Raw genomic sequence first — 119950 nt, forward strand, 5'->3', positions numbered from 1 at the left:
ACCCAGGGCTTCATGTATACAAGGCAAGCACTTTACCACTAGGCCATATTCCCAGCCCACCTTCCAGCTTTTGATGGAGTTTCACGAACTTTTCTGGTTGGGTTGGCTTTGAATCTTGATCCTTAGATCTCAGCTTCCTGAGTAGGTGGGATGACAGGTATGAACAACAGGAAACCTAGCTTCAGTGTGTTCTTTCAAGTCAGGTTTCTGGAAACACAAACTGTAGCTTATAGATCCTGAGTTATAGAATGTAAGGATCTTTATCTTTTTTACTGGAGGGGGAGATTGAATCAGGGCCTTGCTCATGCTAGGCACGTGCTATACTACTGAGCTACATTCTCAACCTTACAATATAAGAACTTTGAATCAGCAAAGAGCAGGTCACTCATTCAGAAAATGGGCAAATATTTGCTGAGTATCTAACTCGTTTAGGATAAGGGGAAAGCAGCACATGAAACAGATGCAGTCCTTATATTTGTGAAACGGGCATTCTAGGTAGAGACACAGCCATTAAATAATCGATTGACCAAATATTTAGCTACAGTAAACATTAAGAAGAAAAAGTGGCTGATGGGTCACACCTGTAATCCTAGAGTCAAGTGGTTAAGATCGGAGGATATCGGTTCAAAGTCAGCCTAGCAGACAAATCCTTGAGATTGTTCTCTCCATTTGACTAGCAAAAGCACTGGAAGTGGAGGTGTTGCTCAGAGGCAAAGTATGAGCTTTGAAAGAAAAAGCTAAGCAGGAACATAAGGCCTGAGTTCAAGCCCCAGCACGGAGGAGGAGGGGGGAGGAGGGGGAGGAGGAGGAGGAGGAGGAGGGGGAGGAGGGGGAGGGGGGGAGGAGGAGGGGGGAGGAGGGGGAGGAGGGGGAGGGGGGGAGGAGGAGGGGGGAGGAGGGGGGGGAGGAGGGGGAGGAGGGGGAGGAGGAGGAGGAGGAAGAGGAGGAGGAGGAGGGAGGAGGAGGAGGAGGAAGAACTTTGAGAATGTGCACTTGGGTCCCAAGCTGATTTTAGTGTCAAGGAAGCTTTACCCTGAGAAAGGGACATTGGTCATTAGTTAAGAGAGTGAAGAAACATTCTAAGCAAAGAGAATAGCACCTTACCAAGCTCCAGAGAAGATACTGTAGAACAGAAAAACCTCTTGATTGTTAGGACACAAAGTAATGGAGGAAATGTGGCCTAATCCAGATAGAGTTGTGGCAGGAAGTGGCTTTACAGGCCAATCTTTGAACTCAGGGCGTGGGTACTATCTCTGAGCTTTTTTGCTCTAGGGTAGTCATCTACCACTTGAGTCACAGCTCCACTGCTGAATGTTTGGTAGTTAATTGGAGATAAGAGTACTATGGACTTTCCTGCCAAGGCAGGCTTTGAACCGAGATCTTCAGATCTCAGCCTTCTGAGTAGCTAGGATTAAAGGCATAAGCCACTGGTGCCCAGCTTAATCCTTCCTTTTTGAAAACTTTTACAACTGTGGTAAAATAGAATAATTTCTGTTTTATTTTCCCAGGCCTGAGGATCAAACCCAGGGCTTTGTGTATGGTAGTCAACAGCTCTACCACTGAGCTACACCTCCAAACCCCTTTCCTGTACTTTAAACTAAATGACTTAGACTACCTAATAAAATGTAAATGCTATGTAAACAGGTGTTTAAGTCTATAATGCTCAATACATATGCAATGACCCTAGGTTGACCTGTACAATACATGTCAGCATCAACTGGACTTTCTTTTTCTGTTTTTTTTTGTGTGTGTGTGTGTGTGTGTGCTGGTATTGGGGCTTGAACTCGGGGCCTGGGCACTGAGTTCAACTTTTTTTTAACTCGAGACTAGTGCTCTACCACTTGAGCCACAGCTCTACTTCTGGCATTCTTTCCTGGTTAATTGGAGAGAAGAGTCTCACAAACTTTCTTGCCTGGGCTGGCTTCATATCACAATCATCAGATCTTAGCCTCCTGAGTGGCTAGGGTTACAGGCATGAGCCACCAGAGCCCATCTTTTCTTTTCTTTTTTTGTTTGTTCATTTGGCTGACTCAGGGTATGGCTATGTAGTGTAGGCTGGTTTTGAGCTCTAGAACCTCCTGTGTAGCCTCATGAGTGGTGGTATGACAGGTGTACACCACCACACCTGACTGAATTGTATTTTTGACTTTTTTTTTCTGGTAAAAAGGTTTGAACTCAGAGCATCATGCTTTCTTGTGTGGTGCTATACTACTTGAGTCATATGTCCAGCTGGGCTTTTGTTTTCTGTTGTTGTTGGTGGTTGTGGGGCTTGAACTCAGGGCCTAGGAAGCTGTCCTTGGGCCTCTTTGTGCTCAAGGCTAGCCCCCTATCACTTGAGCCACAGCACCGCTTCCATCCAGCTGAGCTTTCTGTTCCTTATTTTGGAGATAGAGCTTTCTCAGGGACTAGTCTATCTTGGATGGCTTATGAACCTTGAGTCTCTAGATCTCGGCCTCCTGCATAGGTAGTATTATAGGTGTGAGTCATAGGTGCCCAGAATTTTTTGGCAAATTTTTTTTGTGTGTTGTTACTGGGGTTTTGAGCTCCGGGTATCTTGCACTGACTTAGCTTTTCCACTCAAGGCTGGTGCTCTTACTGAAGTGCCAGACTTTGAAGTCAGGCCCCATTTTACCACGTGAACCCCATTTTACCACGTGAACCCCACTTTACCACGTGAACCTGAGATAAGCAGGCCCTGTGAGCAGATCCAGGATAAGCCCATTAGGGCCCAGCTGGTCGGTCTAGAACTCTAACTGCTGGGAATGCTTAACTCTGACCACCCCTAAGGTGCCTCGAACCCTGAGCCAATCAGATTTGTACCTGTATCCTAATCTTGCTTGCTTGAACACCTGATTGTTGTAACTTTGTTCTTTGCCTTTATAAGCCCTGTGTAATCACAGCTCGAGGCTTCCTCCTAACCTCCGCTGTGTCGGTGGGTAGGACGAGGCCCGAGTTGCAGCTTGCCTGAATAAAGCCTTGCCTTGCTTTTGCATTTCGGAATGTCTGAGTCTCGGTGGTCTTCTTGGTGGTGGTTTCGCGACTTGGCACAACATTACCACTCAAGCCACACTTGGCTTTTCTGGTTAATTGGAAATAAGAATCTCCCAGGAAGGGCAGGGAATGTGACTTAGTGGTAGAATGCTTTCCTACCATGCATGAAGCCGTGGGTTCGATTCCTCAGCACTACATAAACAGAAAAAGCTGAAGTGGTGCTGTGGCTCAAGTGGTAGAATGTTAGCCTTGAGCACAAAGAAGCTCAGGGACAGTGCCCAGGCCCTGAGTTCAAGCCCCAACACTGGTCAAAAACAGTCTCCCAGGCTTTTCTCTCTGGGCTACCTTTGAACCAGGATCCTCATATCTGAGTCTCCTTAGTAGGTAGTGAACTTAAAAGTATGAGCTATCAATGCCCGTCTGGCAAATATTTTTGATCTATGTTTGTTGGTTGAAGCACAGATGTGGAGCTCCAAGATATGGGGATCCAACTGTAAAAAAAAACAAAACTAGAAAATGGAAGAGAAATATAGAAGGCGTTTTCTGGAGCTCTTCTCCTAGCAGAAGCTGCTGAAGGGTCACGATTTTGTAAGGAGATGAAAGGAGTAAGGAGGAGTAAGGAGGCCTTAGAGGAGGCCAAGGGATTCCGGGGGGGCGGGGGGAAGGAAGTATTGAACAGAGCAGAGAGAAGAGTGAAAAGGAACAGAAGCCCATAGAACAATACTGAGCAAGATTGGTGACAGCTCAAGGCTTCCCCTAGTGGAAAAAATGGTGATACTGCATTACTTGATAAGGGCCAAGTCTCAGTTGAGTCCAAAATAAAGAAGAAATCTCGCCAGGATAAGAAAAATTCCAAGTATCTTCAGTGATATTAGGGAATGTACTGTTTTTCTCCAAAGTATGATGGTTAGGATTCGAAACTTTTTATGAGAGCATTAAAGAATGAGGAGACCAGGGCTGGGGATATGGCCTAGTGGTAAAGTCCTGGCCTTGTATACATGAAGCCCTGGGTTTGATTCCTCAGCACCACATATATAGAAAAAGCCACAAGTGGCGCTGTGGCTCAAGAGGCAGGGTGGTAGCCTTGAGCAAAAAGAAGCCAGGGATAATGCTCAGGCCCTGAGTTCAAGCCCCAGGACTGGAAACAAAAACAAACAAAAAAAGAATGAGGAGAGGAGACCAGCTGATGGCTGATGAGCTGATGGCTCATGCTTCTAATACTAGCTAGTCAGGAGGCTGAGACCTGAAGAGCATGGTTCAAAACCAGCCCAGCCAGGAAATATCCATGAGATTCTTATTTCCAATTAAGCTCCAGAAAAAGCTGGAAGTGAAGCTGTGGCTCAAGTGGTAGATTGCTACCCTTGGGCCAAAAAGCTCAGGATGGTGCCTCAGGCCCTGAGTTCAAGCTCTAGGAGCAAACACACACACACACACACACACACACACACACACACACACACACACACACACACAAATGAGCAGACTAAGCCAGGATCTGGTAGTTCAGGTCTGTATTCCTAGATTCTCAGTATGCTGAGATCTGAAGGTCCAGGTTTGAAATCATATCAAGCAAACAAATCCCTGAGACTCTTATCTCCAACTTACCAGTAAAAAGCTGAAAGTGGGAGCTGGCATTAGGGGCTCATGACTGTAATCCCAGCTACTCAGGAGGCTGAAATTTAAATACTGCAGGCAGGAAAGTACGTGATACTCTTATCTCCAACTATTCACCAAAATGCTAGAAGTGGAGCTGTGGCTCAAGTGGCAGAGTGTCAGCCTTAAGTGGAAAAAAGCTAAGCAAATGCACAAGACCTTGACTTCAAGCTGAAGTACCAGCACACACACACACACACACACACACACACACACACACATGAAAATGAGACCATATCAGCTTTTCATCTTTGGTACATTAATATTTAAGGTGTTATACTTTATCATAAATCCTCCCATAACATTGAAGTTCCACTACATTAATTAATTCATTCATTCAACAAACATTTGTTGAATATCTACCAAATGCCAGGTTCCCAGGAAGGTAGAGATAAGTAAGAAAAGCAGGGCTCCTGACCTCTTGATTGTTTCTGATTGTAAACAGATACATTGGACTGGTTATGTAACTATATATGTAGAGCTAGGCACTGGTGTCTCATGCCTATAATCATAACTCTTAAGGAAGCTGAGATCTGACTATCTTGGGTCGAAGCCAGCCTGGGCAGAAAAGTCTGTGAGACTCTACCTCTAATAAACTACTCAAAAAAGCTGAAAGTGGCACTGTGGCTCAAGTAGCAGAGCTCTAGCCTTGAGCACAAAGAGGCTCAGGGACAGTGCCCAGGCCCTGAGTTCAAGCCTCAAGACCGATGGGGGGAAAATACACATGCACACACACACACATGCACATGGAGACTTAAGAGGAGCTCTACAATCCTGTTTGAACTCAGGGCCTCATATTTGCTAGGCAGGCACTCTACCAATTGAGCCACTCCTAGCTCTCTACAACTCTTGAAGTGTAAGTACACTTTTTAAAATTTGGTGTTAGTACTGGGGCTTTAATTCATGGCCTTCCACTCTCCCTTGGCTTTTTCACTCAAGGTTGGCCCTCTATCACTTGAGTCATACGTCTACTTCATACTTCTTGCTGGTTAATTGGAGATAAGAGTCTTGTAGCCTTTTCTGCCCCAACTGCCCCGACTGGCTTCAAACTGTGATCTTCAGATTTCAACCTTCTAAGTAGCTAGGATTACAGATGTGACCTGCTAACACTTGGCTAGTCACAACTTTTTTTTTTTTTTTTGCCAGTCCTGGGGCTTGAACTCAGGCCCTGAGCAGTGTCCCTGGCTTCTTTTTGCTCAAGGCTAGCACTCTACCACTTGAGCCACAGCGCCACTTCTGGCTTTTTCTGTGTATGTGGTACTGAGGAATCGAACCCAGGGCTTCATGCATGCTGGGCAATCACTCTACCACCAAGCCATATTCCCAGCCCAGTCACATCTTTTTTATTGAGCATTCTTTTCTTTCTTCTTCTTCTTCTTTTTTGTCTATCATGGGGCTTGAACTCTGGGCCTGAGAGCTGTCCCTGAGTTCTTTTAGTTCAAGGCTTGGCTCTCTGAGCAGGCCTTCCAGTTTTCCAGAAGTCAATTGGAGAGAAGTGTCTCCCAGACTGTCCTGCTTGGGCTGGCTTTGAACCCTGATCTTCAGATATCAGTCTCCTTCATAGGTAAGATTACAGGCATGAGCCACTGGCACCGGCTACCATTTTCTTTTGTTCTCTTCCTCTCATTTATCCTGAAATTCATAGAGGCTGCAAAGCATGTTGCCCCGATTTTTTGTCCTCAGCGGAGGTGGGAGTGGGGAGGGGAGCCTCCTCTGCCATACTTGTCATTGCACCCAATGGCCACAACATGTCGCTATTGACCAGCGGTCTAATTCCATCTGACTAACTCAAGCTGCTTGCTGACCTAACCTCCAAATATAACTGTGAGGAAGGTATTTAAAGTTCCCCAGGCTGATTTTTTTTTCTTTTTCCTTTTTGTCACATATATATTTTTATTACATTACAGTAATTAGGAGAAGTACAGTTCAAGACAAAATTATGACAAATCTCAGATCATTTCACAGCACATATTCCTATGAACATTTAAAAGTTCACTAAAAGAGTGGTCATTTTTAAATTTAATGTTTGATTTGACCAATATTCCTACGTCAACACAACCAAATGATAGAAAAGACTGGATCACACTTCATGTGTCCCCCCACAAAAAAAGCACAATGTACAAAAATGTGCATGTATCAGTTTACACTATACAAAAATAGTTAAAATACATCCCAGGTAAACATGTTACATTAAAAAATAGTATTGGGGCTGGGAATATGGCCTAGTGTGAAGAGTGCTTGACTCATATACATGAGGCCCTGGGTTCGATTCCCCAGCACCACATATATAGAAAATGGCCAGAAGTGGTACTGTGGGTCAAGAGGCAGAGTGGTAGCCTTGAGCAAAAGAAGCCAGGGACAGTGCTCAGGCCCTGAGTCCAAGCCCCAGGACTGGCAACAAAAAAGGGCTTTTATAGTAACAAAACTAGCTCTAAGTTGACTCAGGAATAGGAAATTATGTTGAAAATATATAGAACAGAACAGATATTACCTATTTTAATGTCATATATTAATATGAATATCATATTCATCAGAGAATCAGCTGTGTCATCAAAAATAGGTGCTTTTAAAATTTACACAAATTTGGGGGCTGGGGATATGGCCTAGTGGCAAAGAGTGCTTGCCTCGTATACCTGAAGCCCTGGGTTCAATTCCCCAGCACCACATATACAGAAAATGGCCAGAAGTGGCGCTGTGGCTCAAGTGGCAGAGTGCTAGCCTTGAGCAAAAAGAAGCCAGGGACAGTACTCAGGCCCGAGTCCAAGCCCCAGGACTGGCAAAAAAAAAAAAAAAAAATTTACACAAATTTTATCAGAAATACTCATAGTGTAAATTTTTAAAATGTAATAAAAGTTTAAAAATGCAAAAACAAAACAAAACAAATAAACAAATAAAAAACAGTACCCCCTGTCTGACATTCTGTAGGCCCTGATTCTCATGCCAGCAGGTGCCAAGCAGACAGAGCCAGAGACAGAATGAGAAGAGTGAGCGTCTGCCCTCTGGGACAACTTGAACAAACTTCTTCTGGGTCATGTTTTGCCTCATGAACACTGGCTGCAAAAGAAAAGAATAAAATGACTAAGAATGAATTAGCAGGGGTTAGTGATGGGTATTTTTTTCTCCAGTGATGTCAGCTTGAAAAGAACGATTTTGTGTGCTTGAAGCATTCAGGCTTGCATTAAAAGACAGTTTCTGACCTTTGTCTGAAGGATTTTAAATACTGTATGAAATTAAGGCACACTGTGTCCTGAAAAAAAAATAGTACTAGTGGGCTGGGAAGGTGGCTTAGTGGTGGAGTGCTTGCCTAGCATGCATGACGCTCTGAGTTCAATTCCTCTAGAACCACATAAATAGAAAAAGCCAGAAGTGGCACTGTGGCTCAAGTGCTAGAGTGCTAGCCTTGAGCAAAAAGAATCCAGGGACAGTGCTCAGGCCCTGAGTTCAAGCCCCAGGATTGAAAAAAAAACAGTACTAGTAAGAAATCGGCACTCCAAAGTAGAAATGCAAAAGTATTTTCAACATGAAAACACAAGACAGTGGAAATAGAAGGTTACAGACAAAATGTGTAACCCATTGAGCTGTATGGGGAAGGGGGGTGCTTCTGAAATGAACATTTTCTGCAGATTACTTTGCGTTTCTTAAATTCATCTAAGTGTAAAAGGCCAATCTTTGTGTACATACACTCAGCAGTTGTCAGAGCACTGGCTGCCTCAGAGGCGCTGGCTCAGTCAGGTGTTCACCTACCACATTTCACAAGAATTTGCTGCAGAGGTCAGCAGGCATTGTTTTGCAAGCTCCTGAAATTCCATTCCTTTTTGGTTGTTGTTGTTAATCATGTGTCTTGAACTCAGGGCCTGAGCTTTTTTCCCCAAGGTTAGCACTCTACCACTTTGAGTCACACTGGCACTTCTGGCTTTCTGGTGGTTAACTGGAGATAAGAGTCTCACGGACTTTTCTTGCCCCAGCTGGCTTTGAACCACGATCCTTAGATCTCAGCCTCCTAAGTAGCTACGATTACAGGTGTGAGCCACAGGTGCTCAGCCCATTCCTCTTTTTTTGGTCTTTTCTTCCCCCCCTCCCTCCCATCTTCCCTCCCTCCCTCCCTTCCTTCCTTCCTTCCTTCTTGCCAGCCCTGGGGCTTGAATTTGGGGCTTGGGTGCTCTCCCTGAGCTTCTTTTGCTCAAGGGTAGCATTCTACCACCTGAACCGCAGTGCCACTTCTGACTTTTTCTGTTTATGTGGTACTGAGGAATCGAACCCAGAGCTTCATACATGCTAGGCAAGCACTCTACCACTAAGCCACATTCCCAGCCCCGTTCTCTTTCTTTTTTGTGCTAATAGGTACTGGGGCTTGAACTCATAGCTTCCCATTCTCACATGGCTTTTTTTTTTTTGTTCAAGTTTGGCATTTTGACACTTGAGCCAAAGCTCCATTTCTTATTTTTTCTTAGTTAAGTGGAGATGAGAATTAGGAATGGAGTGCAGGTGGCTCATGTCTGTAATCCTAGCTATTCAGAAGGCTGAGATCTAAGAACCTTGGTTTGCACAGAAAGGAAAGTCTGTAAGAGTCTTATCTCCATTAACCACCAAAAAACTAGAAGTGGAGGTGTGGCTCAAGTGGTAGAGCAGTAGACTTGGGCAAAAAAAGCTTATGCACAGGGCCTGGGCCCCTGAGTTCAAGTCCAAGGAATCACACACACACACACACACACACACACACACACACACACACACACACAGAGAGAGAGAGAGAGAGAGAGGAATCTCACACACCTTTCTGCCTGGGCTGGCTTCAAACGGGGATTCTCAGATCTTAAACACCTGAATAGCTTGCATTTGGCTTGAGCCACCAGTGCCCAGTTTGAAATTCCATTTCTTGAGCAAAAATAACTTAGATGCTTCTAAGATCCCAGATCTGAGGAACACATAAGGATTGCTTAACCCTTCTTGAAGAAAAATACTTTCCAACCTCACTATCCCAAAGAAGATCACAGTGAGGTGGACATGATGTGGTCACTCAGCTTTCATTTCCTACTATTTTAGTGACAAACCATATTTTTTTAGATTTCTTTTGGTGGTATTAGTTTGTGAATTCATGTCTTACAATTGCTTGGCAGGAACTTTACCACTTGAGCCATCCATATCTTTTGCTTTTCCTTTGCCTGTTTTTTTTTTTTGTTAGTTATAGGGCTTGAACTCAGGGTCTGAGCACTGTCCCTGAGATTTTCTGGTCAAGGCTAATGCTATACCACGTTGAGCTACAACTCCACTTCTGGTTTTCTGGTGGTTAATTGGAGAGAAGTGTCTCACAGACTTTCCTGCCTGGGCTGGCTTTTAACCATGATCCTTAGATCTCAGCCTCCTGGGTAGCTAGGATTACAGGCGTGAGCCACCAGCACCCGGCTCATTTCTGCAAATTTTGATGAGCATACAAAACATCTTGGAGACCTGTTGCAATGTATTTTATGAGTCAATGTGGCCTGAAGTCCTTCATTCCTACAAAGCTCTTAGGTAACCTCTATGTGCACACACCATCCTTTGAGTGGAAAGAGAGCAGAGTGAGCAAATAACTGGAGTACATTCATCCAGAAACAACATTAAAAGTCCTTTGATTTGGCAGGTTGCCAGTGGCTCATGCCTATAATCCCAGCTACTCAGGAGGCTGAGATATGGAAGATCAATTTGAAGCCAGCCAAGGCAGAAAAGTCTGAAAGATTCTAGCTCCAATTATTCAGCAAATGCTGGACTAGAGGAGTGTTTCAAGTGGCAGAACACCAGCCATGAGAAATCTAAACAAGAGTCCGAGGCCCTGAGTTCAATTGAATTTCCAGTACTGACCAAAACAGATCATTGGGGCCAGTATCTCTGGACCCTGATCTTTAGCTTTTCCTTCTGTTCTGCAAGCAGTGAGCATGTGAGTGTGTGTGTGTGTGTGTCTGTGTGTGTGTGTGTGCGTGTGATTGTGTTGATGTACTAAGAATGGAATACAGGGCTTCACACATGCCCTTTCCCACTGAAAAACACTCTTAACTCCGTATATTCCTATAGTAATTTTTTTAAAAACTTTTGGATATTTATATTGTTCAATGGACATATACAATGCCCCATTCAAAGACCTAAAAGGATTATAATATGCCTTCTTTAGCCTATAAAATAAATATATAAGAACATAAAAAATATTAAATATTTTATTGTTATTATAAAGGTGATGTGCTTAGAGGTTACAGCTACATAAGTAGGTAAAGAGTACATTTCTAGCCAGGCACTGGTGGTTCATGCCTGTAATCCTAGCTCATCAGGAGGCCAATATTTGAGGATTATGATTCAAAGTCAGCCTGAGCTAGAAAGTCAGTGAGACTCTTACCTCCAATTAATCACAGGAAAAAGCCAGAAGTGGTGCTATAGCTCAAGGGGTAGAGCAAAAGGAGTTTAGCGACAGTGGCTAGGCCCACAGTTCAAGGCCCAGGAATGGCAAAAAAAACAACAACATGTCAACCCCTTCCTTTACTTTCCCAGTTTTTCCCTTCCATCCCTGTCCACAAGTGGTGTAGTTCATTTTCAACATGGATTCTAGTGATATATAAGAACTGTTACGGGGTTCAAGGGAGGGGATTCCATGTTCCTCCAAGAGTCCACCACTTAGAGACAGTCTCAAGCAAAAAGATGGATTTATTGGGGAAGCAAAAAGTGAACTGAGCAAAACCATTTGGTGTAAACCAACTGAACTACTTTTGGGGGGGGAGGGGAAGGGGGAGGGGGGAATGAGGGAGGAGGTAACAAATAGTACAAGAAATATAACCATGGCCTTGCGTATGAAACTGTAACCCCTCTGTACATCACTTTGACAATAAATATTATTTTTTAAAAAGTGAACTGACTGGCCAGGGACGCAGCACAGACTCTGGCTATAAGTCATGATCTTGTATTTAAGAGAAAATGGCACCCTCTCTAAGAACTAGATTTTCTAGTATTGTTGATGGATACGTTTTAAGGAGACTGGTACATGTAGTGATGCAACACCTCTGATTCAATTTTTCACCCAGACACAAACTATAGTGTTATTTTTTGTATTCAAGGCAATGAAATTCATTTCTGTTGCCTCAAACCAAATGAAGGAAGGAGGAAGCTTGGTACATCCTAGGGGTCATGCCTAAAATCCTAGCTACTTAGGAGGCAGATCTCTGTGGACTAATGTTCTAAGCCAGTCCAGGAGACTCTTATCAAAGTTAAGCAACAAAGTCAGAAGTGGAGCTGTGGCTCAAGTGGTAGAGGGCTAGACTTGTGCAAAAATCTCAGGTATAGCATTCAGGCCCTGAGTTCAAGCCCCCAGGACCAACTCACACACACAAAAATCCCACCACTGGTTTTAAAAGATGTTATTATCTATGTTATATTAATTTCAGAAAGGAGTTTCATTGTATAATGTACTTTGATCAGATTCACAAAATATACTCATTGCTACTTCAAAACCACAGTAATCATTTAATTTGTTAATAGACCATAGTATTTAATGCATTAATAAAGCAACACGTCTGTTTCATTAGTTTTTATACTACTTTTATTTTTCTTTTGGCCAGTCCTGGGCCTTGGACTCAGAGCCTGAGTACTGTCCCTGGCTTCTTTTTTCTCAAGGCTAGCACTCTGCCACTTGAGCCACAGCGCCACTTCTGGCTGTTTTCTATATATGTGGTGCTGGGGAATCAAACCCAGGGCTTCATGTATACAAGTCAAGCACTCTTGCCACTAGGCCATATTCCCAGCCCCTTTACACTACTTTTCTGTCAGTTGTAAGGCTTGAACTCAGGGCCTAGGCTCTGTCCCTGAGATTTTACTTTCAAGGATAGCATTCTCCCACTTTGAGCCACAGCCCTATTTCTTTTTTTTTCCCCTGGTGGATAATTGGAGATAAGGGTCTCAGGGACTTTTCTGCCTGGGCTGGCTTCAAACCATGATCCTCAGATCTCAGCCTCCTGAGTAGCTAGGTTTACATGTGTGAGCCACCCCAGCACCCAGCCTCAAACTGTTTGAATATAGTTGATTTAAATGATTTCATTTGTAATTACACACACACTTTCACACACACACACACACAAGTGTATAGGTGTGAGTCACTAGCTCCCAGCTTCTTTTCCTTTTTTACTTTTTCAGTTTTCTTTGTTCTTTTTGATTTCTTAAAACAAGGTCTTGTTTTATAGCCCAGGCCGGCCTTGAACTCATAATCTTCCTACCTCCACCTCCTGAGTGCTGGGATTAAAGATATGCCCCATCTCAGTATCTCAATATGGCTCTTTCTAGTTTGGCCCCTCTAGTTTGCTGACTGTATGGAAAGAAGCCTTTGAAGCTCTGGAGGAACTTATGCTTCCTGAGGTTCTCAGACTGTGAATGCTATTGATTACTGCCACACTCCATTTTCTTTCCCTCTTGCTTTTGTGCCCATAGTGGTGCTTGAAGTGAGGGACTCACACTCTCTTGGTGCTTGTTCTTTTTGTCCTCAAGGCTAGCACTCTACCATTTGAGCTCCAGCTCCACTTCTGGGTTTCCGTGGTTAATTGGAGATAAAAGTCTCATGGGCTTTCCTGAGTAGTCTGGCTTTGAACTGTGATCCTCAGATCTCAGCCTCCTAAGTCGCTAGAGTTATGGCTTGAGCCACTGGCAGAGATGGATTCATCATCGAACTAGTAAAGTGTAAACCTCAGGGCCCCAGGTTTACAAAGGCTACTTCCTTGTTTCTGGTTATCAGATGTGGGCAACTTGAAGGAAGTGTAATTAATTATGCCTTGTCATAATACAAGATTTGATAAACTTCTCTGGGATCTATAGTTCACATATAAAAGAAACTGAGTAGATATTTCCCCCAAATGTGATTACAATCTTAAATTTTACATGTCTACTAATGAGTTGTGAAATTGAAACATTTCCAGAAAATTTATAACAAAAATATTGACCAGGGCTGGGGGTATGGCCTAGTGGCAAGAGTGCCTGCCTCATATACATGAGGCCCTGGGTTCGATTCCCCAGCACCACATATACAGAAAATGGCCAGAAGGGGTGCTGTGGCTCAAGTGGCAGAGTGCTAGCCTTGAGCAAAAAGAAGCCAGGGACAGTGCTCAGGCCCTGAGTCCAAGGCCCAGGACTGGCCAAAAAAAAAAATATATATATATATTGACCAACCAAACTGATTTTCAATAAATGTATTTTCTATTCTCTCTAGAAAGTATTCCAAAGTAATTATTCTATATAATATGAATGTGGTTTCAATATCCAAAAAATATAAGAAAAATTGTTTTTAGAGAGGTAATTATTTAATTTTTGCTGAGAAAATAAAAATAGAAAACGAAAGTTGCTTTTCTGCACATATGAAAATAAAGAAACCAGTGGAAGTGAGGAAAAGGGAATAAGGCAGAGGGGTACAGGGGTAAAGTTGATGGGTAGGTTGTATGTATGTATCGAAATGTCCTAATGAACCCCCTCCAACTTGTACAATGAATGCATGTTAATTTTTTTTTTTTTGGCCAGTCCTGGGCCTTGGACTCAGGGCCTGAGCACTGTCCCTGGCTTCTTCCCGCTCAAGGCTAGCACTCTGCCACTTGAGCCACAGTGCCGCTTCTGGCCGTTTTCTGTATATGTGGTGCTGGGGAATCGAACCTAGGGCCTCGTGTATCCGAGGCAGGCACTCTTGCCACTAGGCTATATCCCCAGCCCAATTTTTTTTACAAAATCTTAAAACACAAAGCCATTGTCAGATGCTGGTGGCTCATGCCTCTACTCCTAGATTCTCAGGAGGCTGAGATCTGGAGCATCACAATTCAAAGCTGGTCTGGGACGAAAAGTCCATGAGACTTCATCTCCATTTAATCATCAAAAAGCCAGGTTGGTAAATTCTACTATACAGATTCAATATGTGCACATATAGCAAAATATTGTTTTCATCTTTTTTTCCCCCAGTCCTGGGCCTTGGACTCAGGTCCTGAGCACTGTCCCTAGCTTCTTTTTGCTTAAGGCTAGCACTCTGCCACTTGAGCCACACTGCCACTTCTGGCTTTTTCTGTGTATGTGGTACTGAGGAATCAAACCCAGGGCTTCATGCATGCGAGGCAAACACTACCACTAGGCCACATTCCCAGCCCCTTATTTCGCATCTTTATGAGAAATGTTTCATCCATACTTGAACCTTATAGGGACCCTTCCTTGATTCTGTTTCCTGAGAACTACCCACATTCTTACCAGCTATATATGTATTTATAAATAATAATTGTCATTATGAGGAGGTACTTTAAAACTTTGATTAAACAATAGTACCTATGGTCCTGAGGAAAAGTCAGGCTGGAGGTATGACCCAAGTAGTAGAGCACAAGCCTGTGAGCACACAAGCCAAGGGAGCTCCATGTCCTAAGGTCAAGCCCTTTATCTGCAAAAGAAACAGAAAAAAATGCTCAGGGCATTTGTCATTTTTCAAAAATTTCTGCCTGGAGTGGGGTTGCATGCCGATCAAGCCAGCATTTGGGAGAGAGGTAGAAAAGGTTAGCATTGTTTCTTGACATGGTCTAGTCCAAAGTTTTCGACCTTTGCTGTGTGAAGGAAGTCATGCAGGATACTCTTCTAAAAACAGTTTTATTGAGATATTATTTACATGCCTTCAGTGTACATGCTGAACAGGTAGTTTTCTGTTTTGTTTTGTTCTGAGACAAGGTTTCTCTATTTAGTCTGGGATGGTCTTGAACTCACTGTGGAGCCCAAGCTGTCTTCTAACTTGAGATCCTCCTGACTCAGATTCCAGGCAAATGTCATCACTGCCTTTGGCTCTCCCCCATCCCCATACTGGGGCTTCAAGACCTCACATTCACATGGCTTACTTACTCATGCCTAGTGCTCTACCACTTAAGTCACTTTTCTAACTTCTCTGGGTTTGAAAATAAAACAGTCTTTGCTATGTTTACAGAGCATACTGCATTAGTTTGCTAGGGTTGCCATAGCAAAATACAATAGACTGGGCGACTGAAGCAACAAAAATATATTTTCTCACAGTTCTGGAGGCTAGAGGTTTGAAATCAAGGTAGCATCAGGGTTGGTCTCTTCTGATTTTTCTCCTTTCCTTTTTTCTTTGTGTGCCTATATTGGGGTCAAACTTAGAGCTTGGGCTCTGTTCCTTAGCCTTTTTATTCAAGGCTAGTGCTCTACTACTTGAGCCATAGCTCCACTTCTGGCTTTTTGGTGGTTAACTGGAGATAAGAATCTCACAGACTTTTTTTCACCAAGATGGTGCCAAAAGCGAAGAAGGGAGCTCTGGCCCCTCCTAAAGCCGAAGCCAAGGAAAAGGCTTTGAAGGCCCAGAAGGCAGTGCTGAAAGGTGTCCACAGCCACAAAAAGAAGATACACACTTTACCCACCTTCTGGCGGCCCAAGAAGCTGCAGCTCCGGAGACAGCCCAAATATCCTCAGAAGAGTGCCCCGAGGAGAAACAAGCTTGATCACTATGCTATCATCAAGTTCCCCCTGACCACTGAGTCAGCCATGAAGAAGACAGAAGACAACAACACACTTGTGTTCATTGAGGATGTCAAGGCCAACAAGCATCAGATCAAACAGGCCGTGAAGAAGCTCTATGACATTGATGTAGCTAAGGTCAATACCCTGATCAGACCTGATGGAGAGAAGAAAGCATATGTTCGACTGGATCCTGATTATGATGCCTTAGATGTTGCCAACAAAATTGGAATCATCTGAACTGAGTCCAGCTGGCTAATTATAAATATACATTTTTTCCACCAAAAAAAAAAAAAGAATCTCACAGACTTTCCTGTCAGGGCTGGCTTCCAACCTCTATCCTTAGATCTCAGCCTCCTGAATAGCTAGGATTACAGGGCTGAGCCACTGATACCCAGCTTTCTTCTCATTTCCTTTAGTCTTCTTGCTATGTGTTCATATGGTTGTCCCTCTGTATACTGCCTCACCTATTCTCTCTCTCTCTCTTTCTCTGTCCCCTATTGTATTCTAGTGTGGATTCCAGCCCCACCTACATTCCCCTCAATTCATCCTGTCACCTTAATTATCTGTATATGACCCTATTTCAAAGTACAGTCAGATTGTGAGGTACTTACACACATATGAACCTAGGATGTGAGGAGGGACACAGTTTAGCAGTACTAGAGATTTTTTTTTATAGTTCTAGAGATTGAACTCAGAGCTTTGTGCTTGGTAGGCAAGAGCTGAACCACTTGAAGAGAAACTGATGCCAGGCACTGATGGCACACACCTGTAATCCTAGTTATTCAGGAGACTGAGATTTGAGGCAGGATTCGAAGCCAGCCAAGGCAGACAAATTGGAGAACCTATTTCCCATTAATTAGTAAAAAGCTGGAAGAATTGTGGCTCCAATGGCAGAGTACCAGTGTGAAGCCCTGAGTTCAAGGCCCTGTACCCGGACACACACACACACACACACACACACACACACACACACACACACACACAATGTATATTCTGTGTCAGCCTTGATGGCATGGACCTATAATCTTAGCACTTTGCAGACTGAGACAGAATTGTGAATTTGAGTCCAGCCTGGTCTATATAGAAAAAATGTCTAGCTGTGTGCTGGTGGCTCAAGCCTGTAACCCTCACTACTCAGGAGGCTGAATCTGAGGATCAGAGTTCAAAGCCAGTCCAGGCAGGAGAGTTCCTGAGACTATTATTTCCATCTAATCACCAAAAACCAGAAGTGGAGCTATGGCTCAAGTGGTAGAGCTCTCACCTTGAGCAAAATGTCTTTTGATAAATGAAAAAGAAAAAAGAAAAAGAAAAAAAGCTCAGGGACAGTACTCAGGCACCAGTTCAAGCCTCGGGAACAGCACACACAATTATTCTGCGGTCGTGTAAGGTAGCTGTTAGGACGCGGTTTAAAATGCAGATTGCTTTATGATGTGCTTCCTGGGTTTTATGTGTAGAATGTTTACACCTCTATCTCGCGCAGTAGCCATAGGAATCCAGCAGTCCTGTTCTCCAGTGTCGTCCACATCTCGTTTCCTTTGATTCAATTACTGCGCATAATTGGAGCGGTGTGTGCCCTCCATCCCTAGTTACCTCCCTCCCCGCCTCGCGGGTGGGGCTAGATCTTCTAACAGCTCGCATTTGCTGGTGGACTTTTCTATTGCTCTAGTCTTCCTGCCAGGTCAGCGGAAAAGGAGTGTGGGCTCTCAGGTTTGGCTTTCGGCTTGTCTGGTCTGGCGCGAGTTGGGGCGGGATTGGGTTGCCGAGGTGTCACGTGAGGCAGACGGTATGATGGCGGGCGCTGGGGAAGACGCACGGGCGCTCTATAGAGCTGGCGTCCGAGCCGCGCTGGAGGCTTGGCCCGCTTTGCAGGTGAGAAAAACCTTGGCGAGATGAAATGTTAAGATTCCAGGACACAAGAGCCGGCTTGGAGAGATCCCGGAAGCTTGGGTGGGCGACGTGGGCGACTCCCGGTTCACCACAAGCGGGTCCCTAAGCTGACATGGTGGGCTTCGGACTGTGTTTTCAGATTGCGGTGGACAATGGCTTCGGGGGCGTGCACAGCCAGGAAAAGGCCGAGTGGTTTTGTGGTGCAGTGGAGGATTATTTCTTCCGCAATGGTAAGTGAGTGAGGGACGCTGCTTTCTCTGTCTGCGTGGCAGTGGGGACAGGAGGGAAGGAGCCCTGTCCCTGAGAGCCTGCGCGTCTCCGGAACGGTGGATGCACGACCAGTTTGCTACCTGAGGGCGAGATGAAATGAATGCTAGTTTGAGAGTCAGGATCACCGGTTCAAGTGTCTTACAAGTTGTTCTAGATCATCGTGTTATTTCACCAGACTGGGCATTTTACCTTTATGAGATTGTTTCCTGGGTCTTAAAATGGGTATGAAAGTTTTGACGCCACCTTTGTCTAATACTGTGAGTCAGGTCATTTAAAAAATCTTGAGCCCGGGGTGTAGCTCAACGGTAGAACACTTTCCTAGCGTGCCCAAGGCCTTGAGTTTGATCTCCAGTACAGCGAACCTTTCCAGAGTTAGCAGCCATTATAGTGAAAAGCCGATGGAATGAATGCTATGTTATTCAGCTCACATTCAAAAGGTCTCAACCTGTCATAAATGTAAATTTTTATTTTACATCTAATAAGATGTAGAGCTGGGTGTTGGTGGCTGAGGATCGGGGTTCGAAGCCAGCTGGGGTAGGAAAGCTGTGGAGACATTTATCTCCAGTAAACTACTCAGAAAAAGCCGGAAGTGGCCCTGTGGCTTAAGTGGTAGAGCACTATCCTTAAGAAAAAATCTCGGGGACAGCGCCCAGCTCCAGGGCCAGTGCGCGTGCATGCACACACACATACACACACCATGTGGAAAGGCCAGGCACTGGTGGCTCACCCTTGTACTTAGCAGGCTGAAGCCTAGATCTTGGTTCAAAACCAGTTTAGGGAGAAAAGTCCATGAGATTTCCAATTAACCAGCAAAATGCTGGAACACACACACGGACACACACACACACACACACACACATAGATGCAAAAATATTGTTTTCAAAATCTGATATTGCCTGGTGTTAGCTCATTTCAGTTTGGCCTTGCTGCATTTGTGTGTGTATGTGAAACCCTGGGACTTGAACTCAGAGCCTCTTGCTTGCACTCTACCACTTGAGCCATTGTCACCAAATCCATGGCCCAATATGACATTTCAAATCCTCAGTAACTGAACATGGCTACCAGGATGGCAAAGATGGATACCATAGGCCCTTTTAAGGGTTGTACTGGAACAAAGGGCCAATCAAGGGGTGGGTTAAATGCTCATCAAGTGAGAGGCACAAATAAATGAACGAATTCAAAGCTAGATAAATGTTCTGATAAAAAAGGAACACAAGGTTCTTGTGGCAACATGAGCTGGAGGTGGCACCTCTGAGAAAGTAGTGATTGGACTCCTTCCCTTGGGATGAAAAGGAGTTACCCTTAGTGGCCAACACTGGGAAAGTTACACTCAGGAAGTCTGTGGTGCTAGAGAGATAATGTGTTACTTTTGGAAGATGTCAAAAGGATCATTGTTGCAAGGCCTGTTGTTGTGGGGTAGAGAAATGGGAGAGGTAGGGGAGGGGGTTGGGATTATCCAAAAGGACAATATATGAAAGGACTTCCAAGCCGTGTGTGTATGTGTTGGTGTGTGTTGGTCTTGGGCCTTGAACTCATGGCCTGGGTGCTGTCTCTGAGAGGCTAGGATTGAAAGATTGAAGTTTGCAGCCTGCTTGGACAGAAAAGCCAACGAGAGAGTCTTACCTCCTTAAGCAGCAAATACCCAGAAGTGGGGGTGCGGCTCAAATGGTAGAGGGCCAGCTTCGAGCAAGAAAAAAAAAGAAGAAAGAAAAAAGAAAGAAAAAGCCAAGCAAAAGAGCATTTGAAGGGGGGCTGGGCTGGGGATATGGCCTAGTGGCAAGAGTTGCTTGCCTCTTTATACATAAGGCCTGGGTTCAATTCCCCAGTACCATATGTACAGAAAACGGCCAGAGGTGGTGCTGTGGCTCAAGTGGCAGAGTGCTAGCCTTGAGCAAAAACAAAAAAAGCATTTGAGGCCCCTAGTCCAAGTCCCAATACTTGTTCATGTGCATGCACATGTGTATAGAAAATGAGGCCCAGAACAGTGGCATTTATCATGGAAAATAAGGTGGATTAGGACATGGGAGAATGGTTGGCTCTAAGTAAGGAGGGCAAAGGAGGCAGGTTTTTGCTTTGAATGGTGGGATGGATTAAGTGACTTTCATGGAATAGAGGAACCCTGGAGGATGAGTTGCAGATTTGGAAGTTGGATATGGGGGCCTGAATTCTTTGTCAAATACCTAGGCATACAAGTACTCTGAGTTGGAGATAGATTTGGAGGCTGTAAGATTTGAATGGTAGAGACAACCAAGCAGGTGGGTGAACCCTTCCAGAGAGAGCACATACAGGGAGGAGTCTTTAACTGAATAAAGTAGATGGTGGGCTCAGAGAGCAGGGCTTTGCCAGAATTGCATAGTAGGAGGTTTGTTTCAAGGCTCTGAGGATTTCCTTATTGGAAGTATCACATCCCATTTTTTCTTACCAGTCCCATTGGCCTGTATGAGGTGAGAGTTATGAAGGCTCTCTATACTTTAAAGCTTCAGGCCTTGTGTTGGGTGAGTCATCATAAAAGACCTTTGAGAAGGTCAATATTAGCCCCACTTTCCAGGTAAGAAAACTGAGGCTCAGAGAGAAGTGGCATGTTGAGTGTCCCTTAGAGGGGAAGTGAAAGCATTTTAGTCAATAAATGTAAGTGTTCATTGTTTAGGCCTTTAATCATTAATCAGGTGCAGATCTACCAAAAAGGTATTGGAAAATAGCAGGCAGGGTGATGATGTTGCCAGTCTTTGACCAAATGGCCCTATCCTTTCCTACGCAGCTGACTTGGAGCTGGATGAAGTGGAAGACTTCCTTGGGGAGCTGATGACCAATGAGTTTGATACTGTTGTGGAGGATGGGAGTCTGCCCCAGGTGAGCTAATTGTGGACACAGCTGCCCTCTCCCTGCCTGCAGTCTTCTCCCAATTGCTTTGCTTTGCTTCCAGAATCTTGGCTAAAACCATTCTGTGCTCGGGTCATATTCCAGGCCATTCTAAGATTTCCTTTTGAGGAAAGGAAAAAGTAGAGTCTTCCAGGCCTTTCCAAACCTTCCCTTTCTCCATATATCCTTCCCAGCCAGACCTACTCCTTATCCCCATCTCAAGGGCAGGCTGGGCCAGGTGGACTCCCCCCATTCCAGTTAGCATTACCTGTCCTGAAGAGATTATCTTCTCTTCACCATTTACTGTCTTTCAAAAAGTTCAGGTTGCACTCCTGTAATCCTGGCTACTCAGGACACTGAAGTCTGAGGGTTGAGGTTTGAAGCCAGCCAGAGCAGGAAAGCCTGCAAGCCTCTCATCTCTCATTGACTACCAAAAAAGCTGGAAGTGGAGCTGTGGCCTTGGGCACAAAAGCTCAGGGACAGACAGCGCCTAGACCCTGAATTCAAGCCCCAGGACCAGCACACACAACAAAATCAAGCTATGTCTCTGTGTCTTTTCTGTTAGGATAGCCTCCCTCACTGCTTCACCTGAGCCTTCCAGATGTAGTTGCCACACTAGTGGACTTCTTAGAGGAGGAAAATCCCAACCCCCTCCCTACCTCTGAGCTGGTTGTATAGTAAGATACACTGGAAAATCCCAACTGGCTGAATGTTTTCTTGACAGGTGAGCCAGCAGCTGCAGACCATGTTCCACCACTTCCAGAGAGGTGATGGGGCTGCCCTGCAGGAGATGACCTCTCACATCACCCAAAAGAAGCGTAAAGTCACAGCCACTGCAGTGAAGACTGCCAAACCAGCTGAGGAAGCGGAAGCAGACACTGTGGAAGAAATGGAGGTGAAGAGGTGCCCCCCCTGGGTGGTGAGGGTACAGATGCTTTCCATTCTGTGGGAGAGTGGGGAGAATCACAGGGCAGTGATGATGGTTTATTGGTGGTGATGGTGATGATAGCGATGGTATTCTCCAGAGAGGGAGAGGTCACACAGACAAATCCTGGCAAAGTTTGGTGAGCTTAGGTCTTGAGTGGTTAATGATGCATTTAGCACTATCTCATATTTTTCCTGCAGGTCGCAGCTGTGAATAATGGGGCTACTACTGAGAAGGTGTGTCCTCAGCCTGAGCCCTCTGATTCGGATCTCCAGACAATTAAGGAAGAGGATATAGTGGAAGATGGCTGGACCATCGTGCGGAGAAAGAAATGAGTGGATCTGGAAATGGTTTTTGAGTCTTTTGTTTCTTAGATGTTCGGGGATTTCTGTAGGGGTCGTTTGTTTGAGGTCTGTAGACCTCTGGACTGTTTGTTTATCCTGTCCTCACCCTCTTTCCTGATCCCCTGTCTAGCTTCTTCCAGGGCTAAAAAGCCCTAGAGTCCTTGGTTGAGAGGGGACCTCATTTACCATACCCTTGGAAGCCTTAAGGTAGCAAGTAAATGATTAAGCTGGCCTTCCCAGCACCGTGCCTCTTGGGTGTATAGCCTGTGTGAAGAGGGTGGGGGAGATGAGTGGGTGTGGTTGAAGAAGGGGTTAGACTCTAGTAGACAGTGGGCAGGTGAATTTGTGGAGAGGACTAGCACTCAGCTTTAGGGGGCTGGCTGGTTCAGTAATGGTGAGATGAACATGCAGACCAAAGGGGGCGGGGGAGAGAATTGAGGATGGGAAGGAGCTTGTTGGTGCCTCTTCCCTGCCCCCCTCACTCCCCACAGAACAACTTCTCTCCTGACCCAAACTTGAGACCTCCCCAAAACGTCCCTTACATTCATTCCAGCCATCCCACGGACTTGTCACATACATTCTAAGCCCAGCTACATGGTGAGGTTGGAAGAGTTAGGGTGTTTTCTGTCTTTTCCAAACTCTTCCCACTTTTCTCCCATCCCTTTAAAGTCCAGGGATTAGGCTTCAGAAGTTAAAGAGAATAGCTTCCTTGTTTAATCTGTGGGTTGACCTGTGTGAACCATGGAATCAGGCAGGCTTCTGGGAGTTGAGCTTTAGAGCTCAGCCATGGAGAGGTTTCTGGGCTCACCCTCATAGCCTGGCTACTTCGAACACACAGACAGACGAATGGAGTATAACAGTGCTCTGAAAGTTACTGTAAGCCTGAAATAAACTGTATTTTTCTTTAAAAAAACAAAACAAAGAGTATCCATTGTCCTCCCCCCACCCCTGTTCCCCTGTCCTGCCCGGTGGCCCTGCCATGGGTCTGGACGATAAAATACTGGGTAGCCTTGGGGCTGGGAAGCCATAAGCTGTGGAAGAGGCAGGAGGGTTCTAGTTACCACCCTGTGTGGAGTCAAAACACATGAACACAATGGCTGAAGAGGTGGGGGTGGGTCGGGCCCCAGGGTTTGTGGCAGAGCTGGCACTTGAATTCATGTTGCCTGCCTCCGGTGCTTTTTTTTGAGGGGGGGGGGATTGGATGGAGGCAGGATCTTTGGGGTGTTTGGGATGGAGGGAATAATTGAATTCAGGTGGGTCTAGCAATAGCTCCCAACCTCCTTGGGGACAGGGGTTTCAAAAAATTAATATCACTGTAGGAATATTTTGTTTTTAAAAGCCCACATTTTGTGAAAAGATGAATTAAAAAAAAAACCCAAAACCCAGCATTCGGGATTGAAAGTGCCCGTAATGGGAGTTCAAGTATTGACTGAACTGGGAGGGGAGGGGGCTGACTGGAGTCCCCAGTTGGACATGGGCAGCTAGAGTGTGGGATGGGGGCTCCCAATTCCTCCCCTAAACCCTCTAGGTCTTGTCTCGGGTCTGGGGGGCTTCAGGGGATTCAGAAGTAGCTCCTGATGCTGCCACTGGTGCCTCCATCTCCCTGTCCTCAGACAGTGTGGACCCCGGGCAGAATGTATCCCCGCGGCCTGCCCGGCCCAGCACAGCCATCCAACGCCGCTGAAGCTCCTCTGTCTCGGGACTGAAGTACCAGCTTAGGTGGCTCTGGGTGATCTTGAAAACATGCCTTCTGTCAGGCCGCTCCCCTGCCTCAGGAGGCCCCACCTCAAAGCCAATGAGGGGCAGGCTGCGCTGGGCTTTCACATCCTGAGGAGGAAGGACAGAGCTGGGGTCACCTGGGGGACTACATCTTCCCCTCTACTGGCTTGGCATTGATTCCTGTCCTCCCTTGCTCAAGAACCTTCCTTAGCTTCATTGTAATCAACAGGAAAATGAACTGGGACTTGGTTCAAATACCCATCTCCTCCCACACCCCAAACCAGCTGGGCTAGTTAGTCTCTTTAAGTACAATGGTGTCAGGCCTTGAACTTCCTCACCCCTATCTGCATGCTCATCCTTACTCTGAATTAGACCTAGGAGTGCCTGTTCACTCCAGTTTTCCCCGCCAAGCCAGACTTCCCTCATCCCACCTATTTGCCTTCCGTGCTTTGTCCCACAATCACTCCTTGTCTCTAGCTAGACTTTATGGTCCACCCAAGGGTGGGTGTTCTGGCTTCCCCCTGAGATGGGCTCACCCCATTCCCAAGGCCAAGGAAGATGGTGAAATCAGAGGGAAGCAAGGGTGGCAGTGTGGCTTTGCCAGGTGTCTGAAAAGACTTGAAAGAAGGAGGATGCACACCTGAGGGGCTCCATAGATGTACAGCACCAAGGGTTCATTCTCAGGGACCACAAACCATGCCTTGTGCCATCCTTTCCCGCCCTTCTCCATGTAGTGCAGGAAGCTGCAGATGACACTGTTCTCAGCAGCCACTGAGGCCTGTTTCTGGGATCCAAGAGAAGTGGGTGAAGTCAGTGGTAACAGATGGCCTAGCCTGACTCCCTTCTGGATTAACTAGCTCCCTAGTACATGGCTTGCTATTCCCATGTCTCAGATGGAGACTAAGGTGATAGAAGTTTTGACTATTGCCTCCTAGTGAGTCAGCATTGAGATTCAAACCTAGACTTTTCTGCCTGACTCAGGCCCATGGCTCAGGCTATTGCATGTAAGAGCCAAAGAAGGAACCTGGGTTCCAGTGGGTCATGCCTGTAATCCTAGCTAATCAGGAGGCTGAGATCTGAGAATCATGGTTCAAAATTAGCCTGGGCAGGAAATTGTAAGGCCCACCCCCAGGAGGGCTCCATGCAGATGCCCCCCTCCCACCTGTTTAAGTCTTTGCCCCATACCTGCATTACCTAGATAACTGGCATACCTGAAGGCAGTTACCTCCCCCTTCTCTGAGGTGAATCCACCTGGCTATACCTCCCACCCCTACCCTAGATAAGGCATGGCCCTTCGGTGGTTCAGCCCTTCTTGCTGGCCATGTATCCCGGCCACAGGCCAGCAATTGGGGACTAAATTTTTCTCTCCTGCCTGAATACTGTGACTACACAGTATTCAGTATTCTCCTTTATTGGCTACATACGTTAATAAACCTTACAGAAAGTCCATCAGACTTATCTCCAATTACCCACCAGAAGTGGAGGTGTGACTCAAGTGGTACCAGCCTTGAGTGAAAAAGCTAAGGGACAGCAGCCAAGTCCTGACTTCAAGTCCCAGAACTGGCACGCGCGTGCGCACGCACACACACACACACACACTCACAGAGCCAGAGTAAGGGTACACACATGCCAGCAAGGGCATCTAAAGGCCAGTCAGGTACATTTTCATCAATTTATTCAAGCTGTTCACACATTCAACATCAACTTTTTACATCTTTCATCATACATCCATCACTCAGCAAGGGGCAATCTAGCACTGTGGCTAAGGGGGTGGATGGGTAGGTGGTAGGTAGGTAATGTAGGCTGGCTTGCAACCAGCTCTAGATGAAAATGTATGGGCTTGGAAGGAGAACAGAGAGGGCTGTTGTGAGGATTAAATGAGCTAACATAAGCAAAGTGTTTAGAATAGTTACTGGCACAGAGTAAGCTCTCTTTAAGTGTTAAATGGCTTGATTTGCTTAAAAACCGCAAATATGTTCAGGGGGGTAGAAAGACAGGATAAATGTGAACTTCTGGAAAGAAGAAATATAGTGTTTTATTTTTCTGTTTAACTGATTCTAGTTTGTAATAAGAAAAGGCAATTTGTTAATTGAACAAAAAACTCTTTGAGCTGTGTCTATAAATTCCAGCTACTTAGGAGGCTAGAGGCAGGATAACTAAGGACAGCCTGAGCAACAGAGTAAAACCCCATTTCAAAAAAAAAAAACAAACCCCAAACTAACAAAAAAACTGCCAAGTACTGGTGGTTCATGCCTGTAATCCTAGCTACTCAGGAGACTTGGACCTGAGGATCACAGTTTGGAGCCAGCCGAGGTAGGAAAGTCTATGTAACCCTTGTCTCTAATTAATCACCAAAAAAAAAGAAGTGGAGGTGTGGCTTAAGTGGTAGAGCACCAACCTTAAGCTAAAAAGCTAAGGGACAGGGGCTGGGAATATGGCTTAGTGGTAGAGTGCTTGCCTAGCATGCATGAAGCCCTGGGTTCCATTCCTCAGCACCACATAAACAGAAAAAGCTGGGAGTGGCACTGTGGCTCAAGTGGTAGAGTGCTAGCCTTGAGCAAAAGGAAGCCAGGGACAGTACTCAGGCCCTGAGTCCAAGCTCCAGGACTGGCAAAAATAAAACAGCTAAGGGACAGTGTCCAGGCCTTGAGTTCAAGCTCCAGTAACTGACACAAACAACAATAACCACTTATTGACTGTGCCACTTGGTCAAATAACCTTGCTATGCCTTAGTTTCCACATTTGTAAACTGATAAGAGCATGGATAGATTACTTACTATAAGGGTTAAATGTGCAAAGCATTTTAATAAAATGATTGTCTTGGAAGTACTCTTTTTTTGCCAGTCCTGGAGCTTGAACTTGGCTGGAGTGCTGTCTCTGGGATTTTGTGCTCATAGCTAGAGCTCTACCACTTGAGCACAGCTCCACTTCTGGCATTTTGTGGTTAATTGGAGATCATTCTCATGGACTTTTCTGCCTGGGCTGGCTGTGAACCACAATCCTCAGATCTCAGCCCCTTGAATAGCTAGAATTATAGGCACAAGCCACTGGTGCCTGGCTGGATTCACTCTTGTACTAGTTTTGCTTACTCCATGTGTGGGTTATTTGATCAGACAGTGCACACAGCACCTGACAGTTCACAGAGTTTAGGTGTTTTCAAATGACCTTGGGTAGGGGTCAGAGGCTTGGTTCTTACCTCCAGGATAGACCTCCTGCGCTGGGGTGTATGTTGGTTGCAGGCTGGACTGCTCCCGGGCACCCCATGCAAGGCCACATAGCAATCAGTGCACACACGATTGGAACGGTTGTTGTCATAGATGAGGCGGGCCCGGAACTCAGAGCACTTCCCACAAACCACCTGGAATGGCAAGTGGACAAGAGCAGCCTGATTCTAGCAGGCCTTCCCCTTTAGCATAGCAAGTACCATGCAGCCACCCCCACCCCATCCCCTGCCATTGGAGGGCATCCATTCAGAAGTGGGTTTGGGGGCTTCCCCTGCCTCCCAACACTTACATGCCCACAGGCCTTGCAGTGGTGCCTGCGTTTGGTGATGGAGTTGAAAGGTTCCTGGCAGCGCATGCACATTGTGACTTCCTTTTCCCGGATGGGCGTGGGTGCCCTCTTCCCAAGGTCCACGTTCTAGGGGAAAGGCCAGGATCTAGATCAGTGACAGCTGCTCCTCTGCTCAGTCCAACCAACTCTTGTTCATTTCCCAAGCCTTGGATCATTATGGGGGCTAGGGGAGACGGGGGCAGCAGACACATCGAGAACACCCACCTTTTTCTTTCCTTTGTGCTTGAACTTAGGGCCTAGGCATTGTCCTTAAGCTTATTTTGCTCAAGGCTTGGCACTCTACTACTTGAGCCACAGCTTTCACTTCCAGCTTTTTTTGGGGGGTGGGGGTGGGGGTAGTTAATTGGAGAAAAAGAATCTCACAAGCTTTTCTTGTCTCGGTTGGCTTCAAACTGGGATCCTTGGATCTCAGCCTCCTGAGTAGCAAAGATTACCTGTAGCTTTGTGTCTGGCTTGGCTCCTGCCTCATTGTGCCATCCAAGGTAGGTCAGTTTTACTCTCTGGGCCTGTTCCCCCAATGATTTCTCTGCATTCCTACAAACAAAAGACTGCTCCTCTGAGGCCATGCATTGTCTGTCTAGTCTCTACTTCCTTGGTATGAGAGGATCATGCCAAGGGACGGGAGGAATTTGGAGGCTGGAAAAGGGTTCACAGAGCTGTGGGAGAGAGAGGGATTAGGGGACTCTTACTGGCGAGTTGGGTGGGGTGTCTTCATCTTCCCTGTTTGTTGAGTTCAACAGTTTGAAGGTCTCCAGGGTCTGTTCATGCTTTAAGAGGGTGGAGTTGATGGCCTATCAGGGAGGGGTAAGAAATGAGAGGTCAGATCATTCCACAAGCCACCGATCTCCACCCTCACCGCACCTTTCTATACCTTAGTCTGGAGTAAGGAAAATTTACATTCTAGGCTCAGATCTTCCCATGCCAGACATATAATCTTGAACAAATCCCTCCCCTACTGCAGGTAATTAGAAAAATGAGGGTAGAAAGTGAGGGGAGGGCTAATATTGGAAAAACCTTAGCTGGCCTAGGATTCCTAGCCTCTGCCTGAGCTTCAGGCTTCACAGTTCTTGACTCATTCTAAGGAACCAACAGCCTAATTTGTGAGTTTCTGTTTTGCCACTGGACTTCAGTTTGCTTAGCTATAAAATGGGGATGGCAACGTTTGTTGGAAGGCAGGTATGTTAGCCCCATTGTGGTTAGATAGGAGTTTTGGGGAGAAGAGTCCATGTCCCCTAAGAGACCTGTTAATACTCTTTCAGCCCCCTCCCACCAAGCCTTCTTGGATGTTACCTGGACCCAATCTTTCTTCTCCTCCTCAGTCCTTGTGGGGAAGAAAGAAAAATGCTGAGTTAGGCAGGTTAATAAAAAAAACAACTGGAAGCCAGGCACTAGTGGCTAACACCTGTAATACTACTCAGGAAGCTGAGATTTGAAGATCACAGTTTGAAACCAGCCTAAGCAGAAAAGTCTGGGAGACTATTGTCTATAATTAACCACCAAAATGTCAGAAGTAGAGCCATAGGGGTAGGGCACCAGCCTTGAGCTTAAAAGATAGGGGACAAACTGGGTGCCAGTGGCTCACACCTGTAATCATAGCTACTTAGGAGGCTGAAATCTGAGGATCATGGTTTGAAGCCAGTCCAGGCAGGAAAGTCCATGAGACCCTTATCTCCAATTTAGCACCAAAAAAAAGCTGCAAGTAGAGCTCTGTTTCAAGTGGTAGAACTCTAGCCTTGAGCTAAAAAACTGAAGAGCAGTGCATAGGTCCTGAATCCAAGCCACAGGACTGGCACGCACACACACATGCACACACACAATGGCAATGATGACTATTACTTTCTGGGTCATTCTGAGCATCACTGAGATAACATGCGTAAAGCACCCAGCAGGATGTATTACATTAGATGCTCAATCACTGTGACTCCCTCCACTCTGTGTCTCTTTTTGTGTCAGTACTGGGACTTGACCTCAGTGCCTTGTTCTCTTCTTTTAGCTTTCTCCCTCACAGTCCTTACTCTCTGGCTTTCCTTACTTCCCAAGGCCTGTGCCTCAGTGAGGCTTCCTCAACCACACTCTGCTGTCTCCTATCTTCTAATTTCCTTCCACATTCATATTCCAGACACCAAAAGTATGTTTTTTCTAGCTGAGCATGATGTAATCTCAGCTACTGTGGAGGCAGAGACAAGAGGAGGCAAGCTTGAGCAAAATTATTCAGGCCCTATGTTAAAGGCAAATGAACAAATGGACTATTAAGTGGTATAGCTCTTGCCTAGCAAGCTCAAAGCACAGGGTTCATTGTGTGTGTTCATCATGGGGCTTGAACTCAGGGCCTGGGTGCTATACTTGCGCTTTTGTGCTCAAGGCTGTTGCTCTACCACTTGAGCCACAACTCTACTTCTGGCCTTTGTGGTAGTTAATTGTAGATAAGAGTCTCATGTATTTCCCGGGATGGCTTCAAACTGCAAACCTCAGATATTACTGTCCTGAGTAGTTAAGAAGTACAGGCGTGAGCTGCTGGTGACTGGCAAAAAATATTTTTTTCTAATATGAAATCTAATATCCTTAAAACCACTTCATGAAAAAGTAAAGATGTGGCTCAGTATTTAGCTTTAAGAATGTTTGTTGTTGGGGCTGGGAATATGGCCTAGTGGCAAGAGTGCTTGCCTTGTATACATAAGGCCCTGCGTTCGATTCCTCAGCACCACATATACAGAAAATGGCCAGAAGTGGCGCTGTGGCTCAAGTGGCAGAGTGCTAGCCTTGAGCAAAAAAGAAGCCAGGGACAGTGCTCAGGCCCTGAGTCGACGGCCCAGGAATTGGCAAAAAAAAACCAAAACAAGAAAAAAACAAAAAAAAGAATGTTTGTTGTGGGCTAGTGATGTAGCTCAGTGGTAGAACACTTGCCTAGTGTGTTCAAGACACTAGGTCCAAACCATACATATGTGCACACACATAAACACACACAGAAAAAATATTTACTATAATGCCTTTTTTGGTGATCAGGGCCTCATACTTCTAGGCAGGTGCCTGAACATTGGAGCCTCTTGCCAGACCACTTTTGCATTATTTTTGAGACAGGCTCTCCTTTTGCTTGGGATGGCCTAGACAGTGAGCTTCCTATTTGTTGTACTCCTTGATATTGCTAAGGTGACAGATGTGTGCCACTGCATCCAACCACAGGCTGTGATGGAGTCACAATCATTTTCTGTGGGTTATTTTTTGTTTGTCTGGCAAGGTCAAGACTCAAACTGAGACCTCACTATCTCTACCTCCCAAGTGGTTTGAACCACCAGACCTGGCACAGTGTTTTTTACTATGGTGAAAAATCGGAAGCAGAGCTGAGAGTGAGGTTAAAAAAAACAAAAACAGCATATCATTAATACAAGAGAACCTCAATGATGTAGAATGTTTATTATAAGAAGCAAATAGATGGGCTGGGAATATGGCCTAGTGGTAGAGTTCTTGCCTCGTATACATGAAGCCCTGGGTTCGATTCCTCTGCAACACATTTATAGAAAAAGCCAGAAGTGGCACTGTGGCTCAAGTGGTAGAGTACTAGCCTTGAGCAAAAAGAAGCCAGGGACAGTGCTCAGGCCCTGAGTTCAAGCCCCAGCACTGGCAAAAAAAAAAAGAAGCAAATAGAACATATAAAGGCTGGGCACTAGTAGCTCACACTTATAATCCTAGCTACTCAGAAGGCTGAGATTTGAGGGTCATGGTTCAATGCTTGTCAGGGCAGGATGTCTTTGAGACTCTTATCTCTAATTAAGTACCAAAAAAAGCTGGAAGTGGAGCTGTGGCTCAAGTGGAAGAGCACTAGCCTTGAGCACAAAAGCTCAGGGACAGGGCCTATACCCTGAGTTCAAGCCCAGGACCAGCAGCAAAAAAGAAAATATAAAATATAGCTAATGTTCTAATTTTGTTAAAAAAATGTGACATGACCATTTATATTATGTGAATTTCATCATGAAAAATTTACCCAAATAAAGGCAGTTGCTTAAGCAAATAATGAACTGTAGTTAGTGATTACATGCTAGACTTTTGAGGGTGATATGTAGTGATGCTTGTACTACACATCACTGGATTGGTGGAAGACTAAAAGGATAGAAATATGATAATTGAATACAGAACAGTACTAACACATGAAGTATCTAAATAATGAATCTATGAGTGTTCACTGTGTAATTCTTTCACCTTTTCTGTATTTTGAAAACTTTCACAATAAAATGTGACCAACACATTAGTACAAGTTATTTTGGGGTGGCAGGATTGATTTTATGTTTTAAAAATTATGTCATGCCAGGTGCTGGTGACTCATAAGCTACTACAATCTAGCTGTAATCCAAGCCTGTAATCTTAGTTACTCAGGAGGCTGAGATCTGAGGATCATGATTTGAAGCCAACCTGGACAGAAAAGTATATAAACTCTTATGTCAAATTAATCAGTAAAAAACCAGGAAGTAGAATTGTGGCTAAAATGGTAGAGTACCAGCCTTGACAAAATGCTAAGGAAATGTGAGGTCCTGAGTACATACCCCAGTACTGGCACACACACACGTGCGCGCGCGTGCACACACACACACACACACACACAATTATTCATACCTTTTTTGGGTGATAGTAGGGTCTGAACACAGGGACTTGTGCTTGCCAGGCAAGTCATTTAGCCCCAAAATTTGTTTCATTGGTTTGGAAACCAATTGGCTATGATTTATACTCCTTTTTCTTTGTTTCTTTCTTTGTTTCTTTCTTTGTTTCTTTCCTTCCTTCCTTCCTTCCTTCCTTCCTTCCTTCCTTCCTTCCTTCCTTCCTTCCTTCCTTCCATCAGTACTGGGGGGGTGTGAACTCAGGGGACTACACTTGCTAGGCAGGTACTTTACCACTTTAGCAGCGCCTCTAGCCCATTAACTTTTAGCTGTACTTTATTTTTGCCAGTCCTGGGGCTTGGACTCAGGGCCTGAGCACTGTCCCTGGCTTCTTTTTGCTGAAGGCTAGCACTCTACCACATGGGCCACAGCGCCACTTCCAGCTTTTTCTGTTTATGTGGTACTGAGCAAACGAACCTAGGGCTTCATGTATACAAGGCAAGTACTCTGCCGCTAAGCCACATTCCCAGCCCTTTAGCTGTACTTTCAATTTAAAACTTGAAAAAATTAAGCCAGGCACTTGAGGCTCACACTTGTAATTCTAGCTACTTAGGAGGCTAAGATCTGAGGATCATGGTTTGAAGCTATCCAGGGCAGAAAAGTCCGTGAGACTCTTATTTCCAATAAACTACTCAGGAAAAGCTGGAAGTGGTGCTGTGGCTCAAATGGTAGAGCGCTACCCTTGAGCACAAAGAGGCTCAGGGACAATACCCAGGCCCTGAGTCCAAACCCCAGGAGAAGCAAATTTTTTTAATTAGCATACATTAGTTGTACAAAGGAGATTTCACGGTAATATTTCTACACATTTTTTTTTACAATATATCTCAGTTAACTTTACCCCTTCTACCACTCTCCCTTCTTAAAACAATTTCAACAGGTTTCACTATTCTATTTTCATATAGGCAAATAAAATATTTTGACCATATGCACTGTAATTCACCCGCTTCATTAACCATCTCGCCTCCTGTTAGTGCACATTGTCTCAGCAGATCCTGTTTTACTTGTTATTTATTTTTCCCTACTGTGTATTAATTGCATCAAGGGGTTTCACCATGGTGTTTCAGACACGCATATAATTTGCTCAGAATAATCCTCTCCATTGCTTTCCTTTTCCCACCCTGCAACCCCATAGATCCACAGCTTTTCATTGCAATCTAGGTGGTCTACATTCACAGCTGCAATGTATTTCAAAATTATTCACCCTCCACCTTTCTTTTCTTTCTTTCTTTCTTTCTTTTTTTTTTTTTTGTCAGTCTCATGGGAGCCGGTGGCTGACACCTGTAATCCTAACTACTCAGGAGGCTGAGATCTGAGGATCATGGTTCAAAGCCAGCCCGGCAGGAAAATCCATGAGACTCTTATCTCCAATTAACCACTAGAAAACCGGGAGTGGAACTGTAGGAGAAAGACACTACTGGTTTGTTATAAATCACAGTGAATTACTAGAACACAACAATGTGATTCCTCTACGAGGAGGATTATACGACAGGGTGAATGTTATAAAGGGGAGGATCTTTTCAATAAGTTAGGCCTGCCAACCTTCACTTCCTAGCTATGTGCCTCCAAAAAGATTGCTTGAGAAAGCTGAGCCTTTTCCTCATGTTATTCTCTGACAATTTCTAAGCGACAATTACTAAGACAACTCTTTTTTTTAATAGCATACTATTATAAAAAACTGAAAATGTAAACAATAACAGTTACAGAATCTTGGGCTGGGAGTATGGCCTAGTGGCAAGAGTGCTTGCCTCCTACACATGAAGCTCTCAGTTCGATTCCCCAGCACCACATATATGGAAAACGGCCAGAAGCGGCGCTGTGGCTCAGGTGGCAGAGTGCTAGCCTTGAGCGGGAAGAAGCCAGGGACGGTGCTCAGGCCCTGAGTCCAAGGCCCAGGACTGGCCAGAAAATAAAACAAAAAACAAAAAAAAAACAGTTACAGAATCTTATTTCTAGACACATACTAAGACAATTCTTAAGGGCAGTAAAAATGATTGTGAAGCAAACTCTTTGTTCTTTCCTTCTGCCACTAGGCGGACACCTATACTTCTTGGTGGCCCAGGATCCCTCTGTTGTCCCCTCCTGTGCAGATGTGTCTCCTCTCCTCGCCCGCCGCCCCCAGTCCTGAGGCTTGAACTCTGGACCTGGGCACTGTCCCTGAGCCTCTTTGTGCTCAAGGCTAGTGCTCTATCACTTGGGCCACAGTGCCACTTCTGGTTTTCTGATGGTGAATTAGAGTGATGAGTCTCATTGACTTTCCTGTTTGAGCTGGCTTCAAACCAGAATCCTCAGATCTCAGCCCCCTGAGTAGCTAGGAAAACAAGGGTGAGCCACCAGCACCCAGCTTTATTTCTCATATCTATCAGTCACTTTTTACTTACTTTTTTCAGTGCTGGGGCTTGAAGTTTGGGCTATTGCTTGGCTTTTGCACTCGAGGATGGCTCTCTACTACTTGAGCCACACCTCCACTTCTAGCTTGTTGATGGCTAATTGGAGAGTCTCATGGACTTTCTGGGCCAGGCTGGCTTTAAACTGATCCTCAGATCTCTACTTCCTGAGCCGCTAGGATTACAGATGTGAGCCACTGGTGCCTGGCCAACAAATGTTTTACGGCTGGTTTTCCCACAATAGGCTCCTACCATGGACCAAGCCTTGCATTTGGTTATTTCTCGTTATTTTAGTTATTTCTCTCTCTCTCTTTTTGCCAGTCCTGGGGCTTGGACTCAGGGCATGAGCACTGTCCCTGGCTTCTTATTGCTCAAGGCTAGTACTCTATCACTTGACCCACAGCGCCACTTCTGGCTTTTTTTGTATATGTGGTGCTTAGGAATCGAACCCAGGGCTTCATGCATGCTAGGCAAGCACTCTACCACTAGGCTACATTCCTAGCTCCCAGTTATTTCTCTTAAATCAGTGAATCTACAATATACGGTTTGTGATGTTGTTATTCACCATAGAATTATAATACTACTGTCCTCTAACAAAGCCCAGCAGAAGAAATTTTCATTTCAATCAGGGAGAGCTTATTCAATTTCCAAAAGTCTCCCCTGACAGGAATGCTGTGTCTTCTTCATGCATGAAGTACTCACCCTAAATCCATGTGGTGGCTAGCCCTCAAGGATCACCCCCATTGCTGAAGAACATGCCTGCATCTTGGGGGAAAGGTGTCTGAAATGCCTCAGCATATCTGAAGGAAAGAGGGGTTTGATGGGAAGACATAGGCAAGGACAGGTACCTGGCTTGGAGCTCCAGGGAGCGCTGCTTTCCTGACACCAGGAAGGTCCGAGGAAGGTTGAAGTTGGAGCTTTCCTTTAGCTGAATGGAGGGAGAAAGGGTCATGGCGAGGCTTACTGAGCTCCCCAGGGTCCTGGCACTCTACAGCATGCACTCTTAGACTCAAGGGCAAAGCCAGCCAGGCTTTCCTCCTCCCAACAACAAGGGATCACTCTGGGTTCTCATTTCCCACCTCCCGGTGCTCACCTCCATGCCATCTACATCAATGCGTGCCCGCACGCTAAACTTCTGGCCAAGCAGCCTCAGCCTGGGCACGCAGTAAAGGAGACGGTCATTGAACTAGAAAAGAAAAGATTTGAGATCACACACACACAGACACACACACATACAGACACACACACACAGGCACACGCACGTGCACACACACACACACACAGTGACCTTGGGCAAATCTCTTCTTTCTAAATCTGTTATACCATTTATAAAGAAGAAGAAAGATAGCCAGGTGCTGGTGGCTCATGCCTGTAATCCTACAAAAAGCTGAAGTGAAACTGATTCAGTGGTAGAATGCCAGCCTTGAACAAAAACAAAACAAAACAACAAAAAACAAGCAAAAGCACAAGGCCCTGAGTTCAAGCCCCAGTAAAGGCACAAAAATTAAAAAGAGGGAAAAATCCCATCTTAAGCGTTTTCATGAAAACACAATGATTGACTGCAATAAACAGGAGATGGAAGAATCAGGCATTGGTGGCTCATGTAAGTAATTCTGGTTCTCAGGAGGTTCAGATCTTAGGATCGTGGTTTGAAGCCAGCCTAGGCAGTCAAGTCCATTAGATTCTTATTGCCAATTAATCAGCAAAAGGCAAGAAGTGGAGCTGTGGCTCAAGAGGCACTAGCCTTGGGCAGGGACAGTGTCCAGGCCCTGAGTTCAAGCCTCAGGGCTAGCATAAAAAGAAAGTCAGGCATTGGTGGCTCATGCCTGCAATTCTCGCTACTCAGAAGACTGAGATCTGAGGATCATGGTTTAAAGCCAACCCAGGCAGAAAAGTCCATGAGACGCGTATCTTCAACTAACCAGCCGAAAGCTGAAGTAAAGCTGTAGCTCAAGTGATAAGAGGGCCAGGCTTGAGCAAAAAAGCCAAGGGGCAGCATCCAAGCCCTGAATTCAAGCCTGAGTACTGGCACAAAGAACAGAGCTGGGCTTTGAGGATTTAGCTCAGTGGAAGAGCACTTGCCTGACAAGTGCAAGGCCCCAAGTTCAGTCCTCAGCTTTGAAAAAAGAACAAACAAACAACAGAGCTGGCATTAGGCCCAGCCTTGAGTGAGCACCAGCTCCATCTGTGTAGAGGAGGAAAGGGAATATCCACTCCTACCACCAACCCCACAGCTGTCACTTACTAGTATGAGGTATCGGTCTTGAGTAGTCCCATTCTTTGCCGAGAGCTTCAGGATGTGGCCTTCTTTTATGAGCTCTTTGGTTGGGCTGACAATGTCCTCCTCACCTCCTAGCAGCTCATATACCTTCAGCAGCTTGTGCATTCGTTCCTGGAAGAAGACAGCAGGGCTTGGGGTGTCAACTGCCCCTGGATATCGTCAAGTCATAAACCTATCCCCAATCCCGGGACAGAGATACAAAAGACATGTGGCCAAAGATGGGCAAGTGTTAGAAGGAGCACTCACCATTTTGCGAATGGCAGCATTAGAGTGCTCTGCCGCTGTGGCTATCAGCTCCAGAGACTCTGTGGGAACAAAGAGACAAGATGAGATGGGAGATTAGCAGAGAGGAAGCTCTGGCACTTCTTTCCTCCATGGTAACATCTCCTGGTCTGTGCAGCCTAAAGGTGTCCACAGTAGCTGGGTGTAATTGCTCCAGCCTGTAAGATTAGGAGATTGTGGTTTGAGGCTAGCCCGAGCAAAAAAAAAAAAATCAAGAGATTGCATCTAAACTAATGGCTCAGAGCAGAGGTATACTCCTAGCTACAAGGTAAGCACAATGGCTGGATGCAGTGCTATGCAGGCAGCTGTCCTCTGGCATCAAGGGGACAATAATCCCAATTAGGGGGACTGTAGCCCAAGTCAGTCTAAGGAGTGAGATCCTACCTCAAAAATAACCAACACAAAAAGGGGATGGAAGGGTGGGTCAAGTGGTAGAACATCTGACCAGCAAGTAGGAGGCCCTGAGTTCAATTCCCAGTATCACACACACATACAAATAAGCCCAGACAGGCGCTAGTTGCTCACACTTGTAATCCTACCTCAGGAGGCTGAGATCTGAGGATCTCGGTTCAAAGCCATTCAAAGCCAGCCCAGACAGGAAAGTCCATGAGATTATCTCCAATTAACCACCAGAAAACCAGAAGTGGCACTGTGGCTCAAGTGGTAGAGTGCTAGCCTTGAGCAAAAGAGCTCAGGGAGAGCACCCAGGCCCAGAGTTCAAGCCCCACGACAAAAAAAGAAAAAAAAAATCCACAGCAACATCATTTGAAATCAGAAACTGTCTCAACTAATGCCATAGTAGCAAAACCACAGTATGTAGGGTAGCTGGCAGCTAATATAATGGAACCTTGGTAAATTACTATTACCAATCATAGTAGCAACAATAACATTTGCATATGTAAATGTGAAAAAACATCCATGTGCAGGAAGCTGTCTCTGGATGGTGGGACTATGTGTGGTTTTCATTGTCTTTTTTAGAGTTGTTTTTATTGTACTTATTTATTTTTTGCCAGTCCTGGGCCTTGAACTCAGAGCCTGAGCACTGTCCCTGGCTTCTTTTTGCTCAAGGCTAGTACTCTACCACTTGAGCCACAGTGCCACTTGTGGCTTTTTCTATATATGTGGTGCTGAGGAATCAAACCCAGGGCTTCATGTATACAAAGCACTCTACCACTAGGCCATATTCCCAGCCTCTGTTTGAATTTTTTTACTGTTTGTATTTCTCATTTTTAGAACAGAGTGTAGCTGTAGTGCTCTTGATGGTTTCAGACTCCTGAGCTCAAGGGCTATGTCTCAGGCTCTTGTGTTGCTGGGACTACAGGATCACACTACAACATTGAGGTTTCTTCCACATTTTTTTTCACTCCTGGCTTTTGGAATGCTTTTATTATTAAGCTATGAGCATCCTCTTCGAAGCTCGTTTGACTAGCAGCACATTCACTTTCATCTGTGCGCATTCATCTGCCTTAAGAGAAGTTGTTCATTCCCACATATTTTTTGTGCTAGTCCTTGGGTTTGAACTCAGGGCCTGGGCCCTAGCATTTGAGCCACAATTTCATTTCCAGCTTTTTGGGGCAATTAATCATGGACTTTCCTGCTGGGCTGGCTTTGAACCATAATATTCAGGTCTCGGCCTCTTGAGTAGCTAGGATTACAGTCATGAGTCACCAGCACCTAGTTCTTACACGTTTTCTTTTTAAGTTTTGTGCGGGGGTTTTCTTTTTTTGGTCATGACACTTGAACTCTGGGCCTGGGTGCTGTTCCTGAGCTCTTCAGCTCAAGGCTAGTGGTCTACCACTATGAGCCACAATGCCACTTCCAGTTTCCTGGTGGTTAATTGAAGATAAGAATCTCACAGAACTCAAAAAACTAAGCCCCTCCAAGCCCAATAAACCAATTAGGAAATGGGCAAAGGAGGTAAAGAGAGACTTCACAAGAGAAGAAATAAAAATGTCAAAGAAATATATGAGGAAATGTTCAACATCCCTGGTAGTAAAGGAAATGCAAATAAAAACCCTGAGATACCACCTCACTCCAGTTAGAATGGCCTATACTCTGAACTCAGGCAACAACAAATGCTGGAGGGACTGTGGGGAAAGAGGAACCCTTCTCCATTGTTGGTGGGAGTGCAAATTAGTACAACCACTTTGGAGAACAGTATGGAGGTTTCTCAAAAAGCTCAATATAGACCTACCCTATGACCCAGCCATACCACTCCTAGGCATCTATCCTAAACAGCAGGTCCCAAGATATCAAAAAGACATTTGTACTTCCATGTTTATCGCGGCACAATTCACAATAGCCAAAATATGGAAACAACCCAGATGCCCCTCCACAGATGAATGGATCCAAAAAATATGGTACCTTTACACAATGGAATACTACATAGCGATTAGGAATGGTGAAATATTGTTATTCGCAGGGAAATGGCCAGAACTCAAACAAATAATGTTGAGCGAGACAAGCCTAGAACACAGAAAACAAAGGGGCATGATCTCCCTGATATATGACTGTTAATTTAAAGGGAGACGGAGAGACAGTAGAGACCAGGTCTGTGAAACCAAAAACTGCTTGTCAAATGGTATTTCCCACAGGATTGGGACAGCGACCCAACAGTATGTAACTAAAACCAAACAACTACTCAACATATAAAGGTCAAAAATCAACCTCTCAGTGGAATACAATAGCTCAAAAGCTATGTATGTATGTTCATATAAGACTACTGTTGACATACTGTCTAATATCGACATTACATTTAAAGCCCTTGGCAAATTTTCTTGGGCTTGGCCACTTGGCTACTGTATATGTTCTTGATACATTGTATATTGTATGTATGTCTACCTGACCTAGAGAAGGGAAAGAAAAACAGGGCGTAAGATATCACAAGAAATGTACACACTGCCCTACTATGTAACTGTACCCTTTTTGCACAACACCTTGTCAAAAAAAATTGTGTTCAATTAATAAATAAATTTTAAAAAAAGAATCTCACAGACTTTCCTGCCCAGGCTGGCTTGGAACCTTGATCCTCAGATCTCAGCCTCCCAAGTAGCTAGGATTACAGGCATGAGCCACCAGTGCCCAGCTCTTCCACATGTTTGACAAGGAACATATATTACTTTTTTTCCTCTGTGGTGTATGCATGTGTTTGTGTGTGTGCTCATACTGGGGCTTGAACTCAGGTCCTCAAGCGCTCACTTGGCTCTTTCGCTCTCTTTCTTTTCTTTTTCTTTTTTTTTTTTTTTGCCAGTTCTGGGGCTTGAACTTAGGGGCTGAATGTTGTCCCTGAGCTTCTTTTGCTCAAGGCTAACACTCTATGACTTGAGTCACAGTATCACTTCTGGCTTTTTCTGTTTGTGTGGTATTGAATTGAATCCAGGGCTTCAGGCATGCTAGGCAAGCACTCTACCACTAAGCAAGCACTCTACCACTAAGCCACATTCTCAGTCCTCACTTGGCTTTTTCACTCAAGGCTAGTGTGCTACAACTTGAGCCATACCCCTACTTCCAGTTTTTTCCCCTGTTAATTGGAGATAAAAATCTCAAGAACTTTCCTACTCCAGCTGGCTTCAAATCTGAATCCTCAGATCTCAGCCTCCTGAGTAGCTAGGATTACATGAATGAATCATTGGCACCCAGCTCATTCATATATATTTTTTCTGGAATATATATTCCAGAAAATATCATATAAAGGAAGGTATGGGGATGTAGCTCAGTGGTAGAGCACTCTCCTAACATGCATGAGGCCCTTAGTCCCATCTCTAGTGCCAAAAAATATTGCAAAACAATAGATAAAAACAATTCTGCTGGGGCTGGGAAGGTGGCTTAGTGGTAACGTGTTTACCTAGCACATTGAGTTTAAGCCCAGGAATGGTTAAAAAAAGATTCTGTTTCAATATTTCTGATTACAGGTACATATTCTTTGTAAAAATACCTTTTTACTGCAGGTTTGTTTACAACATAGTCAAATCCCAAACAAAAATATCCAATGGGAGGGATTCAGTGTGATATACTCATGTCAAACAAGCTTTATACATGATACTTCTGTAGGGTTTATAATAAGCTTAGAAATGTCCAGGGTAGGGGTTAAAGGCTTGTCTCAGGTTGTAGTTCCAACCAATAAATAAAAGCATCAGATACTAAGTTCAAGTCCTAGTTTTGGACAGAAAAAATGTTCAGGTTTGTTTAACTTGCCCATACAGAATGATGTCACTTTGGCACATAGATGTCTAGAAATCATCACGAACATATATGCCAGAGAATCCATTATGCTTATTCTCTGAGGTTCAGTTCACAGTTGATTCCTCCATTACTGTTGTCGTCTTTCCTAAAATTTCTAGATTTACTACAGTGGTAGGGTATCATCAGGAAAAAACCTGGAAGGAGCCCACAGAAACCTCTACCCCTCATACAGCTTCAATACCCCACCCCCCACCAATCTAAATGCTGGGTCTCCCTACTTAGAACATGCACCTTGCCTGGTGCCAGTGGCTCATGCCTATAATTTTAGCCACTCAGCAGATTGAGATCTGAGGATCATGGTTTGAAGCCATCTTTGGCAGTAAAGTCCCCATGAGACTCTTGAAAACCACTGGAAAACCGGATGTGGCTGTGGCTTATGTGGCAGAGCTCCAGCATTGAGCACAAAGAGGCTCGGGACCAGTGCTCAGCCTCTGTGTTCAAGCCCCAAAACTGACAAAAGAAAAAAAAAAAAGAAAAAGAACACGTACCTGCACTGAAGGGGCATAGGTGGCATTTCTGAAGAGGGTTCATTGACATAACAAATTGTGTGTGTGTGTGTGTGTGTGTGTGTGTGTGTGTACTGGGCTTGACCTCAGGCTTCATACTAACACTTAACTTTTTCACTCAAGACTGGTGCTCTATTACTTGAGCTATAGCTCCACTTTAGACATTTTGCTAATTCATTGGAGATAAGTATCTCTAAGATGTCTGCTCTGACTGGCTTCAAACCAGGATCCTCAGATCTCAGCCTCCTAAGTAGCCAGGCACGAGCAACTGTTGTCTGGTTCAAAGAAAGTCTTGTTTTCCTATGAATCTGCATCTCCACGATCAAGTTTGGCTCATGAACCAAGCAGATCTGTGGCCACTGACAGAGCTGAGGCTTTCAGATGCCTTTCTGGTGCAGAGCCCCTTTTCCCCACATTCTTCCATCCTGGCCATCAGAAAAGCCTACATAACACACTGCTTCCTGTTACTCCTTTGCTCAAACCTATCAATAGCTCCTCTGTGCCTGCAGGGGAAGGAAGCAGCCCTTTAGCCTGGCATTCAAAGCCTTTGGTGACTGGCTTCTGTGGACCTCTGACTTCTTCCATGTACACCTCTCTAAACATGTCCTGTCCTGCTCCATCAGTCTTACTAAGCTCTTCACCTTCTGTAAGTCTTTCCTGAGTACCCAGGCTGGGTTAGGAGTGTCTGGGTTCCCACATTCCCCTCTGTTCCCTTCCATTTCATTACTCCTACTGGGACTGTCATTATATCTGTATCTCTCAGTAAAGTAGGTGATCCTAGGGATAGGATCCCAAGGTCCTGCTCCCTTCTCCAAGCACCTCAACGGGTGTTCTGCATATATCATCTTCTTCTGTAGTTCTGACTCTGTAAGATAAGTGTGATTGTACGTTATTTATCCAATGGTGAAACCAAAACTCACAGAGAAGGTGGTTGTCTTAGGTGGTTTACCTGGGAGGTGAGGCTTATGTCCAACCTGCTTTTTTCTCCTACATAGTCTGTCCTTCCCACCCCAGGAAAAGGGACAGGATCAGTGATAGAACCCAGGGAGACTGGCAAGCTGTGGGGACACAAGGTCAGGCCTGTGTAGGTTGTTGGGCAGAGGCTTGATGGCTTTGCTTGCTTTAGGTAGCTCTGTGTGGAGATACACCATGTGGGAGGCAGACTGGCATTGCCAGGAGTCCAATGTGTAAGATTCCATCTATGGGTTCAGTGTGGAAATGTAGTCTAGGATTTTTACCTGGGGGTTTAGGTGAGAGAGTTTGGGGAATTTGCTTTAGGGGCTTAGTCTGAATGTTCTGGGTTTGGCAGGTTGAGATAGATTCTGGTTTAGAGTTCAATATTAGGCTTAATGTAGGAAGCGTAGTACAACAGTTCCAGCTCACCTGGTTTGGGGAGCCGAGCCTACAGTCCAGCCTCCAGCGTCCAGCCTGAGAGCTAGAAAGTGGGCGAGTCAGTTTGTGGAATCAGAGCTATGACTCAGTAGGGCTCAGCCTGGGGATTTTAGTTGGAGGGGTAAAAAAATTAGTGAGCTCACCTTAGGATCTTGAGTGGAAGAATTAAGTAGGCATATCATAGCTGGCTATCCTTCAAAGATTTAGTGAGAACCAGATGGGGAAGTTCTTTCGGGGGGGGGGGGGTGTCCAATTTTGGGTTCATGAAGGGAGCTCAGTAGGCCACGCTCAAGTTCTAAGGTTTGTTTTAGGGATTCAAATAGGTATGAAGCTACCTAAATTTCAAGAGCTAGCTGGGTGCCAGTAGCTCATACCTGTAATCCTACCTATTCAGGAGGCTGAGCTCTGAGAACTGTGGCTTGAGGCCAGCCTGGGTAGGAAAATCTGTGAGACTCTTATCTCCAATTAACTACCAAAAAAGCTGGAAGTAGAGCTGCAGCTAAAGTAGTAGAGGCCTAGCCTTTAGCAAAAAGAAGCTCAGGGATGGTGTCCAGGACTTGAGTTCAAGCCTCAGGACCAGCATACAAAACTAAATTAAACAATTGAAAAGCTCAAACTGCAGATTGATTTTAATGGGGAATTCAACCCAGATGACATTAACCAAGGCATTTAAGAATCAAAGCATGTACCTGGGTGCTGGTGGCGCACTCCTGTAATCCTAGCTACTTGGGAGGATTTGAGGATCACATTTTGAATCTAGCGAGGGAGGAAAGTCCATGAGACCCTTATCTCCAATAACTCCAAAAGCCAGGAGTGTAGCTGTGGCTCAAGTGGTAGAGTGTTAGCCTTGAGCAAAAGAAGCTCAGGGACAGAGCCCAAGCTCTGAGTTCAAGCCCCAGGACCGGCCAAAAAAAATAAAATAAAATAAAAACATATGCCAGGCACTGTGCTAAATGTCTTTACCTACATGATTTCATTTAGCCTCAAAACAACCCTGTGAGGTAGGCCTCATTCTGCATTTGAGGAAACAGGCTAAGCAGCTTGCTTATTGATTTAAACAAAAGGGATTCAATCTTAGGAGCAGTCTAGGGAATTTACATGTTCCACTCACTTTGGAGGTCACTTAAGATAGTTTCCATGTGGGGCTGGGTATTAATGGTTCACATATGTATTGCTACTCAGGAGGCTGAAATCTGAGGAAGGAGGTTCAAAGCCAGCCCAGGTGAAAAATTCCAAGAAAACTCTTATCTCCAATTAACTACCAAAAAAACCAAAAGTGGAAAAAATTTTCACAACTGAATCCTGGAAGCTCAATGTGTACAAACATGTGATTCTGTGGGGGGTCAGATGGTTACAAAATGTACAGTTAATAGAATAGTGAAGTGCCCTCCTTGAATCTCTAAACAGGACCTAGTTTTTGGAGTTTGTGGTCTGTAGACTCAGCCTGTGTATCTCAATCTACAAATTCAAGTCCTGGAGGTAGAAAACAGGGAGCTCAGTCTGGGGGAATTAGCCTGGGAAAAGAGCCTAGGAAGCTAAGCCTAGGTACATAGCTTGGATGGCTTAATTTGAGGGACAATCTAGGACATTAGGCTAAAGGCTTAGTGAGAGACTTTCAATTTTATGGACTAAAAATAGGGGTCTTCATTTTGGTGGACTTGTGGCTAGGGAGATTAGAGTGGAATTTCTGCTGTGAAGGACTCCCAATTTGATAGATGGAAAATAGGGGTCTTCATTCTGGGGAACTTGGACTAGGAAGATTAGAGTAGAATCTGTGGAGCTCATTCTTGGCTGCTCAGTTTGTGTTTTTAAAGTTTTGTTTTTTTGTTTGTCGGTAGTGGCATTTGAACTCAGGGCCTGGCCACTGTCACTGAGCTTTTTTCTGAAGACTAGTTCTCTACCACTTTGAGCCACGAAACCACTTGCAGTTTTCTGGTGGTTAGTTGGAGATAGAGTCTCATGGACTTTCCTGCTCAGGCTGGCTTTGAACTGCAACCCTTAGATCTCAGCCTCCTGAGTAGCTAGGATTACAGGCGTGAGCCATCAACCCCTGGCTAGTTTCAGTATTTTGTCAGGGATTCATAACAGAGAACTTAGCAAATCCAGTCTGAGAGCTTGGTAAAATTTCAGTGTGTGGGGTGGAAGAAGAGAGTCAATCTTTTGGGATCAGGCTTCAACTTTCTTTTGTTTTCCTTTTTGTTCATGCCAGTACTGGGTCTTGAACTCAGGGACTTACACTCTCATTTGGCTTTTCCCCTCAAAGTTGATGCTCTATACTTGGGCCACACCTCCACTTCCAGTTTGTCCTTTGCTGGTTAATTGGTGCTAACAGTCTCATGGACTTTCCTGCCCAGGCTGGCTTTGACCTATGATCATCAGATCTCAGCCTCCTGTGTTGCTAGTATGAAAGGCATGACCTACTGGCCCCTGGTGTCAGATGTCTGTTTGGACAGTTCAGCTATGGAAGTTTTTAGAGGTCTAGCTCTCTCTTAAGGCATAAGCCTGGGAGCAAACTGCTCTACCTGGTGTGAAGGACGCTCAGTCTAGGGCATGGATACAGCATAACACAATTTTCTGCATGGTTCCCACAGTTTCTTTGTTTTCTCCCTAACTTAGTGGCTGCTTCTTGTAAATCTCCTTTGCTGGTTCTACTTCCCTGAGCTTTATCCTTGGCCTCTTTCCTTCCTTTCTTACATTCTCTTACATAGTCCTGGCTAGCTCCACAGCTTTGAATACTATCCTTGTTCCAATGACATCCACATCTCTCTTCCTGGAATTCTAGACTCATCTAAGTGGCAGCCCCACTTCACTTTCAATCTGTCCCAAATCAGTGGAGCTGTGACTCAAGTGGTAGAGTGTTACCCTTAAGCAAAAAAAAAAATCAAAGACGGAGCCCAGGCCCAGAGTTCAATTCCAGAACCCACACACCAAAAAATAAGTGGCTCACTCCTGTAATCCTAGCTACTCAGGAGGCAGAGATCTGAAGATCGCGATTTGAAGCCAGTCAGGGCAGGAAAGTCCACGAGACTCTTATCTCTAATAAACTACTTAGAAATACCCAGAAAGGACACTGTGGTTCAAGTGGTAGAGCATTGACCCTGAGGAAAAGAAACTCAGGCATAGTGCCCAGGTGCGGAATTCAAGCCCCAGGACTTGCATAAACAAATAAATAAATAACACTTCCATATAGAATACTTGGGTCTCTCTTTCTCTCTCTGTCTTTCTTGGTACTGGGGCTTGATCTCAGGGCCTGGACTCTCACTTTGCCTTTTCTGCTTAATGCTGGTATTCTACCACTTAAGCCACGGCCCCATTTCGAGCTTCTAGCTGATTAACTGGAGAGAGAGTCTCATTTTTTCCCCGGGATGTCTTTGAATTGTGATCCTCAGATTTTAGCTCTCTGAGTACCTAGAATTACAGGAGTGACCCACTAGTATACAAATCTTGGCTCTTTTTCTTGCTTCCCATGTTAGCCAGACCAAAATTTCCCATGACACCATCTTCTCTTGTCTCAGCCTTCAAAGTCTTGCTCCTCTCTCCAACCCTGTTTCTCCCATTCCACCCTCATTTGTCATGCTCAAATCACACTAGCACTTTTGTTAATTCAGAGATATGCCCACTCCTAACTTCTCCCAGTCTTCCCTTGTCTTGGGGACTTGGCATTTGTTGTTGCCTTTCTCTAGACCAAGTTCCTCCTTTTTTTTCTCTTTTGCCAGTACTGGGTTTGAATTCAGGACCTCTGCTTATTTGGCTTGCTTTCACAACTGGTGCTCTGTCATTTAAACCATGCTTCTAGACTTGCTTTTTACTAGAGGGTTTTTTTGCCAGTCCTGGGGCTTTAACTCCTCTTTGTGCTCAAGGCTGGTGCTCTACCACTTGAGCCACAGCACCACTTTTGGCCTTTTCTGAGTAGTTTATTAGAGATAAGAGTGTCATGGACTTTTTTCCCCCAGGCTGGCTTCAAACCCTGATCTTCAGATTTCAGCTTCCTGAGCAGCTAGGATTACAGGCATGAGTCACTGACATCTGGTCTTTACTAGATATTTTGGAGGTGGTGTTTTGTAGACTTTACTGTCTGGGCTGGCTGTGAGGTGAGATACTTCAGATCTCAGCTTCCTAAGTAGCTAAGGTTATAGGTGTGAGTCACTAGCACTAGCTCTTATTCAGGTTTTGACTCAAAAAGAAATTGCCCAATCTAAAGTAAGACTAGCCAGTCACTGTCACATTATTTTCTCCTAGCTATCTGAATCATACTTAGCTCCTATCTAATATTCTCCCATGTGTTTATTTACTTTTATTTTTTTGTATCTCTCCCTAACTAGAATACATGTTTGCTGACATCAAAGATCTGGTCTACACATTTTTCCCCACACTGGTATTTAAACTCAGGGCTTTGTGCTTGTTTCTACACTTGGATCACACCCTCAGGCCTGGGATCTCGTCTGTTTTGTTCACTTTCATATCCCTAGTGCCTAGAACAAGGAACAGAACATTGATATACTCAATAAGTAGCTGTTGAGTTCATCAGTGAATAAAATGGAGGTAAGAGTCTAGGGAAGGAGATGTGGAGTAGACACTGGAGTGACCTATTTGGGCACTGACTCTATAGATAGGGTAGACACTGGAGGAATCACGTGATGTACTTTACCAGTGGTTTAGTATGTGGGAAGGAAGTATCTCAGCCTTGAGACCCAAATCTGAGAGGGAGAAAATACAGGGACCAGCCTGGGGTGCTCAGTTCTAGAGAGGGAAGTCTCTAGGTTTTCTGATTAGACTGGAAGGTTCTCTGCAGAGGTTCATTCTGGGGAGTGGCCAGTGGGTATGGCCCTGGCCACTGTAACACTAGTGAATGGAAAATGAGAAGTTTGATGACACAGACCTCTTTCTGAGGCGCTTAGTCACAGAGACCCAGTAAAAAAAAAAAAAAAGGTCTTAGCCTGAGGGGGCAGGGTGGCAGGCTGGGCTCTCAAGTCTGGTGGTGGCTCACTCCCTAGGAATTGAGGCTGTTTTACTTTTTTTTTTTTTTTTTTGGCCAGTCCTGGGCCTTGGACTCAGGGCCTGAGCACTGTCCCTGGCTTCTTCCCGCTCAAGGCTAGCACTCTGCCACTTGAGCCACAGCGCCGCTTCTGGCCGTTTTCGGTATATGTGGTGCTGGGGAATCGAACCTAGGGCCTCGTGTATCCGAGGCAGGCACTCTTGCCACTAGGCTATATCCCCAGCCCTGTTTTACTTTATTCTTGTTACATCTTCATGTGGGGATACATCTAGGAACCATCCTCAGAAATGGACAGATCCACCAGTATCAGTGGTTCATGACTGTAATCCTAGCTACTTGGGAGTCTGAGACTTGCAAGGGTGTGGTTTGAGGCAAATCTGAAGCAGAAAAGTTGATGAGAGACCTTCTCAACCAAGAGCTGGACATGGTGGCTCATGTGTTATGTTAGCAACAATGGGAAGCCTAACATAGGTAGATTATTCACAGACATCCATCTGGGTAGGACATAAGACCTTATCTCAAAAATAACCAGCAAGCCAGGCAGGCACTGGTGGCTTTCACCTGTAATTCTGGCTACTTAGGAGGCTGAGATTTGGAAGATCTTGGTTTGAAGCCAGCCCAGGCAGAAAAGTCCACAAGACTCCATGTGTGAAATAACTAGCAAAAATCTACGCTTAGCATGAGGTCCTGAGTTCAATCTCCAGTCCCATTAAAAAGAAAGGATGAAGACGGGAACAAGTAACTCATACCTGTAATCTTAGATATTCAGGAGGCTGAGATCTGAGATGCAGGTTCAAAACCAGCCTGGGCAGGAAAGCCTGTGAGACTCCTATCAATAATTAACCACCAAAATAAGCTGGAAGTGGAGCTGTGGCTCAAGTGATAAAACACTAGCATTGGGCAAAAAAGCTCAGTGACAGTGCCCAGGGCCTGAGTTGAAACCCCAGGACTAACACACGCACACGCATGTGTGCATGTGCCCACACAGACATACAGACATACAGACAGACAGACAGACACACACACACACACAGAGATGAATCCCTTTAGGGAATCATTCTAGGTAAACCCTTCTAATGCTAGGGTCCCAATTAGGAAGATGCTCATGGGGTACTACTCTCAAATCTTCTTCCTGGATACTCAGGCTGGAATCCCAACCTACAGATCCATCTTAGCGTTTCATCTCAGAGCCTTAATACAGGCCTTAGAGTTTAGAGATGGTACTGTGGGATCTTAAGCACACAATGGAAGAATAATCCTATGAATTAAGTTTTGGGATCCCACCTCAGAATCTGGCATACTACTGCCAGTGTGGGTGATCATACTCACTTTGTGCATCCTTGCTGTCTGGAGAGCCATGAGGCAGCTTTAACAGATAGTCCTTGAGAAGCAGCTCATAGCGAGGGATGCGCTGCACAGGCTCCAGCATGTGGTGCTGTAGTGTCAGGTTGCCACAGGCTTCCTCCTTCTGTAACAAGCAGAAGCAGAAAGGCTGAGGTTTGGTGCAGACCCCTGTCACCTGGTCCCTGTGGATCTTTCCTCCCACAGTCTGTCCCTTCCAGCTTTAACACTTACCTGCACCTCATGTATGATGACTTTAAACTGGGTGGAGCGTTCTGTCCAGGTGTTAACCAGCTCCACAGCCCTGTCAAAGTTTTTCACATACTCGCCATACATCTTGAGGAAGGGGGCCAGTTTCTGCAGGATGTCTCCAATGCGTGGGTAGCGGTCCCTTGGGTAGAAGCAGAGGCTGACATGGTCTTGCTGATCGATCACCTAGTCTGGAGGATCTTTTCCCACAGGCTTCCAGCCCCAGGGAGACCATTGGAAGCTCCTCTCTCTCTCTCTCTCTCTCTCCTCCCTTCCTTTCCTCCATCTCTCCCTTTCTCCCTTCCTTCCTTCATTTCTTCCTTCCTTTCTCTCTTTCTTTTACTTTGTGCCAGTTCTGAGGCTGGAAATCAAGGCCTGGACACTGTCCCTTAGCGTGTTTGCTCAAGGCTGGTATTCTACCACTTGCGCCACAGCTTCACTTCTGGCCTTTTGTTGGTTAATTGGACAAAAGAGTCTCATAGACATTATTGACTAGACTGGCTTTGAATTGCAATCCTCAGATCTCAGCCTCCTTAGCAGCTAGGATTAAAGGCTGGAGCCACCAACACATTGTAGCTTCTTTGTTTCAATTCATTCTTTTTATAATAAACGTTTGTATGTGTGCTAGTACTGGGGTTTGAACTCAGGGCCTGGATGCTGTTGCTGACCCTTAGCCTTTTAACTCAAGTACTCTACCATGTGAACCATACCTCTATTTTTGGCATTTTTCTTGTTAATTGGACATAAAGTTCTCTCAGATTTGTCTGCCATGGCTGGCTTTGAATTGTGATCCTCACATCTCAGCCTCCGGAGTAGCTAGGATTACAGATGTGAGCCACCAGACACTGGGCCTAGAAACACATTTATCAGCCAGTTTGCTTTGTTGGAAATGCTGTTTACATGATAGGCCAATGAGGCCAACAGGCTTGGTTTGACCTGAGACCACAGCTTGAGACAACATCTGCCCCAACTCTCTCCTGCCCACACCCCAGGTACCTGTTCTGGAATGGTCTCCCTGAGCTTATAGCAAGGCCTACCTCATATACTCATTATTATTATTATTATTATTTTATTTTTTTATTTTTTGGCCAGTCCTGGGCCTTGGACTCAGGGCCTGAGCACTGTCCCTGGCTTCTTCCCGCTCAAGGCTAGCACTCTGCCACTTGAGCCACAGCGCCGCTTCTGGCCGTTTTCTGTATATGTGGTGCTGGGGAATCGAACCTAGGGCCTCGTGTATCCGAGGCAGGCACTCTTGCCACTAGGCTATATCCCCAGCCCCCATATACTCATTATTGATTCTGTGCCTGGCCTTGTGTTGAGTGCTACTGGGGACACAGGAAGTCATCCTAAATTGAGCCTTAACAGCTTCACTGTCTGGTAGGGGACACACAGTGATCCCTTCTCATAAGTCACAGTTTGATGTGGTAGACAGACCAGACTTGAGGCCACAGGTTGGGGCAGGGGGAGATAGCAGAACCAGCCCTCTGCGGTCACATTCTGGTTAGAGGGACACACACATCATTCTGTGTGTGCAGAACATGGAGATGACTGTATGTAGGGACTGACATGATCTGATTGTTATTCAGAAAGATCATTTAGAACCATGGCACTGGAAGCTCATGACTGTAATCCTAGCTACTTGGGAGGCTGAGATCTGAGCACTGTGGTTCAAAGCCAGCTGAAGCAGAGAAGTACAGCTGTGAGACTCTTATCTCCAATTAATCATCAAAAAGCCAGAAAAGGGGGCTGAGAATATGGCCTAGTGGTAGAGTGCTTGCATCGTATACAAGAAGCCCTGGGTTCGATTCCTCAGCACCACATATATAGAAAAGGCCAGAAGTGGCACTGTGGCTCAAGTGGCAGAGTGCTAGCCTTGAGCAAAAAGAAGCCAGGGACAGTGCTCAGGCACTGAGTTCAAGCCCCAGGACTACCAAAAAAAAAAAAAAAAAACCAGAAAAGAAGATGTGGCTGAAGTGGTAGCATGCCTGCCTTGAGCAGAAAAAGCCAAGAGAGAGTGTCAGGCCCTGAATTCAAGCACCAGTACTGGCACATTAGAGAGACAGAGAGAAACAGAGACTGAGAGACAGAGAGAGAAAGAGAAGCTAGGTGCCAGTGGCTTACACCTGTTATCCTAGCTACTCAGGAGACTGAGATCTGAGAATTGTGATTTGAAACCAGCCTAGGCAGGAAAGTCTGTGAGACTCTTATCTCCAATTAACTACTGAAAAAGCCAGGAGTGGAGCCAAGGCTAAAGCAGTAGAGTGCTATCCTTGAATACAAAAGCTCAGGGACAGCACCCAAGCCCTGAGTCCAAGCCTCAGGACAGATAAAAAAGAAAGACAAAGAAAAAAGAAAGCCCACTCACACAGGTAGCATAAAATTCAAAGGCTGGCCAGGCACCAGTGGCTCATGCCTGTAATACTAGTGCTCAGGAGGCTGAGATCAGAGGATCACAGTTTGAAGCCAGACCAGACAGAAAAAAAAAATCCCCGTGAAACTCTGATCTTCAATTAACCACTCAAAATGGAAGTGGTGCAGTGGCTCAAGTGGTAGAGCTCTAGCCTTGAGCATAAAGAGGCTCAGGGACAGAGCCCAGGCCCTGAGTTCAAGCCCCATAACCAACAAAAAAAATCTAAATGCTGGATTGGAAGAAGAAAACTTGGAGGTGGAAGTCTGCCTTTAAACTCCCCTTCCCCATCAGGACCCAGCCCAGACATTACCTCTTCTCTGAATCCTCCTCTGCCCGGAGGCTATGGATCCATTTGTTCACATCCTATTTTCACTTCCATCAAGTGCTTATAAAAACAGCATTTCTCAACCATCGAACACCTGTACACCAAGTATTTTCTAAGCTCTCTACAAGTATTAACACATTGACCAACTGTTCTTATTATTATCCCCATCTGGGCCTGGATTTGGTAGGCAAGTGGACAGAAGAGTAGGCAGCCTGGCACTGGGGCCCCTCACCATTCCTCCATGCGCTTCTCCAGCTCTGGCAGCAGGAACTGCTGATGGAAGCAATAGATGGAGCAGATGTTCGAGAAGATGCCATGAACTACGTCAGCAGGGAAGGAACTGCGGTTCCGAGCTTCTTCCAGCAGCCTGGCACAAAACACCTGTGGGAGAGGGAAGGCCTGCTCAATCCGGCCAGGCCTAGGGCTTAGCTGGGCAAGGGGCAGCTTACAGATGAGTGTCATGTTTGTACATAGCTTTGTGGAGCTGTGGGGTTAGCACTGGTCTTCAAAATGAGGAGCAAAGGAATGGAAATAAGGTATATATGAGGTTAGACTATAGGTGGTCAAAGTGAAAACCTAGAGCTAGGTGTTGGTATAATGAGAAGTCAGAATCATGGTTATGGTCAGAAATAGGTTGAATGGGAGAGATAGTTGAAATTCAATCCATTCATTTATCAAAGATTTTGATTGTCTATTGCATTGTCAGACATTGTCCTGCCTGGGATGGAGCAGGCAATAAAGCAGGCACAAATCTCTACCTTTAGGGATTCTAGTGTATTTGGGGTCAGGAACAGGCCAGAGGTAGGACAGATTCACAGTGAGGGAAAATTCAAGATCAGGGAAGAAAGTCAGTGTTCATCTCAGAGCTGCAGTCAGGAGTGATATATATACCCACAGGAGCGAGGGTTGATACCAGGATCAAATTTGAGATTACAGTCAGCTTCATGGACAAGTCTCCTTGTTAGAGAGGGGCCTTAGCACCTTTAAATTCTGGCCTCAGTTGTGGGGTTGGGCTCAGGTTCTTTCACTTTCCCATTGGAACTTCCTACTAGGTTCTGGGGTCCCGGAATCCCTGAGGGGTCATTCACCTGATCCAGGAGATGAAGCCTAGAAACATAGGCCTTCTCAGTTTGCAGGAGCTCATTGGCAATGTGGAATACTTTCTGCTGCACCGTCAGCTGGAAAGGAGGAGATAATCTCTGATCATAACCCAAACACAAGCCCTGGAAATTTTTTATTTTGGTACCAGTCCTGGGGCTTGAACTTAAGACCTGGGCACTGTCCTGACCTTTTTTTGCTCAAGGGTAGTACTTTACCACTTAAGCCACAGCTCTACTTCCAGCTTTTTGGTGGTTAATTGGAGATAAGATTCTGACAGACTTTCCTGCCTAGGCTGGCATCAGACTGCAATCCTTAGATCTCAGCCTTCTGAATAGCTAGACTTACAGATGTGAGCCACCAACACCAGCTGCTGCTTCTTCTTTTTTTGGGGGGGGGGGTGCTGGGGTTTAAGCTCAGGGCTTTGCACTTTCAAGGCAAGCACTCAGCATCTGAAACTACATCTCCAGCACTTTTTGCTTTGGCTATTTTTGTGTGTATGTGTGTGCCAGTCCTGAGGCTTGAACTCAGGGCCTGGGTGCTGTCCCTGAGCTTTTGTGCTTAAGGCTAGCACTCTCCACTTGATCAACAGACAGCTCTACTTTGACTATTTTTTGGTGCTTAGCTGGAGATGAGTCTTATGGACTTTCCTGCCTGGGCTGGCTTTAAATGAAAATCCTCAGATCTGAACTTCCTGAGTAGCTCGGATTACAGGCATGAGCCACCAACATCCAGCTAGTGGAAACTAATTTTTTTTTCAGGCAGGAAAGAAAAGTTTATTACCAAACGGCTGCCCTATGGCCAAGTTGATGCATGGCTGGAGAGAAGGGGAGATGAGCCAGGAGACAAGACACAGGACGTAAACACGGAGACATGTGGCATAACTAAATTTTCTTTAATGAAGAAAAAAAAGCCTGTTGCTATCATGTCTGGCCTGGCCTTGAACTCCTGAGCTCAAGTAATCTTCCCTAGTAGCTCTTTAGTAGCTGGGACTACAAGTGATTATTGCCACACCCAGCTCCCCTAAAATTCAAAAACAGCTTATAAACTGCTCTAAGCTTAACACCACCCTTAGATAACCCAGACCCAAGCTTTATCCCTGGCTCATAAAGCTCACCCTTGATTCTAATGGCACACACCACACCACCCCCCTTAGCCCTCATGGACCCATTCATCTGCTTTTCCTATTCATAGTGCTAAAGCATGGAAGCTGGGTATTCAGACCTCCTGCAATCAAATCTCAGTTCTTCCTTTCATTAACTTGCATAATAAGTTACTGAACTGTTAGTATTTAAGACTCCTTATCTATAAACACCACCAACGGATTAACTAGTCTATAACTATTAGCTATTTATTCACCCTCTTAGCTGCCTGCCAGCAAAAGCTTGTTTAATACCTGGAGTATGCGGGAAAACAGAAGTATAAAAATGGTAAAATTTGGGAAGTGGTACTGTGGCTCAAAGTGGTAGAGGGCTAGCCTTGAGTGACAGCACTCAAGCCCTGAGTTCAGGCCTCACAACCGCCAAAAAAAAAAAAAAAGGCTAAAAATCACCAGGTGCTGGTGGCTCACACCTGGAATCCTAGCTACTCAGGAGTCTGAAATCTAAGGATCACAGTGTGAAGGCAGCTGGTGCAGGAAAGTCCATGAGACTAACTCTACTAAACTACAAAAAAAAAAAACAAAACTGGAAGTAGAGCTCAAGTGGTAGAGTGTAAGTTTTGAGCATAAAAACTCAAGGACAGTGTCCAGCTCCTGAGATCAAGCTTCAGGACTGGCATAAAAATGGTAAAAATCCAATTGCTGCTGGATGCCAGTGGCATATGGCTGTAATGCCATCTACTCATAAAGATCTGATGTTTAAAAGCAGCCTGGGAAGCCAATTCCAAGAAAGACCTGCAAAAAGCTGGAAATGGAGAGGTGGCTCAAGTAGTAGAGTACTAACCTTCAGCAAAGGTGAACCTTGAGCGCGAGGCCCTGAGTACCAGCACACACACACACACACACACACACACACACACACACACACACACACATATTTCCTGGTGAACTAGTTTCCTATTCACTGGACACACACTTACTGAGCATCTTTCATCTCAGTAGTCTAGGGCCTCCTCTCCATACTGGAGCTTGATCTTGGGAGTTCTCCCAAGGTTTGAAAACAGGACAGTTTATAAAATTGTTAGGCTGCCAGAACCCAGAAAGGGATCCATGCTGCCAAAAGCCATCATCTCCACAATCTTAGTCCCTTTTAAGACTTTCAGCCCCTCCCCTAGCTTTGGGGAAGTCTCTCTGGGTTGTGAGAGGCTTTCTGTTATAGAGATAAGGAAACTGAGGCTTATAGTGGTGGATTAGACAGGGAAGGTACCTTTTCAGTGTCACCCAACTATTGAGCCATGGAAATTTCTAGTTGGGACAGGAATATAATGATCCCTAACCAGAATGCCCATCTTCAAGATGGAAAAACTAAGGGTCTAGGTCCTGAGTTCAAGCCCCAGGATCAGCATGAAAAACAAAACAACAGCAACAACAAAAAGACCTTACATGGAAACAATGCCTTGTTTGGGGGAAGAACCAAGCACAGAAGCCAGGATTTTGGTTTTCTGCACATGGTCCTGCCTCTTGGTGAACACGGGTCAGTACCTCCACAGACTCCTGTCTCTCCATTGGGGGCACTGGGATTTCTCTGTCCTTTACTTCCTCTTCCTCCTCCTCTTCCTCCTCCTCCTCATCCTCTTCTTCCTCCAGGTCACTGTCCACCTCCTGAGAGGCAGGCCGGTGGGGATTGGCCAAAGCAACAGGCATACTGGCCAAGGCAGGGGGCCCAGGACAGAGGCTGTGACTGGGGGCCCCATCATCACTGACGAAGCAGGTCTCTTCACTGTTAGATGGTGAGCTGATGCTGTCAATGCCACTGTCTCGGTTGGGTACTTTCTCACCATCCCGGGGCCCAGGAGCCAGCAGGAACAGGCAGCGGGAGGCCTCACCCTCTGATAGCTGGGACACTGGTGGCTGCAGGGGTGGCTGTGGCAACATAGCTGGCTCTGGGGGACCAGGCCAGGGGCCAGGGGCTGGCCTATCGGTGGTGACAATCACAGGTTCTCTGAGGCAGGGGCAGAAGACACACATGGAGGCAGGGCATAAGCTTGACTGAGAGGCCTTTTACAATTTTCCCTTCTGGTCCCAGACCTACCCTTCCCTGCCCAGGCTTCCACAGGGAACACACTCACCGTTCAAACTTCTCAATCAGTGAAGATACGGCTGCAGAACTGGGGCTGGCTTCTGCCCGGTGGGCCAGGCCCTTGGCCACTCGAGGGTCTGCAGGCAGCGGGCGTGATGGTGGAGGAGGGATGGGCTCAGGTGGGGGAAGCATCCGGGGCATCTGCAGGTAGCTGGGCTTTGGGGGAACTGGAGATTTGGATGGGGAAAGAGAGGAGAGACGTTGATGAGCTAGACTAGGAGGTGACTATTGTAACTATGGGAGCCAGGCCTCCTTACTCTCTTTACAAACCTCTTCTTTCTAAAAATTTAATTTATTTTTTTGAATTTTGCTGGTCCTTGGGCTTGAACTCAGGGTCTGGGTGTTATCCTTGAGGTTTTTTGCTCAAGGCTAGTATTCTACCACTCAAATCACAGCTCCACTTCTTGCTTTTTGCCCATTAATTGGAATTAAGAGTCTAACAGACAGTCCTTTCTAGGCTGGCCTTGAACCACAATCCTAAGATCTCAGCCTCCTATGTAGCTAGGATTATAGGCATGAGCCATCAGTGAGCACTCAGCAACCTCTGGGTACTTCTAATGAAGCCTTCTCCTTTGACACCAGTTAGCTTCTCCTTCCTCTGTCCTCTCCCCTGGGCCATTTTTCTGTTCTTTCTGGAAATACTTACCCTGTGGCTTTGGGCCCGGTGCCCGCTTCAGAGGTGAAGGACGCTGGCTAGGGATTTCGGTGGGGGGGCCTGGGTCTGAGCGAAGTCGCTGGGGACCTTCTGGATGAGGCTCAAGGCTCTGGCCAGGATCAAGGGACAAACTTTTAACCAGGATCCGGTTTCCCTGGTGCAGCACTGCAGAAAGGAAGAAACATTAGGTGAAGCGATTTTATCCCAAAGGAGACTAGGCAGTTGAATGTGTTAGCCACTATCTGGAGCCCTTTTCACCATCCATACTACATTACCAGGAAGTTTTTAGCCCAGTCCTCAAGTGGGAGACTAGGCCCAGGGCTACAGCTGTTGTCACCATTAGGTAGGACTTGTCTGTGATTAACACATGGATTCTATGTATGCTAGCAAGCATTGCTAAGCTTAACTAGGCTGGGTACCCTAAATAAAGTTGGTTTGCAACTTGTTTGCAAAGCCAAAATGGGGATGTTCACTGAAAACCATTCTTACTCGTGTGTGTGTGTGTGTGTGTGTGTGTGTGTGTGTGTGTGTGTGTGTGTACTAGTGCTGGGGCTTGAATTTGGTCCTTGCTCACTCTTCTCTCTCTCTTTCTCTCTCTCTGCTTTTTCCGCTCACAGCTGGCACTCTACCAATTCAACCATGCTTCCAGTTATGGCTTTTGTTTGTTACCTGGAAATAAGACTCTTCTGGATTTGTTTGCCTAGACTGGTTTTGAATTGTGATCCTCACATCTCCACCTCCTGAGTAGTAGTAGCTAGGAAGCTAGGAGTATAAGCATGAGCCAATAGTGCCAGGTTACCTCTATTTATAAAGGCATTTAGAATATCTGAACTTTCTTTTTTATAAATTTGTACAGTTGAGTATACTTAAAATGGTTTTAAAAAACAGAGGGCTGGGAATATAGCCTAGTGGTAGAGTGCTTGCCTTGTATTCATGAAGCCCTGGGTTTGATTCCTCAGTATCACACATATAGAAAAAGCCAGAAGTGGTGCTGTGGCTCAAGAGGTAGAATGCTAACCTTGAGCAAAAAGAAGCCGGGGACAGTGATCAGGCCCTGAGTTCAAGCCCTAGGACTGGAAAAAAAACAAAAACAAACAAACAAACAAACAAAAACAGACCCAGGCACTGGTGGCTCACGCCTGTAATCCTAGCTACTCAGGAGGCTGAGATCTGATGTTTGCAATTCAAAGCCAGCCTGGGCAGAAAAGTCATAAGACTCTTATCTCCAATTAACCATCAGAAAAAGATGGAAGTGCCACTGTGGCAGAGCACTAGCCTTGAGCAAAACAGCTCAGGTGCAGCATCCAGACCTTGAGTTCAAGCCCCATGACCAAACAAGAAAAAAAATGGTAAAACTGGAGCTGGGGGTGTGACACAGGTGTTAGAGTCAGCCTAGCAAACACAGGGCCCTGAGTTCAAACCCCAGTATCACCAAAAAATGCTAGAACCAGGGGCCAGAAGGTGGTTCAGTGGCAGAGAACCTCTTTACCATGTGTGAGACCCTGTGTCTATTCCCAAAATACATACAAATGATCCCATGTCACATAAGCAAACACTGTGCTTCTAAAATCCCCAGCTTCAGGCTGGGAATGTGGCTTAGCAGTAGAGTGTTTGCCTAGCATGAATGAAGCCCTAGGTTCCATTCTTTAGCACCACATAAACAGAAAAAGCCAGTAGGGGCATTGTGGCTCAAGTGGTAGAATTCTAGCTATAAGCAAAAGAAGCTCAGGGACACTGTCCAGGCCCTGAGTTCAAGCCCCAGAACTGGCAAAAAAAAATCAGCTTCTTAACACATTTATGCTCTCTATACAGGAATGTTTTTTGTTTTTATTTTTTGCCAGTCCTGGGGCTTGAACTCAGGGCCTAAGCACTGTCCCTGGCTTCTTTTGCTCAAGGCTAGCACTCTCCCTCTTGAGCCACAGCACCACTTCCAGGTTTTTCTGTTTATGTGGTGCTGAGGAATCAAACCCAGGGCTTCATGTATACAAGGCAAGCATTCTACTACTAAGCCACATTCCCAGCCCAGGAAAGTTTTTAAAACATAAGCAAGCCAGGCACTGATGGCTCTTCCCTGTATTCCTAGCTACTTAGGAGGCTGAGATCTGAAGATCCTTGTTTGAAGCCATTCCAGACATGAAAGCCTGTGAGAATTTTACCTCCAATTAACCAGAAAAAAAGCCAGAAGTTGAGCTGTGACTCAGTGGTAGATTGCCAACTTTAAGCAAGAAAGCCAAGTGAATATTAAGGCCCTGAGTTTAAGCCTAGTACCTACATAAAATAAAATGAGTAAGCCAGTCACACCAGTGGTTCAGGCCTATAATCCAGCTACTCAGGAGGCTGAGACCTGAGAATTACAGTTTGATACTGGCCCTGGCAAGAAAGTCCATGAGACTCTTATCTCCAATAAACTACTCAGAAAAAGCAGGAAGTGACACTGTGGCCAAGCGATAGCCATGAGCAAAAGAATCTCAGGGACAATGCCCAGACTCAGAGTTCAAGCCCTAGGACTAGCAAAAACTAAAAATGAAAAAAATAAGTAAAACCAGTAAGTAGCAAATTTGGAAAATAGATTCTTATCTCAGATTAACCAGCAAAAAAGCTGAAGTAGAGCCAGGCGATAGTGGTTCATGCTTATAATCTTAGCTACTCAACAGGTTGAGATCTGAGGACTACAGTTCAAAGCCAGCCTGAGCTGGAAAGTCCATGAGAATCTTATCTCCATTAAACTACAAAAAAAAAAGCCAGAAGTGGAGCTGTGACTCAAGTGGTAGAATGCTAGCATTGAGCAAAAGAAGCTTGGGAGCAGTGTCTAGGCCCTGAGTTCAAGTCCCAGGGCAGGCACAAAAATAAACAAAAAGCTAAAGTAGAGCTGTGGCTTGAGTAGCAGAGTGCCAGCCTGAGATACTGGTGCACATATATACGTATGGACACACACACATATATTCACACCCAAAACCTATGCCATCATCCTTTCGATTTTTTTTTTTTTGCCAGTCCTGGGCCCTGAACTCAGAGCCTGAGCACTGTCCCTGGCTTCCTTGTGCTCAAGGCTAGCACTCTACCACTGAAGCCATAGTGCCACTTCTGGCCATTTTCTATATACGTGGTACTGGGGAATCGAACCCAGGGCTTCATGTATATGAGGCAAGCTCTCTTGCCACTAGGCCATATTCCCAGCCCCCCTTTTGAAATCTTGATAGAAACCAGCTATCACACACCCTTGAAGTTATGGTCACATATAGTCACAAAGAGACTCCCACACTGGTACTTTTACCATCTCATGAAATAATCATACTTTTTTGTTGTCATTGTTGGTCATGGCGCTTGAACTCTGGGCCTTGACACTGTCCCTGAGATTTTTTTTTTTGCTCAAGGCCAGCATTCTACCACTGAGCCACAGTGCCACTTACAGCTTTTTCTGTTTATGTAGTACTGAGGAATCGAACCAAGGGCTTCGTGCATGCTAGGCAAGCCACATTCCCAGACCATTTTTTTGTCTGTCATGGGGCCTGAACTCTGGGTCTGGGTGGTGTCCCTGACCTCTTCAGCTTAAGGCTAGCACTCTACCACTTGAGCCACAGATCCACTTCCGGTGTTCCTATGGTTAATTGGAGATAAGAATCTCACAGGCTTTCCTGCCAGGGATGGCTTTGAACTGTGATCCTCAGATCACAGCCTCCTGAGTAGCTAGGATTACAGGTGTGAGCCACCAGCACGCAGCCATTCATTTTCTTATACAATCCTCAAATATGATGCCACCAAGTCACAAAAGGCAATGTGGACGTCACATAAACCATAATGTGCCTTTGTACATCTACACACATGGGTACACACAAAGACTATAGCCATGCAAAGTCCATTATAACAGACTAAACACGACCTCACACAACAACAAAACAGCATAAAGACACACAGCACTACAAAGTCAGAATCAGACACATACATAATTAATTATGTCATATTCATGACACAAAAACGTCCATGGCATCCCAGCTGGTCACCTAAGGATGCACACAATCACAAAGCCACCTGCTTTCTCTGCCTCAAAAACTTACAGCTTCAGACAATAGGAGTGATATTGATCAAGAAACATCATACTTATAATTGATATATTGAATTGAAGCCCTTTTGTACAATGATTTAAAGATTAAAAGAAAAACAAAAAAGCCAGCTGCCAGTGACTGAAGCCTGTAATCTTAGCTCTTCCAGAGGCTGAGATCTGAGGATGACAGTTCCAGGCCAACCCAAGGAAAGTCAGTGAGACGCTAATCTCCAATTAACCAGCAAAAGGCCAGTGGAGCTATGGCTCAAGAGGTAAAGTGCCAGCCTTTGGCAACAACAACAAAATCCACAAGGACAGCACCTAGGCCCAGAGTTCAAACCCTAATACAGTCACTAAAAGCAACAACCAAAAACCAAAAATCTAACATCTTTAACCTGAAGAGAGACAGCCAAATCTTTGCTCACAAGGTCAAACAGCCAGAGGAAATCACAGGAGATGTAGGTCTCCCAGTGGAAGAAGGAAAGGACTAGCTAACCTACAGAGTTACAGCAGCTTACCTGAGCCCCACTCACCCTGGCTGTAGCCCAACCCTGGTGGCCCCAGGGACTCAAGCCAAGGGCCCTTCCCAACCTGAGGGTTGTCCCAGTGGATCCCTTACCCAGTATCTTGCTCTAGGAACCAGTGTCCTTCCCCACCTGAGCAGAAAGGGCCCAACCTGGACAAAGGAGGTACTCCTCTCCTTATGGCCCAGTTGAGCTGCTTAGCTGTCCTGCTCAGCACATCCTGGCTGGTCCTGCCTGCCTTCCCCCTTGGGTGTGGGGGTTAAAGAGGATGAATCACCTGGAGGGAAGCACAGGCTGAGACACAGTTGGAAAGACACATGGCCAGAGAAAGTGAGAGACTCACAGAATAGCTGGCAGAGTCAAACTGCCAATGACAAACAAAGCCAGGATCCTACTGTACAGATAGATACACTACCCCACTGGTGCCAGAGGCCCAGAGACTCTGTCTGCTTCCTTGAGCCTGTATATGATACCTTCTCTGTGCCTCCACGTGTATGGGCCTTCCATTCCTCTCTGCTATACTACTAGTCCTCAGCATTGGGTAATCATAACATCCTCCATGACGCTGCCCTGGCTCACCTTCTGCCCCTAGATGCCCACAGATGGGCTTGTCTCTTCATTCTCTCTGCCACCTTGCAGGCCACCCTATAGAATAGGAGACTAAATGAAATTCACAAATTTGAGAATGTCCTAGAGTCCCAGGTAAGGTGGACAGAGATTGTCAGCCCAGTTTCTAGTGTGGAGATGAAGGCAGAGAGAGAGAGAGAGAGAGAGAGAGAGAGAGAGAGGGAGTGAAACACAGACAGACTGTAATTAGTCCAAGGTTACACAGACAGGCAATGGCTTTCATATCTTAGATTAGACTCCTTTCTTAACTTTGCTCTCCAAGGGAAGTTGGAAAAGAGGGGAACCAGGAGGGACAGAGGTGGACCCCAGTGCTTTAGGAAGTCACAAATTGAACTGATATAAGGCAATTAAAATATTTTTTTAGCCAGGTGCTGGTGGCTCATGCCTATAATCCTAGCTACTCAGGAGGCTGAGATCTGAGGATCACGGTTCAAAGCCAGTCCAGCCATCAAAGTCCCTGAGACTCTTATCACCAGTTAACCACCAGTAAACCAGAAGTGGAGTTGTGGCTCAAAGTTATAGAGTGCTAGCTTTGAGCAAAAGAGTTCAGGGACAGTGCCCAGGTCCTGAGTTCAAGCCCTATGATCGACCAAAAGGAATTTCTTTTAAAAAAAAGTCACAAACTGAGAGAGCAAGGGAAGGGGTGACACTGACCCCCAAAAAGTGTAGTTTTTAACTGACTTATGTAACTATAATCCCTCTATACATCACCTTTATACTAACAATATTTTTAATGAATTATGTAACTTGAGGATATGGATGGGATGGGGAAAGAGGGCAGAACAATGGAAGAGGTGACATTGACTAAGATACAATGTCCTCTAACCTGATTTCTGGGTTTTAACCCCCCTGTACAACTACTTAATAATAATGAATAGCTTGGGATCCTTACAAATAAGGATCATAGCTCCAGGTCAATGGGCAGAAAAGTCCACACATGCCTATCAACAGGGACACAAACAATAGAACAATCATAGTCCATGCATGCATCCAAACAGCAAGTGGTGAGACCCTACCTAAAAAGAAAGCAGTAAGAAAAAGAGACTGGATGTGTGGCTTGGCCTCCCAGCACAAGGTCCTGAGTACAAATCCCAGTACTTTCACAAAAAGCCACAAATTTTAGTGGGACACTCTAACCCCATCCAACAGGGGTTGGCAAGGCTCAGGCCAGGTTCCACTGGAGGGAAGGGCCACCATCCTTGTCTCTACTTTAGTACTCCCCTCTCCCTTCTCTCAGTCTATGTTCCCCAATTTCCTCCTAACTTTTCCCATAGTGGCTCCCCTAAACCTCACAGCTTGCTCACTTGAGGTGGTTGGTTGTATTTTCTTATACTACACTTAGATCACATAACATATTTGCAGAAGAACCATCCATAACTCTCTTCTGCCCATGGAAAACCAGATACTTTTTTTGCCAGTCCTGGGGTTTGAACTCAGGGCCTGGGCTCTGTCCTTGAGCCTCTCTGTGCTCAAGGCTAGCACTCTACCACTTGAGCCATAATGCCACTTTTGGCTTTTTCTGTTTGTGTGGTACTGAGGAATCAAACTCAGGGCTTCATGCATGCTAGGCAAACACTACCACTAAGGCACCTTCCCAGCCCTAGAAACTTCTTTGCTAGGTTTTTATGGTATCTCACAGCCTTCCTGAGTGAGCTCTCTGATTTCCGTCTTTAGTTTGATTCCCTCATATATTTCAGAGCTTGTTGGACTCTACGCAAGGGAAAAAAGAAAATCCTATACCTGCGCTCAGAGAGCTCCCAGTGTAGAATCCACCTCCCCTTTTCTAGAAACTATACTCTTAACATTGCCTCATCCTCTCTCTACCCTGCCAGGACCTAGCACTGAGTGTGTGTGTGTGTGTGTGTGTGTGTGTGTGTGTGTGTGTGTGCGTGTGTGTGTGTGTGTGCGCTTGAACTCAGGCTGTCCCTGAGCTGTTTTGGTCAAGGCTAGTGCTGTACCACTTGAGCCACATCTCTACTTCTGGCTTTTTCTTCTTTGGTAACTAATTGGAGATAAGAGTGTCATGGGCTTTCCTGTCTGGCAGCCTCCTGAGTAGCTAGCATGGCAGACATAAGCCGCTGAGGCCCAATGGGCTTCTTTTTTATTCAACTTACATGTCATCAATTACTTTACCTGAGATTGCTTTCTTATTGTATGTATGTATGTATGTATGTATGTATGTATGTATGTATTATCATACAGTAACTATAAGGGAGGATTGTATGTATTATCATACAGTAACTATAAGGGAGGATTTCATTGTGACATTTCCATGTATGTATACAATGAATTCCAATCAATCCCTTCCTTTATCTCTTACCTCCATCCCCATTCCTAATACAATTTTTAAAAGTTTTATTGTTCAATTTTCATGTATGTCAACAATCTACTTAGACAATGTTCGTCCTATTTCTTCCTCCTTAGCCCAACTTCCTCTTGCTAGAGCTTGCTTCTCTTTTCCCTCCCAGTGTTGATCAACAGCTTTCATTGAGGCACATATAGTTATAATGTATATCAAAATTATTCACCCTCTGGCATTGTTTTTTTTTCCAGTTTCCCTTCCCTCCCTTCCTTTTTTTCTTTCTGCCAGCACTATGGTTTGAACTGAGGGCTCATGCTCTGGCTTGGATTTTTCCCTCAAGGATGGCACTCTACTAGTTGAGCCACAGCTCTACTTCTGGCTTTTTGGTGGTTATTGGAGATAACTGTCTAATCGACTATCCTACCAGGATTGATTTTGAACCTCAGTCCTTAGATCTCAGCCTCCTGAGCAGCTGAGATTACAGGCATGAGCCACCAGGGCCCCAGATTATGTTCCCAATCTTAAAGACACGAGACAGTCATTCAGGAAAAATGAAGTGATGGTTTAGAAAGTGCAGTGCGGTCAACTTACCAGGGAAGCTCAGGGAAAGGAGAGGCAAGGGAAAGGAGAGGCAAGGGAAAGTATAGCCAAATAAAATACAGGATACCCAATTAAGTTTGAATTTTGGAGAAACAATGAATATTTTTATGGCAATCATATTTCATGCTGAAAGTTGTGTTTTTCATGAATAAAAAATTATAGAGCTGGGTGTGGTGATAAAGTCATGCCTGTAATCCCAGCATTCAGGTGGAGGAACGAGGGTCAAGAACCCGAGGCCACCATGGGCTGTATACTTATTTGTTTTTATTTTTATTATAAAAGTGATATACAGAGAGGTTACAGTTATATGTCATGTAAAGAGTACATTTCTTGCTGGGCACTAGTTACTCACACCTGTAATCTTAGCTTCTTAGAGGGCTGAGCTCTGAGGATGATGGCTTGAAGCCAGCCCAGGGCAGGAAAGTCTGTGAGACTCTTATCTCCAATTAACCACCAGGAAACTGGAAGTGGCGCTGTGGCTCAAAGTGGTAAAGCACTCACCTTGAACAAAAGAGCTCAACGATAGTGCCCAGGCCCCAGTTCAAGTCCAACGACCAGTCCTCCTCCCCCCAAAAAAGAGCACATTTCTTTTTTGATAGTGTTACCCCTTCCCCCACTTTCTCCCAGTTGGGCATACCTACAATCCTGTATCTTTCCTTTGCTTTTTTTTTTCTTTTTCTGGGATTTAAACTCAAGCCACTAAGCAGGTGCTCTACCACTTGAACCATGCCCCCAGTCCTTTTTCACTTTAGTTATTGTTCAGATGGGATCTCATGCTTTTTGCACAGGACAACTGGCATAGCTGGGATGATTAGGCGTGCTCCATACACTCCGCTTGTTTTTTGAAATGACTTCTTGGTTAACTTTTTTCCCAGGCTGGCTTCAAACTGCAATCCTCTCAATTTCTGTCCTGTCTCCTAAGTAACTGGGACCACAGGCACAAACTATTGCACACAAGGTTCCTGCACAGGTTTCATATCTTTTATCTGAAGTGCTTTGGACAGTAAGTATTTTCAATTTTGAAACTTTTTAGACTTTGGAATATTTCCAGGGATGTTACCTAACATGAAACTCCAAAACCTGAATTTCAGAGCATTTTGGATTTTAGATTGGGTTTTCCCAACTTTTCCTAAAAAAGTATGTGTTGTATGTCTGAAATTCAAATCTAGTTGTACCTTTCTGGAGCTAATACTGGCAACCATAGTGAAAGACGGTCTTTTTGTTTGTTTGTTTTGGGGCTGGTATTGGTATTTGAACCCAGCATCTTGCACTGGCTTAGTTTGCTCACTTGGCTGGTACTCCACCCCTGGAACCACACCTCCAGCTTCAGAGTGAATGAGCACACCTGGCAAACAAGCCCCCCCCCCCCCCCCCGCCAGATTGCTGGCCATTTAAGCCTCATGTAGGCAGGCAGCTACACAACTTAACCTGCAGTGAGCACCTGGATACCTGTGGCAATAACATTATTTCAGAGATAATCTTCAATTTGGTCTTATTTACTGAAAAACAGATGGGGCTGGAGAGATACAGACTGGGGTTAGAGCACTTGCCTGGCAAGATCCTTAACACTAGGGAGAAAGAGAAAGAAAGGAAAGGAAGTGGTGAGGGGGAACGGAAGAGAGAAGGGAGAAAGTGAGAGAAGGGGGAGGGGAGAGAGTGGGAAGAAAAAGGGGAGAGCAAGGGAAGGGGAGAAAGGGGGAAGAGAGATAAAGGAAAAAAGGGGATGAGGGGGAGGGGGAAAAGGAGAGGGAGAGAAGGGGGAGGGGAGATAAGGGAAAAAGAAAAAGAGGAGGTAGTGAGGGGAGAGGAGAAAGGAGAAAGGATTAAGGTACCACAGCATCAGTATTAGGAACTGACTGAGGAGTCAAGCAGACCTTAGTTTAAATCCCAATACCACTATTTATTACCAAAGCAGCCCTGAGTCCCCATCTAGCTGCGCCTCTTTCTTATTCTGTAAATAAGATAATAGTAGTTTCCTGGTTTGGGGGAACGGATGAGACAATGAAAATAAATAGCGTAGTGGCCCTGGACACACTGAAAATCAGAAATGGAAAATCACATATCCACAGACACACAACTTCACACAGACAAGCAAGCGACATGGATAGAGCTACTGATCCACTGAAAAGGATTCTGAATCCAGCCCCACTTACCTCCACAGCTCTGCTGATCAGGCTGGGTTCCTGTCAGAGCAGCCAGGCAGTGAAGTGACCAGGTTGGCCTAGCTCCCCTATATAAATACACTTCAAAATATATACCACACAAAAGGAGAAAATGTGTGTCAAGAAGTGTAGCTGAGTTTTGAATTTTCCCATGACAACTTATTGTTGTTGACATAGCCTAAGCATTCCAAAAAGCATTTCTGGTGGCTGCATGCCCCTGCTTGGTAGGTGCCCCGAGCACATGCTTTTAGGTTTACTGGCAGAGCAGGTCCAGCTTCTAGCTGAGTTGGAGAAGGATTCCTCCTTTGGCCTTATTCTCACTGGAATCAGAACTTACTTCTCCCTCACCTCTTTCTGGGAACTTCAGCACACACACCCCCTCCCGAACCAGCAGCATCCTTGCTCCCTTCTCCTAGCTGTAGCTTTGGCTTAATCTCAAGATAGCATAGCGGTTAGAGCTTCAGACTGGACCTTGGCCCATTAACTCTCTGGGAACCTAGGACAATAGCTTCAGAACTTCCCATTTTTAAAAGCAAGAGGAACTTGTGTGTACTGCTCCAAAGAGGACCTGCTGAGATGCTAGGGTTGGCAGAAGATGGCCCAAGGGTTCAGGCCTTTCCATAGCTGAGACAAGCTTCTCCAAACAGCTCCCCCATCCCCCATCTTTGTCTTTCCTGGCTGAGAGGTAGGCCCCAGGGACAGCTGAAATTCCTTGGGTTGAGGTGGGGTGGGAAAAGGGAACAGAGGGAGTGGAAAAGAAAGAATAGCAAAAAGAAAAGTACCTTGGGGAAGGCTGCTCCATAGGGGGAGGAGAGGCCTTTCAGTTTGAGTTAAAAAGAGCAAGGGTGGGGCTGGGGATATGGCCTAGTGGCAAGAGTGCTTGCCTCGTATACAGGAGGTCCTAGGTTCAATTCCAGCACCACATATACAGAAAATGGCCAGAAGTGGCGCTGGGGCTCAAGTGGCAGAGTGCTAGCCTTGAGCAAAAACAAGCCAGGGACAGTGCTCAGGCCCTGAGTCCAAACCCAGGACTGGCCAAAAAAACAAAACAAAACAAAACAAAAAAGAGCAAGGGTGCCAGTAACTCATGCTTTTAATCCTAGCTACTCAGAAGGCTGAGATCTGAGGATGACAGATCAAAGCTAGCCCAGGCAGGAAAGTCCCTGTGAGACTCTTATCTCCAATTAACAACTCAAAAAAACAGAAGTGGAGCTTCTGGTAGAGTGTCAGCCTTGAGCACAAAGAGGTTCAAGGAAGTACCCAAACCCTGAGTTCAAGCCCCACAACTGACAAAAAAAGAAAAAAGAGGGCTGGGAATATGGCTCAGTGGTAGAGTACTTGCCTTGTAGGCACGAAGCCCTGGGTTCAATTCCTCAGCACCATATAAACAGAAAAAGCCGAAGTGGCACTGTGGCTCAAGTGGTAGAGTGCTAGCTTTGAGCAAAAAGGAAGGCAGGGACAGTGCTAAGGCCCTGAGTTCAAGCCTCAGGACTGGCAAAAAATAAAAGAAAAAAGAGCAGGGGCTGGAGGCCTACCTGTGAGCTCAGCCCAGCTGCCCAGTGCCACTTTCCAGTACACTGCAACCAGAACTTGCTTGTGCTGGCGTAAGTTCTTTGCAAAAGTTCAAACACACAGCTCTGTCAAGTGTGAAACCTGATATTTACAGGAACACTGTGTGCACTGCAGAGATGCCTCCCCTGAAGCCCACTAGAGTCTGATGAATGTTACGAAAATTGCAGAAATAGGGCGTTTCCCATTCAGTGAAAACACTTTGGAAAGTGGGAGCCACTCTGACAAGTAAGGGTACACCCATCTGCAAAGCTAAGCTTTCACAAAATGGAAGACCTGACTTTTCTGGAAAGCACTATCTGGCTGGGCACTGGTGGCTCATGCCTTTAATCCGTTACTCTGGAGGCTGAGATCTGAGGATAGTGGTTTGAAGTTACCTCAGGCAGACACATGAAAAAAGCCAGAAGTGAAGCTGTGACTCAAATGGTAAAGCTCCAGCTTTGGGGTGGGCATAACAGGAAATCCAATGGAGACAGCACAGCCCCAATACCAGCACCAAGAAAAGCCCCAGTTGTAAAGTGAGGAAAGTTCCATAGAAGCCCTTCCCCCAAGTGAGTATGTAAATGAAGGTCTTGAACAAAATGGAAGGTGGTGCTGGTAAAATGGAGAAATCATTGTTTTGTAAAGTGAGACTCCACACCCCTTGTGAAAATTGAGGAGCATATTACAATGGTGAGTGAACTGAAATACCTTTGCACAACTACCTAAAGATAATTCTAAAAATTAGAATAAAAATACATAATCCTCATTGATAAAGCCCTAAATGTGAAAAAATAAATAAATAAATAGAATTGCTGGAAGCTGAGAGCTCACACCTGTAGTCCTAGCTACTCAGGAGACTGAGAACTGAAGTTCATGATTAGAAGCCAGCCTGGGTTGGAAAATCTATGAGACTCTCATCTCCAATTAACCACCCAAAAAGCTGTAAGTGGAGCTGTGGATCTGGATCAAGTGGTAGAGTGGTAGGTAGCCTTGAGCAAAAAAGCTCAAGGGCAGTGCCCAAACCCTGAGTTCAAACCCCAGGATTGGCACAAAGAAATTAGAATTCTATCACATAATTAATAGACTTCAGAATTCAACACATTTCTGAATAAATAAAACACATAAAATGTGTTATAACTGGCTGCACTGATATTAACAACTTGTCTAGATTTATACTGTTTTTAGAAAAACACAAGATAAACCACATACACAAAAGGAATGCTGAGGACTGGGAGAAACTGCAGAGCACATGCCTCACCAATGGAGAAAGAGTAGCTCCTCCCCTCAAACAGTTATTACTTTGCAGGAATAGGGCCCTGTACTGTAAGATCTTCTAGTATTTCAAGAGAATCCAGAAATATGGCTTTTTATACACAATCTCTCTCTTTCTCTCCCACCCCCTCCCCCTTCGGTGCTAGTACAAGGGCAGCCAGGGCATTGTCGTGTAGCTTTTTAAGCTCAAGTCTGGTACTCTACCACTTGGGACATGCTTCATTTCTGGATTTTTACTGGTTAATTCGAGATGTGTCTCATGGGCTTTCCTGTCTGGGCTGGCTTTGAACCTCAATCCTCAGATCTCAGTACCCTGAATAGCTAGGATTATAGGTATGAGCCACCAGTGCCCAGCCTTAATTTTTCTTAAAACAATTTTGGCAGTATTGGAATTTGAGCTAAAGGCAGACAAGACTCTACCACTTGCGCCACTCGGCAAGTCTTTTGTGTTGGTATTTAAAGATATGATCTCCCTTTATGGGTTGGCTGACCTGAGCTGAAATCCTATTTCTGTTTCCCTGCATAGTTGGTATGACAGGTGCACACCATCACACTCAGCCAGACTTAAGATGGAGTCTCTCAAACTTTTCTGAGATCCCCTAATCTAAGCGCTAGGATTGCAGGCTTGAGTTCATTGCAACCACTCAAATACAACTTGCAGCCATCACATCCCAATATCCGAGATACAGTCCATCAATGTTCTTCTATCTCTGCTGTTTATATTTTTCCTTATGTGCCATGTTCTGGTCCTTGGGTACCAGTCATGGAAGCCCCTTGCCCCACCCCTTGGGCCTGAGCAGGGCTTATTAGTGTCTTGAAATGGAATTTTTTTTTTCTCTGTCCTGCTCAGAGATCAGCTTCTGTTTCTGTGTAGGATACCTACATGGGATCAAAGAACATTCAGAATTCTTAGGAGCTTGGCAGTGGTAGCTCATACCTGTAGTCCTAGCTATTCAGGAGGTTGAGATCTGAAGATCAAAGTTTGAAGGTAGCCTGGGAGAAAAATCCATGAGATTATCTCCAAGTAACCAGCAGAAAGCCAGAAATGGAGGTGTGGCTCAAATGGTAGAGCACTAGTCTTGAGCAAAAAAGCCAAGCAAGTGAGTGAGGTCATGAGTTCAAGTACCAGCACAGACACACACACACACACAGACACACACACACACACAGACACACACACACACACAGAATTCTTTGGGGGGCTGGGATGGTGGTGGCTGAGTAGTACAGTGCTTGCCTAGGATGCATGAAGCCCTGGGTTTTAGTCCTCAGTAACACATAAACAGAAAAAGCCAGAAGTGGTGCTGTGGATCAAGTGGTAGAGTGCTAGCTTTGAGCGAAAGAAGCTCAAGGATAGTGCCCAGGCTGAGTTCAATCCCAAGACTGGAAAAAAAAAAGAATTCTTTGGAACTGAAGCTGTAATTTTTTTTTAATAAAGAACATAATGTGGTAAAATTCAACTGTTACTTGAATATCTACTTAAGCCAGGCATTATGTTGATACTTTTGTATGTAGCATCTTCCTAACAACTCTGTTCCATTTTACAGATAAAGAAACCAAGGTACAAAGCAGCAAAAATAACTACCTTGAGGATACACAAGCAGTAATTGCATTAGGGCTAGATCCCAAGTGTGTCTGTGTCTAGTATCACAAAAACTTTTTCAGAAACTACTGAAAAGAAGTCACATGTGGAGGAGAAATGGAAAAGACTTTCTAAAGAAGATGGCTTTTGCCAGGTGTTCGTGGCTCACATCTCTAACCCTAGCTACTCAGGAGGCTGAGATCTGAGGATCATGGTTTAAAGACAGCATAGGCAGGAAAGTCTGTGAGATTTTCATCTCCGATTAACCACCAGGAAACTGGAAGTGGAGCTGTGGCTCAAAGTGGTAGAGCCCTAGCCTTGTGTGAAAAAGCTCAGGTACCCGGCCCAGGCCTTGATTTCAAGCTCCACAACCGACAAAAAAAAATTGAAAGAAGATAGCTAGAATGTAAATTTTTCATATATATACACATACATACACTGAGGATGGTCCTTGGAAGAAAAGTAGCAAATGTGAGGATATTTGGAAGGAGGCATGGGTGAAGCATGTGTTTCAGGGACAGAGTGCTGCGTTTATCAAGTTTTAGGGCAGGAAGAAGGGGCAGGAACGCAGAGACAATCTGAGAATAATTGTTCAAGCCAGCCTGGACATACAAATCCTAGAGACTTATCTCCAATAACCAGGCAAAGGCCTAAACTGGAGGTGTGGTGCAAGTGGTAGGCTGCCGGCTATGAGTGAAGAGCCGAGCAAGAGAACGATGGGGTGACACTGATAAAAATGCATTATACTCTAAACTGGTATGTTGAATTGAAACCCTTTGTAAAACTACTTAAATAATAATTAAAATGTGAAGAGTGAGGCCCAGAGTTCAAGCCCCAGTACTAATACACACACAGAAATAGACATAGAGACAGACATGAATATAGAAGAGACATACAGAGACAGACTGACCAACACATAAGATCTACAGAAAACCATAAGTATCTATAGAAATAACAGCTAATCTGTAACACACAATACATAGACCCCCAAGACACATGAGATTACACATAAATATTCAAATTTACACCTAGATACACAGAAATAAAAATATTAAGATACACAAAACAGACCCATGAGGACAACCCCCCCACACACACACACATACACACACATAACAGCACACAGCTACCCCAGATCAGAAGCTGTTGGTCCTTCTTCCAGCTCCAGTCGCTTGATTGTTGTGAAGGCTGGCCACTTCCTCCTAGATTCTCTGGACCACAGGCCAGAGAAGGACATGGGGGGGGGGGTGTAGCTCCACCCCTGGGAGGAGCTGGGGACTTCAGAGGACAGGAAGGGAAGGGAGTGGAGCTGCAACAGGGAGCACTGGGGGCAGTAATTACCCAGTGCTGGGGCTGCCACGCTGGCTGGGATTCCCCTCCTGGGAGGACAAAGCTACTAGGGGGATGGTCTCTGCTTCTACCTCAGGGACCTCCAAGCCCACTCATGTCCCGTGTCATCCATGAGAGGCCTGGGCAAGGAGACAGGAAAACTAGAGGCCCAGCAACATCCGTTGAGGAAGACAGAAGGAAAGAACAAGTCAGAAAGGAGACAGATTAAAAAAAAAAGTCTGAGTAGGCCCTGAGAATAACTGGAGGAGGCAGGCACAGAGAGGCAGTGGGACAGGAACAAAAGGTCAGGCCTGGGCCAAGAACTGGACATGACTACAATATGTGCTGCCTGAGGCTGTGAACTTGGCTGACAGCAGTTCAATCCTTACTGCCCTAGGCGGAGGAGTGAACAAGCCCACTTTACAGGTGAGGAACTGAGGTGACTGGCTCAAAGTCACCTGAAACTTCACAAAGTGGCAGAACTGGGGGGAGGGGCTCTCCCCACTGCCAAAGACAAAGGTCCAGAGACCTTCTCTGAAGGTATTCTGCTTCCCAAAGAGGAGAGGTCAGTGAAACAGAGAGACTTGCCCTAAATGATGCACAGTGAGACCATGCCTTTCCTGCCCCCCCCTCATCTGCCACGGGGTGGGCAGCTGGAATGCATTAGGTAGGGAGGCCTGGACCAGAGGAGCTGGGATGAGGCTGGAAGGAAAGCAGGGAAGGTGAAGGCAAAGGCCCAGTGTGGGCAGCTGTGGCAACAGCAGTGTGGCTCAACAAGGCAAGGGCCTAGCAGGCCCAGCGGAAGAGCTGCCAGCTGTAGCTCCCATGGGCCAACCCTGCCAGTCCTGCCTTCCCCGCTCTCCAAAGGCCCCTTCCTTTGGTGACTTAACCCCTTCCCTGCCTAGGCCAAGGGGAAGCTAAGACAGACAAAGTCACTGGAGCTCTCAACCACACCTGTGCTCCTCGATTTCTCACTCTGCCCCTCACTCCATTAGACACCTCCTCAGACTCCGTACATCCTAAAGAAAGCACACCCCTATCCCAATCTCTGGTCTTCCCCCATCCCAGAAACAGTACCTCTAATCAACCAATTTCCTAAGTCACAGTTGGGTGTTCTCCACCACTCCTCCATCACCTCTTTATTCACAGAGTTCCCAAATCCTGAGGACTCTGCAAGCTACACACTTACAGGCCCCCAACCTCCTTACTCGTTTCCTCCCATCCTCAGGGCCTTCTTCCAGTCCCTTTCAATTCCTTCAGCCTTGCCATGGGCAACCCTTGCCTTTGGGATGAACTCCAAACTCCTGAGCAGAGGGACAAAGCTGGCCTAAGTGAAGAAATACTTCCCTGCCCCCACCCCCAGGCCACAATGGCCTCTTGTCTGTTCCTCGAAAGTGCTTTCTTCCGCCCTGGGGCTTTGGCACATGTCATTCCCAGGGACTGAACAGCTTTTCTACTTTCCCCTTACCTCTGGACTCTTATGTTATCCTTCAGGTTTCAACACAGGGACCTTCCTGCCTCCTTCCCTTATGTTCTGGTAGCCTCTAAAGTTCTGAGAATTCATCCCTGAGGTCAGGTATACCCGACAGCTAGCACTGATTCATTCCAACACATAGTGGGCACTCAATGGACATGTTAAAGAAATGTCCTCCTTTCTCTCTCCTTTTTTTTTTTTTTGGCCAGTCCTGGGCCTTGAACTCAGGGCCTGAGCACTGTCCCTGGCTTCTTTTTGCTCAAGGCTAGCACTCTGCCCTTGAGCCACAGCGCCACTTCTGGCAGTTTTCTGTATATGTGGTGCTGGGGAATCGAACCCAGGGCCTCATGTATACAAGGCAAGCACTCTTGACACTAGGCCATATCCCCAGCCCCTCTCCTATTTTTTTTTTTCCTGTGCTGATCCTGGGGCTTGATCCTCAAGCCTGGGTACTGTCCCTGAGCTTTTGTGCTCAAGGCTAGCACTCTAACACTTTGAGCCACAAGTCTACTTCTGGATTTTTGGTAGTTAATCAGAAATAAGAGTCCCAGCCTGCTATCCTAATTACTCAGGAGGTTGAGATCTGAGGATCAATATCATGAGATGAGTCTGTGAGACTTACCTCCATTTAACCTCCAGAAAACCACAAGTGGGGCTGTGGCTCAAAGTGGTAGAGCACTAGCTAGCCTTGAATGAAAAAGCTCAGAGACAGCACCCAGGCCCTGAGTTCAAGCCCCACGACTGACCAAAAGAAAAAAAGGAAAGAAAATAAACAGTCTTTGCCAGGGATGGCTTTGAATCTCAATCCTCAGATCTCAGCCTCCTGAGTAGCGAGGATTACAGGTATGAGCCACTGGGCCCTATTTGTTCATCAAGTGTTTATGGCTGCCAAATTACATGCCTGACAAATGTATGAACAATGTGAAAATGAGGAAACCTTTATTTCCCTAAGCAGAAATGAAGGTCAGGAGACACAAAGAATCAATCAATAACAGAGCCAGGGAGGTTGAGACTCCTCTCTGTCTGCTGCCCTGTATCCTTGTCTCCATGTGTTCTAAAGGTGTGATGCCTTCCAGGTTGAGGGTGAATCGGTTGCTCCAAACTTATCTGCTCTCTTCAGATGAGGGAACTTCAATAAGAGAGGCTAGCCAATAGCAGACTGTGCGTTCTGCCCTCATTCCAGACAGGTCTTAGCTCCACCCAGCCAGCATCTGGCCAGCTCCACATCTGCCTAAGGCATCTAACTCACTGGTCCCCAGAAAGCTATAGCCATAGATTGTGTCTGTCCAAGGGTCCTATTAGCTGCCATTCACCTTTTGTGGGCCCTCCCCCAGAGACAGGATACCAGAGAGGGCTGAAGAGTGTGAGGAGGGATAAGTGCCAACTATGCACACTGGGAAATTTCTATTGTTTGTTTTTTATGTCAGTACTAGGGTTTGAACTGAGGGCCTCATGCTTTCTATTTGACTTTTTCTTTTTTGTTCAAAGCTAGTGCTTTACCACTTGAGCCACAGTTCTACTTCTGACTACTTGATAGTTAAAAAGTCCCACTGACTTTTCTGCACAGGCTGTCTTTCAACCTTGATCCTCAGATCTAAGCCTCCTGAGTAGCTAGGTTTATAGGTATAAACCACCAGCACCCAGCCAATTCTTCTTTTTTGTGCTAGCATTGGTACTTAAACTCAGAGCCTTGCACTACCAGCTTTTTTTTGTGCACTAGTACTGGGGCTTGAACTCAAGGCATGAGTATTGTCTCTGAGCTTTTGTGTTCAAGGCTGTAACTCTACCACTTGAGTCACATGTCCACTTCTGGCTTTTGGGTAGTTAATTGGAGATAAGAATCTTATGGACTTTCCTTAGAAATAAGAGTTCCACGAAGCTGAGCACCAGTAGCTCACTCCTGTAATCCTAGCTACTCAGGAGGCTAAGATCTGAGGATCATGGTTCAAAGCCAGCCCAGTCAGGAAAGTCTATGAGACTCTTATTTCCAATTAATTACCAGAAAACCAGAAGTGGCACTAGGGCTCAAAGTGGTAAAATGTTAGCCTTGAGAAAAACAGCTCAGGGACAGTGCCCAGTGCCTGAGTTCAAGCCCCCTAAGTGACAAAAACAAAAGTCTTCTTGGCTTTCCTGCTCCTGCTGGCTTAAAACCCTCATACTTAAGATCCTAGTAGCTAGGATTGCAGGTGTGAGCCATTGGACTCAGCATGTGATTTTTTTGTGTGCTGGTACTGGGACTTGAATTCAGGGCCTTGTGCTCTTGGTTAGCTTTTTAACTCAAGGCTGGAGCTCTATCACTTCCATTTCCCACTTCAGGCTTTTTTACTGTTTAACTGGAGATAAGTCTTTCATATTTGTCTGTCTTTGATGGCTTTGAACCATGATCCTTAGATTTCAGTCTCCAGAGTATCCAGGATTATGAGCCCCATCCCTCTCAGTGGAAACATAAACTCCTTTGGTCCTGTCTGGGGAAGTCTGTAACACAGCCATCCAGAATCTTTACAAACTGTAATATGTGTTTAGAAGGTCCCACCCGACAAAGAACTAAATCTTTTTCCCCCTCTCAAACACATTCTGGTAATCTCAACTACTGCTATACAAATACCCATTCCTGTCCTAGGGGCCTCCTTCTCCTTTCTACAACCAAACTTCATCTGCATCCTCTTAGGATGCCCTAGAATAGGACCCCCCCACACACATTTACTTTACCAATATTTAATTGTCTTTCAGTGTTTCCTCAGTTCTTTGAAAAAATCAGAGAACCCCCAACTCTAGTACATAAAAGGGGTCTCAGCTCCACACAAATAATGCTTTAAAAGTTGTTGCCTCAAAGAGACTGTGAGTGTGTGTGTACACACATGCACACACACACACACACACACACACACACACACACCAATTCTAGGGGCTTGAACTGTGGGCCTTACCCTCTTGCATGGCTCTTTTTTCTCAAGGCTTGTGCTCTACCACTTGAATTATGACTCTACTTCTGGCTTTTTGGTGACTAGAGGTCAGAGTCTCATGGACTTTTCTGACTGGGCTGGCTTCAAACCTATATCTTCAGATCTCAGCCTCTTGAGTAACTGGGATTACAGGTGGGAACCACTGGTGCCTGGCTTCCCAACAGTCATTTCTAAGGCAAAGTTTGAGTAAGTAGTGAATGTATGTTCTGAATGATTCTACTGAGCTTACTATCTTCAATGATGCCAATGGCCACTAGGCACTAGTGGCCTATATTCCTAGCTACTCAGGAGGCTGAGATCTGAGGATCACGGTTTGAAGCCAGCCTAGGCAGCAAAGTCAGTGAGATTCTTATCTCCAATAAACTACTAAAAAAACCCAGATGTAGAATTTGGGGCTCTAGTGGTAAAGTGCTGGTCTTGAGCAAAAGAAGATCAGGGATAGTGCCCACACCCTGAGTTCAAGCCCCAGGACTGGCATACACACACAAAAACTGATGCCAATGGACCTTAGACCATGAACGCTCTCCCTATGAGCCACCATGAGGACCATCATATATGTTGATGGTAAAAGTCACAAACATTTCAACCTACAACCACGTTTGCTGGTCATCGCCTCAATGTCCCCCTCCAGGTTCTTCAAACTCAGCATACCTCAAATATAACTTGCTATCTTTATTTCTGTTCCTTCTCTTGAGGATAGATGCCTCACTATCATCCATTAGATTACTGTGGTGGGTTTTAGAAAGCAACTCATAGACATTCTGTATTTTCTCTCCACTCCAGCTTCTTCTTTTTTTTTTTTTTTTTTTTTGGTCTGAGACAGGAACTCGAACTTGGTATTCATTAGGCTAGTGCTCTACCAACTGAACCGCAGTGCCATTTTCTTCCCCAGCTTCTATATATACCACATTACCAAGGCCTGTCTATATCGTACACAAATGTTTCTTTTCCTGTGAGCGCCAGTAATGGGCTTGAACTCAGAGCCTTGTGCTCTTGCTTAGCTTTTTCTCTCAAGGCTGGCAATCTACCACTGAACCACAGCTGCACTTCTGGCTTTTTGATGATTACTTACAGATAAGAGTCCCAGGGACTCAGCTAGCCCTGCCTGGGCTAGCTTCAAAGGGTAAGCATCAGATCTCAGATCCTGAGTAGCTCTAGGTATTCCAGGTTTGAGCCACCAGCTTCCAGGTCCTAAATGGTTTTTAAATCCTTCTTTCCCCACCTTCCTGAACTGGACCTGGACTTATTTCACTAAATAACTAAAAAGTGCCTCCCTGGGTCATTCCTGTGTCAACTGGAAAATGAGTTAAGGCATGCATCAGAGTCACCTGGAATCTTTTGAAACTAGATTCCTAGTTTCTAACTCCAAGATGTTAGAGAAGATGTAGAGAAATAATTTTTTAAAGGTCAACATGGGATTCTGATGCTCACTCGGTTTAGGAAACCCAAGACCAGGTGGTATCTGAGGACTTTGCCAGTTCCAAATTTAACTCTTTTCCTCCTGCACTGGCTCAGTTTCCCAAAATACCCATGAAACTGTTCTAGCATCAGGTGCAATGTGTTGTGTTTGTGTGTGGGAGTGTGTGTGTGTGTGTGTGTGTACATGCATGCACGAATGCCTGTACCAATACTATGGCTTGAGCTCAGGGCCTTACACTCTTGCTTTTTTCACTCAAGGCTGGTGCTCTATGACTTGAGCCACACTTTCAGCTTTTTTGTGTGCTGGTCCTGGAGCTTGAACTTAGGGCTTGGCCGCTGTCCTTGAGCTGTTCTTGCTCAAGACTAGCACTCTACCACTTGAACCACACCCCCATTCCAGCTTTTTGGTAGTTAACTGGAAATAAGAGTTTCATGAACTTTCCTGCCTGGACTGGCTTTGAACCATACCCTCAGATCTCAGCTTCCTAAGTAGCATGGATTACAAGTATGAGCCACCAGCACCTGGCCATTTCCAGCTTTTTGATGATTACTTGGGAAAAAAGAGTCTCACAGACTTTGCTGCCTAGGCTGGACCCAAAGAAGCATTAGGCCGTTATCAACCTGGAAAATAGGCATAATACCAATGGTCCCTCCCGCTAACAGGAATGGGATAGGATAACTAAAACAGAAAGGAATTGGAGGCAATTGAAGATTCTCCACAGGGATAAGATATAATTATTATTGTAGAAAGCCCCCCCTCTCCTGACAAAGGGCGAACAAATGCAACAGTGGTACTCACTAGACACTGTGTAGAAAATGAACTGCAGCTTGTGGGTAGGACTGGAGGAAAAAACTGGGAGAAAGTGAGGAGAGGGGTGACACTGTCCAGAAAAGAAATGTACTCCTGACTTATATAACTGTAACCCATAAGTACCTCTTTTATAATAACAGTAAAATAACTTAAAATTTGTTTTAAAAGTCCCCTCTCCTAGCCAGGATGGGCCAGTAGGCTCCCAGGGTAGCAGCTCAATTTAAAGGCTTCAGTAATCTGTGAGAGGAAGCCAGCAGGCACAGGAAAATCTTACCATGTGGATAAAAATGCTTCAACCCTTTAATTGAAGTTCAGGAATACCTCTCCCCACTTTACACACACACACACACACACACACACACACCATCCAACCACCAGCCCTGCCCTCTTTGGGCCAATTATAGGAAAGTCCCATGGAGAGAGAAGTAAGTCACTGTGCCCACCCCTGGGTTGGCTGGGCAATGGGGGAGGCAGGCCTCTCACAACCCATGCTGCTGTGAATCACATGGCCCAGTGACCGCCTTGCCAGGGCTTGAGTAATTCCTCCACCTCCTCCTCCTCACAAGGTTTTCTCTCTTATTATTTTATTTTAGTTCTTGAATTTTTGGTTGCTGAAGATTTATACCATGTTGCAAGCTGCAGGCTTTAAAAAAAAAATATATATATATATATAGAGAGAGAGAGAGAGAGAGAGAGAGACTCCTCATAGAATTTTCTAGGTGAGGAAATTGAGTTTCACTCCAGTGAGTGAACCAGGGGTCACACAGTGAGTCAGTTTGGAATGGTTCAATGGGAGACTAGGTCTTTCCCTGACAATCTTTGTTTGGAATTAAAGACAAAAATATCTCGTCCACTCAATTACAGAGGCAAGGATTTTACTGGGGAAAGGATCCTGAGAGTTCACATTGTCTTGCTTTGTGGGGGAGAAAAAAGGGAAGTGGTGTGGGGAAGGTATTGTGATTTGTAATTTGGAAGGATCGGTGGAGTAGGAATTCTTGTTTTTTTTTTTTTTTTTTTTTGGCCAGTCCTGGGCCTTGGACTCAGGGCCTGAGCACTGTCCCTGGCTTCTTCCCGCTCAAGGCTAGCACTCCGCCACTTGAGCCACAGCGTCGCTTCTGGCCGTTTTCTGTATATGTGGTGCTGGGGAATCGAACCTAGGGCCTCGTGTATCCGAGGCAGGCACTCTTGCCACTAGGCTATATCCCCAGCCCCGGGAGTAGGAATTCATACTCAGAATCACCACCAAGGCTGGGCTGGTGGCTCATTCCTGTAATCCTAGCTACTAAAGAGGTTGAGATCTGAGGATGCTGGCTTAGGGGCTGGGAATATGGCCTAGTGGTAAAGTGCTTGCGTCACATACATGAAGTACTGGGTTTGATTCCTCAGCACCACATATTTATAGAAAAAGCCAGAAGTGGAGCTATGGCTCAAGTGGTAGGGTGCTAACCTTAAGCAAAAAAAGAAACCAGGGACAGTGCTCAGGCCCCAAGTTCAAGCCCCAGGACTGGCAAAAAAAACAACAACCTGAGGATGCTGGTTCAAAGCCTGTCTAGGTACACAAATCTTTGAGGCTCTTAGCTCTAACCAGCAAAAAGCTGCCGGAAGTGGAGGTGTGGCTCAAGTGGTACAGCACCATCTTTACATAGGAAAAAAACTCAGCAAGAGCACAGGCCCTAAATTCAAGTCCCAGTAACAGCAAAATAAAAAAAAAAAAAGATTACCACCAAGTATGGATTAGAGACACTGGAGACCAGACGCCTAGACATTCCCAGCTATTGTTTCCTAGACCAAGAGTACAAGTAAGGCAGGAACTCTGTGCCCTTCTCTTCAATAGTTACTGAGCATTTATTCTGCTCCCTTAGTATCTGTTCTGGTATTTACTCAACAAGATCTTACTGAGTACCTACTGGATACTAAGCTCAGTGCTAGTTGCTTGGGATATGATTATGAACAAAATAGGCTCCATCCCCTTGCCCTCAAGGAGTTCACACTCAAGTAGACAAAGGCAGCCAATAAACAAGGAGATAAATCCAACAGAGTAACTTCAGATTGTATTAAAATGCAAGGATCGAAGCACACTGGCAGCTGTGAGGGAGAATCACAAGAGGCCCTATTTAAAAATGGTGGGGAAGGTCTTTAGGAGGTGATATTTGAGCTGAGACCCGAAAGATGAGGAGCAAGCCAGGTGGGAGGGCTGGGGGGAAAGCTACCAGGCAGAAGGCAAAGCAAATGCAAAGACCCATGTAGTGGGAGTGTTGTGGGTGTTTGGGGATCTGGAAGACTGTGCTACAGTAAAGTGAGTATGAGTACCCCCACCCCCACCCCCAGCATCTGTCAAGGGGAGTTTGAAAAGGCAGCAGAAGCAAGAAGCCAGGCATAGCATGAAAAGGGCCTGTCATCAGCTGGCTATCACAAGCCTATAAGGAGGGAGCATCTGAAATGTCCCAGAGGTTCTATCCATAACTAGCCCAAGAACACAAGTAAGGGGGCAGGCACCTCCTGCCCACACACTTTCTGCTTTACTCTTGCTACAGTCCCAATGACCTGTGGAGTTGGGGCTGTGAGCCACAGAAGCCTCTAGAGGCTCAGTCCCTGTAAAAGGTAGAGCAGATGCACACTGTCTTTTTTACTATGGCTCCTGGGTTCCGGCCTACATGGAAACATCCCCCAGATGGAGGAGTCCCACTAGGCTCCTCAGAAACTCAGGGCAGTGCAGTGCAAATGCCTCCCCAGATCTGTGCTCCTCCTTTGCAAACCCCAGTAACTACTCTGATTTATCCTCACAAACAACCTCCTGGCCCAGCAGCCTGCCTGCTCTGCTTAACTGCCTTCTGCTTCCTCTGACCTTTCTGCTGTCTTCCCTACCACCCAGCCCTCGCTAGCCTGATCTCCCCCATCTTTCTCTCTCCCATCAGCACCTTCTACTCCTTCCTTCCCCTGTCCTCCCGCCACACACACCTGGCAAAACCCCAGTCTTGGATCAATCCACCATCTCTCTCTCTCTCTCTCTCTCTCTCTCTCTCTCTCTCTCTCTCTCTCTCTCTCTCTTTTTTCCACTCATACTTCAGGGCTGTTGAGTAGTACAGGAGAAAATCACATAAGCAGAAGGCTTGGCACTACTTCCATTATCTCCAGCCTCCGTTTGGGGAAGCAGAAAGACCACAGGCTTTGGACTCAGATCTGCTTTTGAATCCTGGGGTCCATACTAGCTGTGTGACCTTGGGCAAGTTATTTGACTTCTCTGAGCCTATTTCCTGTCTTACAACATGTGGCTAATGATACCTCCATAGAGGGCTCCTGAGGTTGAAATGAGAGCCTATGCAACGCACCCAGTATAGTGCCATGCACAATGTAGGTGGTTGACTAATAGGAAATTTCTTTTCCTCTATTCCCCCAAATAAACCCCTGTTGTTTCCCAACGGCATCCTCACTGCGGTCTTGCAATCCGGCCCCCTTTTCTTGGAATGCTTATAGGGGAAGGGAGCCACGGGGGTTGGCGGGAGGCGGGGGTTGGGAGGGAGGACACAGGGAGACAGGAGAGGAGACAGAGGTTGAAAGGACTGGACTGGACGGAAGGCCCAGAAATGAGGGGAGGGAATGGGGATTGAGAGGGCCCAAGGGGCCAGGGTGAGCAGGCCAGCTCCGCCGCGGAGCTTAAAGCGAGCGCCCCAGAACAAGGACCCGTTCCCAGTACCAGGCCCATGGCCCGGCTCCCATGCTGTCTGGATCACTCACCAGGCCGAGGCTGTGAGCCCTCCAGGTGGTAGGAGAAGCGCAGGGCCCGGTGGTGCTGTGGACTGGGGCCGCAGGGCAAGACTCGGAGGCCTGGAGCAGCACCCAGGCAGACATCCGAGGGTCCGGCAAACTGGGGATCCAGGGGGGCGCCAAGAGCGGAGCCTGAGCCTCGGCGCACCGGCAGTCGGGGTTCCAAAGCTCCAGGGTCCGAGTTGGCACAGGCCAGTGGAGCGGCGCCGGGGGGATTCGGGGCCGGGTGTTCGGGATCCGAAGGCCCGGCGCCCCCCGGGGCTCGGTGGCCAAGCATGGTCCGGGCCTGGGCGCGGGGCCCGGGCTCCCCGCTTGGCTCCAGCTCCTGGGGCGGAGGCGCGGGCGGAGGAGGCCCGGCGCCCCGCGGAGCAGCGGCCTCAGGCTCGGGGGGCGGGGCTGCGGGCTCAGCCCCACAGCGGAGACTGGAGCCCCCGACCCGAGCCAGCAGCCGTGGCAGCGATGGCAGTAGCAGCAGCAGCCGCAGCCACTGCCGCTGCCTTGCCAGGCATCGCCGGCCCTAGCGCCAAGCTGGGAGTGGGTTCGGCGAGGCCGGGAAGGGATGCCGCTGGGGAGCGCTGTCTATGCGGCTGCGGCTGGGTAAGGGTCGGGGGCTGCAGTGGGCGCGGGCTCTCCGATGGACGGCGAGCCACTTCCGTGACTCCAGGGCGAGCAGCCAGTGGGATCAGAGTGTATGGCTCTTCTTTCTCCCCGAATGGGAATCGATCTGGGTTCTCCTGGCTGGTCGGAAAGGGTTCTTCCTCCCGCCGCAGCGGAGACTGGGGGCGGAGGCGAGAGGAGGGGAGGGGAAGGGAGGGAAGAGAGGACCGCGATGGCCTGGGGGCGCGCGTGTGCGCCGTGCGCTGGAGCTGCGGGGGTCGCCTTCAGCCAGTCTGGGAGGACGGAGCTCCAGCCATGGGGGCAGAGGAACAGCTTCGATCAGGCCCCACCGTCCTCAGCCTGGGTCTCTGCTGCGGCAGGCGGGAAGAAGTCCTGGGAAGGGGGGTGGGGAGGCGGGAGCCGTCGCTGAGACAGCCGCAGCCACAGCGGCGCTGGGACCCAGTTACCGGGGCCCCACCCCCTCGCCCGGGATTTGCACTTGACCACGCCCCCTCTCTTGGGCCAATTCACTTCACACTGCAAACACCCTCCAGGCCCTCAGGCTCCTTATAAACCCTCGTCCCCCCACCCCCCGCGCCACCACCTCACCCATCAGCTTGCCTTTCCCATCTCTCCCTGGGCTCCCCCCCCACGCGTTTCTAGGCTCAACCTCCTAAATCTGTCCATCTGTCCCATTTCAGGTCTCCCATCACCCTGTTTTCCAGAAGCCTTTCCACATGTTCTAGAGTTTCCCTAGGGCTAAGGTCTTGCAGACCTGTCTTTGATACTCTTCCAGACCTCATGGCCCCTTACCAATACCTTCAGTTCCCCACCCAAACTTGGATCAGTCCAACTGTCCATCTTTTCTATGCCTGTGCCCAAGCAGCTAAACCCTGCTTGAGAAAACTATTCAACTTCACAAGTATGTGCCACAGTAAACCATTTTCCAGCTTCGAAGAGGCTATCAGTGCTGACCCATAACGCTTCGAAGGCAGTTTTTCCTCTCCTATTCTCCACAGTGGTCATATAAAACCTTCCCTCTCCTTGGTTGTCTAATTTTTCCATCTACCCCTCTAACACTCAGCAGATGATCCTTACATCCTATTCCACATAGTAAACAAGCCATCAAAGAGGAAGTGCCTGACTTCTTGCCACCATGTTTAGACATCTATCTCTTGCTCCTCAACAGAATCAGAATATATTGTCTAAAGACAAGCAATTACCAAAATGTCTTTTTATCCAACCACCTGTCTCTTTTCTTTTTATACAGACTTTTCAAGACTTTCCTACACTCAACTATCTTTATTTTCCCACCTCCCACTCTAACCCCTCAGCTGCTCACTGAAACTGCTCTCTTACCAACTCTGCCAGAGTTTTGGTTACTAAATCCAATAGAATCTCTCTCTCTCTCTCTCTCTCTCTCTCTCTCTCTCTCTGTGTGTGTGTGTGTGTGTGTGTGTGTGTGTGTGTGTGTGTGTGTGCAGGTCCTGGGGCTTGAACTCAGGTCCTGGGTGCTGTCCTGAGCCTTTATGATCAAGGGTAGTCTTCTTCCACTTGAGCCACAGCTCTACTTCCTTTGTTTTGTTTTGTTTTGTTGGTGATTAATTGGAGCTAAGCATCTCATGGGCTTTTCTGCTTGGGCTGATTTCAAATTTTGATCCTCAGATCTCAGCCTCCTGAGTAGCTAGGGTTATAGGCATGAGCCACTGGAGCTCATCATTCCAATCTTTTCAGAGGTTATACTACTTGACTTCTGGGTGGCATATGGCAGTAGCAGCAACTATCTTCTTCTTCCTTCTTTCTTTTTTATATTAATTAAATTTTATTGACAAGGTACTGTGCAAAGGAGGTATAGTTACCTTCTTCTTTCTAATTCCTTTTCTTCCTCCTCTTCCTCCTTGTCCTCCTCCTCCTTTTCCTAGGACTTGAACTCAGAGCCTGGGCATTGTCCTGAGATTTTGAGCTCAAGGCTACCACCCTACCATTTGAGCCACAGTTCCACTTCCAGCTTTTTTTATGTACTAAATTGTAGAATCTCATGGACTTTCCTGACCATGCTGGCTTTGAACCATGATCCTTAGATCTTAGCCTCCTGATTAGCTAGGATTACAGGAATGAGCCACCAGCACCTGGCTACTTTTTTCTTCTTAAATCACTTCCATGCCATTATATTCCCCTTGTTTCTCTCCTTTCTTGGTGATTCCCTTTTGCTTTTTGGGATCCTCTTTGTCCAACCTCTAATATTGGTTTGCTTTGGGTCTTTGACTTGAGCTGCTGCTGCTGCCTCTCCTCCTCCTCCTCCTCCTCCTCCTCCTCCTCCTCCTCCTCCTCCTCCTCCTCCTCCTCCTCCTCCTCCTGTGTCTTCTTTCTTCTTTTTCTTTTTCTTCTTCTTCTTTCTTCTTCTTCTTCTTCTTCTTCTTCTTCTTCTTCTTCTTCTTCTTCTTCTTCTTCATTTCTTCTTCTTCTTCTTCTCCTCCTCCTCCTCCTCCTCCTCCTCCTCCTCCTCCTCCTCCTCTTTCTCCTTCTCTTATTCCTCCTGTCTTTTCTTCTTATCCTCCTCCTTTTCTTTCTCCTCCTTCTTCTCTTCCTTCTCTGTCTTTTCTTCTCCTCCTCCTCTTCCTCCACCTCCTCCTCTACCTCCTCTCCTCCTTGTTTTCCTCGTCCTCCTCCTCTTCTACTTCCTTCTTTTCTTCCTCCTTCCTCTCTTTGCTCTTTTATTGTCTATCAAACTCCAATTATAGGCTTTTAATAGATGACCCGTATACCAATATCTTAAGTCTCCTGACTTAATGAGTCTCCTGACTCATTCATTCAGCTGGTTATTAGACCGCTTTAGCTGAATATCCCAGAGAAACCTAAAACTTCAGCTTTTCCCAACTCAGGGCATCCTCCTCTGCAACTGTTTTGTCCTTTGTATCTTACCTTAGTGAATAACCCTAAAGTAGAAACCTGAGCAATACCCTGGCTCTTGTAATTCCATCCTTCCATGAAATTACCAAGTCCTGTCTTTGTTTGTGTGCCAGTTCTGGGCTTGAACTATAAGCCAGGGTGCTGTCTTTTTTCTGGTTAAGGTAAAAACTCCACCACTTGAGCTTCACTTCTGGCTTTTGGTAGTTAATTGGCGATAACGGTCTCATGGACCTTCCTGCCCAGGATGGCTTCAAATTGTGATCCTCAGACCTTGACCTGTTGAGTAGCTAGGATTACAAGCGTGAGCCACCAGTGCCTGGCCCAAACCCTGTCTTTACCTCTGGAATGTGTTGCTAATCTTTTTTATTTAATCTCTTCAATTCTACAGTTATTACCCTAGTTTAGGCCAGCACCATTTACAATCTTCACTTTCCTGTCATTTTACTTTACTTCACTGTCTCTCTGCTTTTTGTTTTTGTTAATTATATCTTTTTTAGGATTTTTAAAAATCAGCATACATTACTTGTACAAGGGGAGTTTCATTGTGGTATTTCCATACGGGTATATACAGTATCCCATCAACTTTACCCTTTCTATCATTTTTCCTTATCCTTCCGTCCCTCTTCTTCTTCTTCTTTTTTTTTTTTTTTTGGCCAGTCCTGGGCCTTGGACTCAGGGCCTGAGCACTGTCCCTGGCTTCCTTTTGCTCAAGGCTAGCACTCTGCCACTTGAGCCACAGCGCCACTTCTGGCCGTTTTCTGTATATGTGGTGCTGGGGAATCGAACCCAGGGCCTCATGTATATGAGGCAAGCTCTCTTGCCACTAGGCCATATCCCCAGCCCCCATCCCTCTTCTTAAAACAATTTCAAGCCAGGCACCCGTGGTTCACAACTGTAATCCTAGCTACTCAGGAGGCTGAGATCTGAGGATCATAGTTCAAAGCCAGCCAGAGAAGAAAAATCCAGAAGACTCTTATCTCCAATTAACCACCAAAAAAGCCAGATATAGAGCTGTGACTCATGGTGTAAAGTGCCAGCATTGAAAGGGACAACACCCATGCCTCAAGTTTAAGCCCTAGTACCACACATATTTTTTTTTAAAGAGATATACAGGAGCCATATTCATCAGGGTTTTCTAGCACGAGGTAAGGGAAGTGGACTTAATTTTATGAACAATAAAAATATATTAAAGAAGTTTTGGTTGTGTGTCAAACTGGGGAAGAAACTGAAGTCAATTTGAGAAAAGAATAGAAAATATTAGGGTATATAATAGGCACATGTGGGAAGGATAGATATATTTCATGTAACTTCAGTTTGTATCATATGTGAAATGGATCATGAGGAAATAGTCTTTTGTAGATACTTAATATCCAAAAAGAAATCCTGAAATACACGTTGAAAGGTGTGTGTGTGTGTGTGTGTGCATGCTATTACTGGGGCTTAAACTCAGGGCCTGGTCAAAGTCCCTTAGATTTATTTTCTGCTTCAGACTAGTACTCTATCACTTGAGCCATTCCTCTACTTTCAGATTTTTGGTGGATAATTGGAGATAAAGAGTGGACTCTCTTGCCTGGATTGATTTAAAAAACTGATCATCAGTGCTCAGCCTCCTGAGTAGCTAGGATTATAGTCATGAACCACCAGCACTTGGAAAACCATGGAAAAGTTTTGTTTTTTGTTTGTTTGGGTTTTTTTGTGCTGGCCATGGGGGTTAAAATCAAAGGCTAGACACTGTCTCTGAGTTTTTTTGCTCAAGGCTAGCACTCAACCAGTTCACCACAGCTCCACTTCCGGTTTCTGGTGGTTAATTGGAAATAAGAGTCTCATGGATTTTACTACCAGAACAGAGAGTGGAAGAGAATCCATGGTTGATTTCTACACAACTTCAGCTTTAAAAGTTGGGTGTAAAAGAAGGAGTTACCAAGAGCTAAAGAAGGAGCTGGGTGTTAGTGGCTCACACCTGTAAATGAAAGCTAGTCAGAGCAAGAAAGTCAGTGAGACGCTTATTCCCAATTAATCAGCAAAAAGCTGGAAGTAGAGTTGTGGCTCAACTAGTAGAGTGCCAGATTGAGTGAAAAAGCAAGCTGGAACACCCTGAGTTCAAGCCCTAGTACTGTGCAAAAGTGCTGAAATATATGGCATAAGGACTCTCATTGAATGCTGTTAGACAATAGAGGGTTGGTGGGGGCAACAGAGAGGATTGTTCTTATTAAAATACAATATATGCACGCTTCAATGAATATACACTAAAATGAGTGATAAGAAAGGAAAATAGGCTCTGTTGGGATGGTGAATATTAATTGGAGGTAGGACAGGGACTGGAAAAGATAAAGGAGGATGAATATGGTCAAATTATTTTATGTGCACGTATAAAAACAGAACAATAGAATCTGTTGAAATTATTTTCAGAAGGCAGAGGGAGTAAGAGTGACAAAGTGGGTAGGGTTGATGGGAATATATTGTATCCATGTATGGGAACAGTCACAATGCAACCTCTCTTGTATAACTAAAGAATGCCAGCAAAATTTCTTTAATGCCTGTTGCTGGTGGCTCACTCCTGTATTCCTAAAAATTTGAGTGCTTAATTGAAGATAAGAGTCTCATGGGGCCAGCACTAGTGGTTCACGCCTGCAATCCTAACTACTCAAGGAGCTGCGATCTGAGGATCTCGGTTCAAAGCCAGCCTGGGCAGGAAAGTCCATGAGACTCTTATCTTTAATTAACCACCAGAAAAACCAGAAAGTAGAGCTGTGGCTCAAGGTAGTAGAACCCTAGCCTTGAGCAAAAGAGCTCAGGGACTGAGCCCAGGATATGAGTTCAAGCCCCACAACTTACAAAAAGAAAGAAGAGTCTCAAGGACATTCCTGCTCAGGCTGGCTTTGAACAACAATCCCTTTTTTGTATGTCTGCTGGTCCTGGTGCATGAACTCAGAGCCTAAACAGGGTCCCTAAGCTTTTTGCTCAAGGCTAGCACTCTATCCCTTGAGCCACAGCTCTACCTCTGGCTTTTTGATGCTTAATTAGAGTAAGAATCTCCTGGACTTTCTTGCACTAGCTAGCATTGAACCTTGACCCTCAGATCTCAGCCTCTTGAGTAACTAGGATTACAGGTGTGAGCCACCAGCACCTGGCTTATTGTTCATTTTAGAATCAACAGATTTAATGCTTTTCAGTTTTAATTTGTTTATTTTTGTGTGACCTGGGGTTGGAACTCAAGGGCTTTGAACTTTCTCTGACTTGCTTGCTCATGGCTGATGTTCTACCACCCAAGCCACACCTCCAACTCAGCTTTTTGTTGGCTAGTTTGGAAGTTTCATCTCATGGAATTTTCTGCCTCGGCTGCCCTGGAACTTTGATTCTCCAGGTCTCAGCTTCCTGACTAGCTAGGATTACATGTGTGATCTGGCTATGCCTAGCTTCAGTTTTAATTTCTAATATAGTAAATATCAGTCCCACATAAACCAAAGTTTCTTGCTTTCATTTGTTTATTTTTTGTGCCATTACTGGGACTTGAACTCAGCCTGGGAGCTAGCCGTCTCTTAGCTTTTTCACTCAAGGCTAGTGCTCTACTACTTGAACCACAGCTCTACTTCTGATTTTTTGGTGCTTAATTGGAGATAAGAGTTCCATGGAGGGCTGGGAATGTGGCTTAGTGGTAGAGTGCTTCCTAGCATGCATGAAGCTGTGGGTTTGATTCCTTGGCACCACATAAACAGAAAAAGCCTGTAGTGGCATTGTGGCTCAAGAGGTAGAGTGCTAGCCTTGAGCAAAAAGAAGCCAGGGACGGTGTTCAGGCCCTAAGTCCCAAGCCCCAGGACTGGCAAAAAAAAAAGTTTCATGGATTCTCGTATTTGAGTTGACTTTGAAATGATATCCTCAGATTTCAGCCTCCTGAGTAGCTAGGATTACAGACATGAGCCATGAATGAATGCTAGTCTGCATTTTAGGCTGTATGCCAGGCATGGTGGTGGGCTGTCTGTAGTTCTAGAAATTTAGGAAGCTGAGGAAGGAGAATAATTTGAGCCAGGAATTCAAGGCCAGCTTGGGCAATAAAGTGAGTGGGGCACTATCTCTAAAAAGGGGTGACAGGCCTTGGAGACCAAAAAGTTTGTAAACTGCCCTGGAACAATCCTTGCACATGTGTCTTGGGAGCCACTGCAGCACTGTGTCACAAAAGCCTGAGTGGAGCAGCTGGAACTAGATACAGAAGCATAGTATGTATATACTGAAACAATTTCATACAACAGAATGCTATAATGAAATAAAAATGAGCTGATGGCTCATGCCTGTAATCTTAGCTACTCAGGAAGCTCAGACTTGAGGATCACAGTCCAAAGCCAGCCCTCGCAGGAAAAGTCTATCAGACTCTTATCTCCAATTAACCACCAGAAAACTGGAAGTGGCACTGTGGCTCAAGTGGTAGAGTGCTAGCTGAAGAGCTCAGGGACAGTGCCCAGGCTCAGAGTTCAAGCCCCATGACTGACAAAAATAAATAAATAAATAATGAATTGTGTGAACATATATCAATATTGATGAGACTCAGGAAATCTAATGCTAATTCAAAACAGCCACTGAGAACATGTTTATAAAAATCGTGCAAAATTCAACAATACATGGATACAGTCATATGTCATAAAAGACTACAACAAAGGAATAAGCTGGGAGCTAATGGCTCAGCCAGTAACCCTAGCCACTCAGGAGTCTGAGATCTGAGGATAGTGGTTCAAAGCCAGACTGGGAAGGAACGTCCTTGAGACTTTTATCTCCAATTAACCAGCAAAAAGAAAGCTCCACAAGTGGAGCTGTGGCTCAAGTGGTAACATACAAGCCTTGTGCAAAAAAAAACTTAGGGACAATGCCCAAGCTCTGAATTTAAGCCCCAGTCCAGGCACATAACGTAAAGAATAAATAAACAAGAGAAAATTCAGGATAATGGTTACCTCTCACGGAGGAGAGATTCAATTTACAAGGGTCCTTATGGGGTGTTGTCACTAGTAATAATGTGTTTTCAAAGCTCAGTGATCGGTACACAGGTATTTGTTTTTATTAATTATTCCATACACATATAGTGTATATACTAAATTTTATGATGTGTAACATAAAGATATGAAAAATAATAAAAATATGAATTTTCTTTTGTCTGTTATGGGGCTTGAACTCAGGGCCTGAGTGCTGTCCTTGTGCTCAAGGATAGCACTCTACCACTCTGAGCCACAACTCCAGTTGTGGTTTCCTGGTGGTTAGTTGGAGATAAAAGTATCATGAACTTTCTTTCCCAGGCTGGTTTTGAACCACAATCCTCAGATCTCAGCCTCCTGAGTAGCTAGGATTACAGGCGTGAGCCACCAGCATCCAGTTTGAGTGAATTCTTTTATGCTGATACCAGGGCTTGAATACAGCACCTTACACTCTTCATTTGGCTTTTTTTCACTCAAGGCTGGCACTCTACTGCTTAAGCCACAGCTCTACTTCCAGCTTTTTGGTGGTTAATTGGAGATAGGAGTCTCATGGCTGGTTTCAAATGGTGTTACTCAGATCTCAGCCTCCTGAGTTGCTAGGATTACATTTTTCTGAGATGATTGGTCCTCAGGCTTGAAGCCAGTGCCTGAGTACTGTCCCTGAGCTTTTTTTGCTCAAGGCTAGCATTCTACCATTTGAAATAACAAATTTAAAAAAAACCTGCAATCCTACCCAGGCACTGGTGGCTCATGCAAATAATTAATCCTAGGTAATCAGGATGATATGAGGATCACAGTTTGAAGCCATCCTGGGCAGAAAAGTCCATGAGAATCTGTACTCCAGTTAATTATCAGAAAAAAACAGAAATGAGGCTGTGGGTTGAATGGTAAATTGCTAGCCTTGAGCTCAGGAACCAATGCCCATGCCCTGAGTTCAAGCCCTAGGACTGGCATGAGAGAGAGAGAGAGAGAGAGAGAGAGAGAGAGAGAGAGAGAGAGAGAGAGAGAGAGAGAGAGAGCTTTCAGCTTCAAACTAATGTATTGCAGTTTAGGATCACTATTAGATTTAGGAGAATTTCTGTCTAATTTCTTTCATATGAGTTGCAAGTTTTCAGGGCATTCCTGTTTTTTTCTTTCTTTCTTTTTATTGCCAATACTGGGCTTGAACTCAGGGTCTCACACTGTCAGTTGGCTATTTGACTCAAGGCTAGAGTTCTTCCTCTTGAGCCATACCTCTGGCTTTTTTGTGATTGACAGCAAGACTCTCATGGACTTTGTTGCCTGGGATGGCATCAAACCAAAATTACAGGTATGAGCCAGGAGCATCTGAGTATTTCAGTTTTCTTGTAAACAAATCTTAAGTACTGGGGTTTCCACTGTTCATTAACCAAGGCCTTGAAGGGACTAAGCAAACCAGGGGTCCTGAAGCTTAAGCTTTAATGACTTCTTTCTGATCTATCTCTGGCCTCTGTGAACTACCTCCTACTCCAGGAAGCTTTTTTTTTTTTTTTTTTAGTTGGCCAGTCCTGGGGCTTGAACTCAGGGTCTGAGCACTGCCCTGGACTCCTTTTGCTCAAGGCTAGCCCTCTGCCGCTTGAGCCACAGCGCCACTTCTGGCCATTTTCTGTATATGTGGTGCTGGGGAATTGAACCCAGGGCCTCATGTATACGAGGCAAGCACTCTTGCCACTAGGCCATATCCCCAGCCCCTCCAGGAAGCTTTCTTTGCTATCTCCAAGCCCAAGTTCTTCCACAGTGCTTTATTTCTCCCACCCATTTTTCTCTGAGCTACATCTGTTTGTTCTGCTAGATGATTGGAGCTCCTGAGGATAAGGACTCAAGACACTTATTTTAGAGACTCTGTAGTTTACCTTAGTCAATAAGCAAGTCTTTGTCAAAGCAGTATGGCATGCTGACCAAACATTTATACTTTGCAGTCAGACCGGAATTGGGCTTTCCACAGGTGCATGAAACAGGATTTAGCTTAATTATTTCTTCTTCTTCTTCCTCCTCCTCCTCTTCTTCTTCTTCTTCTTCTTCTTCTTCTTCTTCTTCTTCTTCTTCTTCTTCTTCTTCTTCTTCTTCTTCTTCTTCTTCTTCTTCTTCTTCCCCTTCCCCTTCCCCTCCCCCTCCCCCTCCTCCTTTTCCTCCTCCTCTTCCTTCCTTTTTGTGCCTGTCCTGGAGCTTGAACTCTGGGCCTCAGCACTGTCCCTGAGCTTTTGTACTCAAGGCTAGCACTCTACCATTTGAGCCACAACTCCACTTCTAGCTTTTTGAGGGGTGCTTAATTTGGAGATGAGAGTCTCACAGACTTTGTTGCCCAGGCTGGCTTTGAACTCAAATCCTCAGGTCTCAGCTTTCTGAGTAGCTAGGATTATAGGTGTGAGCCACTGGTGCCCAGCTAGACTAATCTCTGATTCATGATACATGCTCACAATTGGTCCAGGCTGAGGCTTCATTTCTAGTTCCTCTGTGTGACTATGAGCAAGTTTCTTGAACTTGGGAAATTTATTCATCACCTGGAGTTTCAGTTTCTCCATCTTTAAACTGTATATAATAATAATACCAACTACATCAGAGTTATGAGGATTTATTGTTACCATCCATACAAATGCATGCAAAGTACTTAGTGCTCAATAAATGACAACTCTCTCTGGATCTGGCACTCTGTGATGGGTGTAGGATTTAGTACTGAACACCAAAGGACTATGTCCTTCTGCCCTTCTCTCTCTCTCTTTCTCCCTTTTTCTGGTGCAGGTATTAGGGCTTGAATTCAGTACTTAGTTTTTTTCATTCAAGGCTGATTCTCTACCACTTAAGTCATATCACCACTTCCGGCATGTTGGTGACTAATTGGAGATACAGTGTTTCAGATTTGTCTGCCTGGGCTAGTTTGAACTGCAATCCTTAGATTTCAGCCTCCTGAGTAGCTAGAATGACAGGTGTGAAATACCAAGCCCCTGGAAAACTTTGAGCTCACAGACTAGTGGGCTTTATACAGCTCAGTGCCAGGTGTGACCCCATCAACAGGCATGTGAATAGTTAGGCTGAAATGATGTCATTCTTTTGTCTCTATTTCTGTTTTGCTGCTCTCTTTTCCTGGGGTCACCATAGCTGTCACTACCTTCTCAGACATCACTTATTTGTCTCTATTTTGCATTCTCATCTTTCTTTACATCTGTCCCTCTGTTTCTCTCTTCTCTATTTTTTCTCTCTTTTTTGTGTGTTGTTGGGTATGAACCTAAGGGCTTGCCCATACTTGGTAAGTGTTTGACTGAGCTACACCCTAGCCCTTTCCTAGACTCTTTCACAAACTCCCCTTTTTGTTCTTGCTCTTTGCCTCTCTATTCATTATGCTAGGGGCTGCCTTGTGTGTAATCTGTGTCTAATTCATCTTCATCATGTCTGTGGTCTGTCCTTATAGACATAGTTCTACCTCATATGTTTCTACATTTCTCTGCTGCAGAAATTCTCTCTCTCTCAATTTCTCTTAGCTCCTTAGCCTCTTTTTTGTCCCTATCCCTCTGTCTTTATTTACCTTATCTCTGATGTCTCCAGCTCCTCATCTTTCTAATTGTTTTGCTGCATTCATCTGCCTATGTCCCCCACCTGTCTCTCTATTCTCGCCTTTCTGTTCTGATCACTGTATCTCTGTCTTCATCTCCACTGCAGTTCACCTTCTGAGTCTCCAGCTCTGTCACTGACAGAATAGTTAAATGTATGTCTCTAGTGTTCCATTGGATTCCAATCCTAGCAGTGCTACTTACTTAGTGCATTTGTGTCATCTGTAGAAAAAGAGTGATGATAAAGATGTGTACCAGTGGCTCATGCCTATAATCCTAGCTACTCAGGAGGCTTTCAGGTGAAAGATTCTAGTTTGAGGACAGCTTGGGAAGGAAAGTTCATGAGACTCTATGTGCAATTAACCAGCAAAAAGCAGGACTGGAAATGTGGTTCACATGGTAGAATGTCAGATGAGTAAGCAAGCTGAGTGAGTATGAGGCCCTAATTCAAAGCCCTGGGGGGCTGGGAATATGGCCTAGTGACAAGAGTGCTTGCCTCGTATACATGAAGCCCTGAGTTCGATTGCTTAGCACCACATATGTAGGAAAGGCCAGAAGTGGCGCTGTGGCTCAAGTGGCAGAGTGCTTGCCTTGAACAAAAAGAAACCAGGGACAGTGCTCAGGCCCCGAGTCCAGTCCCCAAGACTGGCAAATTAAAAACTCATCAAAGCCCTGGCCAAAAAACAAAAGTCATATGATAATAGTACATGTACTCTATAGCATTACTATGAGGGTAAAATTAGTTCATATATCAAAAGCTCACAGAACAATACCTCAACAGAACAAATGCTCAAAAATACCAGTTTTGCCTGGGTGCTAGTGGTTCATGCCAGTAATCCTAGTTACTCATAGGATGAGATCTGGGGATGGAAGTTCAAAGCCAGCACAGGCAGGAAAGTCCATGAAACTCTTATCTCCAGTTAACTACCAAAAAGTTGAAAGTGGAGGTATGGCTTAAGTGGTAGTGTTAGCCTTGAGCACAAAAGCTCAGGGACATCACCAGGCCCTAAATTCAAGTCCTGAAACTTTCACTAAATAATAATAATAATTGTCACCACCATGTCTGCTTCTTTTTTTTTTTTCTTTTTTTTTTGCCAGTCCTGGGCCTTGGACTCAGGGCCTGAGCACTGTCCCTGGCTTCTTCCTGCTCAAGGCTAGCACTCTGCCACTTGAGCCACAGCGCCACTTCTGGCCATTTTCTGTATATGTGGTGCTGGGGAATCGAACCCAGGGCCTCATGTATATGAGGCAAGCTCTCTTGCCACTAGGCCATATCCCCAGCCACCATGTCTACTTCTATTTTCTGCTATCTAATTCCAGTTATTCCTTTCCATGTACCTAACTTTGCTGTCTTCATGTCTCTCTCTGACCTTTTTCATTTTTGTGTGTGCTGTGTATGTGTATGTGAGTGCACATTGCATGTGCTAGTACTGGGGCTTAAGCACAGAGCCTTGTATTCTTGTTTGGCTTTTTTTTTTTTTTGCCAGTCCTGGGCCTTGGACTCAGGGCCTGAGCACTGTCCCTGGCTTCTTTTTGCTCAAGGCTAGCATACTCTGCCACTTGAGTCACAGCGCCACTTCTGGCCATTTTCTGTATATGTGGTGCTGGGGAATCGAACTGAGAGCTTCATGTGTAGGAGGCAAGCACTCTTGCCACTAGGCTATATCCCAGCCCCTCGTTTGGCTTTTTTGCTTAATGCTGGTTCTCTACCACTTGAGCCACATCTCCACTGCTGTCTTTTTACTGGTTAATTGGAAATAAGAGTCTTAAGAGCTTTTCTGCCCAAACTGGCTTCAAGCTAGTATCCTCAGATGTCTGCCTCCTGAACAGCAAAAATTACAGGAGTGAGCAACAAGGGCCCAGGTATGCTATTGTTCTTTTTGTATTCTCCAGTCCTAGGGCTTGAACTCTGAGCCTGGGCTCTATCCCTCCTGGTCTTCTTTTGCTCAAAGCTATCACTCGAGCTACACCTCTACTTCTGGCTTTTTCTGTGATTAATTAGAGATAAGAATCTCACTGTCTTGCCTGCCTGAGCTGGCTTGGAACTGCAATCATCTCAGCCTCCTGAGTAGCTAGGATTACAGTTGGAAGCCACTGGTGCCCAGCTGTGATATCATTCTTGTAGCTGCTTCTCTGACCCCAGTCTGTTTCCATCTCTTTTTTACCCCCATTGATTTCATTTCTGTTTGTAATTTTTCCTTTTCTATCGATACCTTTATTTTATTTTTTTCCAGTCCTAGGGCTTGAACCCAGGGTCTGGGGTGCTGTCCCTGATCTTCTTTTGCTCAAGGCTAGCCTCTACCCCTTGAGTCACAGTGCCTTTTCTGCTTATGTGGTACTGAGGAATAGAATCCAGGACTTCATGCATGTTAGGCAAGCACTCTACCACTAAGCTCCATCCCCAGCCCATCTATCGATTCCTTTAATCTTTAACTCTTTCACTTTTTTCTTTTGCTGGTCCTGGGGCTTGAACTCAGGGCCTGGGCACTTGTCCCTGAGCTTCTTTGCTCAACCACTTGAGCTACAGCACCACTTACGTTTTTTTCTGTTTATGATGTACTGAGGAATAGAACCCAGGGCTTCATGCATGCTAGGCAAATACTGAACCACTAAGCCACATTCCCAGTCCCAACTCTTTCACCTTTGAGAGAGGGTCTCCCTAGCCCAGGCTGACCTGGAGCTCCTTATACAGTTGAAGTTGGCCTCATTATCTCTACCCTCCTGTCTCAGCTTCCTAAATGCTAAGATTACAGGCTTAACCTCCATTTTTATCTGTCTGTTCCTACTTCCCAAACTCTATTTCTTGGTCTCTCTTCCTGTTTATCTATGTTCCCTTCCCTTTTTTCCTCTTATCTGACTCTATTTACTTAAAAATTATGTTGTTTCTTCATCCCCATCTCCCTGAGTCTTCCTCTGGCCCCTGAACAATTTAGATTAGAATTGAGCTGGTAGATAATGTGGGGCTATAAAAGGTTTTAGGAGAAAGAAGTGAGCCTGGCAAGAGACCAGTGGCAGGGTGTGGAATTTCATGGCTTTGCCAAAACCTCCTGAACCACGTGGCCTCTGAGGTCAAGGTTAGCATAACCCCCCTCAACTGAGTCTCCTGAAGAAAGACAAAGAATGCTGCATTTATTGGGAGGACCAGGAAGGGGTATTTTTTTTCTGAGTGAAATTCCATCCGGAAGCTGGAATCCAGAGCATTTCCTGTTGTAATGTTTCTTCCAGACTTGCAGAGTCTGAACTTGCCACGTAGCATGTGCACCCCATACATACACTTCCACAGTGAAACCCACACATGCAAACAGGATTTCCCACCCTTAGAGACTGACACACATGCTCACACATAAAGATCCACATAGAATCACCCACCCTGACAGATGTAGAGACATGGAAAAGACACAGAATCACTTGCCCACTGGAAGCCATGCAGCCATAGGCAGGGACAGAGTTAGCCACTTGCAGATTGGAGACCCATGAAAACAGATACAGAACAGCTACACAGAAAAGCATCCAGGCAATTTCCCATGGAAAAACTCTTCTCCTCCACTCTTACATTTTTGTATAAACAGAAGTAGAGCAGATCATTGTGTATAAACATACACATTCATAGAGTATATACAATCATATAGAGTCACAAATATCCAAAGCTAGAGAATTACACATGGCCTGTTTCCCCTATAAGTGCAAAGGAGCCAAACTCCCTTTGGCCCCCAAATGACAGGCAGGCTGCTCCTCTGGCACCCCTCAGCCTCTCTGGGTAAGCAATGCCAGAAACGTGACTGCTAGGAGTTAGAGAGAAGTAATTTGAAAATTTGAAAATAGAGATAAAATTTATTTTCCAGATCTAGAGAAACATAATATGACAAAAAATGGTGTAGAAAGAATACAATTTGAATAGATAACTATTAATGAAAAATGAAATGGTAGTCAGGAACCACTCCCAACTCCCCCCTACTTAAAAAAAATCCAGGCACACCCAGAGGGTTTTATAGTTTCACTGTGACATATTCTCAAGAAAGTCAATTACCTTCTATTTAAATGCAGACTGATTGACTTATTGGTTGTTGGTACTGGGGCTGTAACTTGGAGCTTTCCATTCCTGTTTAGCTAAAGCCAAGTAAAACTAATACACAAAAGAGAAAATTATAGGCTCAATTCACTTACTAACATGACATGCAAAAATCTTTTATTGTTTAAGAAACCTGATCTCATTATGTTGCTCTGGTTGGTCTTGAAGTTGGGCAACATAGCAAGAAATATTAGCTGAAAAATCCTAAATAAAAATATGAGCTAGTAGCTGAAAATCCTAAGTAGCTGAAAAATCATAAATAAAATATTAGCTAAAAGAATCCAACAGTACAATAAAAATACATCATGATCCAATTTGTTGCAAGATTATAAAGAGAATTTGTTCAGGCTTAGAGAAGAATCCATCAATATAATTCACTACACTAACAGACTAAAAGAGAATAATGATATGATTGTCTCACTGTAGGAAAAGAATGTTATATACATACAAAAAATTAAAATTCTTAGCAACGCAGGAGTAGGATGAGCTTTTCTCTTTCTTTCCGTCCTTCCTTCCTTCCTTCTTTCTTTCTTTTTTTTTTTCAAATTTTTATTATCAAACTGATGTACAGAGAGGTTATAGTTTCATACGTTAGGCATTGGATACATTTCTTGTACTGTTTGTTACCTCCTCCCTCATTCCCCCCTCCCTCCTCCCCCTTTCCCTTTCCCCCCATTAGGTGTTCAGTTCACTTATACCAAACAGTTTTGCAAGTATTGCTTTTGTAGTTGTTTGTCTTTTTTTACCCTGTGTCTCTCAATTTTGGTATTCCCTTTCAATTTCCTACTTCTAATACCAGTATAGACGGTTTCCAATATACTCAGATAAGATTACAGAGATAGTGTAGATACAACCACAAGAAGGTGATACAAGAACATCATCAATAGTAGAAGCTACAGATACACATGGGACGTTGAAAGTAGTTACAACTCTGATATAACAATCGTTTCCATAACATGGAGTTCATTTCACATAGCATCATCTTATGTGATCATAGGGTATAGCTATTGGGCTCTTGTGATCCTCTGCTGTGATTTGCCTAAACCTGAGCTAATTATTCCCAGTAAGGGAGACAATAGAGTCCATGTTTCTTTGGGTCTGGCTCACTTCACTTAGTATAACTTTTTCCAAGTCCTTCCATTTCCTTACAAATGGGGCAATGCCATTCTTTCTGATAGAGGCATAAAATTCCATTGTGTATATGTACCACATTTTCCTGATCCATTTGTCTACTGAGGGGCATCTGGGTTGGTTCCAGATTCTAACTATGACAAATTGGGCTGCGATGAACATTGTTGTGCTGGTGGCTTTACTGTGATTTTGTTTGTGGTTTTTTGGATAGATACCCAAAAGTGGGGCTGCTGGGTCATAGGGGAGTTCTATATTTAGCCTTCTGAGGAATCTCTATACTGCTTGCCAGAGTGGCTGAACCAGTTTACATTCCCACAATGAAGTAGGGTTCCCTTTTGGTCACATTCCTTCCAACAATTGTTATTGTTAGTTTTCTTGATATAGGACATTCTTACTGGGGTGAGATGGAATCTCAATGTTGTTTTGATTTGCATTTCTTTTATGGCCAGTGATGTAGAGCACTTTTCATGTGTCTCTTGGCCATTCTCATTTCCTCATCAGAGAAGTCTCTGTAAGTCTTTATCCCACTTGATGAGGGGGCTATTGGTTCTTTGCGGTTTTGTTTTGGAGGAAGGTAATGTTTTTAGTTCTGCATATATTTTAGATATGAGGCCTTTGTCCCTTGAATGGCCGGTAAAGATCTTCTCCCAGTCTGTGGGCTTTCTGTTTATCTTGAGAGCTATGTCCTTTGCCATGCAGAACTTCTGCAATTTGATGCAGTCCCATTTGTCCAATCTTTCGTTGATTTGAGCCTTTCTGGGTCTTTGTTAAGGAAGTTCCGTCTTGTGCCAAGGAGCCCAGTGTTTCTCCTACTCCTTTCTTTAGTGTTTTCAGGATGTCTATTTTGATTTCGAGGTCTTTAATCCATTTGGAATTGATTTTGGTGCAGGGTGATGTATAAGGATCTAGTTTTAGTTTGTTGCATGTGTAGAACCAGTTTTGCCAGCACCATTTGTTAAAGAGGCTATCTTTCTTCCAAACTATTGTTTTTTGTTTTTTTTTTTGCCAGTCCTGGGCCTTGGACTCAGGGCCTGAGCACTGTCCCTGGCTTCTTCCCGCTCAAGGCTAGCACTCTGCCACTTGAGCCACAGCTCCGCTTCTGGCCGGTTTTTCTGTATATGTGGTGCTGGGGAATTGAACCTAGGGTCTCGTGTATCCGAGGCAGGCACTCTTGCCACTAGGCTATATCCCCAGCCCCCAAACTATTGTTTTAGCTCCTTTATCAAAGATTAAGTAGGCATAGTTCTGTGGGTTCATTTCTGGGTCTTCCATTCTGTTCCATTGGTCTTCAGGCCTGTTATGGTGCCAATACCAAGCTGGTTTTATTACTATAGCTTTATAATACAGCTTGAAGTTGGGTATTGCAATTCCTCCAGCACTGTTCTTTCTACTTAGGATTGTTTTTGCTCTTCTAGGTCTTTTATTGTTCCATATGAATTTCTGGATTGCTTCCTCTATTTCATTAAAGAATGATGTTGGGATATTAATGGATATTGCATTGAATTTGTAGGTAGCCTTTGGCAATATTGCCATTTTGATTATATTAATCCTCCCAATCCAGGAGCATGGGAGGTTTTTCCATTTCCTTAGTTCTGACTTAATTTCGTTTTTCAAGCTTTTAAAGTTCTCATCAAAGAGGTCTTTCACTTCTTTGGTTAAGGTTATTCCTAGGTATTTTATGTTTTGGGGGGCTATTGCAAAAGGAGTTGCTTTCCTTATTTCTGCCTCAGTCTTCGGGTCGTTAGCATAGAGAAAGGCCGGTGATTTTTGAGGGTTTATTTTATATCCTGCAACTTTGCCAAAGTTTTGGATCAGTTCTAGTAGCTTGGGGGTAGAGTCTATGCGGTTCTTTAGGTATAGGATCATGTCATCTGCGAAGAGAGAAAGTTTAACTTCATCTTTTCCTATTTGGATCCCCTTTATATTTTCTTCTTGCCTAATTGCTCTGGCTAGGAATTCTAGTACTATGTTGAAGAGCAGGGGAGAGAGTGGACATCCTGCCTTGTTCCTGATTTTAAAGGGAATGGCTTTAGTTCTTCACCATTTAGAGTTATGCTTGCTGTTGGTTTGTCATAAACTGCCTTGATTATATTCAGGAATGTTCCCTGGAATCCCAGTTTTTGCAGGGCTTTTAGCATAAATGGGTGCTGGATTTTATCAAATGCTTTTTCCGCATCCAGAGATAAAACCACGTGGTTCTTTACCTTGCTCCGGTTGATGTGGTGGATTACATTAATTGACTTGTGTATATTAAACCAATTTTACATCCCTGCGATGAATCCAGTTTGATTGTGGTATAAGATTTTTTTGATGACCTGTTGAAGTAGATTGACCAGAATTTTGTTAAGAATTTTTGCGTCTATGTTCATCAGGGAAATCGGTCTATAGGCCTCTTTCTGTGATGAGTCCCTGCCTGGTTTTGGGATGAGGGTTATACTGGCTTCATAGAATGTGTCTGGTAGTGAACATTCTCTTTCAATTTCATTGAAGAGTTTGAGAAATATTGGTGTGAGTTCTGTTTTGAAGGACTTGTAGAATTCTGCAGTGAATCCCTCTGGACCTGGTCTTTTCTTGGATGGGAGATCATTTATTGCCGTTTCTATTTCAATACTCTATATGCGTCTATTTAGAAGGTTTAAATCTTCATGGTTGAGTTTGGGGATATGAATTTTTTGTAGGAAATCATCCATTTCTTCCAAGTTCTCAAATTTGTTGGCATAAAGGTTTGCAAAATAGTCCCTTATTATTTTCTGAATTTCGGTTATTTCTGTGGTGATGTTACCTGTTTCATTTCTTATCTTGTTTATTTGAGTGTGCTGCCTTCGTTTTTTGGTCAGGTTTGCCAGGGGTCTGTCTATCTTGTTGATTTTTTCAAAGAACCAACTCTTTGTTTTGTTGATTCTTTCGATGTTTTTTTTCATCTCTAATTGATTTAATTCTGATTTGATTTTAATTATTTGCTTCCCTCTATTGACTTGGGGTTTGGCTTGTTGTTCTCTTTCAAGGAAATTAAGGTGCTTCCTTAAATTATTGGGTTTCTGTTTCTCCAGTTTGTTGGTGTATGCACTCAGAGATATAAATTTTCCTCTGAGTACTGCCTTTGCTGTGTCCCAAAGGAGCTGGTACTTTGTATCCTCATCTTGGTTGAATTCCATAAACATTTGAATTTCTGTTTTAATTTCTTCAATGGTTCAGCAGTGTGTTGTTTAGTCTCCATGAGTTGTAGGATTTTCTGTGGTGGCTGTTTGAGTTGAGTTCTAATTTTATTCCATTGTGGTCTGAGAGAATGCAGGGAATGGTTTTGATACTTCTGAATTTGTACAGATTTTCTTTGTGCCGTAAGATGTGATCTATTTTGGAGAATGTTCCATGTACTGCGGAGAAGAATGTGTATTCTGTTGTTGCTGGGTGGAATATTCTGTAGATGTTGGTTAAGTCTAGTTGGTCTATGCAATTATTTAGTTCTGTGATTTCTTTGTTCAGTTTTTGGCGTGTTGATCTGTCCAGAGGTGATAGTGGAGTGTTAAAGTCCCCAACTATCAATGTGTTTGGGTCTATGAGTGTTTTTAGAGTCAATAGTGTTTGTTTGATGAAGTTGGGTGCTCCTGCATTTGGTGTGTAGATATTTAGAATGGTTATATCTTCCTGTAGGAGAGATCCCTTTACTAGTATGTAGTAACCTTCTTTGTGTCTTCTTACCTTTTTAAATTTGAAGTCAATTTTGACTGACACTAGGATTGCAACTCCAGCCTGCTTATGGGGGCCATTTGCTTGATAGATTTGATTCCAGCCTTTCACTTTTAGAAGATGTTTACTTTTGTTGGATAGATGTTTCTCTTGGAGGCAGCAGAAAGATGGATCTTGATTTTTGATCCAACTTATGAGCCTATGTTGTTTGATTGGAGAATTAAGTCCATTAATGTTGAGACTTAGGATTGAGAGATGATTGTTTGTTCCTTTCATTATCACTATCTTGTTAACAGCTGTGTCATCCCATTTCTTTTTTTTTTTTTTTTTTTTTTTGCCAGTCCTGGTTCTTGGACTCAGGGCCTGAGCACTGTCCCTGGCTTCTTTTTGCTCAAGGCTAGCACTCTACCACTTTAGCCACAGCGCCACTTCTGGCCGTTTTCTATATATGTGGTGCTGGGGAATCGAACCCAGGGCTTCATGTATGTGAGGCAAGCACTCTTGCCACTAGGCCATATTCCCAGCCCATCATCCCATTTCTTGATCGGATGTTTAATATTTAGGGTTCATATCTGTGTCTGTATTGGGATCTTGATTATTTTCCCTGTATGTACATCTTTGAGGATTTTCTGTAAAGGTGGTTTGGTGGAGATATATTGATTCAGTTTTTCCTTACTGTGGAAGACTTTTATTTGACCTTCGGCTATGAATGAGAGTTTGGCTGGGTACAGTATTCTTCCTTGGTAGTTATTTTTTTAGTGTTTGGTATACCTCATTCCAGGCTCTCCTTGCTTTCATGGTCTCTGCTGAGAAGTCTGGGGGTAATTCTGATTGCTTTTCCTTTATATGTGATTGTTTTCTTCTCCCTAACAACTTTAAGGATTCTTTCCTTGTACTCTACTGATCCTGTTTTGATCACAATATGTCGGTGGGATGTCCTATTCTGGTCTGGTCGGTTTGGGGTTCTAAATGATTCTTGTAACTGTATAGGCCTATCCTTCTGGATATTTGGAAAGTTCTCAGCTAATATTCTGTTAAATAGGTTGCCTATCCCATTAACTTCTTTCTCCAAGTTTTCCTCAATACCTATTATCCTTAAATTGGGCTTCCTGATCGTGTCTTGAATCTCCTGTACTGATCTGTTTTGTTGATTGGACTGGGTTTGTATTGATTTTTTATCTTTCGCCATATATTCTAGGGAATTTTCAGCTCCTGAGATTCGATCCTCTGCTTCAGTTAGTCGGGACTGTAGGCTAGCTACTTGATTTCGAATCTCTTTTCATTCTGACTGGTCTTTCCTGATGATTTCCATGTCACCTCTTAGGTCTTGCATGGACTTCTTTACTTCATTAATTTGGTTTTGAGTGCTCTCTCTCAAATCTTTTAGCTGGGTAGCTATCTTTTCATTTGACTCTTGAATTGCATTTATCTTTCTATTTGTTGAGGCCATGAAATCATCTGTTACTTTATTGAAGGATTGCTGTATTGATTCAAACTTTTCATTTAACATGTTTATCAGTATGCTTTGTAGAGCATTTTGAGGGTTCTCTTCTATGTCTTTGGTTGACTACTCTGTTTCCTGCTTGTTTTGAGTGGGAGAAAAGACCCCATTGTTTGCCATCATTCTTGTGTTTCTTCTGCCCATTTGGATTGGGAATGCCAATCTACAAGCACCTGTGAGCACCGTTTAAGACTCAAAGCAGCCCTTACCAAGCACTGTTGTGTAAATCTTATAAGTTCACAATTATATACAGATACCTTGAAAACCTGTCTATAAAAATAGATTTGGTGTTCCTAAAGAATACAATTTCAATATAACCACCGATCCTGGGCCCTGTATTCAGTAGTTACTTATTTACTGTTACAACCCTATGAGCAATTCTTGTTCTTATATTGAGTTCTTTTAGGACTGGCTTTCTCTATGAACCCCTTTGATTCACTCGGATTAAGCAGGGATACCCTCTATCCAATAATCAGGAGTCAATGGAACCTGGAGGTCCTGGCAGTAAGTCAGGAGGGAAAGTTAGAGGCAGTAAAGAGAATAGAGTAAAATGTATTGGGGGGGTGATGATTTGGTTTAGTTTCAGTGACGTGGAAATGTGGAGAAGAGTAGAATCAGTAGAAAGAACAAGGTTAAAATGATAGACAATGGAGAGTTAGCAGAAAAGAGTGGAGGTGTTATTCATAGGAAAGTAATTTTTAAAGAAAGAGAACGCAAAGAGAGAAATAAAGAAAACATACTGGAAGACAGATGCACAAATAGAGAAAAATTATTTGAAAAAATAAAATAAAAAATAAAAAGGAAAAAAACCAGAAAAATGAACAACCAAAAAAAAAAAAACTTGATAAAACAAACAGGTAAAAATGGAAAACAAGAAAACCAACGACATTTCAGAAGTGAAAAAAATTTTTAAAAATTTAACAAAAAGTTTAAAAAATGTTTGAAAAGAAAAAAAAATGGAGTCCTTCTTGTTTGGGTGGTCTTTCCCCAGTCTCTGGTTTCCTTGCGATGGTCTGTAGTCTATTTTCCTCATTGGCTGGTTTGACTTGCTTTCAGTTTGCAGGGGTGGATCTGTTCTGACCCTTCTCCCCTGTTGGTGCAATCCTGGGTCTCTGTGGTTTGCACAGCTTGCAGGTAGGCCTTGGGCGTCCTCTGTAGATGGGGATGTGAGCAGTCTTGGGAACCGTGGCTCCTCTGTCTGCTGTGGGGCCACGGCCTTTAATGCCTGGCTTTGAATAGGCTGTGGACTCAGCAGGCCAGAGCGCCTCTGTCCTGGTTTACCTGGCTGAGAGTTGCTTGCCTGGGGGAGCTTCCTCCTTCCTGGGCGGGGCGGCCACCTGGCGGAGCTGGCTATGGAATTCAACTCCATTTCGGGCTGGCAATTGGGCTTCCTCTGTAACGGGACCGTTTATCTGTCTCAGGAACTGTTTGTTCCCCTGTCTGGTGTTTCCGTGCTGCCGGTAGCTGCTTGCCGCTTTTGCTTTAAATTTAGAAATTCTGGCGGGCAGGGCAGGGCACCTCTAGCTAAGCCTCGGCCCAGGACAAGCCTCCCGCCTGGGCAGGGGGCGTTCTCCTGGGCAGAGCTGGCTCTCACTGGTCGGTCCCTCTTGCCCTTTTCAAAGATGGCTCCTTTGTCCTCGCTTTCCCCAGGCCTGCTTTAGTTCCAGTCTGGTCTGACCCTATGCCAGTGTCAAAGATGGCGCTTTGCTCTGGCAGTGGGGGAAGGGCTACCTTCCAGAAGCTGCTCTGTGGGCGCGAGTGAGAATATCTTTCATGGGGTACTCACGCTTTCTCTGAGATTTCAGCCCGTCCATGCTCAGCCGCCGTCTGGAGTATTTGTTCCTGGTCTATGCTGTGTGCTTTAGCCGCGCGGAATGCGGGTCACCGTGCTGGGCGCTGTGCCGGCATTGGCACTGTTGCGGCGGCGGGCCGCCGCCTGGAGCTCAAATCTGTGTTTTCAAACAAGCAAAGTCAATTTTTCCTTCCTGGCCAGAATTCCTGTACTGTTAGAACTTACCCTGGCTGTCTTTCTAGGAGTAAAAGTTTCTATGGGGTGAGAAAACTGCGATGTCGGAGGGAGCTCAGCTAGGGCTCTGCTGCTCCTCCGCCATCTTTCCGGACATCGATAATTTTCTTTCTTTCTTTCTTCCTTCCTTCCTTCCTTCCTTCCTTCCTTCCTTCCTTCCTTTCTTTCTTTCTTTCTTTCTTTCTTTCTTTCTTTCTTTCTTTCTTTCTTTCTTTCTTTCTCTTTCCTTCCTTCCTTCCTCCCTTTCTTTCTCTTTCTTTCCTTCCTTCCTTCCTTCTTTCCTTTTTTCCTTCCTTCCTTCCTTCCTTCCTTCCTTCCTTCCTTCCTTCCTCCCTCCCTTCCTTCCTTTCTTTCTTTCCTTTCCTTTCCTTCCCTCCCTCCCTCGCTCCCTCCTTTCCGATCTTTCCTTCCTTTCTTTTTCATGGGCTTGAACTCAGGGCCTTGACACTGTCCCTAAGCTCTTTTGCTCAAGGCTAGTGCTCTACCACTTGGAGTCACAGTGCTACTCCTGGTTTTCTGGTAATTAATTGAGGATAAGTGTCTCATGGACTTTGCTTCCAGGGCTGGATTTGAACCGCGATCCTCAGATCTCAGCCTCCTGTGTAGCTAGGATTACAGATATGAGCCACAAGCACCTGACTCTTCTTTTGTTTTGAAATAGCTATGTTGCCCAGTCTGATCTCAAATCCCTGATTTTTCTGCCTCATCCTCCTGAGTAGCTGGAGTTACAGAAGTTCAGCATTGCATCCCATTAGATGACTATTTTGTGACATCATTAAGGTCACATACAAAAACAACATATTTTATGCCAAATGGGAAAAATAAAAGATTTTCCTTTAAGGTGAATAAATTTAAGCATGCTTGCACCATGGCTTAAGTGGTAGAGAACTTGCCTATAAAGAGTAATTTTCTAGGTTTAATCTCCAGCACGTAGAAAAGTTCCTATAAAAATAAGACTAGCCAGGTGCCAGTGGCTCATTACTATAATTCTAATGTTTCATGGAACTGAGATCTGAGAAATTTGGTGAGGAGCAAGCCTAGGCAGACAAATCTACAAGACTCTTATCTCCAATTAACCAGCAAAAAGCCAAAAGTGGAGGTGTGGCTCAAGTGGTATAGTACTAGTTTTCAGCAAAAAAGACAAGGCAGAGTGTGAGGCCCTGAATTTAAGCTCCAGTATCATCAAAGGAAGAAAAGATGGAAAGAAAGAAGGAATCAAGGAGAGAGAGGACGATTACTTTCCCAACTACTATTTAATAAAGAAATGGAAGTCTTAGTCAAGATTTTTAAAGAGATTAAAAGAAATGAGATGTATGAAAGGAATGGATTGGAAAAAAGATGCTATAGACATATGATTCGAAGTTTGCCACATAAAAAGTCAACTTGTAAAAATCAGTAACAGGGGGATGGGAATATGGCTTAGTGGTAGAGTGCTTGCCTTGCATGCATGAAGACCTGTTTTTGATTCCTCGGCAGCACATAAACAGAAAAAGTCGGAACTGGCGCTTTGGCTCAAGTGGTAGAGTGTCTTGAGTGAAAAGAAGGCATTGACAGTGCTCAGGCTCTGAGTCCAATCCCCAGGACTGGCAGAAAAAATAATCAATAACAATCTGGGCACTGGTGGGTCATACTTGTTATCCTAGCTATTCAGGAGGCTGAGCTCTGAGGAACACAGTTCAAGGGCAACCCAGGCAGGAAAGTCTGCAAGACTCTTGTTTCCAATAAACTACTCAGAAAAAGCAAAAGTACTGCCATGGCTCAAGTGGTAGAACAATAGTCTTGAGCAAAAGAAGCTCAAGAACAGCGCCCAGGTGCTGAGTTCAAGCCTCAGGACCAGCAAAATAAATGAATGAATGAATGAATAAATAAATAAATAAATGAATGAATCAATCAATCAGCTGGGTGAAAGTGGCTCACACCTGTAATCCTTGCTACTCAGGAGGCTGAGCTCTAAGGACCGTGGTTCAAAGCCAGTCCAGGCAGAAAAGTCCCTCTGAGTAGTTTGAGAATAACCTATTCTAAAAGGCTGGAAGTGTGGTACTGTGGCTGAAGTGGTAGAGTGCTAGCCTTGAGCACAAAGAGGCTCTGGGACAATGCTCAGGTCCAGAGTTCAAGCCCCAGACCAGCAAAAAAAAAATCCGTAACAAGGGCTAGAGATGCAGCCCATGGTAGAGCACATGCTTAACATGCACGAGGCTCAAGATATTGTGACACTGAACACAAAATTAGTATCTTTAAAAAAAAGTCTTAGCAATAAAGAATGAGAAAAGGGAGCTGGGTTCTGATGGCTTATACTTTACAATCTTAGCTACTCAGGAGGCTCTGTTCAAAGCCAACCTAGGAAGAAAAGTCCACGAGACTCTTATATCCAAGTATCCAGCAAATAGCTGAAAATGGAGTTATGGTTCAAGTGGTAGAGCACCAGCTCCTTTTTTTTGTGACAGTACTGAAACTTGAACTCAGGTCTAGGTGCTGTCCCTGAGCTTTTGTGTTCAAGGCTAGTGCTTTACTACTTGAACCACAACTCCACTTTGAGCCTTTTTGGTGATTAATTGGAGATAAGAGGCTCATGAACTTTCCTCCTGGGGCTGGCTTCAAACCACAATCCTTAGGTCGCAGCCTCTTGAGTAGCTAGGATTACAGGTATGAGTCACTGGTGCCCAGTGCCAGAATACCAACTTAGAGTGAAAAAGCTAAGGGGCAATACTTTGGCTCTGAGTTCAAGCCCTAGTACTGGCACAAAAATGAAAGTATGAAACAAAGTAATAAAGAAAAGACAAAATAAACCACTAGTCCAAAATATAAACTCTTCCTTTTTTTCAAATTTGTTATTAATTAATCTTTTTCCTTTATTGTCAAAGTGTGGTACAGAGGGGTTACAGATTCATATGTAAGGCAGTGAGTACATTTCTTCAACTTGTTACCTCCTCCCTCATTTCCCCCCTCCCCCTTTCCCTCTCCCCCCAAGAGTTGTAGTTGATTTACACCAAATGCTTTTGTTAAACTCTTTCTTCCACACTCGGGTTTGAACTGAGTACCTCATGCTTGCCAGCCAGGTGCTCTACAATTTGAAGCATACCTCTAGCCCATAAATCTAAATGTTTTTTATCTTTCCTTTTCTGTGTATAGTACCAGGCAAGCATTCTACCACTAAGATATATGCCCAGTCCTAAACTTTTCTAAATGTTAGACTAACTATAAAAGCAAACAAAAAAGTGACTATAGAGAGAACTACTTTCAATATATAAATATACAGATTAAAAGAAAATAAAATGATCAGCACTAAACATCTGTCACATCAGTTAATATAAATGGATTGGGGCCTCGTGTCATCACAGATGCCTGTAATCCCAGCTATTCTTTGGGTGGAGCACAGAGATTTGAGGCCAGTCCAGGCAAAATGTCAGTAAGCCAGACATAGTGACAACTAACTGCCTGTAACTTAGCTATGTGGAAGGCATAGGTAGGGGGACTGTGGTTTGAGGCTTGCCTCAGGCAAGAAAAACCCAACTTCTATATTCAAGATAATCTGCTATAACAGGGGATGAAGCTCCTTGTTAGAGAGCTTCCTTAGTTTATGGCAGGAGAAGAGAGGAGAGTCAGGGAAGGGAGAGGAAAGAGAGGAAGGAGAAAGAGATGGGTGAGAAACAGAGAGACATAAAAGGAGTAGGAAGGCAGAGAAAGATAGAGGGGAAAGGAGGGAGGAACAGACAGAGGGAGAGCGAAAGAACCAATTGATTCAGAAAGATAAAATAAATAAGATTGGAGCTAGGTGCTTGTGGCTCACGCCTATAATCCTAGCTAGTCAGAAGGCAGAGATCTGAGGATCATGGTTCAAAGCCAGCCTGGGCAGGAAAGTCTGCGAAACTTTTATCTCCAATTAACTACCAAAACATCTGGAAGTGGAGCTGTGGCTCAAGTGGTAGACTGCTAGTCTTGAGCAAAAGAGCTCAGGGACAGTGCCCAGGCCTGGAGTTCAAGCCCCATGACAGATTACACACACATACACACACACACACACACACACACACACACACACACACACGGAGAGAGAGAGGAAGGGAGGGAGGAAAGGAGGAAGGGAGGGAGGGAGGGAGGAATGGAGGGAGGAGATATGAGTGGGTAAATATACACCAGTCAAATGGAAATAAAATTGGCAAAGGTGGGCAATCTTCACCCTCTCCACTGGTATTGGGGCTTGAACTAAGGGCCTTATTTTCCCTTGACTTTTTTGCTCCAGACTGGTGCTCAACCATTTGAATCACAGCTCTACTTTTGGCTTTTTGGTGGTTATTTGGAGAGAAGAGGCTTGTGGACTTTTCTGTCTGGGCTAGCTTTGAACCATGATCCTGAGGTCTCAATCAACTTAGTAGCTAGTATTACATGTGTGCACCTGGCTTAGTTTGCAGTTGTGTGTGTGTGTGTACACACACACATGTGCGTGTGCATGTGCTAGTCTTGGGGCTTCAACTCAGAGCCTTGGTGTTGTCCCTAAGCTTTTAATTTTTTTCCAAGATTAGAGCTCTACCATTTGAGCCACACCTCCACTTCTGGATATATTTTTGTACTTAATTTGGAGTAAGCCCGGACTGGCTTCAAACTGCAATCCCCTGAGGACTGCGGTTCAAAGCCACTCTGAGAAGGAAAGACCATGAAACTCATATCTCCAATTAACTAAAAGAAAGCCAGGAGTGGAGATGTGGCTCACATGGTAGAATGCCAGCCTTGAGTGAAAAAGCCAAGTGAGAGTTTGAAGCCCTGAGTTCCAAGGCTCAAACTGGGTGGATGCTGGTGGCTCACACCTGTAATCTTTATTTATTATTTTTTTTTGCCAGTCCTAGGGCTTGAACTCAGGGCCCGAGCACTGTCCCTGGCTTCTTTTGCTCAAGGCTAGCACGCTACCACTTGAGCCACAGCACCACGTCTGGCTTTTTCTGTTTATATGGTACTGAGGAATTGAACCCAGGGCTTTGTGCATACTAGGCAAACACTCTACCATTAAGCCACATTCCCAGCCACACATCTTAACTACTCTGGAGACTGAGATCTGAGGATACTGGTTCTGGAGGCTGAGATCTAAAGATACACACAGACACACAGACACAGACACACACACACACACACACACACACACAATGCTACAACAACTGTAGAGAGCAATTTTTGCAATATCTAACAAGGTTCCAAATATAATTCTCTGAGTTCACCATGAGAAATCTCAGCAAATGTGGTAACATCTGTATTTCAAAAGAGTAAAAGCACTCCAAAGTCCATCAACGGGGAACTCTGGTCATCACATAAAAGACAGTATTCTACGTAATTTAAATGCATTTTCTATGTGCATTCACATATTTGCTTTCTGAGTACTGAACACTCTTTAATGCAATGATATGGAAAGCTGTCCATGATATGTTATTATGTGAAAGAGCAACACATACAACAGTACCTTTGGGGAAACAGAAGTGGAGAGTGGAATAGGATTTATATATGTATATATATGTATAAAAGCATTTCAGGAAGACAAAATAGACTAATAAAACAAATACCTATGGAGGGATGTAAGGGGAAGGGCAATTGTCTAGAGGAGAGTGGTGAGTATATTGTCTCAGAGTGTAATTTTGAATAGTTTTAGTATTGTCTATTAAAAGATTAAAAAAAACTAAATACAAGAGTAACAAAAAGTGGAAATCAAAGATAAATTAATATACAATGCTAAAGAGGAAACTTGAAATAAAATAAGCTGGACGCCAGTGGCTCACACCTGGAATCTTAGCTACTCAGGAGGCATAAGATCTGAGGATCAGGGTTTGAAGCCAGCTCAGGCAGGTGAGTTGATGAGACTCTTAAATCCAAAAAACTATTCAGATAAAGCCAGAAGTGGCATTGTGGCTCAAGTGGTAGAACACCAGCCTTCAGTCAAAGAAGTTCAAAGTCAGTAGCCAGACCCAGAGCTCAAGCCCCCAGACTGGCAACAAAACAAACAAACAAAAAACATGGTATACTGAACAAATCTTATATTCAGCATGGAATGTTATTGCTACAATGTACAATGACATCAACTCTCTCAAATTAATTTTTATTTTTTAAATATTTATTATCAAACTGAATTACAGGGGGGTTACAGTTTCATACATTAGGCATTGGATACATTTCTTGTACTGTTTGTTACCTCCTCCCTCATTCCCCCTCCCCTTTCCCCCTTTCTCTTTCCCCCCCATGAGTTGTTCAGTTCATTTACACCAAACAGTTTTGCAAGTATTGCTTTTGTAGTTGTCTTTTTTTTTTTTACCCTGTGTCTCTCAATTTTGGTATTCCCTTTCAATTTCCTACTTCTAATACCAGTGTACACGTTTTCCAATATACTCAGATAAGATACAGAGATAGTGTAGGTACAACCATAGGAGGGTGATACAAGATCATCAACAATAGAAGCTACAGTTACACATGGCACGTTGAAAGTAGTTACAGCTGTGATATAACAATCGTTTCCATAACATGGAGTTCATTTCACTTAGCATCATCTTATGTGTTCATAAGGGTATAGCTATTGGGCTCTTGTGATCCTCTGCTGTGACTTGCCTAAACCTGTGCTAATTATTCCCTATGAGGGAGACCATAGAGTTCATGTTTCTTTGGGTCTGGCTCACTTCACTTAGTATAACTTTTTCCAAGTCCTTCCATTTCCTTACAAATGGGGCAATGTCATTCTTTCTGATAGAGGCATAAAATTCCATTGTGTATATGTACCACATTTTCCTGATCCATTCGTCTACTGAGGGGCATCTGGGTTGGTTCCAGATTCTAACTATGACAAATTGGGCTGCGATGAACATTGTTGTGCTGGTGGCTTTACTGTGATTTTGTTTGTGGTTTTTTGGATAGATACCCAAAAGTGGGGCTGCTGGGTCATAGGGGAGTTCTATATTTAGCCTTCTGAGGAATCTCTATACTGCTTGCCAGAGTGGCTGAACCAGTTTACATTCCCACAAACAATGAAGTAGGGTTCCCTTTTGGCCACATCCCCTCCAACAATTGTTATTGTTAGTTTTCTTGATATAGGACATTCTTACTGGGGTGAGATGGAATCTCAATGTTGTTTTGATTTGCATTTCTTTTATGGCCAGTGATGTAGAGCACTTTTTCATATGTCGCTTGGCCATTCTCATTTCCTCATTAGAGAAGTCTCATTGTAAGTCTTTATCCCACTTGATGAGGGGGCTATTGGTTCTTTGCGGTTTTGTTTTGGAGGAAGGTAATGTTTTTAGTTCTGCATATATTTTAGAGATGAGGCCTTTGTCCCTTGAATGGCCGGTAAAGATCTTCTCCCAGTCTGTGGGCTGTCTGTTTATCTTGTGAGCTATGTCATTTGCCCTGTAGAAGCTCTGCAATTTGATGCAGTCCCATTTGTCCAATCTTTCTTTGATTTGTAGCCTTTCTGGGTCTTTGTTAAGGAAGTTCCGTCCTGCACCAAGGAGCCCAATGTTTCTCCTACTTCTTCCTTTAGTGTTTTCTGGGTGTCTGTTTTGATTTAGAGGTCTTTGATCCATTTGGAATTGCTTTTGGGGCAGGGTGATATATAAGGATCTAGTTTTAGTTTGTTGCATGTGTAGAACCAGTTTTGCCAGCACCATTTGTTAAAGAGGCTATCTTTCTTCCAAACTTCAAATTAATTTTTACATCCACTGTCATTCTCATCAAAATTTTTAGCTCTGTGTTTGTGTGAGAGAGAGATGGTAGTGGAGCTCGATTCAGGGCCTCATTCTCTTGCTTTGTTTTTTCTTCCTCAAGGTTGGTGTTTACCACCTGAGCAACACTTCCATTTCCAACTCTTTGCTGGTTAACTAGAGTTAAAAGTATCTCTGTCTTGCATTTGTCTGCTGGCATTGGCTTTGAACCAGGATCCTCAGAACTGTTCAGTATTTTGTGGTGGAAATTCTGGTTCCCTATGTGATAAGAAACATAAGGGCATCCTTGGCCTGGGGTGGAGTTCAGTGGCAATGAGCTTGCTTAGTTAGTGCAAATTTGTGGGTTCAATCCTCATCATCAAGAAAGAATAGACAATAAAAAGGGCATCCTTACACGTTATCACTTGTAAGAGTGGATTCTACATGGTTAAAAAGCTGAATTTGAGAGATAAAACTATGAAGTTAACAAAGAGAAGGAGGTTAGATAAACGGAGAGAGATTACAGTGGGGGAATGCAGTCAAAATATTTAATGTACATATGTGAAAACTGAGCCAAATAACTTGAGGTAGTGGGTGGAGTTTGGAGATATGGGGGGATGATATAAGCTGACATTGATCATGATGTGTTTTACTCATAAACTGACATGTTGGATTGAAATCCGTTTGTACAATCACCTAAAGATAATAAAGTAGAAATAAATTGAACTGTATTAGTTGGGTGCTCCTACCTGTGATCCCAGTTATTCAGGAGGCTGAGATCGAAGATAACAGTTCAAAAGCAAGCCTCGGTAAGAGATCCTGAGACTCTTATCTCAAATTAACCACCCAAAAATGCCAGAGGTGTGGCTCAAGTGGTAGAGCACCAGCCTTGAGTGAGGAAAGCTATAATGAGCACCCAGGCTGTGAGTTCAAGTTCCAGTACTAACACAAAGAAAAAAAAACTCCATTAAAATGAGAGAGGGGGGAGAGAAAGAGAGAGAGAGAGAGAGAGAGAGATAATATCTTTGTGATCTAGGAAGAGGGAAGTACTTTAAAAATAAAACCCACACCAAAACCACAAAGCAAAAAATTGATGAATGTGAGTTCTTTTCAGCTGGGGGTTGGAGGCTTATGCCTATAATCCTAGCTATTTAGGAGGTTGAGATCTGAGGACCAAAGGGCCAAGTCAGCCTGAGAAGGAGATTCTGATCTCCAGTTAACCAGAAATAAAAGCTGTAAATTGAGCTATGGCTCAAGTGGCAGAGCACTGCCTTCAGTGAAAAAGCTAAGGGGTAGCAATTAGGCTCTGAGTTCAAGCCTTAGTACTGGCACACACAAGAAAGAATTTCTATTCAAAGAAGTCTGTGAGTGACAAGGCTAAAACAGAAAGAATATTTGGAACTTGGAACATCTGAAAACAACGGAGGGTAGAATCCATAACGAACTCCAGAGAATCAACAGGAAAGAAGAATCTAAACAGTAGAAGGGAGGTAACTATATAAGCAATTTATAGAAGATGTTTAATTCATATGTGAAGGGAATGCTAAAAATTCATTAGTGATCAGAAAATTAAAGGTGATACAAGCTATTACTTTATACCAGTTTACTGGCAAAAATTAGAAAGCTGGAAAATATCAAGTGTTAGAATACAGAGATACAGAAATCTTCAGAAGTGGTTGAATTGGGCTAGTACAACCTCTTCTAGAAGGAAAATAATCCAGAAGTACTGATGTTTGGAGTCTTGAAAAATTAAAAATAAAAAATTTGCACTGGGTGCCAGTGTCTCACACCTGTAATCCTAGCTATTCAGGAGGCTGAGATCTGAGGATTGAGGTTCAAACCCAGCCCTAGCAAAAAAGTCTGTGAGACTATTTATTTATTTGCATATATTGTAAAGGTGATGTGCGGAGGGGTTATAAGTCAGTTAATGAGTACATTTCTTTTAGAACAGCACCTCCAATTAACTACCAGAAAACTGGAAGTAGAGTTGTGGCTCAAGTATTAGAGTACTAGCCTTGAGCATGAAAGCTCAGGGACAGTGCCTAGGCCCCGAGTTCAAGCCCCAGGACTAGCACACGCACATGCGCATATGTGTGTGCACACACATACAAATAAACAAGCAAGACAAAAAGAAAAGAAAATAAGAAGCAACACAAACCACTTAATTTATATTCATAAAATGTAAAAAAAACAAAATGAAATTTATGCATCAATAGCTCTCAAAATGTGGTACCTAGAATGGTATCAGTAACAGCTTCATTATTATCATGATTGTCGTTGTCACCTGAGAACTTGCTGGAAATAAAAATTCCTGGGTCCTAAACCAGAGTTACTGAATCAAAGCTCTGGGCATGGAGCCCAGTATTTGCTATTTTAATAAGTTCTCCTAGTGATTCTGATGTTTGCCAAATCTAGAGAACCAGTGATCTAGATATAGCTATTACTAACACTTTTTTTTAGATCTTTGATTTTTAAAAAATATAAAATATTTCAGGCTCATAAGTATTGAAAATAATATAACAAACACTCATGGACCATCCATGTATCCTGCTTAGAGAATACAATATTAGACAAACACTTAAATTCTCTTTTTCTTCCTTTATTTTCTTCTCCAGAAGTAATTATAACCTGCTATTTGCTATTTCTCTTTTTTTGTCTGTGCCAGTTCTGGGGTTTGAATTCAGGGCCTGGATGCTGTCTCTGGGCTTCTTTTGCTCATGGCTAGTATTCTACTACTTCACCCACAGCACCACTTCCAGTTTTCTGGTGGTTAACTGGAGATAAGAGTCTCATGGACTTTACTGCCTGGTCTAGCTTTCAATGGAGATTTTCAGATCTCAGCCTCCCCAGTAGCTAGGATTACAGGTGTGAGCCACCAGCACTCAGGGGGACTTGCATTTTATTTAATCACTGTGTGAGATTTATTTGGGTTCATGCATATAAACTGATACATCCTTGTTCAATGTTGTATTCCATTTTATGGCTATCGATTTTATTCATTCTCCATCTGTAGACTTTCAGATATTTAACTTTTTCTCTATTATAATAGTTCTCAGGTAATCTGAAGAAAAACTGGAGTGGATGTGTGGCTTAAACCTGTAATCCTTACTACTCTGGTTGAGATCTGGAGATCAGGGTTCAAAGCCAGCCTAGGTAAGAAAATCCATGAGTCTTATCTCCAATGAACCACCAAGAAGTCATAAATGTAGCATGACTCAAAGAGGTAGGGTGCTATTCTTGAGCACAAAAGTTCAGAGACAGTGTCCAGGTCCCTAGATTCAAGCTCCAGGACTGGCAAAAGAGAGAAAAAAGGAGAGACAGACAGGCAGATAAAAATACAGAAAGACAGAGAGAGACAGACAGAGAGAGAGATATTCTGGCTTAAAAAAGTCCTTTTCTAGTCATTAATCTCAAAGGTATTTTTCGTGTACATTTTATATTAGCTTTAAAATTTTACCTTTCACATTCACAGTCCCTCTTCTCATGTACAACAAATACTGACCCAGTCTTACTTTTCTCTTTTACCACTTCTTGTGAACTCTTCACTTCTTATTGATTTGTAGTACAGGCCTGAAACTCAGCCCATTTTAACAAAGTTGTTTGAGGACAGCCTTGTATTAGTCTTGGGCTGTGTGTGGTTGTGAGTTCAAGGACGTGCAGCCCCTGC

The 119950-nt window shown here is 44.7% G+C and overlaps 3 protein-coding genes across 3 annotated transcripts; 2 read left to right on the plus strand and 1 right to left on the minus strand.

The window, feature by feature from the left end:
* Positions 1 to 15900: 15900 nt before the first annotated feature.
* LOC125343601 (60S ribosomal protein L23a-like) lies at positions 15901 to 16424 on the plus strand. Its single transcript, XM_048336098.1, has one exon. It carries the CDS (start codon positions 15901 to 15903, stop codon positions 16366 to 16368), a length of 468 nt encoding a protein of 155 aa, XP_048192055.1. The 3' UTR covers positions 16369 to 16424.
* A 1457-nt stretch (positions 16425 to 17881) lies between these two features.
* Positions 17882 to 22559, plus strand: Tsr2 (TSR2 ribosome maturation factor). Its single transcript, XM_048336097.1, has 5 exons — positions 17882 to 18000; positions 18158 to 18248; positions 21047 to 21138; positions 21872 to 22042; positions 22273 to 22559. The coding sequence occupies exons 1-5, from the start codon at positions 17917 to 17919 to the stop codon at positions 22405 to 22407; spliced, it is 573 nt and encodes a 190-aa protein (XP_048192054.1). The 5' UTR covers positions 17882 to 17916; the 3' UTR covers positions 22408 to 22559.
* Positions 22560 to 23750: 1191 nt separating this feature from the next.
* Fgd1 (FYVE, RhoGEF and PH domain containing 1) lies at positions 23751 to 85145 on the minus strand. The gene is made up of 18 exons (XM_048336096.1): positions 84148 to 85145; positions 57746 to 57919; positions 57089 to 57266; positions 56502 to 56961; positions 53851 to 53940; positions 52995 to 53143; positions 50013 to 50169; positions 49767 to 49905; positions 37266 to 37324; positions 36984 to 37130; positions 35832 to 35924; positions 35587 to 35666; positions 28999 to 29029; positions 28398 to 28499; positions 27649 to 27774; positions 27332 to 27493; positions 24776 to 24919; positions 23751 to 24243 (listed from the first exon to the last, which is right to left on the minus strand). The coding sequence occupies exons 1-18, from the start codon at positions 84452 to 84454 to the stop codon at positions 23941 to 23943; spliced, it is 2901 nt and encodes a 966-aa protein (XP_048192053.1). The 5' UTR covers positions 84455 to 85145; the 3' UTR covers positions 23751 to 23940.
* Between the last annotated feature and the right edge of the window lie 34805 nt (positions 85146 to 119950).

Source organism: Perognathus longimembris, chromosome 28 (assembly GCF_023159225.1).
Source record: "Perognathus longimembris pacificus isolate PPM17 chromosome 28, ASM2315922v1, whole genome shotgun sequence".
Lineage (NCBI taxonomy): Eukaryota > Metazoa > Chordata > Mammalia > Rodentia > Heteromyidae > Perognathus > Perognathus longimembris.

Excerpts from the sequence above, each read along its gene's own strand:
- LOC125343601 (XM_048336098.1), top strand. The coding sequence starts at position 15,901 with ATGGTGCCAAAAGCGAAGAAGGGAGCTCTGGCCCCTCCTAAAGCCGAA.
- Tsr2 (XM_048336097.1), top strand. The coding sequence starts at position 17,917 with ATGATGGCGGGCGCTGGGGAAGACGCACGGGCGCTCTATAGAGCTGGC. Across the intron at positions 18,249-21,046 it reads GGATTATTTCTTCCGCAATG|CTGACTTGGAGCTGGATGAA; the intron begins GTAAGTGAGTGA and ends TTTCCTACGCAG. Across the intron at positions 21,139-21,871 it reads AGGATGGGAGTCTGCCCCAG|GTGAGCCAGCAGCTGCAGAC; the intron begins GTGAGCTAATTG and ends TTTTCTTGACAG.
- Fgd1 (XM_048336096.1), bottom strand. The coding sequence starts at position 84,454 with ATGCTTGGCCACCGAGCCCCGGGGGGCGCCGGGCCTTCGGATCCCGAA. Across the intron at positions 57,920-84,147 it reads GGGCTCACAGCCTCGGCCTG|TGCTGCACCAGGGAAACCGG; the intron begins GTGAGTGATCCA and ends TCCTTTCTGCAG. Across the intron at positions 53,941-56,501 it reads AGAGACAGGAGTCTGTGGAG|CTGACGGTGCAGCAGAAAGT; the intron begins GTACTGACCCGT and ends CCTCCTTTCCAG.